At 49.7% G+C, this 121,896-nt stretch overlaps 4 protein-coding genes and 2 long non-coding RNA genes across 17 annotated transcripts; 4 read left to right on the plus strand and 2 right to left on the minus strand.

The window, feature by feature from the left end:
* Nucleotides 1-26,968: 26,968 nt before the first annotated feature.
* LOC126939073 (uncharacterized) lies at nt 26,969-34,695 on the plus strand. 2 transcript variants are annotated; one of them, XR_007720297.1, is made up of 4 exons: nt 26,969-27,129; nt 27,451-27,508; nt 30,885-31,117; nt 32,685-34,695. It is a non-coding gene; the product is annotated as an uncharacterized LOC126939073 (long non-coding RNA). The 2 variants fall into 2 exon arrangements; XR_007720296.1 differs by lacking the exon at nt 32,685-34,695 and having other exon boundaries at nt 30,885-31,507.
* A 4,427-nt stretch (nt 34,696-39,122) lies between these two features.
* Nucleotides 39,123-45,364, minus strand: RNF112 (ring finger protein 112). 3 transcript variants are annotated; one of them, XM_050763894.1, is made up of 14 exons: nt 45,266-45,364; nt 44,792-44,832; nt 43,681-43,966; nt 43,315-43,521; nt 43,048-43,179; nt 42,781-42,885; nt 42,320-42,370; nt 41,955-42,011; nt 41,801-41,875; nt 41,546-41,663; nt 41,223-41,392; nt 41,091-41,144; nt 40,829-40,903; nt 39,123-40,715 (listed from the first exon to the last, which is right to left on the minus strand). In XM_050763894.1, the coding sequence occupies exons 2-14, from the start codon at nt 44,812-44,814 to the stop codon at nt 40,245-40,247; spliced, it is 1,824 nt and encodes a 607-aa protein (XP_050619851.1). In that variant the 5' UTR covers nt 44,815-44,832; nt 45,266-45,364; the 3' UTR covers nt 39,123-40,244. The 3 variants fall into 3 exon arrangements, with proteins under 3 accessions (XP_050619851.1, XP_050619850.1, XP_050619849.1); XM_050763893.1 differs by lacking the exon at nt 45,266-45,364 and adding an exon at nt 44,999-45,082 and having other exon boundaries at nt 43,315-43,518; XM_050763892.1 differs by lacking the exon at nt 45,266-45,364 and adding an exon at nt 44,999-45,082.
* Nucleotides 44,187-46,976, plus strand: LOC126939069 (uncharacterized). The gene is made up of 3 exons (XR_007720290.1): nt 44,187-44,270; nt 44,985-45,116; nt 46,855-46,976. It is a non-coding gene; the product is annotated as an uncharacterized LOC126939069 (long non-coding RNA).
* MAPK7 (mitogen-activated protein kinase 7) lies at nt 45,146-78,738 on the minus strand. 6 transcript variants are annotated; one of them, XR_007720284.1, is made up of 9 exons: nt 78,431-78,613; nt 77,930-78,166; nt 77,125-77,290; nt 76,568-76,585; nt 75,383-76,461; nt 74,617-75,296; nt 74,142-74,275; nt 73,768-74,010; nt 45,146-45,214 (listed from the first exon to the last, which is right to left on the minus strand). XR_007720284.1 is itself a non-coding variant. In XM_050763879.1 (8 exons), the coding sequence occupies exons 2-8, from the start codon at nt 78,159-78,161 to the stop codon at nt 73,857-73,859; spliced, it is 2,463 nt and encodes an 820-aa protein (XP_050619836.1). In that variant the 5' UTR covers nt 78,162-78,166; nt 78,431-78,613; the 3' UTR covers nt 73,549-73,856. The 6 variants fall into 6 exon arrangements, 5 of the variants coding, with proteins under 5 accessions (XP_050619836.1, XP_050619837.1, XP_050619839.1 ...); XM_050763879.1 differs by lacking the exon at nt 45,146-45,214 and having other exon boundaries at nt 73,549-74,010; XM_050763880.1 differs by lacking the exon at nt 45,146-45,214 and having other exon boundaries at nt 73,549-74,010; nt 78,519-78,601.
* Nucleotides 69,844-73,643, plus strand: MFAP4 (microfibril associated protein 4). Of its 2 annotated transcripts, none has more exons than XM_050763944.1 (6): nt 69,844-69,940; nt 70,256-70,334; nt 70,630-70,784; nt 71,634-71,730; nt 71,807-71,989; nt 72,379-73,643. In XM_050763944.1, the coding sequence occupies exons 1-6, from the start codon at nt 69,935-69,937 to the stop codon at nt 72,624-72,626; spliced, it is 768 nt and encodes a 255-aa protein (XP_050619901.1). In that variant the 5' UTR covers nt 69,844-69,934; the 3' UTR covers nt 72,627-73,643. The 2 variants fall into 2 exon arrangements, with proteins under 2 accessions (XP_050619901.1, XP_050619900.1); XM_050763943.1 differs by having other exon boundaries at nt 69,899-70,049.
* A 6,000-nt stretch (nt 78,739-84,738) lies between the features above and the next one.
* Nucleotides 84,739-120,454, plus strand: B9D1 (B9 domain containing 1). Of its 3 annotated transcripts, XM_050763948.1 has the most exons (8): nt 84,739-84,748; nt 96,476-96,577; nt 98,735-98,803; nt 102,123-102,234; nt 113,682-113,778; nt 114,226-114,288; nt 117,818-117,885; nt 118,216-118,503. In XM_050763948.1, the coding sequence occupies exons 2-8, from the start codon at nt 96,515-96,517 to the stop codon at nt 118,356-118,358; spliced, it is 615 nt and encodes a 204-aa protein (XP_050619905.1). In that variant the 5' UTR covers nt 84,739-84,748; nt 96,476-96,514; the 3' UTR covers nt 118,359-118,503. The 3 variants fall into 3 exon arrangements, with proteins under 3 accessions (XP_050619905.1, XP_050619906.1, XP_050619907.1); XM_050763949.1 differs by lacking the exons at nt 84,739-84,748; nt 118,216-118,503 and adding an exon at nt 120,296-120,454 and having other exon boundaries at nt 96,382-96,577; XM_050763950.1 differs by lacking the exons at nt 84,739-84,748; nt 117,818-117,885; nt 118,216-118,503 and adding an exon at nt 114,364-114,600 and having other exon boundaries at nt 96,382-96,577.
* Nucleotides 120,455-121,896: the final 1,442 nt, after the last annotated feature.

A 121,896-nucleotide genomic window follows, 5' to 3' on the forward strand; every position in this document is an offset into this window, starting at 1 on the left:
TGGTACCCTAAATGAGTGACTGAGGCAAGTCTCAACGATTCGAGGTTTAGTAAGCCAGAGTTTGAGGACACATCTGAGGAAAAACTCAAGCCAGAGATGCACCTGTGGCTGTTTTTTGTGGAGACGTTTTCAGGAGCCTCCGTATGTATATATTTCCTTAAAGTGGGGGAGACATATAGGAAAAGGGGCGGGTAGGCGGTAAGGCAAATGTTACATTCCTGTGAGACTTTAGTTACTGCCCAGTAAACCTACATTTTACATCAGATAAGGTGAGTGTTTGGAGGAAGAAGGGAGTAAAGGAGGTCTCAATTATGCTGGTGTCTCTTGGTAGGGGAAGGACTGGTTGATCTCATGTCGACTTTGTTCTGTCCCTCGGAAGGTAAGTTTGTAATGGACATTGTCAGTGTGGAATGCAACAGACTTTAGTTTGAGGAGCTGGACTTGGATTGCACATCTCAAGTCCTTATTTATGGGCAGATAGACATCTTGAAAGGTGTGTGAAAGGAAAATAAATCTTGAGACTCCCAAACTCACTCAGCCAGAGGGAAAAGTCAAGCTGGGAACCGGCTCGTGCAAACCTGCCTCCCATTTTGGGTGCTAAAGAAGATGGCTGCAAAGATGAAAAGCTACATACCTCCCTCACATTTTAGGGTAAAGATCCTTATGGGCCACAAGATCTTTACCCTAAAATGTTTCTGCTGCAGTGCACCATGGCAATGTAAATTGATAGCTTATCTTCACAGGTGCCGGGACATACGACAGAGCCCAGAGTCATGCTTCTGCCAGTCCGAGGCAAATGTGTATCTGACTATTTCCTCTGCCCTATTGTCTATGGTGTCTTATGTAAAAATTCAAATTCACTGAGCCAGACAAAGGCATAAATGACTGGTTTCCCCTGCCCCGCTGTCACATGAAAATTGTGTATTTCTCAATATTCCCCCCATTCCCCTTTAAATATTGAAGCCACCAAAATTATCTTCAGAGAAAGGCATAGACCTGTCTCTGGGAGTGCCTCCTTAACTTTGGCAAATAAGCCTCCCAAAATGATTGAGATTTGCCTGGGTTATTTTCCTCGATTGACAGTTTCAAGGCCAGCAAAGAGTTTACTGATGAGTGCTTTGTGGGGGCTGCCATCTGGAGATGCCTGAGGCCTTTCCGTGGGGGTCTAGCTAATGCCTAATGCTTTGACACAAGGTTGTGAACCAACAGCAATTCATTTGGAAGAGGGTGTTGCCAGTGACTCATCCTCCAGGCTTCACTTTCCCTTTGGCAGAAGGCGTTGAGTGGTCCCGAGATTTTTTATTTCCTCGTGTAAAGACCTACTAAAAGCAAAAGCGTCTTCAGGACCCACATTCACTTGGCGTTTCAGGCAAGGTGGCTGTGGAGAGGTGTCTGGGGATGAAACTCATTGCTGAGTCCACACTCCCAGGGAGCTCTTCTTCAACCTTTCCACTCTGACCCTGGCTGATCACCTCTCATCGAGAAAAGTGCAGGGGTTGCCAGGCATTTGAAGAGCACAGTTCTAAAGTTCCTGGTTGCTTCTTTGGCAGAGGGTCTGGGTACCACAGCTGTTTGCTAACAGCCAAGTTCCCTGCATTTTGAAAATCTGGGGATGCTGTCCCAGGGTTAGCAGGGGCCGTGCTGAGAGGCAGGAGATCGGAACTCAGTTTGTGTATTTCTGCATTAAATTGGGACGTGCACTTCACTTGGATCCCTGTATGGCTTGTCTGACGTCACCTGAATAAATCCCAGCAGTTAGAAGGATGGTGACGCCCTGCGTTCCTGTTCATCCTGAAAGTGAAAATCAAGTGCACTTTCACCCTTTTGTTCCAGGGGGAAGTTCTGTCCACCCTGGCCTGCTTTGGGACAGCCGTGGACCTCCTCAGAGCTGGTGGGGAAAGTTCCTGGAGGTCAGGATGCTCTCGTTGGTCACTGGAGAAAACCACAGGAGTAGCAGACTCCTCTGTCTCCTCACCAGGCCAGACCACACTCAGTCTCTGGGGTCTTTCCCCAAGATCCTGCCAAGCACATTGCCTTGGCTGAGGTTTTGCTGGAGACTGGGGCTCCCTGGGCAGCCACAAGGCCCACAGCAGCTGGGGCATCCATGGGAAGGGCCCAGCTCCTGTCCACAGCCACAGTCCCTGAACCCAGCAACCCCATGACACTGCAGGACCCTTTCTCCCACTAGGGCCCTACATCCACCCTTCCTTGGGGGCTGGAGGCTGGAGACATCTAAGGTCCGGGGGATCCTGGGTGAGGATGGGAAGGTTAATCACCTTATCTAAGTGTGTTAGTTCACATTGCTTCACTATAAAGAAATATCTGAGGCTGGGGAATTTCTATAGAAGAGGGTTATTTGGCTCATGGTTCTGTAGGCTGTACAAGAAGCATGGCACCAGCACCTGCTTCTGGTGAGGCCTCAGGGAGCTTCCAATCATGGCCAAAGGCAAAGGGGAGCCACTGTGTCACATGTGAGAGAAGGAGCAAGAAATGGCAGGCTGTCTAAACCACCAGCTCTCATGTGAACTAATAGACTGAGAACTCACTCATCACTGCAGGAAGGGCACCAAGCCACTCATAAGAGATCTACTCCCATGGCCCAAAAACCTCCCACCAGATCCCACCTTCAGCACTGGAGATCATATTTCCACACGTGATTTGGAGGGGACAGATATCCGAACCATATCACCAGTCAAGAGTACCTGACCCAGCCCTTAGAGCCAATTTTTATCCCCAAGTAAGTGATTGGCTCGATGACTTCCCTTACCTACTTTGTCCGGAGACCGTTCACCAGAGAGACCTGCTGGGATATGGGTCGCGGAGATTTACACCCTCTTCTCCGGATTCTCAAGGGCCACTAGAAGTCTCCAGAACTGTGAACTTATTCTAGTATGCCCTGCACTTCACAAGAAAAAGAGAGCTCTCCCTGGGCTCCCGCCGGCCCCTCCAGGATACGGCACTGGAGGAGGCAGCTTGGTGTTTCCTATCTCCGCCACACTGGATTTGGGAATCCGAACCCGACTCCCGTTCTATCACTGACGGCGATGGAGGCCAATGCCTGCTCCTTTGGAATGGTGCTCGCCTGTCTCAGGACCGACTGACCCATCTTAAACCGCTGTTCATATGGAATCCTCCACTTTGGCCTTCAAAGCGCTCATTTGAGTATTTACTACTGCCACCAAGATCTGCACCTGCCATGGTGCCATCTGGACCCACCCCTAGGCTTGCAGGCACACCACAGTGGCCCTTCGGCTGGTCCCAGCCACTGCGTGTGTGCGTGTCCCTGTGTGTGCATGTCTGCATGTTAAGAAGGTAGACAGAATGTCAAGCATTCTTAAAAAGATTTTCAAAATTTTGTTTAAAGGCAAAGAACTGTAGAATCTTTTTTTAAACTATGTATTTGTGCATTTTTCGGTGTGTTAAATAAATGGAATGATATCAGAATCATATAAACAAAAATGCTAACATTTAACATCTCTGGAAAGGGTTATAGAATTCTGGGAGGTAAACTTTCAGTCTTCCAAACGTCTGTCCATTAATTGTTCGTTTACTTATTTTTTTGAGACAGAGTCTCTGTCACCCAGGCTAGAGTGCAGTGCTGTGATAATAGCTCATGGCAGCTTTGCTCTCCTGGGCATAAGTGATCCTCCTGCCTTAGCCTCCCGAGTAGCTGGGACTATAGGTGCGCATCACCATTCCTGGATATTTTTAAATTATTATTATTTTTAGTAGAGACAGGGTCTCATTATCTTGCCCAGGTTGGGCTTGATACTCCTGAGCTCAAGCAATCCTTCCACCTCAGCCTCCCAAAGTGTTGGGATTACAGGCATATACTATTGCACTCCGTCTGTCCATTTATTGTTTTGTTGTTGTTATTGTTCTGTTTTTATTTGTTTGTTTTTCTCACTATTGGAGATAGAAATTTTTAAATTAATTGTTAATAGAAAAATATGCATTTGCATTATTTGTGTTAGAGAAAGTTGCCCCAGATAGTGTTCCATGGAGCCAGTGCCTAGAAGACCACATCTTTTATCTTGCCTCCTTTATGTCCTTTATGTTTAATCCAGTGATGAAACAATCCACTAGCAACGGGCAAGTCCTCAATTTTCAGAGGTATTTGTAACTGCGCACAAGCACGGGACTGATTTTTCCGACACCAATTTGCCTGTTATTTCCCTCCCAGTTGGATCTGTTTTCTTTTTCTTTCTTTCTTTTCTTTTTTTTTTTTTTTTTTTTTTTTTTTTCTGGAGACGGAGTTTCACTCTGTCGCCCAGGCTAGAGTGCAATGGCGCAATCTTGGCTCAATGCAACCTCCGACTCCTGGGTTCTAGCAATTCTCCTACCTCAGCCTCCTGAGTAGCTGGGATTACAGGTCTGCACCACCACACCTCGCTAATTTTTGTATTATTAGTAGAGATAGGGTTTCACCATGTTGGCCAGGCTGGTCTCAAACTCCTGACCTTAGGTGATCCACTCACTTCGGCCTCCCAAAGGACTGGGATTATGGGTATGAGCCACCTCACCCAGCCAAATCTGTTTTCTTTTTCTTTTTTCTTTTTATTTTGAAACACAGTCTCACTCTGTGGCCCAGGCTAGAGTGCAGTGGTGCGTGCAGTGGTGCAATCTTGGCTCACTGCAACCTCTGCCTCCCAGGTTCGAGCGATTCTCCTGCCTCAGCCTCGCGCGCCTGCCACTATGCCTGGCTAATTTTTGTATTTTTAGTAGAGACGGGGTTTCACTATATTGGCCAGGCTAGTGTCGAAACTCTGTCCTTGTGATCCGCCTGCCTCAGCCTCCAAAGTGCTGGGATTACAGGCGTGAGCCACTGTGCCTGGCCTCTGTTTTCTTCTGTAGTTTCACTACCATCCTTTGTGGTGAGTTGGGTGAGTGTTAGCCCAGGGTGGAACCTAGTTTTGTTTTGTTTCTCTTGCATCTGAACAACATTTGGTCTCGATTTCAGAATGATCACGTTGCAGAGCAGGCCCCCCAAATGTAAAACTAGGGGGAAGAGAAATCACAAGTCCACTAAGCCTGGGCAGTGGTCTTAGGTTCAGAATATGGTGTCTTAAACACTCCTGCAGACCCTGGTCCTTTATTGTTGCATCTGACTGAGGCTACTACGATTGTTGCTACTGATAAAATGAAATGTACATTTGATGTATATAGTCAGATTGCCCTACAAAATGGCTTTACAGATTTGCTCTCCAGTCAGCGTGGTGTGAGAGTGCCTGAGACTCTATCCCCTTCTCAAGGCCTGTGGTGTGACTGGGAATAGAAATGATGGCTCTGAAATTTAAACCCAACAGAAGCTTCCTAAGGCTGCTGTAACAAAACCCCACAAACTGTGTGGCTTAAAATAAACAGAAGCTTATTCTCTCACAATTCTGGAGGCCTGCAATCCCAGATCAAGGTGGCAGTGGGGGTATTTTTTCTAGAAGCTGTGAGGGAGGGTCTGTTCTGTGCCTCTCTCCTAGTTTCTGGTGGGTGCCAGCAATATTTGGCGTACCTTGTCATGCAGACACATCTCTCCAATCTCTGCCTCCATCTTCACAAGGCATCTCCCTCTGTGTCTCTGTCTCAAATCTCCTTCTTTCTTTCACAAGGACACCAGTCAGGGGACTTACGGCCCACCTTAAGTCCAGTATGACATCATTAGAGATCCTTAGCTTAGTTACACCTGCAAAGATGTTTCATTTGCAAATGAAGTCACATTCTGAGGATCCTGGTAGACAGAACCTGGAGGAACACTGCTCAATCCACTACAGATTCATCTCTTGCTTACAGATTTTCTGGCTCTCTGATTGCTGCTTTGTTATTAAGGACTTTGACACTGGGTATATCCAATAGCCTTCCTGATCTTTAGTTTTCTCACTAGTTCAAGGAGGTGTAATCTTTGGTCTGTTGTTCTTTCCTAAAAGCACTGTAAATGCAAAGTGACCCGCAAACACAGAAGGAGATAAGAAACCAAAGAACAAGGCAGACAAATCCAGTTTGTCAGTAAAGGGTGATTTATTAGGAAACTTACAGACAGAAGTGTCGTCTTCCATGGCCACAAGACAGGCAGATCTGCGTACTGCAACCCCTGAGACCCAGGGCTTATGTCTCGGGAGGAAAGTCTACGTGCTCCGGAAGGAATGTGTAGACAGCTGAAAGAATGCTGTGGGTGTCATGGCTTATGATGTATGCAACAACATCAAGGGTTGATTTGGAAGAGAGGCAAAACTTACAGTAAATAGAGATTTCTACATAAAGAATAATACATCAACTAGACATCTTGGAGTCATTCCCAGACTCGAGGTTAGTCAGGAGTCACATGGTGGATTAGCATCTGAAATAGAGTCACTGTTGTCCCCACAGCTGCTGTGGTTTTACAGCAGCAGATCAGAAAAAGGTCCCCTTCAAACCTCGTGTTGAAATTTAGATCCCCAATGCGGCAATTTTGGGAGATGGGCCCTGGTGGGAGGGGTTTCAGTCATGGGGGTGGATCTCTCATGAATGAATTAATGTCCTCCCATTAGTTCACAAGAGAGCTGGTTGTTAAAAGGAGCCGGGGCCAATGTGATGGTTCCCATCTCTAATCTCAACACTTTAGGATTCCAAGACAGGAGGATTGCTTGAGGCCAGGTATTCAAGACCAGCTTGGGCAACATAGACATTGCAACATCCCTGTCTTTACCAAAAAAAGAAAAAATTAGCCAGGCATGGTGGCATGCACCTATGGGCCTAGTTACTCAAGAGGCTGAGGTGAGAGGATAGCTTGAGGCCAGGAGTTCAAGGTTACTGTGAGCTATGATTGCATCACTGCACTCCAGCCTGGGTGACAGATCAAGATCATGTCTCAAACAAACAAAGAAACAAACAAACCAGCCTGGGACCTCCCCCCCGCTTTGCTTCCTCCTTCAGCATGTGTGATCTCTTTGCACATGCCGATTCTCCTTTCACTTTCCACCTTGAGCTGAAGCAGCCTGAGACCCTCAACGGATGCCCAATCTTGAACTTTCCAGCCATTAGAACTGCAAGCCAAATAAACCTCTTTTCTTCATAAACTACCTAGTCTCCAGTATTCTGTTAGAGTAACACAAAACAAAGACCTCTGCCTCACTCGTTCAACCTTTCATTACATCTATTTGTGTTGAACACCTTTTTGACACCCAGTTCGGTACATCTTTTGACCTGATATGATCTTTTGGAGTAAAGAATAGAGGAACTGGGGTGACATCAGCAAGATGGCAGAATAGGAAGCCCCCACGCTTGTTTCCTTCACAGAGACACTGACTTAACAACAATATATAGACCAAAATACCTTTATGAGAACTCTGGAAACCAGTGAGGAAGTTGCAGTACCCCAAGGCAAGACCAAGCCAAGAACAGTGCACTGAAATCAGTAAGAAAAACCATTTCACTTTATCTGCAATTGTCCCTCTCCCAAGCTAGCACAGCTCAGTTTGTCTCAGAGCTTCTCCCTTAGGTTAGAGGGAGGAGAGAGAAGAGTGCCCAGTGTTTCAGCTTTTCGGAGGGTTGCCCAGAAAACTAGTTTCTGTCTTACTTGACCCAGGGCGCTAATGGAACCAGAATAGTTTGGATGCCTGGAGGATGCTGAAAGCAAGGGAGAACGGAGTGGCCTACTCTGGCACCAGAGGGCCTGAAGTGCTGCACACAGAGGATGGCATGACCCAGGGTAACTGGGAGAAGGTGCTCAACTCATAGGTCTTCCCTTGGCAGGGAGGTAGAAGAGTGGGCTGTTTGGCCGGCTCTCCATCTTTTCAGAGAGCTGCTCCAAGGACTGGTGAGTGTCTCATCTGATCTGGGAGAGGTGATAGAGAACCAGCATACTTTGGATGGGGCCTCTGAAAACAAAGGAGAGGAGAGTGGCTTGCTGCTGTGGCACCAGGGAACCTGCAGTTCTAGAGACAGACACCAGAGGGAGGCAAAGATTATGATCTTCTGAAAAAGAAACTGGCAAACCTCTCTAATTGGAAAAGTACAGGCAAAGCTCAGAGGAATTGCGTCCTCCTAGAAAGATTTCAGAGGCCCCCAGAATCTCTAGGTGTGGCTGATTGGTGAACAGAATTCCCTGTTACAAACCCAATCCATAAAGACTGAGAGAGGAGGCTATTTTTTCAAATGCATACAACTCAACAACAAAAAATACCACAAGCCACGCAATAAAGCAGGGAAATATGACTGCTTTAGGAACAAAATAAATCTCTAGAAACCACCTCCGAAGAAATGGAGAACAAAATAGGAAAATAGGAACAAAATAGAACACAATAGGAAAACAGAGAACAAAATAGGAAAATAGGAACAAAATAAATCTCTAGAAACCACCTCCGAAGAAATGGAGATCTATAAATTATTGGATTAATAATTCAAAACAATTGTCTTAAAGAAACACAGTGACTTTCAAGAGGACACAGATAATTAAATGAAATTTTTTAAAATGTATGAACAAGATGAGAAAATCAACAGATAAAGAATGATAAAAAAAAGAAAGAAGCAGAAAATTTTGAGCTGAAGAATATAACAACTGAATTGAAAAATTCACTAAAAAAGTTCAAAAGCAGACTTGATCAAACAAAATAGCTAGTGGACTAACAACAGGTCATTTGAATTTTTGAGTCAGGGAGCAAAAAGAAGAAAAAATGAAGAAAAGTGAGGATAGCCTGAGAGATTTATGGGACATCATCAAGCAGATCAACACACACATTAAAGGCATTCCAGAAAGAGAAGAAAGAGAACTTATTCAAAGAAATAATGGTTGAAAACTTCCCAAATCTGACAAAGGAAGTGGACATCCAAATTCAACAATCTCAAAACAAATATTAGTAAATTAGTAAGACGATTAGTAAGATGAACTCAAAGAGGCCCATACAGAGAGACATGTCATAATCAAACTATTATCTTCAAAAGAGCAAGGGAAGGGACTCATGATGTACAAGGGAGCTTCCATTAGAGTATAAGTAGATTTCTCCACAGAAATTATATAGGCAAGAAGGGGAAGGGATGATATGTTCAACATGCTCAGAGAAGAAAAGCTATCAACCAAGAATACTATGACTGGCAAGACTGTCCTTCAAAACTGAAGGAGAAATACACACCTAACAGCAGAGCACCCAAATGTATGAAGCAACATTGACAGAATTAATTGAGAGAAAGTGGAATGGTGGTTGTGAGGGACTGAGGGGAGGAATGAATGGGGAGTTACTGTTTAACAGGTACAGAGTTTCAGTTTTGTAAGATGAAAAAAATTCTGGAGATGAATGATTGTGATGGTGGCACAATAATGTGAATGTACTTAATGCCATTGAGCTGTATACATAAAAATGGTTAAAATGGTAAATTTTATTACACTTGTTTTACCATAAGTTAAAAAAAAATTTAAATTAATAGGCATGGTAAAAGCAAGAAAATATCACACATAATCAGGAGAAAAACCCATCAACATTATAAGATTCATAAGTGACATAAATGGTGGAATTAATAGACATGACATAGAAATAGGTATCATAAATATGGTCTGCATGCTCAAGAATGTAGAAGGTGAGGAGATAAACAGAAGATACCTTTAAAAGAAAGATTAGATGGAATTAACAGCAGAGTAGGTATTTGTATTAGTTTATTATCACATTGCTATAAAGAACTACCTAAAACTGGGTAATTTATAAGGAAAAGAGGTTTAGACCAGGTGCAGTGGCTCTTGCCTGTAATCCTAACACTTTGGGAGGCTGAGGTAAGTGGGTCACCTGAGGTCAGGAGTTCGAGATCAGTCTGGCCAACATGGTGAACCTCCATCTCTACTAAAAATACAAAAATTAGCCAGGTGTGATGGCAGATGCCTGTAATCCTAGCTACTCAGGAGGCTGAGGCAGGAGAATCACTTGAACCCAGAGGTGGAGGCTACAGTGAGCCTAGATCGCTCCAGTGCACTCCAGCCTGGGCGACAAGAACAAAACTCCATCTTAAATTAAAAAAAAAAAACAAAAAGAAAAGACATTTAATTGACTCACAGTTCCACAGACTGTACAGGAAGCATGTCTGGGGAGGCCTCAGGAACCTTACAATCATGGCAGAAGGTGAAGGGAAATCAGGCACGTCCTACATGGCTGGAGCAGAAGGAAGAGCACGAAGGGGGAGGTGCCACACACTTTGAAACAACCAGGTCTCATAAGAACTCACTATCATGCGAACAGCAAGGGGGAGTCTGCCCCCATGACCCAATCACTCCCCCCTAGGCCCCTCCTCCAACATTGGGGATTACAATTCAACATGAGATTTGGGCAAGGACACAAATGCAAACCGTATTATTCTGCCCCGGCCCCTCCCAAATCTTATGTCCTTCTCACATTTCAAAATGCAATCATACCTTCCCAACAGTCCCCCAAAGTCTTAACTCATCCCAGCATTAACTCAAAAGTCCACAATCCAAAGTCTCATCTGAGATAGGACAAGTTCTTCTGCCTATAAGCCTGTAAAATCAAAGCCAGTTAGTTACTTCCAAGATACAGTTGGGTACAGGCATTGGCTAAATACTCCCTCCCATTCCAAATGGGAGAAATTGGCCAAAATAAAGGGGTTACAGGCCCCATGCAAATCTGAAACCCAATAGAGCAGTCATTAAATCTTACAGCTCCAAAATAATCTCATTTGACTCCATGTCTCACATTCAGGGAACACCAATGCAAAGTGTGGGCTCCCAAGACCTTGGGCAGCTCTACCCCTGTAGCTCTGCAGGGTACAGCCCCCTCAGCTACTTTCATGGACTGGAGTTGAGTACCTGTGGCACTCCAGGTGCACAGTGGAAGCTGATGGTAAATCTACCATTCTGGGGAGTGGACCTCTTCTCACAGCTCCACTAAGCAGTGCCCCAGTGGGGACTCTGTGTGGGGGCTCCAACCCCACATTTCCCTCCATATTGCCCTAGTAGAGGTCCTCCATCAGGGCTCCTTCCCTGCAGCAGACTTCTTCTTGGACATCCAGGCTTTTCCATATGTCTTCTCTGAAATCTAGGCAGAGGCTCCCAAGTCTCCACTCGTGCTCTCTGTGCATCCGCCAGCTTAACACCACATGGAAGCTCCTAAGGCTTATGGCTTGCACCCTCTGGATCAGTAGCCTGAGATGTATCTGGGTCCCTTTTAGCCGTGGCTGGAGCTGGAGTAGCTGGGATGCAGGGATCAGTGTCCCTAAGTTGTGTAGGAGAGTGGGGCCCTGGGCCTGGCCCAGGAAATTCTTCCCTTCTAGGCCTCCAGGCCTGTGATGGGTGGGACTGTCACGAAGGTCTCTGAAATTCCTTCCAGGCATTTTCCCCATTGTCTTGGCTATTACTATGGCTCCTCTTATGCACATTTCTGTAGCTGGGTTGAATTTTTCCCTGAATATGGGTTTTTATTTTCTACCACATGGCTGGGCTGCAAACTTTCCAAACTTTTACACTCTGCTTCTCTCTTAAAGATAAGTTCCAGTTCCAGCTCATTTATTTGCTCACAAATATAAGCATAGGGTGCTAGAAGTAGCCAGGTCAAGTCTTGAATGTTTTGCAGCTTATAAATTTCTTCTGCCAGATACCCTATATTAATACTCTCAAGTTCAAAGTTCCACAGATCTCTAGGGCAGGGGCACAATGCCTCCAACCTCTTTGCTAACACATAACAAAAGTGACGTTGCTTCAGTTCCCAATAAGTTCTTCATCTCCATCTGAGACCACCTCAGCCTGGACTTCACTGACCATATCACTATCAGCATTTTGGTCACAACAATTTAACAAGTCTCTAGGAAGTTCCAAACTTTCCTTTATCTTCCTGTCTTCTTCTGAGCTCTCCAAACTGTTCTAACCTCTACCCGTTACCCATTTCCAAAGTCACTTCCACATTTTCAGGTATCTTTATAGCAATACTTCACTCCCAGTACCAGTTTTCTGTAGTTGTCCATTCTCACATTGCTATAAAGAACTACCTGAAACTGTGTAATTCATAAAAAAAAAAAAAAGGAGGTTTAATTGACTCACAGTTTCACAGGCTGTGCAGGAAGCATAGTGGGGAAGCCTCAGGAAACTTACAATCATGGCAGAAAGTATAGGGGAAGCAGGTGCATCTTACGTGGCTGGAGCAGGAGGAAAAGTGTGAAGGGGAAGGTGCTACACACTTTGAAACAACAATATCTCATGAGAACTCACTATCACAAGAACAGCAAGAGGGAAGTCCACCCCCATGATCCATCACCTGCCACCAGGCCCCTCTTCCAACATTGGGGATTACAATTCGACATGAGATTTGTCCAGGGACACAAATCCAAACCATATAGGTATTAAAGAAAAAAGACCAGAGAAGAAAAGATCAGAGAAAGAATGAAGTACAGATGGAAAAAAATAATCAAGGATTTTTGTGATAATATCAAGTAATCTGATGTACATGTCATTGGAATTTTAGAATGAGAAAGTGTAAAGAATAATGTTCTGAAATTTTTCAAAATTGCTGAAAATTATAAACCAACAGATCCAAGAATCTCAATAAACCTTAAACACAGGAAACATAAAGAAATACACACCATTATGGTTTTTCTATTTTATAATGATTTTAAAAAGTAAAAAAGAAAAAACCACATCACTGCACATCATATCATAATTCCTTTAAATACAAATGGTCTAAAGGCTGTGAACAAAGGCAGATATCATCAGAATGAATAAGAAAAGCAAGATCTAAAATATGCTGTCTATAAGAAACCAAGTTTAAATTTAAAGACAGGTAGTTAAGAGTAACAAAATGAAAAAAAGATACACCACAAAGTCACTAAATAAAACAAACATGGAATAGCCATATTAATATCAGACAAAGTAAATTTCAAAAGGACTATGACTTATGTTAAAGAGAAAAATTTCATAATGCTACATGCAAAAGGAAGATGACATTCTTAAATGTCTATACAACTAAATAACATAATTTCAAAATACATGAAGCAAACCTGATAGAACTACAAGGAGAAACAGACAAATCCACAATTATAGTAACAGATTTCAACATTCCTCTCTCAGTAATTGATGACCAAATAGATATCAAATCTAAGGGACACACTTAAGACTTGGCAGTGCTATTAATCACATTGACCTAATTAATACTTTTCAGACTCCACCCAACAGCAATTAGAATTCTTTTTAACTGTTCCTTCTTTTCTGTGGCTCCCATACAGAGAGACCCTCTGAATGAGGAACGATGTATTCTTATTTTCTCCTAATTCTCCTAAAAACTCCACTTGGGAGAGACCTGCTGCACAACTTAAAGACAACTATATTCTGTACTTAGATGAAGTATTTGTCAAGCTCCCTGGAAAAGGGAAGCAAAGGATCCTGACTTGTTTACTCTGCGCCTTCTGGAAGAAAAAAGGGATGAGAGAGAGAGTGGCAGTCTCACACCATGCTGAAAAGCCCTCCGCAACCAACCTAGATCCATGCGTCCCTTTGGGCCCTGAGGAATAATACTGCCGGTTTAATTCAAGATAAAAAACCAACAAAAATGGTTTCCCTAAAGGATATGCCACGATAGCCATATGTGAAACAATATCCTTTGTCCTGAGCTCAGAGAGAATCAAACCCACTATAAAAGAATTTGAAATGCCAGGCGCGGTGGCTCACGCCTGTAATCCCAGCACTTTGGGAGGCCAAGGCGAGCGGATCATGAGGTCAGGAGATTGAGACCATCCTGGCTAACACGGTGAAACCCGTCTCTACTAAAAATACAAAAAAAAAAAAAAAAAAAAATTAGCCAGACGTGGTCACGGGCGCCTGTAGTCCCAGCTATTCGGGATCAAAAGGTCAGGAGTTCAAGACCAACTTGACCAACATGGTGAAACCACTTCTCTACTAAAAATACAAACATTATCGGGGCGTGGTGGCATGCGCCTGTAATCCCAGCTACTCAGGAGGCTGAGGCAGGAGAATTGCTTGAACCCAGGAGGCGGAGGTTGCGGTGAGCCGAGATCACGCCACTGCACTCCAGCCTGGGTGACAGAGCAAGACTCAGTCTCAAAAATAATAAAATAATAATAATAATAATAATAGATGTGAGATATACATTGGTTCAGTCCCGAAAGGTGAGACAACTCAAAGAGGGGGCTTCCAGGTCATAGGTAGATTCAGAGATTTTTTCTAATTGGCAACTGGTTGAAAGAGTTATTATCTAAAGACCTGGAATCCACAGAAGGGAATATCTGGGTTAAGATAAGGGGTTGGGGAAATCAAGGTTCTTATTATGCAGATGATGCCTTTAGGTAGCAGACTTCAGAGAGAATAGCTTGTACATGTTTTTTTTTATCAGACTTAGAAAGGTGCCAGACTCTTAGTTAATTCTCTCCTGCATCAGGAAAAATACCTGGAAAGGGAAAGGGATTCTCTACTGAATGCAGATTTTCTCCACAAGATACAACTTTGCAGGGCCATTTCAAAATATGTCAAATAAATATATTTTGGGGTAAAATATTTCTATTTCTTTTGGGGCCTGCTATCTATCATGTTGGTATCTTATTGCTACAAAGGGTCTATTTAAATACAAAAATTAGCCAGGCATGGTGGCATGTACCTGTAATCCCAGCTACTCGGGAGGCTGAGGTGGGAGAATTGCTTGAATCTGGGAGGCAGATGGAGGTTGCAGTGAGCCAAAATTGTGCCACCGCACTCCAGCATGGGGGACAGAGTGAGACTCTGTCTCAAAAAAAGAAAAAAAGAGTCTATTTCATTAGTGTTAAGGTCTCTTGTTTTAACATTAATTGTGGTCAGTTGCGCCTGAGTTCCAAGGGAAGAAGGTATAATGAGGCAGGTCGAACCACCCGTTCCCATCATGGCCTGAACTAGTGTTTCAGGTTTATTTTGGAATCCCCTTGGCTGAGAAGAGGGGTCCATTCAGTTGGTTAAGGGGCTTATAATTTTATTTTTGGTTTACAATCCAATATGTAGATGATGTGCTGATAGCCTAAGAAACTAAAGAGCAATGCCAAACTGATACTTTTGGCTTTGTTAGAATTCCTCACTTCAGAGGGGGTTAAGGCCTTACTAGACAAATTGTAATATTGCCAAACTGAGGTAAAATATTTAGGACATTTGTCACCGAAGAACACAAAAGTGCTATAATCTAGGAGTTAGCTAAGTTTTCAGATGAAATGGCCTACAACAGGTAAAATAACTTACAGACAATTTTGGAGACAAGTAGGATATTTTTCACAGTGGACTCCAAGGTCAAAAGACAAAATTACAACAAATTTAAAGACCTCAATTGACTTTATTATGAGCCTAGAATTGTGCAACACTCCATTCTAGAAAACAGAGTGAGTGTTGCCACGAGCTGAGCAGAAGGCGTTGGCTTTATAGACAGAAGGAATGAAGAAAGCATAAGCAAAGAACAAAGAGCGTATCCCTGGTTTCCAAGCTACTTTTCTGGTAAGGCGGGCACAGGGAGACAGAACAACGGAGAATAACTGACTAGTTAACATCAGGTTGTTTCAGGCTGCTGCTTTTGTGTAAGGATTAAAGCAGAGGGAATTCATTATCATGCTGCTTAAAAATGGAAACTGGCCTGTTTGGGAAAATGGCTGTTAAATCTCTCTCCTGTCAGATAACAACTTAGTTTTGGTTTTGTAACCTGGAACTTTAGCACTGGTGCCTCTGTTTTGATTTTTAGTCTGGTCCACTGGGGCCTAGTGTATGAGCTTCATCCAAAACAATGACCTCTCATAATTTTACTTAAAACCAGCTTTTACGGAGCAGGCAAAAACCTCTGATGGAGCATTACATGACAATATTCCAGACTCTCTGATTTAATCCTTAGAACCTGAAGAGGCTTTTTTGTGTTGTTTTGTTTTTGAGACAGAGTCTTTCTCTGTGGCCCCGGCTGAAGTGCAGTGGCATGATCTCGGCTCACTGCAACCTCCTTCTCCTGGGTTCAAGCGGTTCTCATGTCTCAGCCATCTAAATAGCTGGGACTACAGGCGCCGCCACCACACCTGGCTAATTTTTGTATTTTAAGTAGAGATGGGGTTTCACCATGTTGACCAGGCTGGTCTCAAACTCCTGACCTCAAGTGATCCGCCCACCTCGGCCTCCCAAAGTAATGGGATTACAGGCATGAGCCACCGTGCCCAGCCTGAAGAGCCTTTTGAACAACTGAAATTGGCTATAGTCTCTCTCTGTGCTTCAAGAATTCCAAATTTTGAAAAACCTTTCCAAGTGATTTGCCATGAAAGGCACTGCTGGTAGAGTTCCTGGACCAAACCAAGGGTCTGGCTGCTTACTTTCATGGCCCACTAATAAGACGCAGACAAACTGGAAAAGAAGAGAGTTTATTTCTGTAAACGGGTACAGGGAAGAGGCTGGGAAAATATCACCAAACCAACTCAAAATTTCAAAGTTTTCTAGAGCTTATATACCTTCTAAGTTATATATGTCTGCATGTAAGTGTGCATTCATCTAAATACATAAGTGATTAACTTCTAATCTATAACTAAGGTCTGAGTCATGAAGACCTTCTTCTGGAGCCTCAGTAAATTTACTTAATCTAAATGGGTCCAGGTGTCAGGCGTGATTACCCTTATCTTGTCTCCTGCTAAAACATGGAGGTTTGGGGAGATCCTTCAGACTCCCAACAAAACTCGTTTAATCTGGCCGGGCACGGTGGCTTACACCTATAATCCCAGCACTTTGGGAGGCCGAGGCGAGTGGATCACCTGAGGTCTGGAGTTCAAGACCAGCCTGGCCAACATGGTGAAACCCCATCTCTACTAAAAATACAAAAAAATAGCCAGGCACGGTGTCTGGTGCCTGTAATTCCAGCTACTTGGGAGGCTGAGGCAGAAGAATCGCTTGAACTTGGGTGGCGGAGGTTGCAGTGAGCTGAGATCATGCCATTGCACTCCAGCCTGGGTAACAAGAGCAAAACTCCGTCTCAAAAATAAAAACACCCAACTTGTTTAATCTTGGCCAGACATGGCAGCTCACGCCTATTGTAAGCCCAGCACTTTGGGAGGCAGGGGTGGGTGGATCATCTGAGGTCAGGAGTTTGTGACCAGCCTGGCCAATATAGTGAAACCCCATCTCTGCTAAAAATACAAAAATTAGCTGGGCATGGTGGCACGTGCCTGTAGTTCCAGCTACTCAGGAAGCTGAGGCAAGAGAATCGCTTGAACCCAGGAGGCGGAGGTTGTGGTGAGCTGAGATTGTGCCACTGCACTCCAGCCTGGGCAACACAGTGAGACTCCATTTAAAAAAATAAAAACTAAAACTTGTTTAATTCTAAACAGGTCCTGTTAAGAATTCCTTCGTTATCTTGTCATGCTTCAAGGTCCAGAAAGGACCTAGGCAAGACTCTTGGTGGGCTTCCGTTACATTCCAGCCTTTGTACAGGGGCACTGAGTCTTTCAGCTTTTATTATTTAACCTAACCACTCAGTGCCGAAACAGTTGGCATGGAGGCCTGCCTGTTCAGCTGTTAGTGAGACCTGGCCTGCCACAGTAGAATTTAATTCAAAAGTTGGTATTAGACGATAGACCAGTAGCATATTTCTCAGTTCTTCTGGGTGCCTGGATGCCTTCGAGCTATGGCAGGAGCTGCTACACTTATTATGGGAGCTCATTAAAGGTCTTATTATTAAGACCCTTACTTTGAGTCTTAATAAGACAGATGAAAAAAACAAACTGCTTTTCCTACTCACACCACTCAACACAACACTTCACTTCTGACATCAGATGTGTGTGGGCTTGTCCTCATACACTAAGCAATTCTGCAGTGGACACCCAATGAGAGTCCTCCTATCCAATTCAACTCTGACACTGTCTACCTGGGCATAGTGTCAGATCCCACAGGTTAAGAGCTTAGTTCTATTTTCACAAGACTGGCCTATTTTCAGACACCAATTGCAAGTAGTAGGTTGTCACCTATGCGCCTCACTGAGCAGCTATAAATTGGGGTTCCCGCAACCCCATTCTAATTTGTTAGGAAGATTCATAGAACGCAAGGAAACATTTACTTATGTTTACCAGCTTATTGTATTAGTAAGGAATATTATAAAGGATGCAGATGAATAGCCAGGCGGCAGTGATCCATGGGGCAAGGTATGGAAGGGAAGGGGTGATAAGCTTCCAGGTTCTCTCTGCAGCACACCCCGGTGGCATCCTGTAGGCCTGCCACCCTACAGCCAGCTCCATCTATTCAGCCATTCAGAAGCTCTCTGAACCCCATCTTTTTGGAATGTTCTGGAGGCTCATTATGTAGGCACGATTGATCAATCATTGGTCATTGGTAATCAGCTCAAGCTTCAGGCCCTCTCTACTCTCCAGTGTTAGCAGGTGGGGCTGAAAGTGCCGATTCTCCAATTGTATGGTTGGTTTCCCTGACAACCAACTCCATCCGAAGGCTATCTAGGGACCCCCAGCCACTAATCATCTCACTAGCATACAAAAAGACACTTATCACTCCAGACATTCCAAGAGTTTAGGAGCTGGTGTGCCAGGAACCAGGAACAAAAACCAAATAGATATTTCTTTTTTTTTTTTTTTTTTTGAGACGAAGTCTCGCTCTGTTGCCCAGGCCGGAGTGCGGTGGCCAGATCTCAGCTCACTGCAAGCTCCGCCTCCCGGGTTTACGCCATTCTCCTGCCTCAGCCTCCCGAGTAGCTGGGACTACAGGCGCCCACCACCGCGCCCGGCTAGTTTTTTGTATTTTTTAGTAGAGACAGGGTTTCACCATGTTAGCCAGGATGGTCTCAATCTCCTGATCTCGGGATCTGCCCGTCTCGGCCTCCCAAAGTGCTGGGATTATAGGCTTGAGCCACCGCGCCCGGCCAGATATTTCTTATTATAAATCACAATATCAAAGCATCTGAAGGAAATCAAATGATTTTACCCTAAAATAGACTTCCTCGACATAGCTCAAGGCAGATATTCAGAAGGGTTGGAGATACAAAAATAACTAAAAAGCTGCCTTTCGTGGGGGAGATTTGCATCTGTAGAGAAATCTGCACTGATGAAGCCAGGCTGTCTCTGAGGCCCTCTCTCATCCAGATCTGAGAAAGATTAACCGAGAGTCTGACACCTTTAAAGTCTAAAAGAAACACTCACCACCTATTCTCTCTGAGTGTTGCTACCTGTGAGGCTTCATCTACATAACAAGACCCTCTTTGCTAGCCAGGCCTCCTCTTCTTCCCCTCCATAACGTGTGTTGCCGCCATAACCTGATCTAACACTGTAATCTGGTTTTGGCCATGCTCTGAGCCCCCATTGTTTTGTTGTTGTTGTTGTTTTTTTTTTTTTTTTTTTTTTTTTTTTTTTTTGAGACGGAGTCTCGCTCTGTCGCCCAGGCTGGAGTGCAGTGGCCGGATCTCAGCTCACTGCATCAAGTTCCGCCTCCCGGGTTCACGCCATTCTCCCGCCTCAGCCTCCCGAGTAGCTGGGACTACAGGCGCCCGCCACCTCGCCCGGCTAGTTTTTTGTATTTTTTAGTAGAGACGGGGTTTCACCATGTTAGCCAGGATGGTCTCGATCTCCTGACCTCGTGATCCACCCGTCTCGGCCTCCCAAAGTGCTGGGATTACAGGCTTGAGCCACCGCGCCCGGCCGAGCCCCCATTGTTAATGTAACCTCAAGATAGTACATAAGCTTCGGAACCCCACTGGAGAGTGGGGGTAATCACTCTGCGATTTTCCTTCTGTGGGTATTAGTTTCTATGTCATTTCTCCTATTAATTTACCTATTGTGAGTTGATTTTTCAGCAGAATTTTCCCTTGCCCCATACAGTTTTGGTGCTGTGAGCAGGATACTATTGACAGAAAGGTTACATAACAGGCACTATAACTTAAAGAAATTTAAAGTTAGTTTTATCCCGAGCGAAGTTTGAGGACTAATTCTCTGGGAAATACAGACTCAGAACAAACCAAAAATGTCTTTCAAGTGGGCTACACAAGATAGTATTTATACATTCTGTTACATGGAAATGGAGAAGCAAAGGTGACATTCCTACAATTCTGATTGGTGCTGAGTGATGTTGTACATAAGATAAAGCAAACACATGGTTAACATATATAGGGTGTGAAAATAAGTAATTCGAAATCTAAGCTTTCAGAACCTTAAAATATTTTGAGCCTTAAGGGAATGCGATTATGGGATCTGAGTCACATAAACTGGCAGCTGTAACCTAGGAAGCTGTAACTTCTGTTTCCCTGATTATACATTAGTCTTTTTTCTTACCTAAATTATTCTGTAAAATGTTGTAAATGAATGAAGGATGCCAGGGAAGACCCCTTCCCTCTCAACTATTGATCTTCATGATAAATGAACCTCCCTCTTTCCTCTCTCACACAAAGATTTCATGAGGATCACATTGTCTAAAATGGAATGTTAAATATGCTTTTTGCGTATTTAACATCTAACAATGGAAAGGAAGTGAAAACATGCTGCAGCTAATTAAATTGTAACTAATAAACCAGCCCTGTGTAGAAAATGTTATAATCCTACTAGATTTTTTTGTTTTCTGCCAATATAAGTGAGATTTTAACTTGTCTTTTTTTTTTTTTTTTTTTTGAGATGGAGTCTCGCTCTGTTGCCCAGGCTGCAGGGCAGTGGTGCAATCTTGGCTCACTGCAACCTCTGCCTCCCGGGTTCAAGCAATTCCCCTGCCTCAGCCTCCTGAGTAGCTGGGACTACAGGTGTATATGCCACCACGTCTGGCTAATTTTTTGTATTTTAGTAGAAATGGGGTTTCACCATGTTGACCAGGATGGTCTCGATCTCCTGACCTCATGATCTGCCTGCCTTAGGCTCCCAAAGTGCTGGAATTACAGACATGAGCCACCGTGCCCGGCCAAGACCTTAACTTTTAATTTTGGAGCACTGGAGTCTGTGTTTTCTGGATGGCAATTGCCAGTTTTTCACTTGAATAAACTCTTTAAAACTGGATGCTGATCCTTTCAATTATTTCAGGTTGACAACGGTAAAAGGTTAATGAGCATGTAGGCATCTTAGGGGATGATTGATTCTATACTGTCTTTGTGCTTCATGGCATAGGCAAGGTTATAATCAATAATTCAGTGAAATATTTGACAAACTCAAGCCTTGCAGGCACGAGTTCAGCTTTAGTCCATAGGCCCAGTTTCTATTACCCATATGTCCAATTTGCGGCCATCTTGGGCCACTTTTAAGATTTTCATTTTTCTGACAAAACCAAAGCTCTGCTCTTCTGAAGCCACAGCTCAGGGAACCCAGGACCTCACCAGCCTGTGGAAGGATAAGACATTCTCACCAGCCAGGCTCCCTGCCTCTCTTTTTGCAGAATCCAGTCAAGCAGAAGGTAAAAATCACTGTCTCTATTTTCCTCTGTGAAATCTTGATTAACGGGAGAAAAGGATTTGCGTCTAGTATTGGGTGTAGCGACTCTTGTGTACTTTTTGGTATAAGTATTCATATTGTTTGATCTCTTTCCTCAGATGGATCCTTTAAATTAGAAACATTTCTAATTTAAAAAAAAAAAAAAGGATTTTAGAGATCCCTTATCCTTATTTGTATTTATGAGAAAGTTAAATTAAAAGAAAGACAGCATCGTGGTATCATGACTGGATTTAGAAATTCTCTTGAGAAAATTAACAATCAAAAATTTGACCTACCCGGGCATGGTGGCTCATGCCTGTAATCCCAGCATTTGGGAGACCAAGGCAGGTGGATCACTCAAGGCCAGGAGTTCGAGACCAGCCTGGCCAACACTGTGAAACCCTGTCTCTATTAAAAATACAAAAAGTAGCTGGGTGTGGTGGTGCACACCTGTAGTTCCAGCTACTCAGGAGGCTGAGGCATGAGAATCACTTGGACCCAGGAGGCGGGGGTTGCAGTGAGCCAAGATGGTGCCACTGCATTCCAGCCTGGGTGACAGAGTGAGACTTCATCTAAAAAAAAAAAAAAAAAAAAAAAAATTTCACCTAAAACAAAGTTAAAATCCTTTGCATGCTCAAACTGCCTGCTTTGGATGCCTTGTAGGATTTAGAATGACTGCATTCTATCTTCCAGCTTAGAAGTTAAAATTCCACATTTTAATCACCATAGCCTGGATTCAATGTTCAATTCCCAGTCAGGGAATCAGTCTCATTTGGTTTGACATTTGTGTGACTTTTGACTTTTGGGAGCGACCAATTTTTATTGAGGAAGGTACCTTTGGTAAAAGAGTTCAAAAGCCAGGAGTATTAGCTACGTGTTCTGAATAAAGTCTGATAAGAGATTTGCAAGATTTTCTTAAAGAGCTCTGTGGTCAGAAGTCAGCTTAATTAAAAGCTGATATTCAAGCTACATACATATTTTTTTAAAAGGCCGTTCTGCTTTTTTGGATCCTGTTTTGGGGACTTTTTTTCTCCAGTCAGCTGAAACTCTGTGTGTGTGTGTGTGTGTGTGTGTGTGCGCGCGCGCGCGCGCATTGTGTTGTGTGTTTCTTTTTTTTTTCTTCTTTTTTGAAACCCCTTTTTGAGTTATGTGCTTGGTCTCTCTGTTTGCTTCCTTTCTTGAGAACTGTTCTCCCATTTACTTCCTTTTTTTTTTTTTTTTTTTTTTTTTTTTTTTTTTTTTTTTTGATGGCATCTCGCTCTCTTGTCCAGGCTGGAGTGCAATGGTGCAATCTCGGCTCACTGCAACCTCTGCCTCCTGGGTTCAAGCGATTCTCCTGCCTCAGCCTCCCAAGTAACTGGGGTTACAGGCACGCCTGGCTAATTTTTGTATTTTTAGTAGAGACGGGGTTTCACCATGTTGGCCAGGCTGGTTTCAAACTCTTGACCTCAGGTGATATGCCTGCCTCGGCCTCCCAAAGTCCTAGGATTACAGGCATGAGCCACTGTGCCCAGCCTCTCCCATTTACTTCTAATCCTCCCTGCTTCTCCTTGTTTTGTCATCTTCAGTACCACATAAAGGCATCTAGAAGGAACTTCTAATGACTCTGAGTGAGACCCTTGAGGAAAACAGAAAAAGGCTCCACTCACCCTCTTTCTAAGGTCTCCTGTTTTCCTTGAGAAATTCTTCCTCCAAAGAGTTGCGGGCAGGTTCCCCTCAGTCTAAAGCTCTGCTCCCTCTTGCATTGCATTGCATGATCTCTTCGGCTTTGTGGGGGTAGCAGTTCTCTCTGTGCTATGAGAGAACACAGCCTGTGTGTGCGTGAGATAGCTGGCTTGTCACTGGTGAGGGCTGCGGTTTTGGAGGTGGCTGACTGCAGTTGTTTGCAAGGGGCTACTCATTTCTTTGGGTGTTTAGATAAGAAAGGTGCAGTGTGGACACTTGGAGGCTGTGGAAACACTCACCACCAAGGCATAGGACTCTCATGAGAATGAGCTCAGCACAGAATGGGCTGATTGGCATTGGGTCGCTCTTGCGGTAAGGTGCACTGTAGAAGCATGTACAAGACTTGGTCCTGGCCGGGTGCAGTGGCTCACGCCTGTAATCCCAGCACTTTGGGAGGCCGAGGTGGGCAGATCACCTGAGGTCGGGAGTTCGAGACCAGCCTGACCAACATGGAGAAACCCCCGTCTCTACTAAAATTACAAAATTAGCTGGGCATGGTGGTGCATGCCTCTAATCCCAGCTACTTGGGAGGCTGAAGCAAGAAAATCACTTGAACCCAGGAGGCATATGTTGAGGTGAGCCAAGATCGCGCCATTGCACTCTAGCCTTCGCAACAAGAGCGAAACTCTGTGTCAAAGAAAAAAAAAAAAGACTTAGTCCTATGGAGTGTCCCTCTTTGGGGGGACTTGGGATTCAATGCTAAAATGAGATCCCTGGCTGGGCGCGGTGGCTCACGCCTGTAACCTCAACATTTTGGGAGGATCACTTGAGGTCAGGAGTTTGATACCTGCCTGGCCAACATAGTGAAACCCCATATTAACAAACAATAACAAAATTAGCCGGGCATGGTGGCAGGCACCTGTAATCCCAGCTACTCAGCAGGCTGAGGCAGGAGAATCACTTGAACTTGGGAGGCATAGGTTGCAGTGAGCTGAGATCAAGCCACTGCACTCCAGCCTAGGTGATAGAGTGAGTGAGACTCCATCTCAAAAAAAAAAAAAAAAAAAAAGAGAAATCCTTGATTTTTGGGGATCTAGGAATATAATTTTACAGTGACCTGCAATCCTATTTTGATCAAATGCTTTAAACCATTATTATTTTAGTATCAAGTGTTTTGAGCCTTTGTTATATGACAAACTTCCCAAAATCAAATTTCTTTTCTTTTTTTTTTTTTCTTTCTGAGACTTGTTCCCACTCTATTGCCTGGCTGGAGTGCAGTGGCGCCATCCCAGCTCACTGCAACCTCCACTGCCTGGTTCAAACAATTCTCCTGCCTCAGCCTCCCGAGTAACTGGGATTACAGGTGCCCACCACCACATAGGGTAATTTTTGTATTTTTAATAGAGATGGGGTTTCACCATTTTGGCCAGGCTGGTCTTGAACTCCTGACCTCAAGTGATCCACTGCCTTGGCCTCCCGAAGTGCTGGGATGACAGGCATGAGCCACCTCGCCCAGTCTTCTTCTTCTTTTTTTTTGAGATAGGGTCTTACTCTCTTGCTTCGGCTGGAGTGTAGTGGCATGATCATGGCTCACTGCAACCTCTGCCTCCTAGGCTCAACTGATCATTTCCCCTCAGTTCCCGTCACAGGGACTACAGGGGTACGTCACCACACCTCGCTACTTTTTGTATTTTTAGTAGACGCAGAGTTTCGCCATGTTGCCCAGGCTGGTCTTCAACTCCTGGGCTCAAGGGATCCACCTACCATGGCCTCCCAAATTGCTGGGATTACAGGTGTGAGCCACCACATACAGCCCCAAAAGAAAAAAAAAAAAAAGAAACTCTAGAAGTCTAAGACATATTAGCCTTAGTATGTAAAAATCACACAGAAAGCATTTTTAACTTTCTTTGAGTTATATTTTTATAAATGTGTAATTAATCATGTTCCAAAATTGTATGAGATTCTTAAAATTCTATCTTGATACGTTTTGTCAGTCATAAATATGATTATTTTGTTGTATGCCTCAGAAATAACCAAATTTCCTTGTCAAGTATATCTTTAATCATGGCTATTCTAAGTATTTTGCCACTCACAGAAAGCTATTGCTTTACTTTGATTCTTCTCAGAAAGCAGTTTGTAATCAACTGCAGTCCGGTGCTGGGCCTCCAGGCCTGGCGTGAGCCTGCTCTGCAGGGAAGGAGGGGACAGCTGGCTTCGGCCAGACTCGGTGGACACCCTGGCTCTCTCAGGGCAGAGCCGCCAGTCCCCAGTGTTTCTCAGGGATGTGACTGAGGCCCAGGAGGGACCCATGAGGGTCTGTTTACAGAGGCTGGGCAGGGGCTGCTTTGCTTCGGGGTGCGCACTGCCCCAGCACCTGCCTGCCCTCCGTGCTCACCCAGGGCCTCAGCATGCCTGTGGCTCCGCTTCTGGCCAGGAGCCCTGAACACGGGTGTGCAGACCCACCCTAAAGGGCGGCCCAGCGACCACGCTAGGCAAGGCTAGCGAGAGGCTGAAGGCAGCGTGCGAGGCATCCCCTGGGAGTGGGGGCTGTGTTTCCCACAGTGGCCTCAGCTGGGCCCCCACTTAGGTGAGCCCACCAGCGGGAGCTGGGAGGCACTCCTCCCAAACACTCCACTCGGACCATAAAGCACTCCTGTTCTCACTCTGGGAAAAAAAAAAAAATCAACTGCAGTCCAAAATGTCTTCTAGGACATTAATGGTAAGGACCTGACAAGGACTTTTGAATATAGGTTTATGATAACATTGGTCATCATACCATTGGATTAGGCAAAAACTTCTCAAACTCTAGTAAAAAGCTGATGTGCTCATGAGGATTGATATCCCAACATCAAATACAACAAAATTACATGAGATTGAACTAATAGAGTGCTGAAATATATTTTTTTAAAATAACCTATTTAAAAAATAAAACACTGGTGATTCTTTTTATGTTTTGTTTTCCAGAGTTAAAAAAACTTTTTTTCTTTTTAGGTATTTAGCTTACAGCAATTGGGTAAAGTATGTTTTTATGAGCAAAACTGAAATATTTACCTTTCTCTCTACCTGATTTCTCCAGAATTTGGAAACTATTTGTAACTATTCTTAATCTATGGCAATATAGTTATTTACATAAGTTCAGTAAGAATCTGTTTTCTTTTGTAACAGGACACAATTGGATACACTCGTTATTTTACTGAGGCTTTGACTGAAATGGCATATTTTCATTATGACCAGACTACTTTGAGGAATCGAGGTTAACTTTACAGAGCCTATAAAAAGTCCCTTGGAGGCCAGGCGTGGTGGCTCACGCCTGTAATCCCAGTACTTTGGGAGGCTGAGGTGGGCGGATGACTTCAGGTCAGGAGTTCGAGACCAGCCTGACCAACATGGTGAAACCCCATCTCTACTAAAAACACAAATATTAGCCAGGCATGGTGGCACATGCCTGTAGTTCCAGCTACTTGGGAGGCTGAGGGAGGAGAATCACTTGAACCCAGGAGGTGGAGGTTGCAGTGAGCTGAGATCACGCCATTGCACTCCAACCTGGGTGAGAACAGCGAAACTCCATCTCAAAAAAGAAAAAAAAAAAAGAGAAGTCCCTTGGAAAGACTGGCCTAATAACTAAAAGGAAGGTGAGGCAAAATTAATATAGACTTTATTTGGGCTGAAGTTGAGGAATGCAGTCCCGGACACACTTTCAGGTTGCCTTGGGGAATATTCTAGGAAACAAAGGAGAGGCTCAAGTTTTTAAAGAAAAAATGACAACTCAGGAGAGGGAGTGATTACAAAAGTTGTTCATCAGGAATTCTCATTAGTGTACAGAAATAACATTAGCTAGTGATTGGTATACATTGTTGAAGTGTAGGGTATATGGCATGTTAGGGCTATGTGGTGGCAGTTAGTCCCGAGTATGCACAGCAAGTGGCTTCAGAGTAATTATTTAGATCAAATGGGAGTGAGATGTGACTGCTGTTACTTTTTTTTTTTTTTTTTTTAGACGGTCTCGCTCTGTCACCCAGACTGAAATGCAGTTGTGCGATCGCGATCTTGACTCACTGCAACCTCCACCTCCTGGGCTCAAGCGATCCTCCCACACCAGTAGCTGGGACTACAGGTCTGTGCCACCATGCCCAGGTAATTTTTGTTTTGTTTTGTTGTTTTTGTTGTTGTTTTGTTTTGTTTTGTAGAGAGGAGGTCTTGCCATGTTGCCCAGGTTGGTCTCAAACTCCTAGGTTCAAGTGATCCACCAGCCTTGGCCTCCCAAAGTGCTGAGATTACAGGTATGAGCCATCATGGCTGACCACATTTTAAATGTCTCTCTGGGCCTGATAATTTATTTAAAGGGGCTCACATTACTCAAATAGAAAGGCCCTTTTTGTCTTTCTCACTCGTCTACATTGTTCCCTTGCAAGGTTCCTGATTTTGCAGTAAGTAAACAATGTCACTTTCTGACAGGCCCAAGAACCTCGTTTGAGGGATTTCAAGAAAAGAGGAGCTCATCCAGTTCGTACAGGTATTGTAAGTATAGTCCGATGGCAAATTCTTAGCTTAGCTTCTCAGCTTCAGGAAGCTTTTAAAAGTCTAATCCAAAATTCTCTATGAAAAGTTCCAAAAGAGCCGATTTGAAAAAAGCCTATATGGCCAATCACTAATCTTGCTGTACTTTGTGCAAATAATCAGGCCAAGTTTAATAAGACAATAATTTATTTTACAAAATAGATTGGTCCTACTGTGATCTGTCTTTGGTAGGAAAGGGGGACTAGAGACAGAAAAATTATATTTCAGAAGAAAACCATAGAACACCTGCTATTATTATTATTGGGTTGAATCCTGAAATCTTTCCAGCTATAAGTCTCCAAACTAGTGTTTTTCCATTTTTCTCTCATTTTTCTGACTTGGACTCACTAGAAATTAGAACTGTTTTTCTTGAAGCCCTGCATACTGAAGCTAGACAACTTGATATAAACTTTGGGATAAATCACCAGAGCAAATTAATGTAAATAGCCTTCATGCCTGCTGGTGTATGGGCTACTCAGAAACGTTACTTGAACACCTGGTTTGAACTACAGTCCAGAAAAAACTGTCAGAATGCCACCACAGGTTGGGCGCAGTGGCTCAAGCCTATTGTAATCCCAGCACTTTGGGAGGCTGAGGCAAGTGGATCACCTGAGGTCAGGAGTTTCAGATCAGCCCCGACAACATGGTGAAAACCTGGTCTCTGCTAAAAATACAAAAATTAGCCAGGCATGGTGGTGTACGCTTATAAACCCAGCTACTCAGGGGGCTGAGGCAGAAGAATTGCTTGAACCCGGGAGGTGGAGGTTGCAGTGAGCCAAGATTGTGCCACTGCACTCCAGACCTATCCCATCTGCAATGTCACCTCCTAAAACTGGACAAAGCTGTTTAACCAAACTGACTTATTCTCAGTATGAAGAGTGATTTAAAAGAATATGGGGAAAATGTATATAATTTGCTCTTTTCTTCTTATCTCAATTTGTTTTTCCCCTCCTTTGCCTATTTCTTATCTAACAACGTCTAACTCAAATCTCTCCAAAGCTATCAACTTACCTTTTTTTTTTTTTTCTTGAGACACTGTCTTGCTCATCACCCAGGCTAGAGTGCAGAGACATGATCTTGGCTCACTGCAGCCTCCACCTCCTGGACTCAAGTGATCCTCCCACCTCAGCCTCCCAAGTAGCTGGACTATAGGTGCATGCACCATCGTGCTTGGCTAACTTTTTTTTTTTTTTTTTTTTTTTTTTTTTTTTTTTTTTTTTTTGAGATGGAGTCTCGCTCTGTCACCCAGGCTGGAGTGCAGGGGCCGGATCTCAGCTCTGCCTCCGGGGTTCAGGCCATTCTCCAGCCTCAGCCTCCCGAGTAGCTGGGACTACAGGCGCCCGCCACCTCGCCCGGCTAGTTTTTTGTATTTCTTAGTAGAGACGGGGTTTCACCATGTTAGCCAGGATGATCTCGATCTCCTGACCTCGTGATCCACCCGTCTCGGCCTCCCAAAGTGCTGGGATTACAGGTTTGAGCCACCGCGCCCAGCCACTTTTGTATTTTTTGTAGAGACAGGGCTTCGCCATATTGGCCAGGCTGGTCTCAACTCCTGAACTCAGGAAATCCACCTGCCTCAGCCTCCCAAAATGCGGGATTACAGGCGTGAGCCATTGCACCTGGCTTCAACTTGCTTTTCCATATGTGAAATTTTCTGAAGGTAAAAGTCTCAAAGTGGGGACTGAAGAAAATAAAAATATTTCACCCCAAAATATACTTCCTTAATAATAGTTTAAGATGGCTATTCAGAAGGGCTGGAAATACAAAAATAATTTAAAAGCTGCCTTTTGTTGGGGAGATTTGCATCTGTAGAGAAATCTGCACTGATGAAGCCAGGCCGTCTCTGAGACCCTCCCTCATCCAGATCTGGGAAAGATTAACTGAGAGTCTGACACCTTTAAAGTCTAGAAGAAATATTCACCATCTATTCTCTCTGAGGGTTGCTACCTGTGAGGCTTCATCTACATAACATGACCCCCTTTGCTAGCCAGGCCTCCTCTTCTTCCCCTCCATAACTGCCACGATCTGATCTACCACCATAATCTGGTTTTGGTCATGCTCTGAGCCCTGATGCTTTCTGTAACCTCAAGAGGGTAAGGAAGCTTCTGGATCCCATTGAGGGATTGGGATAATCACTCTGCAATTTTCCTTTTGTGCACATTAGTAAATTTCTGTTATTTCTCATATTAATCTGCCTTTTGTGAGTTGGTCCTAAGGCAAACATTCAGAGGGTGAAGGGGAAGTTTTCCCTCGGCCCCTAGAGTCATTTGACTTATTTTTATGTCCCCCATACTGTGATAGCTGTCTTACCAGTGCATAAGACCTGGCACTTGTAGGTGTGCCATGGGACTAGCTGTGAACAAGCATTCTTATCCGATGCCTATAGTGTGCCTGGGAGGTGCACTCTCCTAAACTCTGCTATCTCAACAGACTTTGATCAAATAGATGATCGTGGTTATACAATGTTGATTTAGTTTGGATATTTGTCCTTGCCCAAATCTCATGTTGAATTGTAATCCCCAATGCTGGAGGTGGGGCTTGGTGGAATGTGTTTGGATCTTGGGACTGGATCCCTCATGGCATGGTGCTGTCTTTCTGATAGTGAGTTCTTGAGAGATCTGGTCACTTAAAAGTGTGTGGTACCTCCCCCAACCCCCCTCCACTGCCCGCATGCGCCCCCACCTGCCTCACTTGCTCCTGCTTTTGCCATGTGAGGTCCCTGTTTCCCCTTCACCTTCTACCATGATTGAAAGTTTCCAGACCTCACCAGAGACCAGGCAGATGCCAGTACCATGCTTCCCGTAAAGCCTGCAGAACCATAAGCCAATTAAACCTCTTTTCTTAATAAATTACCCATTCTCAGGTATTTCTTTAGAGTAATGCAAGAACAGCCTAACACAAATGGTAGTAAGACACTGGGCTCCAATGTGATTTTCCTGACTTTTCTGTTAAAAATCCAGCTTTGACCTGTTAAATAAAATTTATAGGATGCAATTAGTCTGGAGTGAGCTTCTGCGCTAGGCCCAACAGATCAAACCAAAATAGAGTTCCTCATACTGAAGTTCCACGCCAACAAGCCAAAACTGAATTGTTTATCTGACCTTCCAGGGAATCAGGACACAGAGGGATAATAGCCAAATCCCCAAACAGGCCAGTTTTAGCCAGCATGATAGGACGTCCCCTCTGCTTTAAACTTTGCAGATGCTCCCAATAAACCCATCCTAAATTAAAAATATTACAAATGAAGTCATTTTCAGTTGGGGACCAACGTACAAGGAAAGTCACTTTGAAACCACTCGTCTGCTTTTTGTTCTCTCTTTCTCTTTCCACAGACCTTTTCTCCCTATCAAGCCAAACCTCCTCTGTTCAGCTCATCGGAACACTCATTCTATTTTACGAGAATGAGTTATTGCACAATTCTTGAGTCACAAATAAAAGCCAATTAAGATTTTAAAACTTGTTGTGCTTTTTGTCTTTTGACAGATCAGAGTTTGCTGATGGATTACATACGGGATGCAAACAGCCAACTTAGGCTTCCTGTGCCGTGGTAGCTGCTCATGAAATTGTGGGAGCTTATTTTGCCTGGAATTAAATCAGCACAATTTGAGTTAATGAATAGCTTACATTTACTAGGGCTTGGCTCAGGACTTAAAACGAATGGACGTACTGATAGTAAATGTCTGTTTAGTGTCAGTCATGCAACAGGAAGATTTTGAAAAATAGGAGATTCTTGACTTTGATAGGAAGTAAACTCTCAGAAAATTAACAGCTGAGGCGAGGCATGCTGGCTCACACTTGTAAGCCTAGCACTTTAGGAGACCAAGGTGGGAGGATTGCTTGAGCCTATTTCAAGTCTACAGCGAGTCATGTTCATGCCAATGCACTCCTGCCTGGGCAACAGAACAAGGAGACTCCATCTTAAAAAAAAAAAAGCTAAAGAAAAGAAAATTAAGAACTGAGTGTTTAGAGGCATTACACTGTAGCATTCACATGGGCAAAATAATCCCACTTCTAAATGAAATTAATTTTACTGAAGAGCTGCAAAGGCCACTCTTCAAATATAGCAGACCCAAACTTAGAAGTCTCACTTTTTTTCTTTCTTTCTTTCTTTTTTGAGACAGGGTCTTGCTCTGTCGCCCAGGCTGAAGTGGAGTGGTGTGATCTCGGCTCACTGCAATCTCCGCCTCCTGGGTCCAAGAGATTCTCCTGCCTCAGCCTCCCAAGTAGCTGGGACCACAGGCATGCGCCACCAAGCCTGGCTACTTTTTGTAGTTTTGGTAGAGATGGGATTTTGCCATGTTGCCCAGGCTGGTCTTGAACTCCTGGACTCAAGTGATCTGCCTGCCCCGGCCTCCCAAAGTGCTGGGATTACAGGTGTGGCCCACCACTCCCAGCCAGGAGTCCCACTTTTAACACAAGTAACTTCTATCTACTTTCAAAACTATGCATCACAAAAGGAAATTGACAAATGGAATAAGAAAGGGGCTAAAAAAATCTGACTGGACTATGGGAATTAGCTAACAAAATAATATTGTACCATGGTTCCCATTTACTTGATTAGTAATGTGTCATCAACAAAACCATCCCCCAGTGAAAAAGGATCTTAAAGGCACTCCACTTCACTATGCCTGCTAAGCAGGTGGTATCGTCCAAAACACGCTGATGTGCGGGTTGTGGGCAGGATTCTTTAAGGCCACTCCCAAGGTACATACAGAAGGTTCTTTTCCACCAGCTTCACCAGGGACCTCACAGCAGCTGGATTCTGTAGAACTAAGGCCTTTGGAAGATTAGAGATTTCTGTCGCGTTCTGTCTTCCAGGATGTCCACATAGCCCATAGTCTATTGTGGTTCAGGAATGATGCAAATCATGCTGTCATACTCCCTGTTACCCTCAGTTCTCTGGACAAATAGAGCAGATGAATTGGACTCTAAAGCCTCATTTAGAAATCTGCTGGCCTAAAATGGCCTCATGCTTTAGTGCTAGCCTTGTTAAAAATGAGAGCAACCCTGCAAGCAAGCGCAGTATCACTCCCTTTGAAATTCTGTTTGGCAGGCCTAGGAATTGGGTCTGGGACCATGTCCTGGGCCCAATTTAACTGAATCCTCTCATAATCATGTTCTTTACTTAAAAGGGCTCCTCTCTTCCCCGGAGACATAAAATCAGAAGGATTCAGAAGGATCTGCCAGAGGAAATCTGACACCCCACCAACGATCAGGTGATTTTGTGAACATAAAGGTGTTCTAGAGGAAAGATGCTGTCATCACCCTGTGAGGGACCCTTTCACATGTTCCGAAATGATTATCAAGGTGAAAGAAAAATCCAGCTGGATTCATGCTTTCAACTGGACTTGGGTTCCCACGAGGACTCAAAACTTAAATCTTCTAGAATAACTGATATTGGTACTGAATTCAACTGAAAAGAACTATTTTCGTGAACTTATTATTACTATTATCATAAACAGCCTTGCTGGCCTATTCACAGCAGTGATGATTTCAATTACTTTAAGACTCATAATTGACTAGAAACAAATATGTTATTTGTAACACTACTTTTCCTTCTGTACTCCCAGTAATGGTCCCCACAATTATTTACTTCCCATCTGCTCTATATTGTGTTTTCAGGATAGATATGGCCCAAATTTATAAGACCAACAATCTGATTGTCATCAGAGTGAAGGTGGGACCATCTTCTTTTTTTTTTTTTTTTTTTTTTTTTTTTTTTTGAGATGAGGCTTTGTTCTTGTCGCCCAGGCTGCAGTGCAATGGCACCATCTTGGCTCACTGCAACCTCTACCTCGGGGGTTCAAGTGATTCTCCTGCCTCAGCCTCCCAAGTAACTGGGATTACAGGGACCTGCCACCACGCCCAGCTAATTTTTTTTTTTTTTTTTTTGAGATGGAGTCTTGCTCTGTTGCCCAGGTTAGAGTGCAGTGGCCCGATCTCAGTTCACTGCAACCACCACCTCCCAGGTTCAAGCGATTCTCCTGCTTCAGCCTCCCAAGTAGCTGGGATTACAGGTAGCTGCCATTGCACCTGGCTAATTTTTGTATTTTTAGTAGAGACAAGGTTTCACCATGTTGGCCAGGATAGTCTCGATCTCTTGACCTCATGATCCACCCGCCTCGGCCTCCCAAAGTGCTGGGATTACAGATGTGAATGCCCGGCTATTTTTGTATTTTTAGTAGAGACGGGGTTTCAGCATGTTGGCCAGCCTGGTCTCGAACTCCAACTCCTGACCTCAGGTGATCCACCTGCCTCAGCCTCCCAAAGTGCCTTTTTGGTAACACTAACATAACTAATATACATCACAATATTCAAGCCCTAAGTTTGACACGAAATGTCTGAGGCTAAAGTAGTTTGCATAACCAGAATTGCATCCCCTAGGCTCTCCCACTATGAAATCTGATTATTGGCCGGGCGCGGTGGCTCAAGCCTGTAATCCCAGCACTTTGGGAGGCCGAGACGGGCGAATCACGAGGTCAGGAGATCGAGACCATCCTGGCTAACACAGTGAAACCCCATCTCTACTAAAAAAAATACAAAAAACTAGCCGGGCATGGTGGCGGGCGCCTGTAGTCCCAGCTACTCAGGAGGCTGAGGCAGGAGAATGGCGTAAACCCGGGAGGCGGAGCTTGCAGTGAGCTGAGATCCAGCCACTGCACTCCAGCCTGGGCGACAGAGCCAGACTCCGTCTCAAAAAAAAAAAAAAAAAGAAATCTGATTATTAAGGGGCTTATTTGAGGTCATACAAGGACAAAAAGAAACACGAAATACAGTCCTTAGAGGAATAGAAATAGACAAGTGTAGCTAAAGCTTGTTGATACTGATACTTTCAATAATAAACTTAATGCTTTGAGACAATTACAAAAACACATAATACAATTGCAATGGAAATGGCCAAAAATTCAGAATTGGACTATTGAGAAACAACGTAATGCCCAAACAAAAATTCACCACAAGGATCTCAGAGGGACTCAGCAATAAAGCAGCTTAGCAATTAGCTAGAAAAAAGCTCTGAGATTTCATCACTAGTTCAGCATGACATGCTGCTATAATAATATAACTATTGATTGGACTGATGTGGAAAATGGCAGATGGGTGGGTTTGTCCTCAAGACTTAACATAATAAGAGCCATGGACATGACCAGGCATGGTGGCTGACACCTGTAATCCTAGCACTTTGGGAGGCCGAAGTGGGCAGATCACCTGAGGTCAGGAGTTCGAGACCAGCCTGACCAACATGGTGAAAACCCGTCTCTACTAAAAGTACAAAATTAGCTGGGTCTGGTGGCACATGCCTGTAGTTCCAGCTACTCAGGAGGCTAAGGCAGGAGAATTGCTTGAACCTGGGAGGCAGGGGTTGCGGTGAGCCGAGATCGCACCATTGCACTCCAGCCTGGGCAACAAGAGCAAAACTCCGTCTCAAAAAAAAAGAAAAAGTCTTAAAATTTTAGATGGGTGCTGCAGGTAAGCCACTCCTTAGGCTTAGATTGGGTAAGACTTTGTAAGCAACTACAAAATGATACTCAAATAGTTAATTGCATGAAAGGGCAAGTGATAAAGACAGCACAGCAGTTTGTAACATTAATGTGTGCCAAAGGAGAATTTTTGCACATTGCTAATCAAGTTTGCTTTAACCAATCGCCATTAGTATGATGCGTTTAGAGGTTTTTCCCTGAGGTGCGTATTCTACTGACTGTTAAATTCATCCCATGGAGATCCTGATCATTGTTTTTACAACAGGCTGAATGTTTATGTACACCCAAAATTCATATGCTGAAATCCTAACTAATCCCAAGGTGATGGTATCAGGAGGTGGGGTCTTTGGGAGGTGATTCGGTCATAAAGACAGAAACCTCATGAATGAGATTAGTGCCCTTGTAGAAGAGAGTCCAGAGACACCCTCCACTCCTTCCAGCATGTGAGGTGAAAAAGAAGACAGAAGTCTATGAGGAAGCAGGCCCTCACCAGACATCAGATCTGCTGGAGCTTCGTTCTTGGAGTTCCAGCCTCCAGAACCATAAGAAATAAATTTTTCTTGTTTATAAGCCAGCCAGTCTACGATGTTTTGTTCTAACAGCCTGATCAGCTTTACTGTTTTACTGTGGGCTCGCTGAGTATTTTAATGGCTTCAAACTGCCCAGAGAAAGGTAAAAAAAAGCAATGGAGATCATTAGCAAATTATAGTGTTACTATAAAATAATAACAAAGTGGGGAAACTGTAAAGGTAAATAAAACTAAGATGGCATTTGTCTTGTTTCCAAAAGGAAAAGAAACCCCTTCTCCCCCTCCCTTTTCTTAGAACATTTCCTTGAGAAAGCTTGTATTTGTAAATCCTTCCTCTGTTCCTTCAGATACTTATGCAAGTCTTTTAAAAGTTTAAATAAATCTTTTACCAGAATTAAAACCCAAAACTGTTTTTCTGAAAAGCCTGGGAGCCCCCTCTCACAAGTGTAACATCAAGGACGACAGTGCCTCATGTTGCTGTCACCAAGGGTGTGTCAAGGTGCAACTAGGTGCCTTGACAACCTGCTTTATTTTTTATTTTTATTTTTTTGAGACGGAGTATCGCACTATTGCCTGGGCTGGAGTACAGTGGCGTGATCTCGGGTCACTGCAACCTCTCCCTCCCGGGTTCCAGCAATTCTCCTGCCTCAGCTTCCCAAGTAGCTGGGATTACAGATGCCCGCCACCACGCCTGGCTAATTTTTTGTATTTTTAGTAGGGACAGGGTTTCACTACATTGGCCAGGCTGGTCTTGAACTCCTGACCTCATGATCTGCCCACCTTGGCCTCCCAAAGTGCTGGGATTACAGACGTGAGCCACTGCCTGGCCAACAACCTACATTTCCTAGAGATTCAAGTTGCTTTATTTTCCCTACAGAAAAAGGCACTAATTAACACAGATGCCACCCCAATCACCAGGTGAATTAGGTAAGCTGTGAGCGCATGTATAGCAAACAACGACGCCGTGGAGCTCTCTCTCACCTGAGTTCAAGTCCTCATACACGACAGCATGTGTGTAATGGGTTGTAGCTGCTTGACTACGTACATGGGGGGATTTCTGTCTTTATGATGGTGTTAGCTGATTACACGTAATACATCCATGTGTTTAATGCTTATTCAATCACAGAACTAGTATTTTCTTTATTTTCCACATTTGTGGAGAGAATATTCTGGGTTGGCAGGAGATTTTATTGAAAATAATTTTTTTCCGGCCGGGCGCGGTGGCTCAAGCCTGTAATCCCAGCACTTTGGGAGGCCGAGACGGGCGGATCACGAGGTCAGGAGATCGAGACCATCCTGGCTAACACCGTGAAACCCCGTCTCTACTAAAAAATACAAAAAACTAGCCGGGCGAGGTGGCGGGCGCCTGTAGTCCCAGCTACTCGGGAGGCTGAGGCAGGAGAATGGCGTAAACCTGGGAGGCGGAGCTTGCAGTGAGCTGAGATCCGGCCACTGCACTCCAGCCCGGGCGACAGAGCGAGACTCCGTCTCAAAAAAAAAAAAAAAAAAAAAAAAAAAAAAAAAAAAAAAAAAAAAAAAAAAGAAAATAATTTTTTTCCTCAATAGCACAAGGTCTGTCTTCCAAGTTGCCGTAGGCAACAATTTTAGCAAATGTTCTGCTACGACCTAAAATACCTTTCCTTACCGCCCAGCCCCCAACTGGTGATACTTTACCTGTCTGTTAACAGCATCACTCCATTTCAAAGAACCCATCTCTGTGTGTGTTAGAGTAGGGTGGGCAATGGTGTACTAAGTCAACCTAGATGTCGCATCCCCTTCATGCAGTAAAAGTTTATTCCTTGCTCACGGCATCGTTTGATGAGAGCCAGTGGAGTCGGGGGCTTATTCCTGCTCCAAGCGGTCAGGGGCCTTCAGGATGCAGGCACCTCTTGTCTTGTAGTACTGCCATCTGCAACACGAGGGAGGCCTCAGAAACGGGAACCACACGGCAAGTCACCAAACCTCCAACCCAATCCTGGAACCTACCAATCTTGGAACCTTCAGTGGGTCATAGAAGGGAAAGCAGCCAGACGTCAGCATGCTGCTGAGACCTCGGTCAATGAGTCGCCTGGGCTCTTGTGAATTACAGAATCAATGTTGGAAGCCCAGGAAGCCAACAAATCGGGTTTAGAACCCAGAAGCTTGGTCGTCTTGGAGTCTGGAGAGGCTTGAAGGTTCCACTGAGCCAGGGATTTGGCACCAGAACTCTTGGGGCCGACTCCTGGCCTACCTCTGACTAGTTGTTTCCACTGAGACACATTATTTCTCTCAGTTTCAGTGTCCTCCTCTGTAAAACTGTGTGTTCTACATACTGCTTGAGATGATTTCAAGGCTTAAGGGAGACAATGTTTGAGGAAATGTTTTGAAAGCTACAAGGCACAAGACAAACACCACTTAATATTACTCATCTTGTCTCTGCAGAGACATCCCTCGCAGGGCCAACCTCTTCCCATCTGTGCACAGAGTGGGGAGAGGTAGACACGGAACTGATGTTCCTTCCAGTGCTGCCGGGTGGGATTCCAGCCATGTAACACCCTCCCTCTGTGAGTCTCTGGCCCCTCATCCTGAGCCTCCAAAGTCTGGACGGTTTCATAGCTCATGTGTCCACCAGATGACAGTGGAAGGGCTCAGAGAGATGCTTCCAGAAAGCCTTTCTCCACAAACACTACACAAAGTTAGGACCCTGTTCCCACCCTTGGCTCAGACCCTAAAAGAGAGAGTCACTCTTATTTGTCTTTACCCCACTCAACCCCGCCCTGGCTTTGGGATTTCTCTACATCCTGTATTTTGTACCCAGCCTGTTAACTATAGCTTCACTGCTGAGCCATCTGTTCTAGACCATGTTCCTGCCTCTGCCCACCACACACTTCCCTGGAGCTGGACCTGATCAGCCAGAAGCAGCATCTGAAAAGGAGCATCTCAATTTCAGCACAGTTGACCTTAACAAAATGACTTGGGGAAGAACACCAGCTTGGGAACCAGGACTTCGGGGTTTCCCTGTGTCACCGGCAGCTGCACAGGCTTATCTGAGACTTTCTCTTTCTGGGTGTGCACCTATAAAATGCCAGGATTGGATGCAATGACTGCTGTTGTGATTCTCAGATGGGGAGCTGGGGAGCGGGGCTGGGAGGAGAATCAGTCGGGTGAACTCCTGGCTGGCTGAGCCCTGCAGAAGTGGTCCTGGGCTCCTCCTTCCTTCAAGGCTTGACCAAGTTCTCTCTGCTTATGCCTCCATTCTGTCCTCTCGCTGGGACAGATGCTTGTTGACTGCCTGTTGACAGGATCATGGGAAGCAGTTTCTCAGAGAGGAGACAAGAGGAACAGAACCCCAAGTCCTAGTGGAAGAGCCTACAAAGGTGGCCATAACCACTTGGCCTTGGCCTGAGCCCTCTCGCAGCCACTGAATGGGGACCTCTTACATTCACTTCCTCGGATCTCCTGAATTCCAATCTCCCTCTTCCCATCTGTGCATTCCATCAATGGATCTCATTGGTTCACCTGCTCCCACCATGAAGTCCTCTGAGGGTTAAATTCTGTTTCAATAATATACTGGGAAGCTGACATTCACATACACACATTTTATTTTTCATAAAATAAAGGATAATGTGCCCACCCATACCCTGTAAGTTTCATAGCCTAGAAGTCAGTTTCATATCCTAGAAGTCAGTTTCACAGCCTAGAAGTCTTCCTAGTAGTCAGATTTTCTGTCCCCCAGAGGGAGAACTCCTGCACCCCCAGTTCCCAGGGGACCTGGTGTTTGAGGAGCTGCATCAAGCCGCATCATCTTACAAGCCCAGGGGAGAAAGGATGTGTTTAAGAATAGAAGTTGTTCATTTTGTTCTCCTTTGCAAGATTTTGATAGAATCTAGTAGAAAGGCTGTCTGGCTTAGCTCAAAATGCAAGAAAAGGTGTTATTCTTTGGCATCTGGGCATTTCACAGAGGGCATGGGCACTCCCCCATCTAAACAGGCTTGAAAAAGGGCACACACCCAAGAGAGGTCCTCGGGGAGGCCCAGCACAGAGTGGTTCAGGATGCACAGACAGCCTCCCTGGGGCTGTGGGCCAGGAGGTGGGGAAGCTACCTTACTCGGGCTGGAGCAGATTTGGGAAGAGTCATGGGAGCAAGTTTCTCTGCTCTGGGGTCTGGGCCACAGCCTACCATGTCCCATCTCTCTGGTTCTGCCCAGTGTTCCCTCCTTCCTTTTATCCCCAGCACCTCATCAGTGCTCCCTGCTCCTGAACACCATGGTCAGTCATCCTGGGGCTTCTCACATCTGTGAAAGAAAAGGTCTCTTGATCACCCAGGTGTAGACTTCCAGGATGGTGCCTGCTTAACTTTCCTACAATCCAGGGTCATCAGGGAAATGAGCCAGGCGGGGAGGGTAGAGCCTCACTTGCAGCCAGAAACCCTGGGATGTAGCCTATCTGTGACAAGGGCAGATTGGCAACCATCTGCAACCAGAAACAGGCCAGGTATTCTATCCACTGCCCCCAGATGCTGCCTCCCAGGTTCCTAGAGCCACCTTGAGTCCCAGCTCAGCCGCTACCCAGACACTGAGCATTCAACCAGGGCAGTGCAGTACATGGGGGCGCCTTGGAATCCCTGGCATCACCCTCACCCCTCTTGCCTCTCTTCTTCGTCCCCACCTCACATCTCTCCCGTCCTTCAACATCTCCTGGGGCTGTTACTCTTCCTGGAGAAGGGGCTCTCGGTCCCCTTCCAGCACCCTCTCATCCTCCTCCTTCTCCATGCAGCCCACTGTGGCAGCCAACCCAGCGCCCACACCACCCCCAACCACGGCGGCCCCTGTGGCGCCCACGGCAGCTCCAGCAGCCACCATCCCGGCCTCTGCAGCCAGTGCAGCTGCTGCCATGCCAGCACCCACCACACCCCCTGCCAGACCCATGAGCCCAGCCCCCACAGCACCCCCCACAGCAGCCAGGTGGCCACAGAAGCGCATCGTGTAGGAGTCCATGAAGGCCTTGGCCGTGGCCTGCAGCTCAGCTTCCAGTGCCTCCAAGGTCTGATCTCTCCCCTTGCAGAGTAAGGCCACACCATGGCGGGCCAGAATGGCATCTTTCTGGGTGGAGAGGAGGTTCCGCATGGTGTCTGGCAGGACCCGCAGCGCAGAGAATATGCGCTTGGTGGCTATGTCCTGTGACAGGGAGGGGAAAAGAAGGTGCCCTGACCAGGAGTCCCAGGCATCCTCTCCCTGACCTGGACCCTGCCCGGACCACACCTGCCCCCCGAGCACGCCCCAGGGCTCACCTGCTGCCTCACGTACTCCTCGAACTCCCTCTTGGCAGCTTCCACCTTCCTCAGGTCGTGCAGCTGAGCAGCCATCTGTCCACGGGAAAACCCAGGCTGCCTCCTTCCTTCCTCCTCAGCCAGGGGCGCCGCTTGTTTCCTCATCTCCACTCCCAGGGCACACAGACCCCCACCCCGGAGGCCTCGGCACAGCCCCCACCTCCCTGCCTCCCCTGCCTCCCTGCCTCCCTGCCAGAATTCTGGATCCCCCAGGGGCTCATACCTCATCCGGAGAGGTGAAACCGGGCCCTGTCCTCCCCATCCATCCTGAGAGGTTCTGCGGAGACACCATCGCCGGGGTCAGGGAGAGCAGCGGCCCAGCCGAGTCGCCTGGGTCTCCAGGGAGTTTTCACACCTTGATTTCCTGAGCTAGCTGCTGCCCCGTGAGCAGGCGTCTGTCCCCTCTGGCCACGGCGCGCCCCTCGTTCCAGTACCCCTGGCAGCGGCTCTTAGCGTGCTGAGGGGCCGCGCTCAGCACATCTGAGACGTAGGCCCCCAGAAGGTGGCAGAAGTCATCATCTGTGTCTGAGGGAGAGATTTGCATGCTGAGAGACTGCAGGCTTTGGGAGGAGAAGGGGTGTCAGAGGCCAGGAGAGGCGGGTGCTTCGAGGGGCTCGGTTGCCCAAGGAGGGGAGCTGGGAGCAGCGCAAAAGAGGTCCAGCTCTCGGGGACACTCACCACCAGGGCTTGCATGGCCTTGGTTCATCCACCGCCTCCCTGGGGCAGGCAAGAGGCAGCAGCGGGCTCGCTTCCCTTGCAGCAGCTCCTGCACTTTGGGGTATCTGCCAGACAATCTCTGTGAGGCAGCAAGAGGAGCGCTCTGAGCTAGGAGGTCCACCCTCCCATGCTTGGGTCCCTACTGGGACCCCTCCCAGCCTTCCCCACCTCTGCCCTGTCCATGGCCCCTCCACCCCATCCCCTTGCACCACTCACCTGGAAGATGTTGCCTACATGCCCCTGCCCTGCCTTGTTGGGGTGGGACGAGTCACGAACTAAGAGGTCCAGATGCTGGAAGAGAAGGGGTCCTGACACCAACAACTGGGGGTATGGGGCCTGGGACCAATGAATCCAAAGATAGGTATCTCACCTGGATGGGCACCATCCCATAATGCTTGCCCATCACCTCGGCCACGTGGACAAACATCTGGGGGTGGGACACAGACAGCGTCAGGGCTGCGCCACTTTGAGGACTATGGTGCACCCCAAGCCTGTCTCCCCACCTCCCTATGCCTGCTGTAGGAGCCAGGCTTCCCGCTTCACAGCCTGGGGTTCTCCTGCCTCTCCCCAGACCAGGCATCTCATGCTTTACTCTCCACCCTCCCCCTTCAACCCTGTTCAAGTGTCATAAAACCCTAGGCCAGACCAGGAGGGCACCTAGTTCCTTCGGGTCCAGCCCCTGGCCTAGTGGGCAGGGCAGGGGTGGGGGTGACCCAACATCAGAGGTCTCTGTACCTCCAGATAGTCCAGGTCTGTATCCTTCAGCTCCTGGCAGGTGTTGAGGATCTGGAATCAGAGAGAACATGTACGAGGGATTACAGAGGCCAGGTGACTTCACTGGGGAGGGCCCTGGTGAGTGGGGAGCTTGCAGGCAGCCTGTAGGTCTCCGAGCACGGGAGAGGCCAGTATGGGGGCCTTGAAGGCTGTAGGGCTGGGCTGGCCTCAAGGCTGGAGGCAGACCTGGAGGGTACTGTGATCCATCAGGCCTTCAGCTGCCCCAGGGACCACCAGCCCACCTTTAGGAATAACCCACGTTCCCACCTTCACCAACTAGAAGCACCTTCCCCCTTCCGGGGCAGCCCCAGAACCTGTGAGGACCCCAGACACCAAAGCCTGTGAGATGCTCTGGCCTTGAGGAAACTGAGCTGGAGAAGGGTGTGTGGGGTGGGGATGCCAACATCAGTGTCCCCCATCACCTGGTAGGAGCTCAGCATCGTGGTGAGAGCACAGAGCTTGATCCTTGTTTCCCTGCTCAGCTCAGGGCTCATGGCATCCCCTGTATCCACCAGGAACACCGCCACCTATGCAGGGGGTAGGGGAAGACCCAAGGGGCCAGGCCTGCCTTGTTCTCCCACATTCTTCCCAATCCTGCCCCGTCCCATCCCCATCTATCCTCACCCCAGAGATGCCCTTCTTGATTCCCCTTCCCATCCCTGACCTCCTTCTGCCACTTCCCCCCTCACCTTCTTCCCTTCTTTCCCCAGCAAGAAGGGGTGGCTCCACATCCATATGCCTCTGGCAAGGCCATTGGCACCCCACCTACACCCCTGCAAGGACGCTTCTCCTCCTCTCGGCCAGCCGCCCTCACCAGACTCCTGCAGGGGAGAGAAGGGAGAGCATCAGTTGGTCGGTTCCTTGTCCCCACAGACCAGAATAACAGATCCAGCTTCCCCCAAGCAGGGATTCCCATCCTTGCTCCCCGCCCCCCTCCTGCTCCGCCCTGCCCTCACCAGGCCCGGCAAGCCCTGAAGCAAGTGGTTGAGGAGGAAGGACTTCCCTGAGTGCTGCTCCCCCAGGACAGCGAGGAGGCAGACCGGGGTGTCCCTGGCCAGGGGGTGCTTCAGGCAGCGGTTGATGGCCCCCATCCTAAGGATGAGGCCCCCAGACGCATTGACGCGAACCAGCAGCAGCGGCTCCGCCCTCACAGGACAGGTCTCCTGGGCCAGGAGAAGAAAGGGGCCCCTGAGCATCCAGGACCAGCTCCTGACCCGAGAGTGTGTCCAGCCTGGAGCTCTGGGTGCTGTCCTGATGTTCTAGAATAGGGCCAAAGCCACCCCCTCCTCTTGGGTCTGACTGATTAGGCCCAGTCCCCAGACCTGCAGCGCAGGGGGCAGCGGCCGCTGCGGCAGGAGCTTCATCTTCTCGCCCAGGCTCCGGAGGCCCCTCTTCTGCTTGCATATCTTCCGGCACTCAGGGCAGCAGGGCGGCTCACAGCCCGGGACACGGTGCGTGCTGAAGCACCGTATGCAGAAGTCGTGGCCACATTCTAGCGAGATGGGCTCGCGCAACCTCTCCAGGCAGATGGAGCAGGTGGGGAGCTCCCGGGGTGCCATGGGCCGGGGCCCCAGACCCAGCTCCAACTTGGGGAAAGGTGTGTGGGACCTGTGGGGCAAAACAGGCCACTGAAAAGCAGGATGTCTACTGGGGGCAGGGGGTACCGGCCAGGGTTGTGGTGGAAGACTGATGGCTTGGGAGTGGAGTACCCTTTGTGCCAACCCAGTTTCCATTGGTGCCTCCATGGAAAGGCGGAGCTGCTTCCAGAGAGGCCAAGCTCTGCCAGTTCCTCACTGACGTGTGTCCTAGGACCTGGGGGCCTCAGAGTGGGGGCAGCAGAGCAGTGGTGAGAGAGTCTGAGAGGGAGAAAGTCTGGGTAGAAGGGACTCCACCACATCCCAGCCATGCAAATGTGAGCAAGTTCCTTCCCCTCTCTGGGCCCCAATTTCCTAACTGTCCCAATGGAAAGGATAGCAATACCCCTCATGGGGCCGTTGGGGTGACCATCCGAGAGGAGGCGTGTGCAGCTGTCTGCACAGTGCCTGGTGCAAATGCTTGGGAAGAGCCTCTCCCGGCTTTCTGCAGGGGGCTGCTTCTATGAGGTGCTGACTTCAGCCAGGCCCCCAGGCATGATGCCCTCCACAATACCATGCTGCAGGGACAGTGAGGAGAAGGCAGCAGCCTGTGCTGCAGTTGGGCAGATGGCTCTGGATCTTAGAAGATTCCTTCCGCTCTCTGCTCTGAGCTGGCATCTGCCTCCCTGCAGCACCCACCTGCTTCTTCCTGTCCCTCCCTCCACAGCCTGGCGGATCCAGCCTCAGGCGGACAGCCCTCCTGGCTGGGCTGCTGGGCTCTGTGTTCCGGACCGGCCATTTCAACTGAACTGCCTGGTCTCACTGCACCCATCCCAGCCTGGAAGGCCCCGCTACATACCAACTGTTGCCGCTGTTTCCCATGAAGCTCTGTTTCCTCTCCTTGGAGAAAAAAATAATAATAATAAGATTTAGAACAGAATCCAGACTTCTATCTTCATCCTGGGTTTCCAGGGACTCCTCATGCTCCCCCACCCCGCCCATCACCCACCCCAAGAGGGCTCTTCCCACCCCACTCTCTTTCCCGATCTTAGGACTGAAGACTTGCCCGTTTGCCAAGCCGATGACAAAAGGAAGTGACTGACAAGGCGGGCCTCGGCATGGGAGGCTGGGATGGGGAGAGGGTCCGGATGCAGAGGGGGAGGCCCCGAGACCTTCAACCAGAGGTAAGGATGCCTTTTCTCCCGGAAAGGCTAGCGGGCTGCGGCAGGTGGAAGGTGAGGTTGGGGGATGGTCTCCCCGAGGAGCTGACTCCCGGGCAGAGCTGGAAAAGAAATGTGACAGCCGGGAAAGAGGAGGCTGCTGCTGGACTCACCCCAGGGGGAGGAGACAGGGCTGCGGGTAGCAGGGCTCCGAGGAGGGAGGGATGGAGCCCGGCTCAGAATCCCTGGCAGAGGCTGGGATGCAGGCAAGCCGAGGTGGTGAGTCGCCATGGAGACAGAAGGGAAAGATAAGGACAGGGAGGGGGAGGGGGACAGAGAGGGAGAAGGCGTGCAGTGCACCCACAAACATGGAGGCGCCCTTCGGCGGAACCACGGGCCAGCACTGCCTCTACTGGGCCAGCTGAGGTCTCCCCAGGGCCACAGGACAGGGTGGGCAAAGAGAAGAGGTGTGGGAAACAGGAGAGGGTATGACCAGAGCTGACCCAGAAACAAGGAGCTATTCATCCATTCATTCAATGAACAGTTACTGAGCACCCACTATGTACAGAGCCCCCGAATGCCACCCTACTTCACGTGGCCCTGCACATGCCCCTGCCCTCCCTCAGGTTTATGTCACTGATGCCCAACCCAGCTGCAGCCTTCTTCAGCACCCATGGGCCCTCCATGTCCTCTGGTGTATTTCCCTCTCAGTGGCTTTCACCCTGCCTCAAACTTGAGCAGGGTGAAATCTATGAAAACTATGAGCCACCTCTGGATCTTCTAATGGCCTCTTGACTGGGCTCCTTGACTCCCTTCCACTCCCCAGTACACAGCCAGCATAGACTCCCCCAGCACAGATGACCTCACACTGCTCAAACACCTTCAGTGGCTCCCTACTACCATCAGATCAAAATCTAAACTCTCCAGCCTGCTGTCTGGGCTGAACCTTCCTTCTACTCTTCTCTCTCGCCCCACTCTTCCCTGCCTCTGCACCCTGGCTTGGTTGCGCTGCTCCTTCTCATTCCTCCTGGGACACCCTCCCAGGCCCAGCGCAGGTGCTGTGGCCTCCCTAGAGCCTCCTTCCCTCACCCCTCCCAACTGGGTGCGGTCTTGTTCTCAGGCAGTTCCGGGCTGGGGACGTCTGATATGTGATAAGCTTGGCGCAGCCCAGGCTTCAGAGCCAGGCAGATCCGGGCTTGATTCCCTGCTCAGGGGCTCTGGGACTCCAGTGCACCTCTCTGTGCTCTGAGGAGCCACCATTACCTACCTAAAGCCACTAGTCCAGGCAGCGGAGTCATTTGTACATCTTAGGAGCTAGGACGCAGAAGGGTTGGGGTGAGGTGGGATTCAGAACCTAGAAAAGTTCAGCAGAGACCACCTTCAGCAGGTGGAGACACCCCTGAAGCTGGGGCTGGATCTTGTTCATTTTGGTGTCTGGAGGACCTGAGACTGTGGGCTGAATCCATCAGATTCAGAGAAGCAATGCCATAGACTATATCTCCTCCTGCCCCAGGTGGTACAAGCCCCTGTGTGTTGGCGGCAAAGCCTCACACTCAGGGGATGAGGAAGCAAGCCTGAGCCGTGCCACAGCTCTGCCTTCAGGGCAGAAGGGAGGGTTTTCTCAAGCCCTGTAGCCTTTCATCCCTGCAGGAGAGAAAGCGTGGGCGCTAGACTCAGATTCAAGCTCTAAACCTGCCTCCATCCCAGCATGAAATGCTGGTGAGTCATTGCCCTCTCTGAGCTTCCATTTGCTCATCACCAGGCAAAGATGTGAGGAAGCAGATGGGACAATCAGTCTTCACTTAACGATACTTACTGAGCACCAGGCAGTGTGTCTCACACTGGGGTACAGCTGGAAAAAAGAGAGACAAAGCTCTGTCCTCCCCAAGATCCTAACCGGACAATGAAAAGGCATTGCTATGATCTGGGTGAGAACCGGGATGCGGGGAGGGTGAGGAGGGGTGTCAGGCTGTCCTGATAAGCAAGGAGGTAGAAAAAGGCTGTCCAGGCAGGGCAAACCACATGTACAGGGCCCAGAGGGGAGGGGACACAGAACCCATTCTGGGGAATGAAGGAGGTCTGGCTAGCCTGGCAGGAATATCTGATGCCAAGATGGGTGCACCAAGGTGAAGGGTAGAGAAGGCCTGGGTCATGCAGGCCCTCAGGGGCCAAGGGAGGGGATGGGGACTTCGCCAGTCAGTGTCCCAGGAGGGATCCCGCAGGGCAAACATGTATGGTAGAAGCCTCACTCTTAGGGCTGGCTATATAATTTTATTTATTATTCTTCTTATTATTATTGAGATGGAGTTTTGCTCTTGCCCAGGCTGGAGTGCAATAGTGTGATCTCAGCTCACCGCAACCTCTGCTTCCTGGATTCAAGCGATTCTCCTGCCTCAGCCTCCTGAGTCGCTGGGATTATAGGCATGCACCACGATGTCCGGCTAATTTTTGTATTTTTAGTAGAGACGGGGTTTCTTTATGTTAGTCAGAAATTCCCGACCTCAGGTGATCTGCCTGCCTCGGTCTCCCAAAGTGCTGGGATTACGGGCCTCAGCCACCACGCCTGGCCAGTTTGGTTTTTTTTTTTTTTTTTTTTTTTTTTTTTTTTTGAGACAGGGTCTTACTCTGTCACCCAGGCTGGAGTATAGTGGTGTGATCTCAGCTTACTGCAGCCTCCACCTCCTGGGTTCAAGCAATTCTCCAGACTCAGCCTCTCCAGTAGCTGGGACCACAGGTGCACACCACCATGCCTAGATACTTTTTGTATTTTTTAGTAGTGACGGGGTTTCGTCATGTTACCCAGGCTATTCTTAAACTCCTGAGTTCAAAGTGATCTGCCTACCTCGGCCTCCCAAAGTCCTGGGATTACAGGCATAAGCCACAGTGCCTGGCCAGGATAGTTATACAATTTGCGGATTTGGTGAAAAACGTAACTGCAAAGTCCCCATCAGAAGCAAGAAAGTCCACTGCCTCTTCTCACGGCACACTGCCTCCACCCATGGCCAATAGGCAGCCCCTCCAGATTGCCACAGTCATTTTAGGACACGTTCAATACCTGGATTGGGGGTCATGGAGAAGCCTATGCTAAGTTTCAGCCCGGGGAGGGGAAAGTCACCACTTTGTCACACCCTAAGATGCCAGGGGCCAATCCAGCAGTCCCCAGTCCTCCTTGAGCCCATTCAGGCCTCCAGATGGAGGGGGCCAGCCATGGTGGGGCAGAGGTGGGGACACCGGGAGCCTGGGAGTGGGCAGCCGAGAGCCTGTGCTGGGAAGGCAGTGGGACATGGGACACACACAAACCAGCTTCCAAATTCCCAGTGAAGGCGCTGTTTTCTCATCAGACTTCACTCACAAAGCACAAATTCAATGCTAACATGTTTCAAGATGGTGGCCAGAGCACTGAAGCCCAAGCACATGGCCCTTCTGACCTCTGGTCTTGAGTGGCTGCACTGGATGCATAGCTGTGAAGCTGGCCCCGCCCACTCTGGCTGCTGTATGGACAACAGACTAGAGGGACAAGCGGGGAGGCTGGGGGTGCTGTTGGGGAAGTCAAGGCTACAAGTGGAAATAGAGATCCACCTGGGATCATACTCAGGCACCTAAAAGAGGGCACTCCTCAAGGCACGGTACAGGCCGATCAGGTGGATAGGAGACGGGAGGAACACCAGGTTTGCTCCTGGATAAAGGATGGGCCCTGCTCCTTTGCAGCCAGAGGCCTCTGATGCTATCTAGGGCTCCAAGGGGAACCCCTGGCCCAGGGAGGCCAGCTGTAGTGGTCATGGGTCCACGTCTATGGGCAGCCCCACTTTATCCATTATGCTCCACAAGTCTCTGAGTCTACGGTCTATGAGAATGTTAGAAATCTAATGGAAAAATGAGAGTCTCCAAACCACAAAAAGAAAATTTCAAAATCAAAAGTAACACCCACTTAGTTTAATGTCCCAGTACCCCTTACATGCTGTTAGCTGGTAAACCCAGCTTGAGTTATCATCTGTAAAGTCAGATTCAAGTCATGAATGCACTGATTCAACACATGTTTACTGAGCACCTACTAAGTGCTGAGCACAGTGCTAGGTTCTGAGAAGTCAGGGTGACCAAAACAGAGAAAGTAATGGCAGTAAAGTGTTGAGACATCGACCAGGCATGGTGGCTCACACCTGTAATCTCAGCACTTTGAGAGGCCAAGGTGGGTGGATCACTTCAGCTCAGGAGTTCGAGACCAGTCTGGGCAACATGGTGAAACCCTGTCTCTCTACACACACACACACACACGCACGCACGCACGCACGCACGCACACACAATCAGCCAGGCATGGTGGTGCACAGCTACTCAGGAGGCTGAAATGGGAGGATCACTTGAGCCTAGGAAGTGGAGGTTGCAGTGAGCCAAGATTGTGCCACTGTACCCAGTCTGGGTGACAGAGTGAGACCCTGTCTCAAAAAAAAAAAAAAAAAGTGTTCAGACACCAAGATAAATAGTGTGTCTTATCAAAAGATGATCCTATCCTTTGAAAAATATTCATGGCAAAAAACTTCAACTCAACCTGGGCTGTGGATGCCCCATGTTTTAATGTGTTTGCTCTGATTATAGAGAGAGTCCTTCAGACAGTCAAAGGGCCCAGCGCCTGCAAAGTTCTTGAGCCTGGCAGCTGAGGCCCTCATTGGAGGATGACTACCCCACGTGGACTGCAGTGAACCTGAAAAGGAATGGAAGAAACTCCACTCTGCCTAGTTGCTTGCTTTCTAACTATGGTGAGGCTACCACTCAGGTTTCCCATGGTGCCCCTAAGTGGCCTCTGACCTTCCCCAGGGACTCAATGGGACAGGAAGAGCCACACTGAGCCAGGCCTGGTCCTGCAAGGTGGACAGGCCCTCAAGGTGCTGTTGGGGGCTGAGCAGTGACTTGAATGAGAGTGGAGTCCACAGAGAGGGTTGGGGTGGAGGGGAAGTCCTGGGTTTCAGGGGTGGAGCTTGAGCTGTGGGAGGGAGTGAACTGCAGGCCCTAGAGACAGACTTATTTCTCATTTCACCTGTTGTCCATTCATTCACCAACAAATATTGGCCGAGTTGGTGTGAGGTGCTTCTACCCAGCACAGAAATGCCAGGAATAGGGCCATAACTCACCCAGACAGGATCACTACCTTCAAGACCTTGCACAGACTCAAGGAGTATGGACCTGGGAGTCCCAACGCCCACTGGGCTGGTCCTGCACCATCAACTAGCTCCATGCCGTCCACCCTGTCAGACCTCTGCCCAAATCCAGCCCTTGGCCTCCAGATCCTGAAGCTGAAAGCTCCCAGCACCTGCTCTCCCTCTGCCTCTTCCATCCCTGTGAACCAGGCTCCTGGTGGCCCAGCTCAGGCTGCTGACCTGACTTCCTGACCTCTGGCTCTAGCTTCCAGGCTGGGAGTTGGAGTGGAGGTGGACTAATTTTTTGAATAACCAGCCTCAGGAATCAAAAATACAGTTTTCCAGACTGGGACCCTGTTTGGGGAGGTTTCTGAGTCCCTTGATGTGGGCAAGAACCAGCTTCACACACGAACACACATGCACACACACATGCATGCATGCACACACCTGGTGAGCCCTCCCCCAACATACCCTTCCATGTAAATCCTCACACATACCATATACATATGGTCAAAATATTCCATGTATCCCACACTCTGCTCACACGCTGTGCCACATGCACATCCATGACTCCACCTTGCCTGATACAGACCCACAGTGCTCGCACACACACACAAACACATGTACACAGTTACATCCTCACAACTGCACTTGCACATCCACATCCATTCACATGCTCACTCCTTCATACTCACACACAAATACGTGTGTACCTTCAGGCCTCATGCTCATGCACATTTACACACGGGCTCACTCTTACTGCCTTACATGCACAGGCACACATCATACATCCTTACCCAACAGGTGCTGTTCCAAGCACTTTATGTGATAAACTCACCCCGAGTAACACAACCTATGAGGGAGGTACTATATCACTTCCATTGTATAGATGAGGGAACTGAAGCACAGAGAGGTTAAGCCACTTGTCTAACACCACACAGCTATTAATGGCAGAGCTGGAATCCAAACCCAAGCCATCAGGCTCCCCAGTCCAAGCTCTTAGCCACTACATTCCATGGTCTCTTTGGTGGCAGAAATAAAGTTAGTTATTACAATAAGCCTTAGAAAGAGTTTGTAGTTTTGCTGTGTCTCAATTTGCAGTTACTTGCCTCAGAGGGGGATAAAAATCAGTCCAGCCTCTGTCTATGCAGAATATTGGAAACAGGCAACTGAGTTCTGACTGGTTCTAACCCCAGCTAGATGTGTGACCTTGGGCAAGGCCCTGATCTTCTCTGGGCCTGTTTCCTGATGTGTAAATGTTGGAGAGAGGGGCAATGAGATCAGAGGTCCCTTTGGGTGGAATGCCCCCAGTCCTCTCCCACCTCTTAGCCTGGAAGCTGGCCTTCATGAAGCCTGGCATTGTGGGCACTGCCCTGGTAAGCACTGGGTCTTAGCCCGTTTCTGCTGCAATAACACGATACCATAGACTGGGTAATTTATAATGAGCAGAAATGTATTTGGCTCAAGGTTCTGGAGGCGGGGAAGTCTAAGAACAAAAGGCTGCATCTGACGAGGGTCTTATTGTTGTGTCACCACATGGCAGAAGCCATCACAGAGACAAGAGAGAGAGGAAAGGAGACCAAACTCATCCTTTTATAAAGGAACCCATTCCCGAGGCGATAGCATTAATCCATTCCTGAGGTGACCTTTTTTTTTTTTTTTTTTTTTTTTTTCCGGACATCACGATGAAAGTTTTATTGGAAAATAGCAAGAATTGCATGACAGTCATTGGTAAATGAGTATCTGTTAAAAATCGAAGAAAAATAAATATAATGCATGATAGGCATTTTACAAGAGGATAATTTATGTATCAAATTATTAGGTAGATGTTTTGAGAAACAGATGAAGCCCTCATAAATATTTTTGCAAAATTGCCTTTTTTATTTTTGTGCCGTGGAATTTAAATGTATAGTGAGGAATATAGTAGAATATCATCTTTTTTTTTTTAAATTTATTTATTATTATTATACTTTAAGTTGTAGGGTACATGTGCATAACGTGCAGGTTTGTTACATATGTATACTTGTGCCATGTTGGTGTGCTGCACCCATCAACTCATCATTTACATCAGGTATAACTCCCAATGCAATCCCTCCCCCCTCCCCCCTCCCCTGAGGTGACCTTTAACCACCTCTTAAAGGTCCTATCTCTCAAACCATTGCACTGGGGACTACGTTTCCAGCACTTGAACTTTGGGGGACACGGTCACCATCTTGTTCATCTACCCACTCACCCATCCATGCATTCATTCATTCTCTATTCCTCCAACCATCTATCCACGCATGCACTGATTATCTACCTATTTATCCATCCACTCAATCACCATGCACTCATTATCCATCCATTAATTCATCTATGTATCCACCATTCATTTCTCTTTCTATCTTTTTTTTTTTTTTGAGACAGAGTCTTGCTCTATCACCCAGGCAGGAGTGCAGTAGCACAATCTCGGCTTACTGCAATCTCCATCTCCTGGGTTCAGGCAATTCTCCTGCCTTAGCCTCCTGAGCCCTGGGATTACAAGTGTGCGCCATCACACCCAGCTAATTGTTTTGTATTTTCAGTAGAGACTTTTGTATTTTTAGTAGAGACGGGTTTTCACATGTTGGCCAGGCTGGTCTTGAACTTCTGACCTCAAGTGATCTGCCCACCTCGGCCTCCCAAAGTGCTGGGATGACAGGCATGAGCCACCACACCTGACCTCATTTCTTATATTCTTTCATCCATCCATTCTCCAACTACCAATCCATCCATGCACACATGTATGATTTGCTCCATCCATCCACCCAGACATGTACAAATCTTTTCATCCATCACTCCTCCACCATCTGCGTATCTGCTCATCCACCATCTACTCTTACTCTTATCTATCCATGCATGGATTCATCCATCTGTCCATGTTACAAACATTTATTGAGCAATACACCAGACATCATACTAGGCTCTGGGAGTAGACTGATGAGTCTTCAGGGTGCTTCCAGTCTACCAGGGAGACAGAAAGGTCAATAAACAAGTACTGGGTGGTGAGTTCTCTGATTAGGTAGAGTGAGGGGAGACGCACAAGGCACAAGCAAAGGCACCTTGCTCAGACCTGGGCACTTAGGAAGGCTTCTCACACAGGCTGCATCTGAAGGATGAATATGAGGTGGCCAGGCAAAGGAATGGGGACAGGCAAACAACATGTGCGGCAGAGAGATGAGCTCATGCAACGACCCAGAGCTGCAAGATAAACAGCTCACCTGGAGTGTAGCATGTGAAGTGAGGAGAGGTAAGGGTGACGGGCCAATCACAGAGAGGTGTGTAAGCCCTCCCCTTGGTGTCATCCGTTAGTCCATGCCCGTATATTGCTTTCTTGCAGGGCTTGGGACACCTCCTGTCCTGCTGAACCAATGGCCTCTGGGTGCTGCTGGCTGCGGTGAGCTGGTGTCCATGCCAATATGGCTGCCTTCCCCATCTGGGTCCTGACCCTGGCCCCAAGGTGCAGCAGCATGTGCTCCCTGTGGCTGCCCTCCTCCTGTCCCCCAGGCCCAGTGGCCCTCCTTGCTCTCACCAAGGCTGTGTCTGTGCCAGGTCCCCTTGTGTGAGCATCAGAGGCCAGGCCTTCCCATCAGCAGCTGGAAGGAAGTCAGAGCTCCCCAGCTTTACTTCTGAAGCTCCCCACCATCAATCTGGTACTAGGCATCCTGAAACAATTAATAATAGTACAATTATCCAACATTTGCTTAGCAATTTAGGGTTCACAATGTGTTGTCATGCGCCCTACTACCTCAACTGATTCTCATAATACAGTGACTATTAGCCCTGCTTTCTGAATGAGGAAACTGAGGCTTAGAGAGCTAAGGAAACCTTCCAATGACAGCCCTGGAAGAAATAAAATGCCCTGACTCCCAATCCTGGGCCATCCCCTCCTTTCTGGCCTGCCGCGTGCTGTGGTCTCCCAACATTCACACCTCCACACCTTTGACCCAGCCACTCTCCTTGCCTGGAATGCCCTTGCCAGTCTCTGCCTGCCTACATGAAACCCATCACCCAGGCCCAAGTTGGCTCAGAATTTCTACAGGGAACCCTTCCACATCCTTCTCTCTCCTCCCCTTTGCTCTTCAAACTTTATGAAATGCCTCATATATACCAAGCATGTGCCAAGAGTGATGCCGGATGCAGAGACTACAACAAATAACAAGATTTGGTCTGTTAAATAAGATTTGTAGGAGGGTTATTGGTCTGGACTGAGCTCCTGGATAAGCTCCAACAGACCAAATCAAAATGGATTCACTCATGCTGAAGTTCCATGCTACAAAGCCAAAACTAAATTGTTTATCTGATCTTCCAAGAAATCAGGACACAGAGAGATAATAGCCAAATCCCCAAACAGGCCACTTTTAGCCAGCATGACAGGAAGTCCCCTCTGCTTTAACCATTATAAGGAAAGCAACTTTGAAATCAGTCTGCTTTTTGTTCTGTCTGCTTACTTCAGCCCTTTCTGCCTATAAAGCCAATCTCCTCTGTTCAGCTCGTCAAATGATCATTCTATTTTATAAGAATGAGGTATTGCCCAATTCTAAAATTTCAAATAAAAGCCAATTAGATCTTTAAACTAAATGCATTGTCATTTTGTCTTTTGACAGGTCCCTGCCCCGAGGAGCTCAAAGACTATGTGCAAACAAGGAAGCAGCTGCCTCGCAGCACAGCCCCTGCTATATAGGAGCTGCCCAGGGAACTGTGGGAGCCCGGAGGAAGCCCCTCACTCAGACTTGGGAGTCAGCAAGGCTCAGTCTTGCAGGATAAGGGAGTTAGCAGGGTAAACGTTGTTGGGGGCTGGGACTGCAGACACAGGGCACAGCACATGCAAAGGCCTGGCAGTGAGTTGGCAGGGCAGGTTCAGTGCGGGTGCAGCTGGAGCACAGGGTGAGGGCTGGCAAGAAGGAAGGATAAAGGTAGGGTAAGGGGACCAAGGTCAGTCAGCAGGGAACAGATAGATGATGGAGGGCCACGTGACAGATTTTTGGATTTTCACTGCATGTCAGTGGAGCCATAAACTATTTTAAGCAGGGATACAGGTGAACAGATTTGTGTTCCTGAGCCATTACTCTGAGCATCCACTGGGACAGACTGGAGGAGACACCTTGCTACTTTCAACAGCCACTTTGTATTAGGCGCCTTTGAGTACTGACCACATCGTCGAGCTAGGCCTCTAGGGATAGACATCTAGAGCATTGCTAACATTTTGCTATAACAAAGCATTGCAGCACATATTACTATTCTTACCCCGTTTCCACTTGGGTAAGTATAATTGAACGATATCTTGTGAACACAGAGCAAAATCATACATATTGATCTTTGCCAATTTTGGCTATAAATGTTAAAGGATGATTTTTATCTTTTATTCAGGGAGTTTTTGGGTTATCTATCTGCCATGTCAAAAACAGTTTTATTTTATTTTATCTTTTTGAGATGGAGTCTTGCTCTGTCGCCAGGCTGGAGTGCAATGGCACCATCTTGGCTTACTGCAACCTCCGACTCCCGGGTTCAAGCAATTCTCCTGCGTCAGCCTCCCGAGTAGCTGGGATTACAGGCACCTGCCACCAAGCCCAGCTAATTTTTAGTAAAGACGGGGTTTCACCATGTTGGCCAGGCTGGTCTTGAACTCCTGACATCAGGTGATCCACCGACACTGGCCTCCCAAAGTGCTGGAATTACAGGCATGAGTCACCGTGCCCAGCCTTGTAGAATTTTCAGATGCTCATCGAGCAGTAGGCACAGTAGAGATATCAGAAAGGGGAGAGAGAAGCTGAGGGTGAGGAAGGAGGGGCAGGAGGCACCTGGAGACTGGAGCCCTATCTTTTTAACCCTCACAACCCTTGAGGTGGGTATAAGTCCCCCACTACCCCGCACACACACAATTTTACAGATGAGAAAACAGAGACTTAGAGAAGTTAAATTACTTCCCCAAACCTCATACCATTATCTCATTTGAACCTTCAACAGTGAAAACAGTCAGGCCTGGGGTAGCCCAACAAACATTTGCTAGATTTATTGACAAAAGTGGGAAAGATGAAATGCAAATATGGGCTGCCTCTCCAGAGTTATGAAGCGTGGGGCACAAGAGGTGGGGTGGGGGTGGGTGAGGACAAGAAGGTGGGCTTCAGAGGCAGGGTGGAAGCAGGACATACAAGTTGGGAGGCACTAGCTGATGGGGACAACAGGGGAGAAGGAAGTGACAAGAGTCAAGTTAGAAGACACCTTGAGCACCCTTCTGGATGTCCACACTGGCGAGCAGTCCCTGGCTGCTGGCAGCCAACCTACCATTATGCATCATCTCCTCTCCTCCAAGTCAGAATTGAGACCAGGCTCCAGACCCCTCTCCTCTGCTGTACTACCCCCATTCCAACTTGCATACTGCCCATTAGGATCCTGGGACTGGAGTATCCAGGCAGTCAGCCAGGAAGTTGACAGATGTGGCCAGCTGGCCCCTGTGGAGGAAACTTCCCCCCACAGACTATGCCCAACTGGATCCAGGCCCCATAGACCCCTCTGGAGTGACAGGCAGCCCCTTGCAGCTGGTTTGATAGGCAGAAGGCCAGTCTGAATAGAGCCAGAGGCCCGCTGCAGTCCAGGCCTCTGCATGTAAGCCTCTGGTGGCCCGCTGACCTACGCCATCCTTCAACCTGACTGGCAAGGTTATGTGTGTCCTGGGCAGCACCCAGGCTTTGGCACCAAACAGGCCTTGGTTCAAATACTGGTTCCACTTAACTCACTAGGCAGAGTCACTTTTCTCACTCAAGCTCAGTTTCCTCAGCAGTAAACCTCAGCAGTAAAACTGAAGATATAATTACCCCCATGTAGGGTCAGTGCAGAAAGCTTGGTGAACAGTAGGCGCTCAATAAATGCTAGTCTGCTTTTGTTTTTTGAGATGGAGTCTCGCTCTGTTGCCAGGCTGGAGTGCAGTGGCACCATCTTGGCTCACTGCAACCTCTGACTCCCTGGTTCAAGTGATTCTCCTGCCTCAGCCTCCCAAGTAGCTGGGATTACAGGCACACGCCACCATACCCAGCTAATTTTTGTATTTTTAGTAGAGACGGGGTTTCACCATGTTGGCCAGGATGGTCTCAAACTCCTGACCTCGTGATCTGCCCGCCTCGGCCTCCCAAAGTGTTGGGATTACAAGGCATGAGCCACTGCGCCCGGCCAATGCTAGCCTGTTAATCAGCCTTGGAAGCAAGTCTGGGCCACTTACCTCAGTGTGCCCAGATCTCCCCAGGAATCAGCCCTGCCCCAACTTGGATCTCAGACCAACCCCCACAAGGCCTCTCCTCTTTTTTTTTTTGTCAAAGGAAAATCCAAGAGATTCTTACAGAAGGACTTTTTACACAGTAGGCCTGAGGACAGATATCCAACAGATAAAGAAGTACAGTTTTCCATTAGTTTATTACAATGATAATAATGATCATGCCTATTTACTGGACTCCTACTATATGCTGAGTCCTTCTAACAACAGAATCTCCGATCCTTCCCACATTTCTCTAAAGGTGAAAATATTGGCTCCATTTTACAGATGAGGAAACTGAGGCTATCCAAGTGACCTGCAGCCAAGCCTATCTCCTATCTAGTCTCTAGCATTTCTTTCTCTCTTTCTTTCTCTTGCAGACACACAGTGTTTCTTCTTCCTCTCTCTCTAACCCCATTTGCTCTCCCCATCACACCACCATAATCTAGGGCCACGCAGAGCAAAGCAGCCACAGCAGTCACGTCCTTAGCAATCCATAATACAGCATGTTTGCTGACAAAATGAATGTGGAGTACAGTTAGGCAACAGGAAATTAACACCTGACCCCAGAGGTCAGGAAAGAGGGCGTACAAAAGCTGAAATGTGCTTCTGCTTCCTGACACTGAGTCTGATGCCAGAAAGAGCAGAGGTTCCCCACCCACATCAGGCAGCCCTGGACTGCTTGACCCTGACTGATGACCCAGTGCCAAAGAGGAGGGAGGTGACTATGGAGCCCAGGCCACCCCACCCCACCCACAGAGGCCATCAGGGACAGATGATGGTGTCTGAGAACACGCAGGCCATCAGTCCCTCCCCTGCCTCCCACTAATCCATTTTCCAACTGGCAGTCAGCCCGGTTTTTTTAAGATGCAAATAAAAATGTGTCCCTCCTCACAGGAAGCCTGCTGTGGTGCTAGGAATCTGGGTGGTAGTTCCCAGGTACACGTTTGGAAAGACCGGTCTACGTCACTCTATGTAACTTATGCCTCATAATTCTTTTTAAGGAACTTCCACTTGTGGGAAGATGGAGTAGGTATATTTTTTCCTATACTTCCTGCTAAGTACAACTAAAAACCTGGGACATCACATACAAGACAGACATGGGAAGACTCTGAGAGGTGGAGAAAAGAAGGCAAGCAGGGACCTCAGGACTGAGGATGGTGGTAGTGACTCTCCTGGGCTTTCTTTTTGTCTCCTTATCCCAGAATAGGTACTGGAGAAGCTGGCAATCTGGAAATGCCAAACAGCCACACTAAAAAAAAAAAAAAAAAAAAAAAAAAAAAAAAAACCTCAACAAAATCTGCTATCTGAAGGACCAGGAAAAGGGTGGCCTGGCAAGACAGAAAATTCCTAGGCAATAAATACCCTACTGCAGCCAAACGCCACAGGAAAGCATGCAGCCCCACCCACCCACGCCACAAAGGCTGAATGGGGAGCCTAGACCTCCCCCTCACAAGGCAGTAACGAGGGGTCCCAACATCCCCAGCTGGGTGGTATCAGAGAAGGCCAAGTAGGGAGCCAGAACTTGTATCCCAGCCATTACAGGTGCTCCCCCTGACCTTACAGTGTTAGTGGAGACCACGTGGGGAGCTGAAACTTGCACCCTGTCTAGCAGTAACAGGGAATCCCCCTCTTAAGTGTCAACAGAAGCAAAGTGAGGAACTTGGACTTCTACCCCCACCTGGTGGTACTGAGGCAGTGCCACCCCTCTCCCGGCCAGAGGGGTGTCAGAGGAGGCCAGCTAAAACAAGTTTAGGCCGGGTGTGGTGGCTCACACCTGTAATCCCAACACTTAGGGAAGTCAAGGCAGATGAATCACTTGAGGCCAGGAGTTCCAGACCAGCCTGGGCAACATGGTGAAAGCCCGTCTCTACTATTAGGTTGACGCAAAAGTAACTGGTTTTTGCCATTAATGGCAAAGCTGCAATTACTTTTGCATCAACCTAATAAAAATACCAAAATTAGCCAGGCATGGTAGCATGCCCCTGTAGTCCCAACTACTCCGGAGGCTGAGGCAGGAGAATGGTTTGAACCCGGGAGGTGGAGGTTGCAGTGAGCCGAGATCACGCCACTGCACTCCAGCCTGGGTGATAGAGCAAGACTCTGTCTCAAACAAACAAACAAACAAAAAACAGGTTTCAATCAGACCCAGCATTTCATAACATAATACAAAACGTCCAGGTTTCAATAAAAAAGTATTAATCATATAAAGAACCAGCAAATCTCAAACTGAATGACAAAGGATAACTGATAGATGCCAACACTGAGATGACTGGGATGTCAGGATTAGCTGACAAAGATTTAAAATGGCTGTAATAAAATGCTTCAATGAGCAACTGCAAACACACCTGAAACAAATGGAAACATAGACAGCCTCAGCAAAAAATAAATAAATGAATGAATGAATAAATAAATAAAAATAAAAAAAGAAAAATTTAAAAAAGGAGCTACAAAGAACCAAATGGAAATTTTAAAACCAAAAAATACAATACTCAAAATAAAAAACCTCAGTGGATGGGCTCAAGAGCAGAATGGAGAGGACAGAGGGAACAATCAGTGAATTCCAAGACAGAACAATAGAACTACCTAATCTGACAACAGAGAGAAAAAAGACTGGAAAAAATATGAACAGACTCATGGACCTGGGCAACTATTGTACCACAAAGATCTAACATTTGTGTCACTGGAGTCCCTAGAGGAAAGAAGGAGGGTGAGGCAAAAAGAAGTACTCAAAGCAATAATGGCTGAAAACTCCCCAAATTTGACAAGAGACATAAGCCAACAACAGATTAAAAAGGTGAGCAGGCCGGGCGCGGTGGCTCATGCCTGTAATCCCAGCACTTTGGGAGGCCAAGGCAGGTGGATCAGGAGGTCAGGAGATTGAGACCATTCTTTCTAACACGGTGAAACCCGGTCTCTACTAAAAATAAAAAATTAGCCGGGTGTGGTGGCAGGTGCCTGTAGTCCTGGCTACTCAGGAGGCTGAGGCAGGAGTATGGCATGAACCCAGGAAGCAGAGCTTGCAGTGAGCCGAGACTGTGCCACTGCACTCCAGCCTGGGCGACAGAGCAAGACTGTCTCAAAACAACAAACAAACAAACAAAAAAAAGCGAGCAAATCCCAATCAGGATAACTCCCAAAAATTCATAGCAAAACACATTATAAATTTCTGAAAACTAAAAACTAAGAAAAAATATATAAAGCACCTAGACAAAAATGCTTTATTTATAGGAGGAAAGCAATTTAAATGACAACAAACATCTCTTCAAAACCCATGGAGGCCTAAAAGATGTATCACAATATTTCTCAGGGAAAAAAAAAAAAATTCTCCAGGCCCAAGTGATTTCCCTGAAGAATTCTACCAAACTTTTACAGAAGAATTAACACAGGGCCAGGCTCAGTGGCTCGTGCCGATAATCCCAGAACTTTGGGAGGCTGAGGACAGAGGATCGTTTGAGTCCAGGAGGTTGAGGCTGCAGGGAGCCATGATCACACCACTGCACTCCAGTCTGGGTGACAGAGTAAGATCGTGTCTCAAAAAAAAAAGGCCGGGCGTGGTGGCTCACGCCTGTAATCCCAGCACTTTGGGAGGCCGAGGTGGGCGGATCACAAGGTCAGGAGATCGAGACCATGGTGAAACCCCGTCTCTACTAAAAATAGAAAAAATTAGCCGGGCGCAGAGGCGGGCGCCTGTAGTCCCAGCTACTCGGGAGGCTGAGGCGGGAGAATGGCGTGAACCCGGGAGGCGGAGCTTGCAGTGAGCCGAGATTGCGCCACTGCACTCCAGCCTGGGCGACACAGCGAGACTCCGTCTCAAAAAAAAAAAAAAAAAAAAAAAGAATTAAAACTAGTTACATACAATATCTTTCAGAAAATAGAAGGAAAGAGAAGGAAGTGCTTCCCAATTCATTACAAGGCTATTATGACCCTGTATCACAACCAAAGATGGTACTAGAAAGATAAATATCCAGACCAATATCCCTCATGAATAGGTGCAAGAATTCTTAACAAAATATTACCAAATAGAATTCAGCAATATAAAAATAATTCTACACTGTGACCAAGTGTAATTTATTCTAGAAATGAAAGGTTGGTTTGACATTTGAAAATCAATCAATATAACCCACCAAGTGAATAGGCTAAAGAAGAAAACCCATAGGATCATATCAATTAATGTGGAAAAAGTATTTGAAAAAATTCAACACCTCATGAATGATAAATTGTCAGAAAAGTAGGAATACAGGGGAAATTTCTCAACTTGATAAAGAGCCTCTACAAAAAAACTACAGGTAACATTATACCTAACAGTGAAAGACTGAATTCTTGCTTTCTTTTTTTTTTTTTTTTTTTTGAGACAGGGTCTGACTCTTACCCAGGCTGGAGTGTGGTGGTGCGATCACAGTTCACTGCAGCCTCCACCTCCTGGGTTAAAGTGATCCTCCCACCATGGCCTCCCAAAGTATTGGGATGACAGGCATGAGCCACCACACCTAGCCTTGGATGCTTTCTTGCTAAAATCAGGAACTAGGCAATGATATCTGCTCTCATCATCCTTATTCAACATAGGACTAGAAATTCTAGCCAGTGCAATAAGAACAGAAAAGGAGATAACAGGTACACAGATAGGAAAGGATGAAATAAACTTCCCCCTATTTGCAGATGACCTAATTATCTATGTAGAAAATCCTAAGGAATCTACAAAAAGAAGGGGGAAAAAAAGAACTTGACTTCTATAAATATTAACTTAAAGTGGATCACCAACTTAAATGTAAAATTATAAAACTAGAAAAAAATAGATCTTTGGGACCTAGGACTAGGCAAAAAGTTGCTAGATATAACACCAAAAACGCAAAGTTGATTAATTCAACTTAATCAAAATTTAAAACGTTTGCTCTATAAAAGACTGGCCCTGTTAAGAGGATAAAAAGACGAGCCACAGAATGGGTAAAAATATTTGCAAACCACATAGCTGACAACGCACTAGTATCTAAAATACATAAAGGTCTCTCAAAACTCCAGCAGAAAAAAGCAAATGGTCCAATTAGAATATGGGTGTGGGGAGTGGGTGCAGTGGCTCATGCCTGTAATCCCAGCATGTTGGGAGGCTGAGGTCAGAGGATTGCTTGAGTCCAGGAGTTAGAGAGCAGTCTGGGCAACATGGCAAAACCACGTCTCTAAAAAAAATACAAAAATTAGCCAAGCGTGGTGGCACATGCCTGTAGTCCCAGCTACTTAGGAAGCTGAGGTGGGAAGATAGTCTGAACCTACGAGGTTGAGGCTGTAGTGAGCTAAGATTGCACCACTACACCCAGCCTGGATGACCGAGCAAGCCCCTGTCTCAAAAAAAAAAGAACATGGGAAAAGACACGAACAGATTTTTCACTGAAAAAGGTATACAGATGGCAAACAAGCACATGAAAAGATGTTCAACATCATTTGCTATTAAATGATTCAAATTAAAATCACAAGATATCATTACATACCTATAAGGCTAGCTAAAGTAAAAAATAACGACAATACTAAATTCTGGCAAGGATATGGAACAGCAATCATTCATTGCTGGTAGGAATACAAAATGGTACAGACACTTTGGAAGATAGTTTAGCAGTTTTTTTACAAAACTAAACAAAGTCTTAACCATATGACCCAGCAATCATGCTCCTTGTTATTTACCCGAGTTGAAAATGTACGTCCACACAAAACCTGCACACAGATGTTTATAGCAGCTTTATTCATAATCACCCAAACTTGGAAGCAACCAAGATGTCCTTTATTAAGTGAATGGATAAATAAACTGGGGTACATCTAGACAACTGCATAGTATTCAGTGTTGAAAACAAGTGAGCTATCACACCATGAGAAGACATGGAAGAACCTTAAATGCATACCATTAAGTGAAAGAAGCCAATCTGAAAAGGCTGCAAATTATTATATGATTCCAGCTATATGACATCCTGGAAAAGATAAAATTATGGAGACAATAAAAAGTTCAGTAGTTGCCAGGGGTTTAGGGGGAGGAAGAGATGGTTGGCAGAGCACAGAGGATTTTTCGGGCAATATATAACATAGGATCAACTTAAGAGATCCAATATCCAACTAATAAAATTATCACAAAGAGAACAGAGAAAATGGAGGAAAGAAATAGCCAAAGACGTAATAGAAAATAATTTTCTCAGAACTGAGGGAAACAAACCTCCACTTGCTGGCCAGCACAATGAAAGAGAAAAGACTCAACCCCAGGACTCATCAAACACAGGGCTAGGGACTGCTGTTTCTCCATATATGGCCTCCAAGTACCCCTTTTATCCCAATTATACACATGCATTTGTTTATTTAACAACAAAAAGACCTCTAATCTGTATGCTTTCTCCCCAGTTATATAGCATCTACACATCAAAGTAAAATCAGGAACCTAAGTTACATATCTCAATATACCCTAATCCCAAAGGCCCTTGGGATCAAGTTCAAATGTTTTAGCCTACATTCAACACCTCTCCATCTCTAATCTGCCTCTTCTCTCTGCCACACCCTGAACTCCATCAACTGATCTTGTCCCAAACTATAAAAAGGTGGGGAGAGATACCAAATCCCTCCTAAAACCTTCCCCCATGTTAGAGAAATAAGATACAGTGTTCCCCACCACAACATGTCTGTGTCTGCCCTTGGACCCAGAGTTCGCCATTACCATCTCCACACTACGGCCTTCTGGACATGCCCTGTCCCAAACTTTGGCCCCACTCCTGCCACCTTCCTGCTTCATTTTTCATAGTACTTATCATCATTTCACTTACTTTTCTTTCTCTTCCGTAGCTCCAGGAGGGCTGGAGATTCTGTCTTGTGCACGGATGCCTACAAAGGGTTAAAGAGTGCCTGGTGCTTTGAAGATGCTTGTTATGGGATGCATCGTGTCCCCCAACATTCATACTGAAGCTGTACCGTGCAGTACCTTGGAATGCGACTATATTTGGAGATACAGCCTTTAAAGAGGTAGTTAAGGTAAAAGAGGTTACGAGGATGGGCCTGATTCCAATCTGACCTCATATTCCACAGTACCCACTCAGAATACCACATCCGTGTCCTGCCAAACGATGACTGTGCGAGCCCCTGCCCTCTCTCTTCTCTCCACTTCGGGCAGCCCCAGGCTTCACCCCCCGGTCTTCCAAACAGTTGTTCTCACTTTGCTGCAGCAGCGGCCTCTGGGAAAGGGCCCTTGGGTTTGGGCAGCTCAGGGAAAGTCTGTCCTTCTGGCAGACAGCTCCTCTCTCGGAGCTGCTTTGCTTGGCCTGGGTTGGGGGGACCCACCGTCTCTTCTCCCTAGGTGTTCTCTGCTTTGATGAGTTTCCTTCAAACCTCTCCTCAGGCTTCTCTAGCTCCGGATACAGGAGGGTAGATAAAGGAGCAGTCTAGCTGCCTGCCAGCAAGACACACAGGGAGGTGTCTGCACCCGCAGAGAGAATAGAGGTCTTGTCCTTAGCTGTTGTCCGAAACAACAGAAAAAGCTCCACTCCACAGGCTGCTGTGCTTTTAGAGGAAACCAAAGTAAGACCTTGGGTCAGTCAGGGTCCTCTCAGGAAACAAAGGGTGAACTCAGCCTTTTGGGTTTTGTTTTGTTTTGTTTTGTTTTTCTTCAGAGAATTTAATGAAGGGACTATTTACTTGGGTGTGAACATTAAGAAAACCAACATGGGGCATTGAGGCATCCTGGGACTAGCAAGGATGAGAGCCCTCATCATCCCAGCCTGAGGGGCAAGGGGAGGAAACTGGGTTACTGGAGACAGTGAGGGAGGTTGTGGCAGGAGATGTCATCAGGAGGTGGGGGGTGGAGGACAGCAGGCACAGCTACAGCCAAAACTGCAGTGCCTATCAGGACAGGAGCTGGGGAGAAATACTTCAACCTCTCTCTTCTCCCATCTCCTGTTGGTGTCTCCCATTAGTCAAACCCAGCTGGAAGCCAGGGGCCATGGAAACCCAGTGATGCCCTCCCTACAGGGCAGCCACCCGGGCACAGAGGAGGACGTGGGTGGATCAGGCAACGCGGAGAACAACAAGCACAGGCCTAACTCAGGGGCAGAAGCCACACCAACTTGAGCAAATGTCCTACCAAAATGACATCGAGGAAGCACAGGGGGTCATCCGCTTTTACTGAGCCATCTGGGTTTGACAGTATTACAGCGTACCTTACAATGACTATGACAGAGGGAGATTTTTTTGTGCACCTGCAGCCACTTCCCCTCCTAATCTCACACTCGTTTTCTGTATTATCATCAGGGATGCCTCTCTCCCCGAATCAGTCCAATTTCCATCAAGTAACACTCAGATTAGGACAATTTGAGTAGCAATTAATAAAAGGACTATTTGCTGAGGTGTGAGCAGGAGATGGCCTCCTATCTCTGGGCTGGTAACACCAGGGCTATCAACACCCCTAGACCCGAAGGGGGCAGAGGAAGAAGGAGTCGCCCACAGTGAGTCAGGGGGCTGTTATGGAGATGGCTGCCTGGCAGGACTTGAGACTGTTGGCTGAGAAACAAAGCCAGCCTGTGGGGACTCTACAAGGAGGAGAATGAATATTCCTACTTCATTCTCCTTTTCACTGAATCCTCCTAGGCTCCTCATTGGCTGGACCCAATCAGAAACCAGAGGGTGAGGCTGGCCTCCCGGGGCCCAGGGCAGTACGGAGAAAGGTGGGGAGGCAAATGAAAGGCGTCCAACTGCAACCCCCTTTCCAAGGGATGTGTAAAACAACCCAAGCAAGGCCGGTGGGATGGGTCTTCCCCACTCCTGGAATCTGGCAGACAGACAAAGCCATAGCCCTGTGCACTGAGCAGCATCAACCCGACATTGTCCCACCACAGGACCCCCACTGAGGGCCTGCTTTCCAGAGCCCAGGGCAGCCTCAGCTCCCACCCACCCCTAGTCTAGACTCTCAGCAAAGCCTCCCAACAAAGTCAGAGTTAGCGTGTGTTGTTGGCAATGACAGAATCCAGACACAAACATCTTCATGCATGTGAGTTGGGGATCTCTTTCAAAAACATTAGCAGGCAGAGCAAACTGATCACTGGGAGGGCTGAGAACCAAGCTCTGGGCTTTGCAGCCCGAGACTAAGCCAGTGTCACTCAGCATTGCGCTTGCCAAGCCACCACCAACCACCCAGAGAAACTAGGACCCAGACAGCACTGGGGTCACCATCACCCCAGGAATGGATTGTTCCTGCTCCTGCTTCTCAAATCACTTTCTCCCAAAATGAAGCCCAGGACCGTGCATTTTATCAGCTAAACCAAGGCCATGTGCCTTCAATCAAACTGCAAGGAACCCTGGGAATGTGAACACCCAGCATTCTAATTAGGAGAGGAACACCCTAAACGTGGGAAGAGGTTTCCCATGCTGGGCAGCCAACAAGTAATGGCCCCTAACTGTATCTGTAGCCTCTTCAACATGTCAGAGTATTTCCTCCAGACAACATCTTAGAAGGATTACCGACTCTGGGTATGTTATTACCAAATTTCTTTCCTGCAAAAGTTAAACTAATTTCCAGCCACATCCAGTGAACACAGTGCCTGCTTTGCTGCACCCACACACATGATTACATTTTTTAAGTAGAAACTAATTGGCAAAATGCAATTGATACCTCATATCTTAATTCTCTCTTTTTGAGGAGGAAGGGGAGTTTCTAGGTTTGCTCATTAGTGATATTCTCCAAAAGCCTTCAATACTTGACTTTGGACCATTTTATTATTTGCTTTGATGACTGATTTTTTTTTTTCATTATTTTCCCTTTTATAGACTTGTGTTAAAATTAGCTGGCATTTGCTGAAAGAAGAAATCAGGATTAGATTCAGCTGTGTGTAACAGAAAAAAAAAAAACCCACAAAGACTTAAAGTACACAGAAGTTTCTTTCTCTCTTGCATAAAAAAGGCCTAGAGGAGGGCAGTCCAGGGCTGTTTTTGGACCCACTCCACAAAGTCGTGAGAGGCTTTCCCAGTTCCTCCTCTGCCATCCGCTGATGAGGCCTCATCCTCCTCATCCCCACTGTCCAAGGTGGCAGCTAGAGCTCCAGCCATCACATTCAGTAGGACAGAGTGCAGGATGAAGAGGGACAAGCCACCTACCTTTACAACAATAAGTTGGCATCTTATTGGCCAAAATTCAGATGTGTGATGTCATCTAGCTGCAAGGGAGGCTGGACAATGAGCCCAGATAAAAATCAGATCTTACTACTGAGGACTAAGGGAAGAACGAGTATTGAGAGCCAGCTAACTGTCTCTTCCACAGGCAAGAATACAAGCTGTGTTGAAGACAACCCATTCATATGAGAATCATGATGTTTATTATGACGATGAAGATAGCTAATATTTACTAAATAGTTGCCAATTTTAGCACTGTTCTAGGAACTTGATATGTATTACTTAATCCTTACCACACCCCTATGAAGTAGATACTATGACTATCCTCATTTTACAGAGGAGGAAACCAAGGCACAGAGAGACTAGGTAATTTGTGCAAGGTCACCCAGCTAACAGGCAACAGAACTTAGATTTGAACTGAGGCAGCCTGACACAAGACACAACTATGAACAGAGGCAATCACAGAACCAAGTCAGGGAGGCCAGCTGGGGCTTTTCCAAGGGGCTTATCTATTGACTCAGGAGTGGAGAGATGGGACCTAAGCCAGAGCTGCCTCATCACTTTGCCTTTGAATCTTTCATCTGTTTATCCATTCAATACAAATGTCCTTTTGTAACACACCTTACATTTGCAATTCACTGTCCAAAACCCGTGCTTGCCACTCCGCAGGGCAGATACTGTATCCTCAGCAGCCAGCATAGCCTATGGCACACAGGGCTCAAAACATACCTGTGAGCCAGGTGTGGTGGCCCTATAGTCCCAGCTTCTTGGGAGACTAAGGTGGGAGGAACACTGGAGGCCAGTTCAAGACCAGCCTGGGCAACATAGGGAGACTGCCTCCCCATCCTCTACAAAAAAATTTAAAAATTAGCTGGGTGTGGTGGCACACCTGTAGTCCTAGCTCCTTAGGAGGCTGAGGTGGGAGGATCACTTCAGCCCAGGAGCTTGAGGCTGCAGTGAGCTATGATTGCAACTGGACAACAGAGCAAGGCCCCGACTCTAGTATCTTATCTATATATAAAAATATATGAGTGACTGTGCATGTACATATCAAGCCTACCTTGTGCCAGGCTCTGTGATGGGCACTGAGCATGCAGAAATGAGACCCAGACCCTGCTCACTGGCCCTTATGGCCAAGAAAAGGAGGCAGATGAGTGGGCATCACGGGGGGCAGCACAAAGGAGTGGGGACCTCCATGGTGAGAAGTCTGGGGTGGCTGCACTGTAGTTTGAGTCACAGTAATAAGGGACAAGGTCCTCAAGGTAGGCCAGAGACAGACTTGAAATTCCTTTCATGTCCAAGGTGAAAAACCTAGCCTCAGCCCTGAGGCAATAGGGAGCCATGAGGCTTAAGCAGGGTGACATAATCTGAGAGGCCATCTAGAACAACTCTCCTGGTAGTGTGCCAGGGATGGGAGGAGAGAGCCCAGAAGCAGGGAGATTCAGATGAAGTAGAGTCTGGGAGGTGTGGGAGCCAAAGTGAAGGGTCTGGAAGAAAGAAGGAGGGGTGGAGTGAAGAAAAACAAAAGAGGTCCCATACCCTGTGCATGTGAGCCAGAGAGATGGGCCAGGGAACTGTGGGAGGGGAAAAGAGCGGGCCTGAGGTGGCCAGAGTGAGGAGGTGCTGGCGAGGGGGGGCTGGAGAGGGGCCCTGCCTGGCCTGAGCTGGGGCAGACAGAGCAGTTGGACGCCAGCAGCCTTGTGCTCATGGCTCAGAAATGTCCCAGGCCTGCCAGGAGACTGCTGCCTCTGTCCCCCCACCAGCCCCAGCCAGGCTCCCACATCAGGAGCTCTGAAGCTGTCCCCTCAGCCTTCTGCTCCCCCAGAGCAGGCCTCCCCTCCCCAGAAGCCAGGCATATGACACCCCCTCAGCCCTCCCCCTCAATGGCTGATGAAACGCAGGCCAGGGAAGGAGGGGGAAAGAATAAACAGACATCTGCAGGGGGGCCCATCAGGAAGCAGGGGACAGGCTGCGGCGGGCTGGGGCTGCCTGGGGGTGCCAGGGGGCCCACAGATCTAGCGGGGCGGGTGCCGGATGGCGGATGGAGTGGGATCCAGGGAACAGTTGGAGCCAGCAGGGAGTTAACGTCTGCAGTACTTTGCCCGACAGGCCTAATGAGACACAGGTGGTCCCCTGGCTCTGGCCCCACCTCCCAGCCCCCTGATAGTGTAAACTGATGCTGGTTGTCTGGGGTGGGGAGAGGGGGGTTCTGCAGCTACGGGAAGGGGGGCGGGGCTGGGGCGGCTGGCGGGGGCCCAGCACATAACTCTGGGCGGTTGCAGTCTGGGGCCGCAGACACCCAGCCACTCTGAGCAGAACTGACAGCATGAAGGTACGGGGCCCAGGGTAGGGGGACTCATAGCACTGGGGAACTGAGCCCACTCCAGAGGCCCCTGGCCACAGAGGGGACTATGAAGGCACAAGGAGTTCTCTTGAAACTTGTAAGCGATGAGGGTATATAGCCTGTCCCAGAGAGTGGGGTGGTTACTTGGCCGGAGGGGGGGTAGGGTGGGGAAAGAGGGGCCAAATGGCAGGAGAGGGATTCAGGCAAGGGCAGCATATGCACGCATGGTGGGGGCAAATACAAAGAGAACAGGGGGTCTCGAGCTGGGAAGGGGCTGTGCTGACCCTGTCTGCCCATCGCCAGGCCCTCCTGGCCCTGCCGCTGCTGCTGCTTCTCTCCACGCCCCCGTGTGCCCCCCAGGTCTCCGGGATCCGAGGAGATGGTAAGCAGCCCCACACTCACAGACGCGGCCTGGCCCACAGGTTGGGCAAGGAGAGGCTGGACTGTCAGAACAGACTGTCAGGGCTGAGCCCCAGCTCTGCAGGACTCAGGTTCCTCCTTTACTAAATGGGGCAGATGGATGACATGAGCATTGCTCATCTCCCTTGAAGAAACCTTCCATGACTCCTTGTGTCAAATTCCCCCAGTCCCAGGGACTAAGGCAAGTCTTGGGGTGCTGAGGTGTCAGTGATGCCATAGTCCCACTCTCCTCACTGTCCCCATGTCCCCACCCCCAGCTCTGGAGAGGTTTTGCCTTCAGCAACCCCTGGACTGTGACGACATCTATGCCCAGGGCTACCAGTCAGACGGCGTGTACCTCATCTACCCCTTGGGCCCCAGTGTGCCTGTGCCCGTCTTCTGTGACATGACCACCGAGGGCGGGAAGTGGACGGTGAGTGGGAGGAGGGAACAGAGGCCAGAGCTGGTTCTAATCCCAGCCCTGTGACCCTGGGCTTCACATCTGTGAACCTCAGTTTCTTCATCTTTAAAATGGGGATAATGACACCCACAGCACAGCTTCTGAGCAGCTGCCAACACTTAAATTCTAAGTGCCTGAGGTAGGTGTTTGTCTGTTTGCTTTGAGGCGGAGTCTTGCTCTGTCATCCAGGCTCAAGTGCAGTGGCTCCATCCACCTCATTGCTGCAACCTCCACCTCCCAGGTTCAAACAATTCTCCTGCCTCAGCTTCCCAAGTAGCTGGGATTACAGGCATGTGCCACCACGCCCAGCTAATTTTTTTATTTTTAGTAGAGATGGGGTTTCACCATGTTGGCCAAACTGGCCTTGAACTCCTGACCTCAGGTGATCCGCCCACCTCAGCCTCCCAAAGTGCTGGGATAACAGGCGTGAGCCACTGCGCCCGGCTGAGGTAGGTTAATGCATATAAGCCTCACAATAATCCTGGGAAGTACTGAGGAACTAAAGCCTCAGAGAGGTGAAGGAACTTGCCCAGGTCCCACAGCTAGGCACTCGAACTCTAGAGCGCCCCCTCTTAGCCTCTTTCCTGCCTCTATACGAAACTGGGTATGAAGAGCCCAGGTGGGTGCTGGCAGCTGCTCCACAGGGGGCCTGGTGCCAATGTGGACCTTGTTTTAGCAACCCCACTCCCACTACCCCCCACAACTCAGTCCTTTAACAAGCTGGCCACAGCATCACAGGGTCCATGCTTGAGGTGGGCAGGGCAGGCCCAGAACCCTGCCCACTGGACCCTTGATGGTCCAGTCTCATCTTCTCTGCTCCAGGTTTTCCAGAAGAGATTCAATGGCTCAGTGAGTTTCTTCCGGGGCTGGAATGACTACAAGCTGGGCTTCGGCCGTGCCGATGGAGAGTACTGGCTGGGTAAGGCGGGGACCAGGTGGGCTGAGGGGCTGCCCCAGGGCCAGGTCCTTGTTGACCAACTGCCCCTCCTCCCCAGGGCTGCAGAACATGCACCTCCTGACGCTGAAGCAGAAGTACGAGCTGCGAGTGGACTTGGAGGACTTTGAGAACAACACGGCCTACGCCAAGTACGCTGACTTCTCCATCTCCCCGAACGCGGTCAGTGCAGAGGAAGACGGCTACACCCTCTATGTGGCAGGCTTCGAGGACGGCGGGGCAGGTATACCCCGCCGTTAGCTTTAGGAGGGGCTGTGAGGGGAAAGAAGGCAGGGCTGGCCCTGCCCAGTCATCCCCAACCTCCTTCAGGCCCCTCCTTCAACCCTCCTGGGTCTGGAAGGGCCAGAGCTGGCTCCAAACCAGCTCAAACCAGCTTGGGCCTCAGCCCTGGGGAGCAGCCATCCTGGCCCTGCTCCAGGCAACTCTGTGGCGGAGCAGCTGTTTCTCTTCATTGCAGAAGCACATCTACCCAACATCTGGCTCAGGGAGGGTGCCCCCATCCCGCCAGGCTGCCACGTGATCTCTCTCACAGTCGTCATTGTCACCCTCTCCCGGCCAGCTCGGAGCTCAGTTCCCTGCTTCAGCAGCCCCAACCCTTCTCCCCTCTGCCAGGTGACTCCCTGTCCTACCACAGTGGCCAGAAGTTCTCTACCTTTGACCGGGACCAGGACCTCTTTGTGCAGAACTGTGCGGCTCTCTCCTCAGGAGCCTTCTGGTTCCGCAGCTGCCACTTCGCCAACCTCAATGGCTTCTACCTAGGTGGCTCCCACCTCTCCTATGCCAATGGCATCAACTGGGCCCAGTGGAAGGGCTTCTACTACTCCCTCAAGCGCACTGAGATGAAAATCCGTCGGGCCTGAGGGGCTGGCCCCCTCAGGCCCCTTTCCTCCCCTGGACACGCATGGTCTCCACGAGTGCTCCCTCTGCTGCCCCTGATGCATGCTTCTGCTGATTCCCGAGCACCAACTCCTTACAAGGGGGCCTGTGGCTCTCAGCCATGCCTCATCCCTGTCATACACCCAGGGCATCCATTCCTAAGCCAGACCCGGCTCCCCTACACCTGAAGTTACGCTGCCAGCAGCTCCCCAGGCCTTTTCCGAGAGGCACATGGTTCTAGCCTGGACCTGGCTGGGCTCCATGAGAATGAGTTGCCTCCACCCTGTCCCAACAGCTGACAGCCAGGAGCCATCCTGCCAGCTGCAGGCCTTTGTGTGCCATCTTGTCCTGCTTCCTCACTGTGGACCCCTGTCTGGGCCACCCTAGTGTACTAGGCTGAGCAGTACAGTGTGAACAGGGCCATGGTGTATTCTAGGCCACAGCCCAGCACTCCTCTGGCTGCTCTCAAACCATGTTTCATCCTCAGCCTTCCTCCCACCAACTTAATCCCCTGTGGTGAGTACCGTGGAACCCCAGCCCATCTCACTATCATACTCAGCTTTCCCTGATGACCCATCCCAGCCCCCGAAGCTCTATACCAAGACCACAGCTACTGCACACCACCCTGAAACAGCCACAGCCAAGGTAGGCATGCATATATGAGGTCTTCCCCATATTCTCCAGGGGTTGAGAGGTTTAGCCACATGAGGGAGCAGAGGACAATCTCTGCAGGGCTGGGAGTAGGTAGGGACTGAAGGTCTCAATAAACCTTCAGAACCTGAATGAACTGGCTTCACACACACAAACATATTTGCTTATTTCCCCAAATGTAGGCACCTGGCTCCTCCTTGCTCCCCTACTGATGGTGTCCTACCCCGAACTCCAAAAATTACACCTGGAGTCAGGTGCAGAAGGGAACCTTGTATTTCACAGGCCTCATTTTGATGGCAAAAAGACAGTGTAATAATAACATAATAATAATAAAAATATAATACTGAAAAGGATTGTACAGGGGGAGTCAGGGTCTCCCAATCCTGTCATGGCTCGGTGGTGGCTCAGGTGGCTGCTTAAGGCTGAAAGGTGGGTCTGAGATGAACCTGCAGAATAATCCAAGCCGAGCCTCACCTGCTGGGTCCAGGGCTAAAGCCTTTGAGAATGTTCCCATGGATCTTGGAACTAGGTCTACCGTGGCAGCAAGGCACAGGCTGTGGGCCTCAGGGGTCCTGGAGGTCAGGCAGGTCAGCCAGCAGCATTGGGGAGTCCATCTGGATCTCACGCTGCAGGGACTCAATATCGGCAGGGTTCATGCCATGGCCTTCGAGCCAGTCAGCAAGCAGGGAGGCTGAGAGTGAGGCTGAATCTGACTGGCTGCAGGGGAAGGGAAGGGAGGGGTGCTATTAGCGTAGGCTGGACTCTCACCCATCCCACAGGTGCATGCTTCCTGCACCAGGAACCTCTCCCCACAGCCCCAGTCTAGGAGCTCAGTCCAGCCACCTTACCCATCCTGTGGCCCATCAGCCACGCCCATGTCGAAAGACTGGTTTAAGAATTCCTCCAGGTCAAAGCCAACACCGTAGCCAGCCCCACTGCCCTTTGGTGTGCCTGAGAACACAGGGGGCAGGGGGTCCTCCACCTGCAGAGAATGACAGATTACAATGCAGGCAGACTGAGGTCTGCAGGGCACCCTGTCCCAATGCTGCTGACTACTCCGCCTGGATACCTGGGAGTGCTAACACCAGTTTTGGCCGTCAGTGAGTGCTAGCTGGCCCCGCCTCTGGGCCAGGCACTTTCCAATATCTAACTTGTCTCCTAACAACCTCTTCATCGCCATTATGCTCCTTCTGTGAGCAAGGAGACATGTTCAGAGACAAAGCCCCATCTGCTGCTCGGTTTTTGTGGAACAGGGACCACTCCTGAACCCATTTTCCTTTGGCCCGGACCCAGGTGTCCCCATGGCCTGGGCCTCCCTCTCACCTGTGACTTAGATAGCTGCTGGGTCACTAGGTTGACATCAGGTGACTCTGACATGGAAGACTGAGGGGCTCCCCCGGCGTCTGTAGGTGGCAGGCCAGGTGGGAAGTAAGGCAAAACTCCTGGGGTGTTGGAGCCAGGCAACCCAGGGGGTGGCACAAGTGACTGGGGAGCCAGGAGGCTGGTAGAGGTGGCAATCTGGGGTGGCGCAGGGACAGGGATGGGCCTAGGAGGGCCGGTAGGGTGGGCTGCAGGGCCAGGGGGTGGGCAGGCAGGCTGGGGTACAGGGCCAGATGTGGAGCCCGCAGGTTGTGGTTGTGGGCCAGTGGGCTGGGCTACAGGGCCAGGAGGAGGACTGGCAGGTTGGGCTGGGGTTGGCGTTGGCACTGGGGCAGGGGCTGGCACAGAGGTCGGGGCTGGGGCTGGGGGTCGGGCCATTCGAGTCCAGCGTTCCAAAAGGCTTCTGTCATTGTCGCTGAGCACTAGTCCAGCCAAAGGGTCAGTGGAGGGGCCCCCAGAGGCCCCGGCCCCCCGTTCCTTTCGCTCCCGCTCCTGCCGCCGTTTCTCCCGCTCCTTGGCTCGCTCTTGCCGCCGCCGCCGCTTCTCCTCCCGCTCCCGCTGGCGCTCCTGGGCTGTCACCGGCTTCCGAGGCTCAGAAGCCTCCAGGGGTGCGCTGGGGCCATCTGTTGGGCAGGGGAGAAGGTAAAAGGCTGAAGCCTTGTCCAAGTCCAAGTCTCCCCTCTGCCCACCCGACCTGCCCACAAGGCACCTCTGAGCCGGCTTCTCAAAGACTTGAGCAGGGCAGCTTTAAGGGCAGCCTTAGTGTTGTCTGAGATGGCACCCTCTTTCTTCGGTGGGGCAGGCTCACTGGCTGGTGGGGGTGGCTGCAGGGTCAGATCAATGGTGTCAGGTGCAGGGCCAGGGCACGGTGGTGGGGCTGGTGGGGGAGACTCCATGGCACAGTCCCCACTGGGAGCCCAGGGACTGGGCATTTCAACATCTGGACAGCCAGGTTCACTAGCCACAGGCTGGAGAGAAGGCTGGAAGCGGATCTGCTGGCGGATGCCCTCGCGCCTTGCATGGAAGTCCTCAATCTCAGCCACGATGGCCTCCTTAATGCGCTCCCGAGTGAGGGCTTCACGATCAAAGGCAAAGTCAAAGGGCGGGGCACAGTCAGGCTCATCATCAGGATCATGGTACTTGGCCAGGAAAGGGTGGCGAAGGGCAGCAGCTGCTGAGATGCGGGCGCTGGGCTCAAAACGCAGCATGCGACCCAGGAGTGATAGGGCCTGACGGTCGGCACCTGGGTACACTGTCTCCCAGGGCACAGGCTGGCGTGGTGGCAAGCTCTGGATATAGGCCCGCACCCTCTCAGCCCCCACAGCCTGAATCACGGCTGGTGATGGGGTACCCAGCACCATCATGATGAGCTGTAGCTGGTGTACATAGTTTTTGCCTGGGAAGAGCTGGCGCCGGGCCAGCATCTCACCAAAGATGCAGCCCACAGACCAAAGGTCAATAGCCTGTGTATACTCATGCAAAGAGAGCATGAGCTCAGGGGCACGGTACCAGCGCGTGGCCACATACTCGGTCATGAAGTACTGATGTTCAGCGGGCGAGGTGCACAGGCCACGAGCCATACCAAAGTCACCAATCTTGAGCTCACAGTTCTCATTCACCAATAGGTTGGAGGGCTTGAGGTCACGGTGGATGACCTGAGCCGAGTGCATGTACTTCAGGCCCCGCAGCAGTTGGTACAGGAAGTAGCGCACGTGTTCCAGTGTGAGGGGCTGTGAGGAGTGGATGATCTGGTGCAGGTCACTTTCCATCAGGTCCAGGACCACGTAGCTGGAAGGGGAAAGAAGGAGAGAAGCATGGGTTGGCCTGATCACACTCCAGGGACAAGCCCCATCCTCACCACACCCTTCCGATTCCAGACAGGTAACAGCCTTACCCTGGGACCCCGTAGGGGCTGACGGCATGGTATGGAAGAAGAGCATCACGTTTTAGATTCTCTACGACTTTTCCATGAACTTGGTTAAATCACTTTTGTCTCCAGACCTAGTTTCCCCATCAGATAAAAGATGGGGTTGGACTACACCAGGGCTGGCCAATAGGTTTCCTTTTGGGGCTATCTCCATTGTTTGGTAGTGGCAGCTTGAAGAACTATGATGAAAATTGATCAGGCTTGTCCACTGTCTGTAGGAAAGTGTTCTGTGATTGATTAGTGAAGTCTGCTATGGGAATAGGAGGGTGTGGTCATAGTAGGAATGTCCTACATTTGACATCCTACATACTAAGATTCTATAAAACTGTAAAATCATCTGTACATTTCTTGAGGAATAACAGTTGTCCCTGGCAAAACTCTAAAGGAGAACTGGTCCTAGGACTGCGGGAATTTTCCCAGCCTGCTTCAGATTAGATTCAGCTGCCCTTCCAGAACTTCAGCAATATGAGTGCAGCCTTCAGAAAAGTCCCAAGTCTGGCTCCCTCTCCCATCCCGCTTCTTACACAGATTTGAATTCGCCATAGGGCACAGTGGGCCTCAGGATGTCCTTGATGGCGATGATGTTGTCGTGCTTAAAGTGCTTGAGGATCTTCAGCTCCCTGAGGGTTCGCTTGGCATTGGTCACCACATCAAAAGCATTAGGGATCTTCTTGATGGCCACCTGCTGGCCTGAGGAGCAGGGAACAGGGACACACCAGAGGATACCTTGGAGAAACTGCAGAGTCGACCCAGCCCCTATCAACACCTCCCTTCTAGGATGCAAATGACAACAGCTACCAAGTACTGGGTACCTACTATGTGCCAAGCATGTTACCTACATTATTAAATGTGACCTTCACAACTCCCCTACAGGGCAGGTCCCAATAGGTCAATGTTAAAGAGAAGGAAATATGGCTTAGTAACTTGTTGGAGGTTGCACGGCTGCCCAGTGGTGGAGTTCAGTCTCTAATGCCTACACCCTCTGCATCTCAGACCTCACCCATCCCACCACCAGTTCCTTGTGCCAGTGTCTGGCTCCAGAACACATTTGTCTCTTAGACACGAAGGAATGGCTCTCCATTCTGGTCTAACTGGGACTGTCATTTTTCTAAGGAGGAAGTAGGCAGGCAGGATGGCAAAACCCCCAGACCAGAGTTTCAGAGAACCGAGCCTCCCCGGAGCCTGGCAGGCAGAGAGGGTCCTGGTCAGCGTGTGTTGACTGGAGCCAGAACTCGCACCCCGCTTTCCTTCCCAGCTGTCTGGGACGGGCCGGTTTCCCACTCCCTGCGACGCTGCCACATCTGGGAGGCGACGGCTCAGGAAGCTCACCGGTGAGGCGGCGGCGGGCGGAGGACACCACTCCGTAGGCCCCGTTGCCTATGGTCTCGATGATCTCGTACTCGTCGCCCACGTCAAAGGTCACATCGAAGGAGCGGGCTTTAAGCAGGGCCAGGTTCTTGGCCGCTACAGAGGCAGCGGTGTGGGCGGGTTCGGCCTTCACGGGCCCGGGGGGTTCCGCAGAGCCGTCCTCGCCGTCTTCCTCCTTCAGGGGCTCGGCCATGGTGTCTGCGTGGAGACTCGGGTGAGGAGGGGACCGCCTCCCGTGGGCCTCAGCGTCCCCTCTGCGGGCTGGGGAGCAGGACCAGGGAACTTCCCAGTTCCCTAAACCGACAAGGGCCAGAAGCGCGCGGTCGGTTCGGGGAAAACACGCTACCCCAGGGGTCGGGGCCCAGCAGGGGCCAGGCCAGGGTCGGGGGATGGGGAGGCGAGGCGCGGGCCAGGAAGAAAGGGAGGGGCGGGGCACCTGGGTTTCCCCCGGGCCGCACTCACCCCCGCGCCTCCTCAAGGCTTTCAGAGGTCCCGAGGCTCACCGGCCTCCCGTCCCCAGCGCGGGAGTCTCCGAGGGTGGCTCACTTACTTATTAAAGGGCCGCGGCCACCACCTCAGCGTCGTGAGCTGCCCTGTCCGTCCCCCTCCGCCCCGCCTCCCAACACCACGCTCCCTCCAGCTCCTGGCCAATCGCTGAGCTATTTCTGCGAAGGGTCCTGCCCCTTCTACCTGCTGCGCCCAATCCTAGCCCACCGGCCGAGGAAGCCACGCCTGGCGCGCGCCGCTGTCCAGCTAGCCGGCGGGAGCCGCCCAAAGGGTGCCCGGCACTTCACAGGGGTGTGCTCCCCGCCCGGCACCGCCTTCAAACGCATGCGCACTGGCAGTCGGGCGCCAAGTGAATGGAAGGCAACGCCCCTGCACGTAGCGCGCGCGTCCCCATCTAGCGCTCGACCTCGTCCGGCCAATCACAGCTAGTCCCATGAGCTCGGGCAACTGTCCGGACTGAGATGCCCGGGACTGGGACTGTTATCTTGGCTACTGGGTCCCAAAGTCCCCCTCCGCCCCGGGAATTGTGCCCACCATTTTCTCGGTCCCAGGAGCTCTGGGAATGTGTCATCCCCGGTAGAGGGTGCCCGTCACGGCCAACCACAGAGATCCCGGTCCTCCAGGATTCTAGAGCGGCCGGCCGAAACCTCCACTGACTTCCGGTGGCTGAGTCTCTCCGCAGCTTCCGGCCAAGTTGGACCGCACCTGGGGGTTTCCTGGCCTGCAGGTGTGTTACCTCCGCTCGTTTGTTTGTCCCGCGATTCCCGTGCTTTGGGCTGCAGCGGAGTTAACCGAGGCGGCCGCCCGGCCTCTGTCCCTCTGCGGAGCCCGCTGGTAGGCGGAGCCCTCGCTGGAACCGAGCTGCGCCGACCCACCCCAAAATCCGATGGTTGATTCGTTCATTCGTGTAGCAAATGTTTCTGGAGCACCGCCCCTCTAAGGCTCAGTGCCAGGAGGCGAAGATGGATATGGTGGATAGTGTGAGCTGGAAGGAAAGGTTTTTTAAAGGGAACGGGGTAGGGCTGAAAGAAGTGAAGAATTTTGGTTTCACTCCTAGGCGGCTTATAGAAAAAAGCAATACAAATACATATTCGTACCCACCTTCCCTTTCGTGTACAAAATGTAACATATTCTCTTTTCCTGAAGATCATTCCGTATCAATAACTGGAGGGGTCCCTCACTTTTAAACAACTTTTAATAACATACCATATATAGTGTACAATTGAGTGTTTTTTGGTGTATTCACAGTTGAGCAGCCATCAGCACTACCTAATTTTAGGTAGAGTGGTTTATGGAACATTTTCATCGTCCCTAAAAGAAACTTATGTGAACCAAGTATCTGAGACAAGTCTCAAGTCAATTTAGAAAGTTTATTTTGGCAAGGTTAAGGACATGGTGGTGACATAGCCTCCAGAAGTCCTACAACATGTGCCCAAGATGGGGCACAGCCAGCCTTTATACATTTTAGGAAGACATAATACATAAATCAATACGTGCAAGATTGACATTGATTTTATGTGCTTATTGGCCATTTGTCTCCTTTGGGGAAATGTCTGTTCAATGTCTATTCTGAAAGGGCAGGACAACTCGAAGAGGAGGGGCTTCCAAGTCACAGGTAGATTTAAACATATCCTGATTGGCAGTTGGTTACAAGAGTTATTATCTATAGAAAGGAATATCTGGATTATGATAAGGGGTTGTGGAGACCTAGGGTTTTTTGGGTTTTTTAAGTATATTATTATTATTTTGAGAATGAGTCTTGCTCTGTTGCCCAGGCTGGAGTGCAGTGGAACGATCTTGGCTTGCTGCAACCTCCCCCTCCTGGATTCAAGCAATTCTTCTGCCTCAGCCTCCAGAGCAGCTGGGATTACAGGCGTGAGCCACCAAGCCCAGCTTTTTTTTTTTTTTTTTTTTTTTTGTATTTTAGTAGAGACGGGGTTTTACCATGTTGGCCAGGATGGTCTCGAACTCCTCACCTCAAGTGATCCACTGCCCTCCCCTGGCCTCCCAAAGTGCTAGGATTACAGGCGTGAGCCACTGCGCCCGGCCGGGAGACCTACGTTTTATTATGCAGTTGAAGCCTACCAGTAGCCGGCTATAGAGAGAATAGACATGTTTCTTATCAGACTTATGGTCTGTGTTGATGTTAATGTTGGAGGGGTATAATGAGGCATGTCCAACTCCCATCTCCCACTGTGGCCTGAACTGGTCTTTCAGGTTAAATTTTAGGGTGTGCTGGCCAAGGAGGGAGTCCATTTAGATGGTTGCAAAGGGCATTCTAATTTTATTTTTGGTTTATACCCATTAACAGTCACTCCTCATTCCTCTTTCACCTGAGCCCTTGCAACCTCTGAACTACTTTCTGTCTCTATGGACTTGCGCATTGTGGACACTCTATACTAATGGAATCACACACTGTGTAGTCTTTTGTGTTTGACTTATTTCACTTAGCATAAAGTTCATGTTGTCATATTAGCACTAATTTTTATGGCCAAATAGATTGCATTGTTTAGATAAAACATTTTGTTTGTCCATCAGTTTATGAATATTTGGGTTGTTTCCACTTTTTGGCTATTATGAATAATGCTTCTGAGAACATTTGTGTACAAGTTTTTTTGTGGATATGTTTTCATTTCTCTTGGGAGTGGGATTGCTGGGTCACATGGTAAATTATAAACTTCTTGAGAAAGAGCCAAGCTGTTTTCTCCAGCAGTTGCACTATTTTACAAACTCATCAGCAATATTTAAGAATTCTGATTTCTCCACATCCTCACCAACACTTCCTTTCTTTTTTTGATACTGAGTCTCACTCTGTCGCCCAGGGTGGAGTGCAGTGGCGCGATCTCGGCTCACTGCAACCTCTGCCCCCCAGGTTCAACCAATTCTTCTGCCTCAGCTTCCCGAGTAGTTAGGATTACAGGTCCCCACCATCATGCCCGGCTAATTTTTGTATTTTTAAATAGAGATGAGATTTGACCATGTTGGACAGGCTGATCTCAAACTCCTGACCTCAAGTGATCCATCTGCCTCAGCCTCCCAAAGTTCTGGGATTACAGGCATGAGCCACGGTACCCAGCCTTATTATTATTATTATTATTTTTAAATTATAGCCATCCTAGTGGGTGTGAAGTGATAGGTCATTGTAGTTTTGATTTGCATTTCCCTAATGACTAAGGATGTTTTCACGGCTTATTGGCCATTTGTCTCCTTTGGGGAAATGTCTGTTCAATATCTATTCAAATCCTTTGCCTTTTTTTTTTTTTCTTTTTTCTTTTTGAGACAGGGTTTCACTCCAGCCTAGGCTGGAATGCAGTGGCAGGATCTCGGCTCACTACAACCTCCGCCTCCCAAGCTCAAGTGATTCTCCTGCCTCAGCCTCCCAAGTAACTAGCACTACAGGTGCACATCGTTGCACCCAGCTAATTTTTGTATTTTTGGCAGAGACAGGGTCTCACTACATTGGCCAGGCTAGTCTTGAACTCCTGAGCTCAAGTGATCCGCCCACATCAGCCTCCCAAAGTGCTGGGATTACAGGCATGAGCCACCGCACTCAGCCCTTTGTCCATTTTTAATTGGGTTATTTGCCTTTTTATTGTTGAGTTGTCAGAGTTCTTTATATATTCTAAATAAAAGTCCCTTATCAGATGATTTACAGATACAGATATTATCTTATTAGATGATTTATAGATATTTACTTACCATGATTTACAGATATTTACTTCCATTTCTCAGGTTGTCTTTTCACTTTCTATGTCTATCACTTGATAATGTCCTCTTTTCCACAAAAGTTTTAATTTTGATGGAGTCCAGTTATGTTTTGTCTTTTGTCACTTGTGCTATTGTCATATCTTAAAAAAAAAAAAGCACTCATTTTTATAGCTGCATAATATTCCTTTACAAATGTAATCTATTTAACCAGGACCCTCTAGATAGACATTTAGATTAGTTCAGTTTTTTCACTATTGCAAACAATGCAGCAGTAAATTTTCTTGAACATATCATTTTGCACACAGCAAGTATATGTGCAGGAAGAATACCAGAAGTGGGAGTGTCAAGTTAAAGAGTATTGCTCTTACAATTTTAGTAGCTAATGTCAAATTTCTATCCTTAGAGATTATACTGATTTAGACACCCACCAGTGGTATGAGAGAATGACTCACACGGTGCTTTTTAAAAGCTTGGAATTATTTGCCTGTCAAAAATGGGGGGATATGCCATAAGAATCCTGATTTTTGCTTTCTTTTGGAAAATCAGGTCAGCATTTCTGCATAGCCATCGAGCTGTGACCCCACCATTGAAAGATCATGTGCTCTAATTCACCACAGTCCCTGCCACTCCCTAACAGCCTCCCCAGCATAGGCCGAGGGTCAGATGCCACTTAGCATTGTGCTTTCACAACTGTTTTCTGCATCTTATTAAAAGCAGGAAAACAAAAGAGGCTGAGATGACATGTGTTTCAGGAAAAGAAAGACCAAGTATATCTCTTTGTGGGAACAAAGACAATCTCATGTGTTATATACAGATACTCCACTCACTTGGCTCACGTTTCCTGCATGGCCACGGTGGGCATTTGAGTTCAAGATTTCTGGTTTAGGTTACCGAAAGCCTCTGAACTAATCTAAATGTCTACCTAGGATTTTTGAGTAGGCAAATGCCCTTCAGAGCTGCCTTCCTGAAAGGTATTTCTGGCAGACATCATGGAGGGTGTACTTGAAGGCAGAACATGCCTTGATTAAAAAATAGATGTGGGATTGGGTGCGGTGACTCACGCCTGTAATCCCAGCACCTTGGGAGGCTGAGGCTGGTGGATCACCTGAGGTCACCAGCCTGGCCAACATGATGAAACCCCGCCTCTACTAAAAATGCAAAAATTAGGCTGGGCGCAGTGGCTCAATCCCAGCACTTGGGGAGTCTGAGGCAGGTGGATCACCTGAGGTCAGGACTTCGAGACCAGCCTGACCAACATGGTGAAACCCTATCTCTACTAAAAATACAAAATACAAAAATTAGCCGGGCGTGTTGGCAGGTGCCTGTAATCCCAGCTACTCAGGAGGCTGAGGCAGGAGAATTGCTTGAACCCAGAAGGTGGAGGTTGCAGTGAGCCGAGATTGTGCCACTGTACTCCAGCCTGGGTGACAGAGAGAGACTCTGTCTGAAAAAAAAAGTTGAAAGAGAGGTACATAAAGAGGTAAATGCAGGACATGTGATGGTGTCCATTTCTAGTAGACAGTGGAGATGTCACCAAGATGAGGAACCAGGAAGCAGAACAGGTTGGGGGGTGCTAATGTGCTTTGAGGCTCTTTTAGTCATCTGTGACATGGTAATTATTATCTCTAATCCAGGCCCTGGAGACCTTCCTGAGCCCCAGAACCTTACCCTCATTCAGGGAGGTCCATCACGGCAGTCGGCCTCCCTTTTTGTCAGTCCCAGCATGGGTTCCAGGGTAGCCTCCCATTGGACAGGCTCAGCGTGGGGGAGAGGGGTATGCTGATTGGCCAGACCCGAATCACCTGTCCACCTCTGGAAGTGAGGCAGGGAATCCAGCTCAGCCAAACTCCTCAGACCAAGTGTGGATGAGGGCCATTTCCCCACAGGAAACCTGAGCTTTCGGGAAGGTGGATGGATGTGGGTCAGCAGAAATAACAGATGTGCCCGACTGTTTGCGCCCCTCTGCCACAAGAGCAGGTGTGGTTAAAAACTTTGAGGAGCGTCCACAGGCACGGTGGCTCACGCCTGTAATCCCAACACTTTGGGAGGCCGAGGCGGGCAGATCACGAGGTCAGGAGATCGAGACCATCCTGGCTAACACGGTGAAACCCCGTCTCTACTAAAAATACAAAAAAAAAAAAAAGTTAGCCAGGCGTGGTGGCGAGCACCTGTAGTCCCAGCTACTCGGGAGGCTGCGGCAGGAGAATAGTGTGAATCCAGGAGGCGGAGCTTGCAATAAGCCAAGATTGCGCCACTGCACTCCAGCCTGGGCGACAGAGGGAGACTCCATCTCAAAACAAACAAACAAAAACTTTGAGGAGTGCAGTTGGATTGTCCAAGTGGAGTGCCGCTCTGCTGATGTTACTGCCTCCCTTCCAATCCCTTGCTCCTGCGTTTTACAGAGCCGCACTTTGGTTTCAGAAACACCTGGGTTTGAATCCAGCTCTGTCACGTGGAGGCCAGGGCATCCTTTCTTGTCGTGCTGTGTGCTGGGGTCAGAGCCATGAGCACGAGTCCCAGCCTTCTCTGATGAGGGAAATCTGTGACAGGCACCGAGATGGGGGGCCAGCCCTGGGGAGCTAAGAATGGGCCCTTTGCCCAGCACAGGAAGTCGGGAAGGGGCCCTGGAAGTGACATTTAAGTCGGGACCTAATGGACGAGCATGTGGCAGCAGAGGGACCGTGGGGGCAAAGGACACAAAGCTGATGCAGGTGAGGGTGTGGCACATCTGAGGGCCACGAGAAGGCCAGAGGGAAGTGGCAGGAGGGAGGGGGTCACACGGAGACATGGAGACTAGAAAGTTAGGCAGGGGTGAGACCACGCAGGGCCCCAAGGCCATGGAGGTAGCCAAGACCGACAGCCCTGACCCCGAAGTTCCTCATCTGTGAAGTGGGGATGTTCAGACTCACCTGGTTGCATTGTTTTGTGGACTTGAGGAATTTTATCTGCAGGGGCACCTGACACAGGGTCTAGCCCTTCACCGGCGCTGCAGCAGCTGCCCTTGTTAACGCTGCCGCTGCTCCGCCCAGCCCCTGCGGTGTTCCAGCAGCATCTTCAGTGTGTGAGCGTTTCTACCTTCATCTTGCTCCAAGGGGGACTCAGGTCCCTGGTTACATCATTGTCCCTGGTTACAGGTGACAAAATGGGCTCAGCTGTGGGAGGGGCCTCTGTTTGTAGGACTCCCTGCACCAGGTTGTCCTTCTTTACACACACTCAGCTCTCTGATTAGTGCCAGCAGCCACGAGTAATCCAGTTCAGTCACCCAGTGCGTGGCTGGGGCATCCAGGAGGAAGCCCGAGTGGTGAAACCACAGCCCACACCCACGTCTGCGGCAGCCTCTCCCACAGCCCACACTCTCAAGGGCAGGCAGTTGTCTTTCTGTAGGACCCCCACCCCTTCCCCTTCCCTGCCTTCCTTGGCAGACCCTCCTGCTCCAGGTGTCATCTTACCTGCTAGGACGGTCTTGGAAAGGATGGATTGTCCCTGTCTCATGAAGGAAGGCCAGTTTAACAGATGAATCTGCCAAGGACACGCTGTCACTTCCCAACAGGGGTATTGCAGGCACCAATGGGACAGGTTGGGGAGGAGAGTTTGGGACCAAGAACTCCCATGAGCCCTTAGAAGCCACCATAGAGGTGAGAACTGAATTGTCATCCCATCGGCTGGTGACCTTAGGCAAGCCTCAGCCCTCTCTGAGCCTCAGTATCACTTCTGCAAAATGGAGTAGTGATCTGTTCCCCTGTCGTGCAGGAAGGAATCTCCCCAAGGCTGAAAGTGGGATGTTGATCTAAATCATGACTGGTTGCAGGCACCTGTACACGCACATTCACACAGAGACAACACTCTTAGGTACACGTTTACATTGACACACAAAGATCTGCACAAACACGCACAGAGATTTGCACAAGCACACACCCAGGGCACAGGTACGCACAAGCTACTGGAACATACACCCTAGGTACACACACGGGGACTTGCACACTCAAACAAATCCACACACAGGATGCACAGACACACACACACTCCTCCCTCCCTCCCTCCAGTGCTGCTGCCTGTTCGCTCTGCCTCAGCACACAGAGTGGCCAGGGCCACCTGCCTTCCTCTCCCTGTATCAGGAAAATCGGAAGGGATGGTCGCTGCCTGAAAGTGCCTTCCATGCAGGGACTCAGGGTGAGCAGGGTTCACCCAGAGAGGCGAAGGCACCAAAGCAGTGGAAAGCAGTGGGGCTTGATGGGCAGGATGGGCTTTGTTGTAGCTGACCTGCCCAGAGGACGTGGAGGATCCAGGCCTCCAGCATTGACCCCTGCCTTGGCTCAGCCCAGTGTGGCATTTGCATGCGGCCCTCCCCTTGGGAAAGGGACTGCCCCTGAGGCCAGCCTATGAGTTGAGTGTGGTTTTGGTGGAGGAAAGGGCCGGAAGCCGCATCTGGGAAGTGGCTTCCCATGGCTTCCAGAGGCCTGGCTGAGTGGCTGACCTCATGGCCAGATGGCTCCAGACACCTCTCGGGGCCTCACCCCTGCTTCCACCATTCAGCACAGCCAGGCTAACCACAGACCTGGGTGGGGGAACCTGGTCACCTCCTGTCACCATGCCTGGAGTTCCACCATTGGTGCTGCAGTCCTCGGTGGTCCCAAGAGAGCCCAGCAGCTGAGCAAACACACTGAGGCTGACATCACCCATCCCAGAACATTCCCCAAGGCCTGTGTTTACCTGCCAGAAAGATCCCAAGTCTGTGAGGGACACACATAGCACATGTCATCGAGATGTCAACCACACGGCCACACGCCCTTCCTCCTGGCCCTCTGCTCTTCTCTGGTATGGTGGCATCTCCAGGCTCAGCCCGGGGCCCTCTCCTCTGCGGGTTGTTCTCCCTGAGCTCCAGATCCAACACCCAGGTGTCCTAGACATCTCCCCGCTGGGCACCCTGAGAAGCCACTCTGCACAGTAGCCAGAGCAATCTTTCAAAAAACTTCAAATCGTGTTCCTGCTGTAGCTGAGCCATCTCATGGAATAAAATCCATCACCAAGGCTTGCAAGGCCCTGCCCAGGAAGAATGAAAGGGAGATGGGAGGTGGCCGTCGGTGAAGTGCCCAAGTTCTCTGAGTCCAGGGCGTGGTGACAGCTCTAGCTTGTCTGGTTTCCTGTGAGATCATCATTTCACCCATCAGTGATGTGCTCCCTGCCCAGTTTCCTCTCTCAATCTGCAGGAAAAGCCTATAGGAAATGACTGAGGGGCAGGTGTGGTCCAGGGTGAGTTGGGGTATGGGCCATGTTTGGCGGGGCACGAGGTAGGGATCCTGCTCCGAACATCCCAGGAGGAGGGATTGGCCACGGGGTGGGTAGAATCACACAGCGAGTCTTCCAGAAGCAATCATGAATCTCCATCTTCTCCCACCTGCCACCTGGATTGCTAGCTAAAACACAGGATACCCAGTGTTTTAAATTGGAATTTCAGATAAACAACAAGTAATTCTTTAGTTAGGTATGTCCCAAGTAGTGCATGCATCCTGTATTTTTCTTTTCTAAGTCTGGCAAAACTACCCGGATGACCACATCTGCCTGCTCCTCAGCCTCTCAGCTTTCCCCCCACGTGCACACAGAGGGATCCTGTAAAAACCCAAGTCACTTCACCTCCAGCCACTCAGGCCCTGGGTAATCTGGGCCTGGCAAGTTCTCTGACCTCATCTCCTACCCCCAGTGATGTGCTGGTAAAGTGGCACATCCCGTTTTCTGAGAAAAAATAAAATATAAAATAGTAAAGCCCTGACTGTAGCACTGGCCAATTTCCTTGGTTTAAATATTCCTTCCGTGGCTGATTGCAAGCTACCAGCACTGACACGCCGAACGCAGAGTTGGGAAGAGGTGCACAGTTGTCTCAGTGCAGGCAGGCTCCAGACTGCCCCTCCCTCCACGCAGGGCCTTTGCACTGACTGTGCTCTTTGCCTGGATGTGCGCACCCCCAGATCCGTGCATGACTCAACCCTTCACTTCTTTCTGGACTTTGCTCCACTGTCTTCTCATGAAAGGAGAATTGCTTGTCTACTATAACCCTGTATGCCCCCCATCCCTCGCTATCTCGCTATCTCTTTGCCATGCTTCATGTTTTTTCTTCGTAGCAGTTCTCAAAAACAAAAAAGGCATGTCACCCACTTCACTGTTTCTCAGAGGGGGAAAATGTAGCTCTTAGAAACAAGCATCCTAGAACTGTCAGAGGTGCTTATATTCAGCAACATCCAATGTAAGAAACAGAACTCATGGATCTGGGTTTGTTTTTGTTTTGTAAGAGCTGGGGTCTTGCTCTGGCACCAAGGCTGAAATACAGTGGCGCCATCAGTTCACTGCATCCTTGAACACTGGCTCAAGTGCTCCTCCCGCCTCAGCCTCCCAAGTAGCTGGGGTCACAGGCCCACACCACCACGCCTGGCTAATTTATTTATTGTATTTTTCTTAGAGTCGGGGTCTCGCTATTTGCCCAGGCTGATCTTGAACTCCTGGAGGCTCAAACGATCCTCCTGCCCCAGCCTCCCGAAGTGCTAGGATTACAGGCATGAGTCACTGTGCCCGGCCCCAAAATGAATGATTTTTAAAGACCTACAATTTTTTTTTTCAGAATTTGGCCAGCAATTCAACTTGTCTGTCTACAAGTAAATTGGACTCCAATCATGTCATCATCTTCCCTGTGGAGACCATTGCTGACATTTACTGAGCCCTACTAGTAGGGACCTTATGATCCTCATTTTCCCAGAAGCTGAGACTCAGAGAGGTTAAGCAAACAGCCCAAGGTCACACAGCCAGTGAGAGGGAGAGTTTGGATTGGAACTCAGCTCTGTCTGCTGACTAACTCCTAGAAGAAGCTACTCCAAGCACTTTCTCCCGTGAGCTTCAGGGGTAAGCGGGGCATGCCTAGCCCCTGAGTCATGGTTTAGAGAGGCCAGGGATTCCCGCAGCCCTTCAAATGACTTAACAAGAGAGTGAGATAGTCCAGGCAATGCCCTCTTCTCATCAATGAAGATTTTGAGGCCCAGAATACAGCAATGACTGGCCTGGGCTCATAGTGCAAGTTGAGGAAAGGCTCTGCTTGCTATCCCGCCTCGGACTCTGCCTCAGACCCAGACTGGGTTATTCTGTTATGCTGCAGGAGGTGGATCCGAGTTGTCTCTCCCCATGTCAGACTCTAGGCCCTCCCTGTGGCTGGAACCCCAGGGCCCTCCAGAGTGCTCCCCAAAGACCTCCACTCACACATTCACTCAACAAGCATTTAGTACATGATCTCAGGGCACCCACCCTCCACTGCATATGCTGGGACTTTGAGTCTGGCTAGGGAGACCAAGTCAGACCACTAGTGTGGAAGTGCTGTGACCAAGGGGCTGAGGAAGCCCAGGGTGAGCCCTAGACCAAGTTGGGGATCCGAAGAAACACATCCCAGAGGAAGGGGCATTTATCTGGCTCTTGAAGTTAACAGGAAGCTTCCAGGCAGAAATGGCAGGAAGGACTTTCTAGAACAAAGGAACAGCATTTGCATTTGCAAATGTGATATACAGAATGCTCCTGAATTAGACACATAAAAAATGGTTGATTGGCTGGATGTAGTGGCTCACGCCTGTAATCCCAGCACTTTGGGAGGCCAAGGCGGGTGGATCACTTGAGGTCAGGAGTTTGAGACCAGCCTGGCCAACATGGGGAAACCCTGTCTCTACCAAAAATACAAAAATTAGCTGGGCCTGGTGGCGAGCGCCTATAGTCCCAGCTACTCGGGAGGCGGAGGCAGGAGAATCGCTTGAACCCAGGAGGCAGAGGTTGCAGTGAGCCGAGATGGCGCCACTGCACTCTAGCCTGGGCAACAAGAGCGAAACTCTGTCTCAAAAAAAAAAAAAAAGATTGATTTTAGGTTATGTGAACTTCCCCTCAAAAAACAAACACACAACATTGTTGAGAACGTCATGTGCAGGTGCAGAGGCCAAAGCGGCTCCGTCTCAGAGGCGAATCCGCCATGCTGGCTTCTGATTGACCCCAGTTCCAGAAAGGCCTCTAAGATTTCTCCTTTATGTACTGTCACTGGCAATGCCGATCAATTGTCCTCCACACCCCTTCTGAAGCACGTATGTCCTTTCCCTATGCTATACATGCCCTGACTCTGGGTGTCACAGTGTGGAGACCTACGTGTCTCATGACTGCCCAAGACATAGCTTCTGTTCGTATGCCTCTATAAAATGCTTCTTTCTGAGAAACCGGATTTGTCTGCCTCGTTCTTTGGCCTCTCAGCCCACGTGGCTTCCGGTTTGCATAGACCTGCCCACCGTAGAACCGCAGGCATACAGTACTTCAAGACAGAGGGGAAGGGTGAGGTGAGGCCCAAGGAATCGTCAGGGACAGGCCACAAAGGGTATTGACTTAGCACCATTTGTGAAATTCAGCCGAGTGCCTGGGCTGTGCCAGGCATTTCAAGCAACAGGCATTCCAAGCGTGGCCCCTCCACTGAAGAGCCGAGAGGCAAAGACAGAAGAAAAGACCTACAAGGCCTTTGAGAGAAATGATTTGGGGTCTCGGAGTTACAGGGACCCTGATTTGAATCCCAACTCTGCTTCCAACTCACTGTGATCTTGGGAAGTCAGTTTGTCTCTGAGCCTCGACTTCCCCATCTGTAAAAGGGGGCTAGGAGGCCGGGCGCGGTGGCTCACTCCTGTAATCCCAGCACTTTGGGAGGCCGAGGTGGGGTGGATCATGAGGTCAGGAGATCGAGACCACGGTGAAACCCCATCTCTACTAAAAATACAAAAAATTAGCTGGGAACGGTGGCAGGCGCCTGTAATCCCAGCTACTCAGGAGGCTGAGGCAGGAAAATGGTGTGAACCTGGGAGGCGGCGCTTGCAGTGAGCCGAGATCGCGTCACTGCACTCCAGCCCAGGCGACAGGGCGAGACTCTGTCTCAAAAAAAAAGGGGGGTGGGCTAGGAGCACTGGTCTGGGGGGTCACTGTGAGGAGCCCAGAGCCACAGGTGCTCAGGACTTCAAGAGGTGTAAAGAGAGGGCACGTGGGATTATCATTACTGTTGGTCTCAGCCGGCCGCCCTCTCTGCCTCTTACCTGAGACAGGAGGCAGAGTAGGACTCTGAGAATTCCCCTGCCCCAGGACCCAGGACGAGCTCCTGGGAGGAGGATCTGGAGACCCCAGCGCCGAGTCTGTATGCAGGATGCCTGCCCCTAGTGTGCACCCCAGGACTGCCCATCCCGAGTCTCAGGTCAGGCCCTGCTGGGCAGCTTCCTGTACTCCAGGCCGCTTCCCCTTTGCCCAGTGACACGAGCCTTATGGGGGTGGTAGGGAGGGGCACCGGAGAGGTTAAATCTCCTCCACCGACAGGGCAGAGGCCAAACCCAGCCGGGGACAAGGTCCAGGCCTGCTCTGCAGATGTGACCACTGCTGCTGCTGCTGCTGCTGTTTGGTAAAGAGTGGTGGGTTAAGACCGGGCATGGTGGCTCACGCCTGTAATCCTAGCACTTTGGGAGGCCAAGGTGGGTGGATTGCCTAAGCTCAGGAGTTCGTGACCAGCCTGGGCAACATGGTGAAACCCAGTCTCTACTAAAATACAAAAGAAATTAGTCAGGCATGGTGGCGTGCGCCTGTAGTCCCAGCTACTCAGGAGGCTGAGGCAGGAGAATTGCTTGAACTCGGGAGGCGGAGGTTGCAGTGAGCCGAGATCACGCCATTACACTCCATTCTGGGCAACAGAGCGAGACTCCATCTCTACAGAAAAAAAAAAAAAAGCTGCAGGTAGAGGACTTGGAGAATAGAGAGGAAGGGGGGCTGCCTTCCATCCCTAGAAGGCCAAGGGTCAGGGCCCCAGTTCTCTTAAAACCGGTAACCCAGTCCTGGGTTTGAGCAACAGGAACATGGGTCCGACACAGAGAAGGCGACAGGCAGCAAGGGTCTCGGTCTTCAGCCTGCAGGGAGGAGCTCCATGCAGATCAGACAGGACCCTGGAAGGCGCTGAGGGTGGACCCCGATGACCAGGGCAGAGCAGATGAAGGGCTGTCCTCAAGGAGGCCCAGCTTCCTTAGAGATGAGTGAGCTCCCTGTCTAGAGAGAAAAGCAAGCACAGCCAGACACCCACTTATAATGAGCGTGTGGGTGGGAAGTGGGGAGCAGACTGTGGGGCCAAGGGGAGAGGCGTTCAAGGAAGACTTCACAAGAGTGGGCTCTGAAGGCTACATAGGAGTTCTCTGGGCGGATAGGTAGATGATGAGCTAGGTAGAAGGAACGGCCTGTGCAAACCAGGAGGCATGAAAAAGCAGGAGCATCCCAAGAACTACTTTAGCAACAAGAATTGCTGCAATGTGGCCGGGCGTGGTGGCTCAAGCCTGTAATCCCAGCACTTTGGGAGGCTGAGACGGGCGGATCACGAGGTCAGGAGATCGAGACCATCCTGGCTAACACGGTGAAACCCCGTCTCTACTAAAAAATACAAAAAAAATCGCCGGGCGAGGTGGCGGGCGCCTGTAGTCCCAGCTACTCGGGAGGCTGAGGCAGGAGAATGGTGTGAACCCGGGAGGCAGAGCTTGCAGTGAGCTGAGATCTGGCCACTGCACTCCAGCCTGGGCGACAGAGCAAGACTCTGTCTCAAAAAAAAAAAAAAAAAAAAAGAATTGCTGCAAAGTATACACCTACTATGTGCCCACAAACTTTTTAATAAAAAAAAAAAAAAAGAATAGCTACAAATATATGGAACTTTGACATATATTATCACATTTAATCCTCACAACAACCCCCTGGGTGTGATGAGGAAACTGAGACTCCGAGAGGTTAAAGGATTTTCCCAGAGTCACATAGGATTCCACTGCAGGCAGTCTGATTTTGAGCTGGAGGGGCGAGGGGTGGAAGCTGGGCTGCAGAGGTCACAGGGGATGGATGGAAAGAGATGCATGGCAGACCTGCAAGGCCTTGGGACCCGGAGCTGAGCTCTGAGGCCTCAGTCTCCTGAGGTGCAGGGTCCAGGCTGGCTGAGGCCTCCAGCAAGAAGGGCCCAGACAAATGGCTTTGCCAGGCCAGCATCTTCCTGGACACCGGGTGCTGCTGTGAGGGGGCCTTCATCTTCCAAGAGTGGGTGCTCACAGGCGCCAACTGCTTTGACAGGTGGGTGCATAGCTAGGAGGGGTGGTGGAGAGGGGCTCCAGGAGGGTGGCCCCCCAGCTTCTCCACCTCTCCAGCCTCTTCACTTCCCCTTTGCCTCTTCTCTCCACAGTTGGCCTTGGTCCCGCTTCAGTGTGACCTTGGGTCCAGCTTGACTGCAGATGGACTCTTGTGAGATCAAGTCACCATGGGGGAGCTGCTCTTGTCCTCAGCAGGGCCCGAGGGCTCTGGGTTTGGTAGCCTGGCCCTGGCACAACTGGCAAGGCCTCTGTCGCTCACCAGTGCTGTAGAGCCTGTCCCCCCGGCCACCCAGTCCCACTGTTTCCTCTTCCTGAGACAATTGTGCTGAGGCCAGGGATTTAAACCCCATTTCAGTAAGGGCGGGAGCAGAAGCCTGGGATGGTTGAGAGACTGGGGGAGGCAGATGGCCAGGGTGCTTGGGACCCTGCAGGAGTTCTGGCCAGCTGCCTGGCAGCACCATGGCCATAGGCACATGCAGGGAAGAGGGCTGGCGCTGACACCTGCTCTGTTCGAGCCAGCTTCCGGCCTCACCCCTGCCCAGTGGCTGACAGCCCTGCCTGCCCAATGCGCTGGAAGCTTCCCTGAGGGGACTGTGTGGGAGTGCACCAGAGGACAGAGCTGTACTGAGAGTGAGGTGGGAGCAAGGAATGTCTAGGAGCCCAGGAAGGCATCTGGGGGTGGAGACACTTGGCACAGGCACAGGCAGGGAAGCTTGGCAATATATGTTCACAACCAGCATGGCTGGACTGGTGCAGACCTGCTGGTGTCAGCCGGGCTGAGGGTCGGCCCCACCCCATTGCAGATCCCTACATCCCCAAGAGCTGCGGAGTGTCCTGCTGAGATCGCTGCATGTCAGCATCGGCAGAGACTACCTTCTCCTCCAACCTGACTGTCCTGACCGGAAGGACAGCCTGCCCAAGGACTTCTAGTGCACCAGGCTCTCCACTGGGCCCCCTGAACTGGTGGTCAGGATTCCAGCGGGCCCTATGCAAGTCCCTGAGACCCCCTCCCCTGAAGTCCCTTCTAATGCCACTAGACTTGGTAAAGTTAGGCCTGGTCACCCTCCCATCCTATCCTGGAGTCTTCCATTCCCCAAGAACCAAAGTTTGGGCTTATTTGCACCCCTGAAGGCCACCCTAGAACTTCCTACCCCTTGGGGAGACTCCCCCATTGTGTCCTATTCGAATGTGGGGCAGTCTTTGGTATAGCCAGGTCTTAAACTACTGGGAGCCCCTCCAGTTATTCGATAACTACAAGCATTTTGCTGAAAACTAACTTTTGAGCAATATCAAGCCTCAAAGGCCAAAGGGAGGAAAGAATTGAGTGAGACTGATAGAATGTGTGGGAGAAAGCACTTTAACCAGAGAGTGGAAGCACTTTAACCAGGGGTGGAAGAAGGGAGTATGACCCCCCTCTCTAGGAGGGGAAATGGGCCCTGTCTTGAGCTTTGGGTGCAGCACTTGGGCCATCAGCCCACCCGCACCCTCCCCCAGCTGCTCTTGTCAGATGTGTGAACCTGGTTACCCACCGCCCCCCGTCCCCTGATCAAATATCTTTGCTCACCAGGCAGGGGATGGTTCGGTGAGTGCAGGCTGGGCTGAGACTGCTCCTTCTCTCCCTCGTGCAGACGGCTGATGGGACTCCCCTAGTCTGCTCCCAAGCTGGCAGCTGCAGGGTGTGATGACCTGAGGTCCCTGCTTGGAGCCTGGCCTCCCGGGAGTCTACACACCTGTGAATCCCTTCATTTCCTGGATCTGAGATAATGTCTCCAACATCTCCTTTGACATCTGTGCCAACAGATGCTCTTGGGCTGGCCCAGGACAAGACAGAGGCGGTGGGGGTTGTTAGCCTCCGGAGTCCTGGGTTTGAATCCTGACTTAGCTACTTACCTGCCTTTGCCATCTGAATCTGTTTCCTCCTCTGTAAAATGGAGATGTCTTCAATTACTCATTTATCAACAAGTTAGCAGTTACCAAGTGCTTACTATGTGACAGGCCACGAAGATTCAAGACTGTATCTTGACAGATTTCGTGAATTCTAGCTAGCAACTCCCCTGAACGCTAGCTGATTGGAGTGCCAGGCACTGCCCACTGCGGGCCTCAGTTTCCCCAGCTTCAAACTAAAGCGATGGCTTGGATGTAAGGATTCTTTTTTTTTTTTTTTTCTTTTTTTGAGACGGAGCCTCGCTCTGTCGCCCAGGCTGGAGTGCAGTGGCGCAATCGCGGCTCACTGCAAGCTCCGTCTCCCGGGTTCACGCCATTCTCCTGTCTCAGCCTCTAGAGTAGCTGGGACTACAGGCGTGCACCACCACGCCTGGCTAAATTTTTTTGTATTTTTAGTAGAGACGGTGTTTCACCGTGTTAGCCAGGATGGTCTCGATCTCCTGACCTCGTGATCCGCCCGCCTCGGCCTCCCAAAGTGCTGGGATTACAGGCGTGAGCCACAGCGCCCCGCAGGATGTAAGGATTCTTGAGGTCCCTCCCAAGTTTGTTTAATAAACTTTTTCGAGGGCGAGGGTCTCCAAGCCACAAGAGCGCATCCCTTTCACCTGCTTGGACGCTGCTTGGCCCCAGTTGGGGAGCCTGGTCCGAGCACCCGGCTTTCCAGCGTTAGCCGGGACAGCTGTGGTCACGCCGCCGCGCTCCGCAGCACCTCCCTCCGCGTCCTCGCGGTGGGGCCACAGCGACATCTAGTGGCTGAACGCATTTTAAACACTCGGCTTGCTGCGGGCGAGTCGGGGCGCTGCTCCCCAGGACTCAGCTCTCATTTGCCTCCGCGCTTCGGCAGGGAGGTGGAGACGGGCCGAGTCAGAGTGAACACACACTCCCTGAGGGTGCAATTGAGTAGAGCGGTAGGGCTGGCTTTACCCCACAGGTCAACGCTCCCGCCCCAGGTCTCGGTCATATCTGCCCCAAGGAGGGGTGGAGCCTCGGTGTGGAGCCCCGCCCCCTTGTACCCCGCCCCGCAAAAGCCTCGCCCCCTTATGACGGCGCCTGCTCACTGCGCCTGCGCTTGCCACACACCGACACCCACACCCACACACACGCACGCGCGTGGCCTTCGCGAAGGTGTCGCTGCCAAGAAACGTGTCCTGCGCGCTACGCCGTCTGTTTCTAGGGCAACGCCGGCGTCTCTTAGCAACCGCGCGCGGCCTAGGTGGGTCCCCCCGGAACCCCCAGCCCTGCCATGGCGACCGCGAGTCCTAGCGTCTTTCTACTCATGGTCAACGGGCAGGTGGAGAGCGCCCAGGTGAGCGGCCGTGGACCCCGCTGGGGCCCGTCCCCCAGCGTCCCCCGGGGCCCTTCCCGCAACCCCCCGGGTTGCCCCGTGGCCCCCGGAGAGCCACGTCATTCCTCTGAGCCTCTCGATTAGGCGGGGGAGGGGAGCCAGCATTGGAGGGCTTGGCGCGAGGTTGCCGGGATCCTGAGTCCCGATGGGCAGGAATAGAAGCAGACCTCGAGATGTTGAGCTAGTACCGAGGTCACACTCGGCCAAGCCTGTGGACCCTCGCACGGATCATGCCCACTTGGTTGGATCACTGGCTGGAGCCTCCCAGGGTGTAACGCGAGGAGCCTAGGCTTGGCTGAGTTTCCAGCATTTGTGCCGTGTCCGATGTGGAGCTACTGTCCTACGTTCTGAATCCCTAGATCCTTGGACTCGGGTTCGAATCCAACCATCCAACGATGGTGGTGGCCTGGAATAACCCAAGGAAGGTGTGCCTGCCAGGCCTGAGGGACGCTACTCTCCATCCCCCTACACTTTAGAGGAATCATTTATTGTAAATATAAACCAACGCTCACCAAGTCCTCAATATGTCCCAAAGTTGGTGCTCGGCACTGGTCCATCCTTACAATCTTGCCAGACAGTCACTACTAACACCCCCATTTTACAGCCGGGGAAACATACCAAAGGAACTATTCTGTCTGGAAATTGAACCCACGCCTATCTGACCTCAAAGCTTCACTACACTGTCCTTCCAGGCTGTTGGAGGTGGTGTTTATTATTATTTTATTATATTATTGTGAGGATTGACTGAGACGGTTTGGGTAAGGCTCTGACAGGGCCTGATGCTTTGTAGGTGTCTCCTGCCTTCCTGTTTCATCAGGGATACTACTCCGTGCTCCCACCCTGTCCGCCTCTGCCTCAGCCTAGTGCCTAAGACCGTCTTTCCACACTCCTGTTCTATCCCATTAGGGGCTCTCGGCTGGGCTGAGTCACATGTGTCTGTGCTCTCAGCATCATTGACCCCCTACACACACACATACTCACAGTCACACTGTTCCTCCCTCCTCTGCTCTCAGCACCTCCCTCTCTTCGGGCCTCAGCTCCAGTCTTGCATATGATGGCTTCTCAGACCTTTCTATTCAGCACCATTCCCTTACACCAGTGGTCCTCAACCTTTTTGGCACCAATTGTTTCGTGGAAAACAATTTTTCCATGGACAGGAGGTGGCGAGGGATGGTTTTGGGATGATTTGGGGACGTTACATTTATTGTGCACTTTATTTCTATTATTATTACATTGTAAATAATAATGAAATAATTATACAACTCACCATAATGTAGAATCAGTGGGAGCCCTGAGCTTGCTTTCCTGCAACTAGATGGTCCCATCTGGGTGTGATGGGAGAGAGTGACAGATCATCATGCGTTAGATTCTCATAAGGAACATGCAACCTAGATCCCTCACATGTGCAGTTCACAGTAGGGTTCGCGCTCCTATGGGAATCTAATGCTGCCAGTGGTCTGATAAGGAGGTGGAGCTCCCATGGTCATGCGAGCAACGGGGAGCAGCTGTAAGTACAGATGAAGCTTTGCTTGCTCGCCTGCTGCTCGCCTCTTGCCCACCTCTTGCTGTGTGGGCCCGTTCCTAACAGGCCACGGACTGGTACCGGTTGGGGATCCCTGCCTTAGACCTTATCTGTGCCCAGCCCTGTGTCAGGCAGTGGGGACACAGAAAGGCATTAAATCTGTGCTCTGCTCATGGTCTAGAGGAACTGACAGACTTAGACACAGGCAATCATTGCTTTTATGGAGGGAAGCACAGGGCTAAGGGAGCCAAGAGGAGACCTTAAACCAGCCTGAGAGTTAGGGCAGGCTCCCTGAAGGGTAAGTTTTGAAGGGTGAGCAAGAGTTTCCCAGATGAAGAAGTAGGAAGGACAAATCAGACAGAAGGCAGAGCCTGAGCAAAAGCCAGGGGCTGTGGCACTTGGGAGTCTCCCATGGACTCCCGCATCTTGGTCCTCAGCCTCTCCTCTGAACGCCACGTGCACATCTCCAGCTGTCGCTTAGACCCACTCCCAGGTGTCTGACATTCAGAATTCCTCTTGGCTGCACCTGCCTAGCAAATGCGTTGGCCTTAGCATGAATACCACCAGTCGACAGAATCTGTCTGTGCTTTTTTCAGTTTCCAGAGTATGATGACCTCTACTGCAAGTACTGCTTTGTGTACGGCCAGGACTGGGCCCCCACAGCGGTAAGCTGGACTCTTGGGCCTCCCTTACTGCCTTCATGACCTTTGGGGTTTCTGAAGGTGTCATACCCTTCCCCTCCCGATTCAGAACCAGTTGAGAGGTAGACACTGAGTTCAGGGGAACCCAAACATGAATGTTCCTGGTAAAGCAGGAGCAGAGGACATAGCCACGGTTGGACTCCCTGATCCAGCCACCAAGACTGCACTCACACGCCCTACCCTGTGAGCTTGCCTGGAGCAGCAAAGAGCAACGCCTGCAGCAGGAGGCAGGCCCCAGTAAGCCAGCCTGGCTGTGGCTGAGCTGTGGACACTGGCCAGTCTGCTCACCATTTGGCCCCTCCTCAGCCAGTGGGGAGGACCTGGAGTCAGAAGACAGAGTAGGAGCTTTCCTTCCAGGACTTTCCAAGGTGTAGCTCGCCTCCACCAGGTGAGGGACTATGGTGACGACTTCAGCCCACTGTGCACTCTGCTGTTTGCAGAGCGCTTGTTTCACCTTCATCGCAGTTTAAGAAAAGGAGGCTGGCCGGGCACGGTGGCTCACACCTGTAATCCCAGCACTTTGGGAGGCCGAGACGGGCGGATCACGAGGTCAGGAGATCGAGACCATCCTGGCTAACACGGTGAAACCCCGTCTCTACTTAAAAATACAAAAAACTAGCCGGGCGAGGTGGCGGGCGCCTGTAGTCCCAGCTACTCGGGAGGCTGAGGCAGGAGAATAGCGTAAACCCAGGAGGCGGAGCTTGCAGTGAGCTGAGATCCGGCCACTGCACTCCAGTCTGGGCGACAGAGCGAGACTCCGTCTTAAAAAAAAAAAAAAAAAAGAAAAAGAAAAGGAGGCTGGCCGGGCACGGTGGCTCACACCTGTAATCCCAGCACTTTGGGAGGCCGAGACGGGTGGATCACCAGGTCAGGAGATCGAGACCATCCTGGCTAACATGCTGAAACCCCGTCTCTACTAAAAATACAAAAATTAGCTGGGCGTGGTGGTGGGCAGCTGTAGTCCCAGCTACACGGGAGGCTGAGGCAGGAGAATGGCGTGAACCCAGGAGGCGGAGCTTGCAGTGAGTGGAGATCGCGCCACTGCACTCCAGCCTGGACGACAGAGTGAGACTCTGCCTCAAAAAAAAAAAAAAAAAAGAAAAGAAAAGGAGGCTGAACTTATTTAAGCCCTCTGAGCTTCAGTTTCCTTGTTTGTACAACTGAGATGATAATCCATCTTTTCCCTTCACTGATTGTCTTCTGGGTGCCGGGGATGCAGGGGTGAGCAAAGCCAAACCGGAAGCCCCTGCCTTCCCGGAGTGCATGTTCTTGCTGGGGGTCAGATAATAAGGAGTGCATATTCTAGGATGTTAGTAAGCCAGAAGTGCCAAAGGGAGACCAAGCCAGGAAGTGACAGGGATGAGTGATGAGAGGGAGGCTGCGATCTTGCTAAGGCTGCCAGGGAGGGCCTTGCCGAGAAAGTAACTTTCGAGTAAAGACCTGAAGGAGGTGAGAGAACAAGCCATGTGGAAACCCGTAAGAACTGTCCAGGCAGAAAGAGCAGAGAGTGCAAAGGCCCTGGGGCAGGAGCTTGCCAGGCATGTTTGAGGACCAGAAAGGAGGCTGTGTGGCCACTGGAGAGCAAGCCAGCAGGAGAGTGGCTGGAGCTGGAGCAGAGGGGCACCTGGGCAGGTCTTGTAGAACTTAGAAGGTCAGAGTAAGGACTGTGACCTTTACTCAGAGGGAGATGGGATCCCATTGGAGAGCTTTCAGCAGAGAAGAAAGTGATCTGACTTATATTTTTAGAAGATTCCCTGGCTTCTACGACAAGAATAGACTCGGGGAAAGGGCAAGAGCGGGCAACCCAGTTGGCTCTGAGAGCAGTGGAGATGGGAGAGTAGGGCAGCAGCAGTGGGGTGGCGGGAGGGGCTGGACTGCAAGTATACTCTGAAGATAGAGCCGCTGGCTTCTTCTGATAGATGTGAGGTCTGAGAGAAGGAGCAGTTAGGATTCACAGCAGGGCTTTTAGCCTGAGCACTTAGAAGTGGGCAGCTGCCTTTCAGTGAGAAGAACAGATTGGGGAGAGCTACCTGGAGCTCAGCCTGGTGTGGGTTAAGGTTGAGGCACCCACTGGATATCCAAGAGGAGGTGCTGATCCAGAGTGCAGAGGCGAGGACCAGGCTGGAGACCTGAATTTGGGAATCATCGACATCTAGAACACATTGAAAGCCATGAGACAGATGAGATCACCAAGTACAGGTAGACAAGCTGGCCAAAGATGCAGCCTTAGGACGGCAACACTGAGAAGGAACCAGCAAGAGCCACGGAGCAGGGGCCACCCTGTGCGGTGGAGAGACCCAGAAGCCAAGGGAAGACAGTGTATCAAGGAGTAAGCAGCTGCACCAGGTGCCGCCGATGAGTCAAGTAACACGAGGACAGAGAAAGGACCATTGGATCTAGCACTGTTGGTCACAGGCGTTATTGGAGAAGACCCTTTGGTAGCGTGCTGGAGCCAGCAGTCACATTGGAGTGGGGTCACAAAAGAATAGCAGGGGAGGAATTGGAGCCGGTAATTGTGGCAGCTCTTTGAAGCAGTTTTGCTATAAAGGGAGCAGAGAATGGATTGGTGGGTGGAAGAAGCAGCGGAATTGAAAAAGGACTGTTTTTGATGGAGAAGATACATCTATATTTACCGATGGGGATACTCGGGTGAGGGTGGGGATGCAGGAGAGTGCAAGCACTGCTGGACCATTTCCTTCAGGGGGGCAAGAGCTTGGGAACAGATCTAGTGCCCTTGGGCCCAGGAGAGTGGCTGGCCTCCCAGGGTTGTCATGCTACGGCATTGTCATAGAACAGGCTTAAGAGGTACTCCATCGGCCGGGCGCGGTGGCTCAAGCCTGTAATCCCAGCACTTTGGGAGGCCGAGACGGGCGGATCACGAGGTCAGGAGATCGAGACCATCCTGGCTAACACGGTGAAACCCCGTCTCTACTAAAAAATACAAAAAACTAGCCGGGCGCGGTGGCGGGCGCCTGTAGTCCCAACTACTCGGGAGGCTGAGGCAGGAGAATGGCGTGAACCCGGGGGACGGAGCTTGCAGTGAGCTGAGATCCGGCCACTGCACTCCAGCCTGGGCGGCAGAGCGAGACTCCGTCTCAAAAAAAAAAAAAAAAAAAAAAAGAGGTACTCCATCATCTCTTAGCCCCCTTTGTTTGGAAGTTAGTGTACCGGGAGAAGATAGCTGAGGAAACAGCCCTCCCAACTGCCTGCTGAAGATAAGGGGAGGAGCCGCAGCAGCTTGGCTCTGCTCTGAATCCAGCCGTCTCTGTCACTGTCCCCACAGGGTCTGGAGGAGGGGATCTCACAGATCACGTCCAAGAGCCAAGATGTGCGGCAAGCACTGGTGTGGAACTTCCCCATTGATGTCACCTTTAAAAGCACCAACCCCTACGGCTGTGAGTCTGCAGGGGCCCTGCGGGGTAGGGTGGCAGAGCTTTCACACAGCACCCCCAAGACAGCCTCTGCCTCATCCAGCCCTTGACTGTTCACATTCAGATTGTCACCTGGGCTCCTGAAGCAGCCCTCAACGTTCTCTCTCGCCATCTGTCCCTTTGCCTCCTATTCTTCCTCATCCCCGCTCACCCCCTTCATCTGCTACAGGCTGTGCAGCTGGCCTTCTGTAAGTTCAGAGTGCATCAGGCCTAGTGGCCACGCCTGTAAAAGGCAGGCTCCCCACCCTGGCATGCAGGGCTGCGGCTGTCTGGCCTGGAGGCCTGACTCTGTGCCTGCTGACTTCCCATGGCGTGTTGTGTTCCGGCCAGACCCTGGCACTTGCTTCTTCTGTGCTAGTCCCTCAAGTTCCTTCATCTGAGCTTTATTCACGCTGATCCATCTGTCTGGATACCGTTCCCGCGTCCTGTATCTAACCTCTTTCCCAAGGGCTTCCTGGCTGGCATTGCTTACTTTCTACCTTGGCTGGTGGTTATTAACCATTCTGATCGTTCACTTGCACTTCATAAGTGCCTACTGTGCACAAAGCCTGGGCTTAGTCTCCATGGGGACTATGAATACTTTCACTGTGTGGACTCATCTGAGCTTCCCAATCATACCCGCTGGAGAGATTTCTCTCCATTTCTTTTCCCATATGAGGAAACTGACACTCAAAAATGACATCATTTGCCTTCTGCTTTCCATCTAGTGGCCAAGTGTAGATTTTAATTCAGGCCCATCTGATTTCACAGTCTAGGCCTTTCTACTGCACGTGGCCTGGGCCTAGGCTCACCACGGTGTAGAGGGTCTGGAGCAGAAAATGCCTAGTGGTCCTCCTGAGCAGGGAATTCCATCCTGCTGTCATCATCCATGAGCAGGAAGCTGCAATCGACTTCCTAGAACAGTGCAATAGGTACTGTAGGTACTGGACCAGCCTCCTCCTGCCGAGGACAGGTAGGAGAGGTAAATGAAATACACAAAAGCAAAAACAAAAAGCAACTACCTCAAAGGCATCAGAGAGCTAGCAAAGTAGAAGAGATTTACCAGGCAAGATCCAGGAGAACAGAAATCCAGAGAGGTTACCCCAATCCTGTCTCCTCTGGGAGTGTTTGCTGATTTCAATAGAGGTGATTGAGAGACTGATCAAGACTTTTGACAGCCTCCCTGGGCCCAGGACACAAGAAAAACTGATGTTCAGAGCCTTCCAAGGGGTTGGGAGGAGGGTCTCAGATAAATCTCTCCAAACTGGGTTAAGACCTCAGAGAGCTGCCCTAGGAATAAGGGAGAGATAGAAGCAGAGCAGCCTCACAGGGCTTTCAGCTCGGCCCCTGATGATTTCAACCTCCTGATTTTTCTATTCAGCTCCAAGATTGTTACAGCCAAGGCACCTGACAAAAGCAAATAAGAAACCTCTTTGGGCTGGGCATGGTGACTCACGCCTGTAATTCCAGCACTTTGGGAGGCTGAGGCAGGCAGATCGCCTCAGCTCAGGAGTTTAAGACCAGCCTGGGCAATATGGTGAAAATCTGTCTCTACTAAAAATATGAAAATTATTCCACTCCCTGGAATGGGAGTGGGCGCCTGTAATCTTAGCTATTGGGGGGCTGAGGCAGAAGGATCGCTTGAGCTCAGGAGGTCGAGGCTGCAGTGAGCAGAGATTATGCCACTGCACTCCAGGCTGGGTGACAAAGTGAGACCCTGTCTCAAAAAAAAAAAAAAAGAAAGAAAGAAAACTCTTTGGAGAAAGATAACATCTCATAGACATGAAATTATTTCTATATATTTTTTCAAATGTAATATCTGGCATATAATAAGGCACACAAGAATCAAGACAACATAAATGATAACCAGCAAACATAAGGCAATAAGGCAACAGAGATAAACAATCTCCAGACACTGAAATTGTCAGATACATTTTTACTATGATCAAAAGAGATAAAACACACTGAGAATTATGGCAGAGAACTAGGAAGCCTGACTTTTTTTTTTTTTTTTTGAGACAGAGTCTCACTCTGTTGCCCAGGCTGGAGTGCAGTGGCAAGACCTCGGCTCACTACAAGCTCCACCTCAGCCTCAGCCTCCCGAGTAGCTGGGACTACAGGCGCCTGCCACTGTGCCCAGCTAATTTTTTTTTTTTTTTTTTTTTTTTTTGTATTTTTAGTAGAGACAGGTTTTCACTGTGTTAGCCAGGATGGTCTCGATCTCCTGACCTGGTGATCTGGCCGCCTCGGCCTCCCAAAGTGCTGGGATTACAGGCATGAGCCACCACGCCCAGCTGATTTTTTCTTTTTTTTTTTTTAATTGCAGACAGAGTCTTGCTCTGTCTGTCTGAGTGAAGTGGCGCCATGTCAGCTCATTGCAACCTCTACCTCCCGGATTCAAGCGATTCTCATGCCTCAGCCTCTAGAGTAGCTAGGACTACAGGCACTCACCATCATGTCTGACTAATTTTTTGTATTTTTGGTAGATACGGGGTTTCACCATGTTGGCCAGGCTGGTCTTGAACTCCTGAACTCAGGCAATCCTTCCACCTCGGCCTAAGAAAGTTCTGGTGTTACAGGCTTGAGCCCCATGCCTGGCCCTATTTTTTAAACATTGTAATAGAAATTCTAGAATTGAAAAATATGATAACCAAAAGCAGGAATTCAGCAGATTAAACACAACTGAAGAGATAATTATATACTGAAAGCTAGGTCAAAGGAAAATATCTACAATGAAACCCAAGAATAGAAAATATAGACGAGAAGGTAGGAGACAGAGAATACTGAAAGTCGGCCGTATGGAATTGGCATCCTGGAAGAAGAGAGAGGACAAAATAGAGATAATATTGGAAGGGATAAATAGCTACAATTTTTTTCAAAAATGATGAGAGACATCAAGCCACAAATTCAAGAAGACAAACCTCAAGCAGGATAAATGGAAGAAACCCACCCCTAGGTGCATGATAATAAAACAGTTGAAAACCAAAGACAAAAAGAAAATCTTTTTTTTTTTTTTTGAGACAGAGTCTCGCTCTGTCGCCCAGGCTGTAGTGCAGTAGTGTGATCTCGGCTCACTGCAACCTCTGCCTCTCAGATTCAAGCAATTCTCTGCTTCAGCCTCCCGAGTAGCTGGGATTACAGGTGCCCGCCACCACGTCTGGCTAATTTTTGTGTCTTTAGTAGAGATGGGGTTTCACTATCTTGGCCACGCTGGTCTTGAACTCCTGACCTCACCTCAGCCTCCCAAAGTGCTGGGATTACAGGCATGAGCCACCGTGCCTGGCCAAAAAGAAAATCTTGAAAGCAGCTAGATTTGGGTTACACAGATGTATGAATTTGTCAAAATCCATTGAATAGTACCCTTAAGATTTATGTTTCATTATGCATACATTTTATCTCGAAAGAACTGTGAACAAATATTGAGCTCTATTTGCTGACACACATAGTGAACTATTTTGGGGAAGGTGTCCAGAGATCTGTAATTTACTTTGAAATTCCTCACAAGTAGAATGAGTCGACTGAGGCATGGGGAGAGGCAATAAAGCAAGTAGACTCAGCTGTCAGTGGTGATCCGGTAGTGAGTCAGAGCCAGTTCACTGGAACTCTTTTAACTTTTCAGGGGGAGTGGAGTATTTTCTTTGACCACAGTGAACTTAAGCTAGGAACCAATAACAAGGATCATGAGAAAAATCTCCATATGTTTGAAAAATAAGAAAACAACTTCTAAAAATAACCCATATGTCAAAGAAGAAATACTAATGGAATAATGGAATTTTTAATTGAATGATAATAAAAATACTGAGCTATTTAAATTTACAGGGGGCAGTTAAAGTCATGGACAAAAGGAAATTCTATAATTTTATTTTATTTTTAAATTGTATTTATTTATTTAATTTTTTGAGACAGAGTTTTGCTCTTGTTGCCCAGGCTGGAGTGCAATGGTGCGATCTCAGCTCACCGCAACCTCCTCCTCCTGGGTTCAACTGATTCTCATGCCTCAGCCTCCTTAGTAGCTGGGATTACAGGCATGAGTCACCACGCCCAGCTAATTTTGTATTTTTAGTAGACACAGGGTTTCTCCATGTTGGTCAGGCTGGTCTCAAACTCCTGACTTCAGGTGATCCGCCCGCCTCGGCCTCCCAAAGTGCTGTGATTACATGAGCTGCCATGCCTAGCCTTATTTATTTATTTTTTGAAATGAAGTTTTGTTCTTGTTGCCCACGCTGGAGTGCAATGACATGCGGTCTTGGCTGACTGCAAACTCTGCCTCCCAGGTTCAAACGATTCTCCTGCCTCACCCTTCCGAGTAGCTGGGATTACAGGCACTCGCCACCACGCCCAGCTAATTTTTTTGTATTTTTATTAGAGACGGGGGTTTCACCATGTTGGCCAGGCTGGCCTCGAACTCCTGACATCAGGTGATACGCCCACCTCAGCCTCCCAAAGTGCTGGGATTACAGACGTGAGACACTGCACCCGACCAATTTTGTAATTTTAAATGCATGTTAGAGAAGAAAATAGGCTGAAAAATTAATGATTTAAGCATCCATCTTAAGACATTAGTGGCTGGGTGCGGTGGCTCACGCCTATAATCCCAGCGTTTTGGAATGCTGAGGTGGGTGGATCACGAGGTCAGGAGTTCAAGACCAGCCTGGCCAACATGGTGAAACACCATCTCTACTAAAATACAAAAAAATTAGCTGGATGTGGTGGTGCGTTCCTGTAGCCCCAGCTACTTGGGAGGCTACGGCAGGGGAATCGCTTGAAACCAGGAGGTGGAGATTGCAGCGAGCTGAGATCACATCACTACACTCCAGCCTGGCGACAGAGCAAGACTCCATCTCAAAAAAAAGAAGCTAGTAAAAGAAGGCTGTGTTGTGCAGTGGCTCACGCCTGTAATCCCAGCACTTTGGGAGGCCGAGGTGGGTGGATTACCTGAGGTCAGGAGTTCGAGACCAGCCTGGCCAACATGGTGAAACCCCATCTCTACTAAAAATATCAAAAATTAGCCAGGCGTAGGCTGGGTGTGGTGGCTCACGCCTGTAATCCCAGTACTTTGGGAGGCTGAGGCGGGCAGATCACCTGAGGTTGGGAGTTCGAGATCAACCTGGCCAACGTGGAGAAACCCTGTCTCTACTAAAAATACAAAATTAGCCGGGCGTGGTGGCACATACCTGTAATTCCGGCTACTCGGGAGGCTGAGGCAGGAGAATCACTTGAACCTGGGAGGCAGAGGTTGTGGTGAACCAATATCATGCCATTGCACTCCAGCCTAGCAAAACTCCCTCTCAAAAAAAATAAAATAAAATAAAATAAATTTGCCAGGCGTGGTGGCGGGCGCTTATAATCCCAGCTACTCGGGAGGCTGAGGCAGGAGAATCGCTTGATCCTGGAGGGTGGAGGTTGCAGTGAGCCGAGATTGCGCCACTTCACTCCAGTCTGGGCGAAAGAGTGAAAGTCAAATCTAAAAAAAAAAAAAAAAAAAAAAAAAAATTAGTAAAAGAATAGCAAGTTAAACCCAAAGAAATCAGAAGAATAGAATGAGAAAGAGCAGAAATTAATTCATTAAACAGAAAGCACATTTACAACAGAAGAGATGAAAGAGGCAAAAGTTGGTTTTTAAAACTGAAAACCCCAAGTTAAGACAATGAAAGAGAAAACAGGCTAAGCGTGGTTGCTCACACCTATAATCCTGACACTTTGGGAGGCTGAGGCGGTAGGATTGCTTGAGCCCAGGAGTTTGAGACTAACCTGGGCAACATGGTGAGACCCTGTCTCTACAAAAAATCCAAAAATTGGCCAGGCACAGTGGCTCACACCTGTAGTCCCAGCTTCTTGGGAGGCTGAGGTGGGAGGATTGCTTGAGCCTAGGAGTTTGGTGGTGTAGCGAGTTATGATCATGCCACTGCACTCCAGCCTGGGTGCCAGTGCTAGACCCTATTTCTAAAAATGAAGAAGAAGAAAACAGGACAGAAATGGCAGGAATGAAAAAGGAACATGTTACAGATCTTGCAGACAGTAAAAAGATAAAAAGATATAAAGAACAGCTATTTGCTATCACTTTGGCAAGGTAGATGAAATGGTCAAATTCCTAGAAAAAGATAACTACCAAAACTGCAAAAAAGGAATACGAATCCGAGTAGTCCTATATCTATTAAATTGAATCTATAATCAAAAATTTCTCAGAAATTTCCAAGTCCGAATGTCTTCATTACTGAGTTCCACCAGGCATTTAAAGAATGACACCTTCCATGGCAGAAGTGCAAGAAAAAAAAGAAGAGGAAGTAACAGCAGACTTACACAAACTCCTACAATTGAAAAGATTAAACATCCCCAACTTTTTTAGGTCGGGATAGTTTTGATTCCAAAGCCTACTGAGGACATTAAAAAGAAGAAACTCACTCATGAACATAGTTGCAAAACTCCCAAGCAAAATATTCAGAAACTGAATTCAAAACTCAAAAATGAAGTATTCAGAAACTAGCAAGATAAAAAAAAAAAAAAAAAAAGGATAATATAATACATCATGAGATGTAGGGTTTATTCCAAAAATACAAAGGTTTTATGACATTTAAAGTTGGCCAGGCACAGTGGCTCATATGGAGGCTGAGGTGGGAGGATTGCTTGAGGCCAGGAGTTTGAGACCAACCTGGGAAACATAGCAAGACCCTGTCTCTAAAAAAAAAAAAAAAAAAATCTAAAATTGATCAGTGTCATTCATCACATTAAAAAGAAGAAAAGGCCGGGCGCGGTGGCTCAAGCCTGTAATCCCAGCACTTTGGGAGGCCGAGACGGGTGGATCACGAGGTCAGGAGATCGAGACCATCCTGGCTAACACGGTGAAACCCCGTCTCTACTAAAAAATACAAAAAACTAGCCGGGCGTGGTGGCGGGCGCCTGTAGTCCCAGCTACTTGTGAGGCTGAGGCAGGAGAATGGCGTGAACCCGGGAGGCAGAGCTTGCAGTGAGCTGAGATCCGGCCACTGCACTCCAGCCTGGGCGACAGAGCGAGACTCCGTCTCAAAAAAAAAAAAAAAAAAAAAAGAAAAGTCAGAGTCAGGCCGGGCATCGTGGCTCACACCTGTAATCCCAGCACTTTGGGAGGGCGAGGCGGGCAGATCATTTGAGGTCAGGAGTTTGAGCTTGGCCAACATGGTGGAACTCCATCTCTACTAAAAATACAGAATACAAAAATTAGCCAGGTTTGGTGGTGCATGCCTGTAATCCCAGCTACACAGGAAGCTGAGGCAGGAAAGTCGCTTGAACCTGGGAGGCAGAGGTTCCCATGAGCCGAGATTGCACCACTGCACTCCAGCCTGGGCGACAGAGCGAGATTCCATCTCAAAAACAAAGAAAAGAAAAGAAAAGAAAAATCATGATCATCCCCATAAATGGAGAAAACACATGGTAAAATTCAACTCCCATTCATGATAAAAGCTTAGTGAACTAGGAATAGAAGGAAACTTCCCTAACCTGATCCAGATTATCTACGAAAAGCTTAGAGCAAACATCACTTTCACTAGTGAAATGTTGAAAGATTTTTCTGAGATCAGCATGCTTGTTATCACCGTCAATGCTGTACAAATAAAGGGTATAAGAATTAGAAAGGAAGAATAAAATATTCATAGACAACATGATTATGTAGAATTTCAAAATAATCTATAGATGAATTGTTAGAATTAATAGATTAGCGTGATTCTGGATATAAGATCAATGTATCTTGACAGAAAGTTGCTTTCTGTGTGCCAACAGTAAATAGAAAATGATATTTTAAAAATATATTCTTGGCCGGGTGCGGTGGCTCAAGCCTGTAATCCCAGCACTTTGGGAGGCCAAGGTGGGCGGATCATGAGGTCAGGAGATCGAGACCATCTTGGCTAACACGGTGAAACCCCGTCTCTACTAAAAAATACAAAAAACTAGCCGGGCATGGTGACGGGCGCCTGTAGTCCCAGCTACTCGGGAGACTGAGGCAGGAGAATGGCATAAACCCGGGAGGCGGAGCTTGCAGTGAGCTGAGATCCGGCCACTGCACTCCAGCCTGGGCGACAGAGCGAGACTCCGTCTCAAAAAAAAAAGCTCCGCCTCCCAGGTTCACGCCATTCTCCTGCCTCAGCCTCCTGAGTAGCTGGGAATACAGGCGCCCGCCACCACGCCCGGCTAATTTTTTGTATTTTTTAGTAGAGACGGGGTTTCACCGTGTTAGCCAAGATGGTCTCAATCTCCTGACCTCGTGATCCGCCCACCTCGGCCTCCCAAAGTGCTGGGATTACAGGCATGAGCCACCACGCCCAGCCAAATATATTCTTTATAATAATATCAGAATAAAACTTGTTCTACCAGATAGCAAACTTCAATTATAAAGCACAATACTTATGACAATGTAATTTTGGGACAAGGAGAGACAGATTCATAGAGATCCCCAAGACTGACTTAAGCACATGTAGACCATCAATTCAGACAAAGGTGGCACTGCAGAGTAGGAGGGGAAAGAGGGTCCTTTCTTTCTTTTTTTTTTTTTTTGAGACAGAGTCTCCCTCTCTTACCCAGGCTGCAGTGCAGTGGCGCGATCTTGGCTCACTGCAACCTCTGCCTCCTGGGTTCAAGCGATTCTGGTGCCTCAGCCTTCCAAGTAGCTGGGATTACAGGCATGCGCCACCATGCCTGGCTAATTTTCGTTTCTGTTTTTGTTTTTGTTTTTCTTTTTGAAATGGAGTCCTGCTCTGTCTCCCAGGCTGGAGTGTAGTGGCACGATCTCAGCTCACTGCAACCTCTGCCTCCTGGGTTCAAGCAATTCTGCCTTAGCCTCCCGAGTAGCTGAGACTACAGGGACATGTCACCACACCCAGCCAATTTGTGTATTTTTAGTAGAGATGGGGTTTCACCATGTTGGCCAGGCTGGTCTTGAACTTCCATCTTCAGATGATCCGCCCGCCCCAGCCTCCCAAAGTGTTGGGATTACAGGCATGAGCCACTGCTCCCAGCCTGTTCTTTTTAATAAATGGTGCTGGGACAATTTGATACACATAGGAAAAAACTTCAGCCTGTCCTCATACACACAAGTCCATTTCAGATGGATATGTAGCATAGAGGACTATAGCCATGATATCAGGGGAAGAGAAGATTTTCTGGGAGGACTCCTTAAAGGAGAAGATCAATGACGTTGACTACATTAAAATTAAGGGCTTATGTTCATCCAAAGACATCACTAAAAGTGAAAAGATAAGTACCAGGATACACACACACATACACGCTATAAATCAATAAGAAAAATTGGAAATAAGAAAATAAGAAAAAGGAATAAGAAATAAGAATAAGAAAAATAAGAAAAAGGCCAGGCCAGGCAAGGCGACTCACGTCTGTAATCCCTGCACTTACAGGAGGCTGAGGCTGGAAGATCGCTTGAGCCCAAGAGTTTGAGACTAGCCTGGGCAACACAGTAAGACCCCATCTCTACAAAAAATTTAAAAATTAGTCAGGTGTGGTGGCATACGCCTGTAGTCCTAGCTACTTGCGAGGCTGAGGCGGGAGGATCACTTCAGCCCAAGGGGCTGAGGTTGCAGTGAGCCCATGATTGCACCACTGCACTCCAGCCTGAGCAACAGAGCAGGACCCTGTCTCAAAAAACATGTTTTTAATGAAGAAAAAAGAAAAAGACCATCCAGTAGAAAACCGGGCAAGAAACTTGAGTAGGTTCTTCACAAAAGAGAACATCCAAGTGACCAAGAAACAGGTACAGGTCTCAACCTTATTTCAGTAAGAAAAATTTAAAATGAAGGAAAATGTAATTTAAAGCTACAGTGAGCTACCACTGTTCACTCACTAGGATGGCCCAAATTTAAAAGATTGGTAATGTCATGTTTTGGTGAGGTGTAGAGGGGCAGGCATCAGACACCACTGCTGGGGGAGTGCTGGCTGATAGGGCCATGCTGGCAGCTTGCTGTTACCTTTTGGGAGGGAACATACATGGGCCCTGTGCAGTGTCCTTCTTGGGTGTGTGCGCAACAGAGATGTGTGCACGCAAGTACCGAGAGCCTGCACCATGGTGCTCAGCACTGTGTGCGTGGCCCCCACAGGAAGGGCAGCCCACGTGTCCCTCAGCACTGGAATGAACGGTCATTGTGGCAGATTCCCACGCAGAATGTTACCTGGTATGGAACATGAACACACCCCTTTACAGGAAACCATTTGAGAAAATCTCGTGGACATAATTTTGGATTAGAGGCTGGGCACAAAAATCAACATACTGTATAATTCCTTTTGTATAAAGTTTCAAAAAAAATTGGTAAAAGTAAAGATGCATTCTTTGGCAGTGAAGTCTTAAAGAAAAATAAAGAGGTAGTTTCATAAAATTCAGAATGATGGTTAACTTTGGTGGAAGGTAGTAATGGTAAGGGCACAAACCTCTCCCTCACATTTACTGAGCACTTACTATGCATTAGGTTCTATTTCGTGTGTTTTAGAGATGACGAAACGGGGCAGAGAGGTTGGCCAACTTGCCTCAGCCGCAGCTGCAGGGTCAGAGCCTGGCAGGCTGGTGCCTCACCTGAAACTGGCGAGGTGAAAGCACCTCATGCACCTCGATGGCAACACAAAGCGGTGTTTCGATGGTGAAAACAACCACACCTATTATAATACCTCTAATATTTTAAAGGAGAATGCCCAGAAGGTTTTTGTTTTCTCTCTGACTTCTCCTAGACACCCCCAAAATGAGCCCCCGCCACCCCAGTCCCATGAGCCTGCCTCCACCAGGAAGGGAGCACCCAGAGAGCAGAGGCCCTTAGTCAGCCCTGATCATAGCTGGGGCCCTGGGCCCACAATAAGGCCTCCGGAAGTGCCTCCTTGTACACGGAGTGACTGAGTGGGCCCTGACTCCACAGTGGTGAGAAGGGGTATGGGCCAGGCGTGGTGGCTCAGCCTGTAATCCCAGCACTTTGGGAGGCCGAGGCGGGCGGATCACGAGGTCAGGAGATCAAGACCATCCTGGTGAACACGGTGAAACCCCGTCTCTACTAAAAAACTACAAAAAAATTAGCCAGGCATGGTGGCGGACGCCTGTAGTCCCAGCTACTAGGGAGGCTGAGGCAGGAGAATGGTGTGAACCCGGGAGGCGGTGGAGCTTGCAGTGAGCACCACTGCACTCCAGCCTGGGTGACAGAGCAAGACTCCGTCTCAACAAAAAAAAAAAAAAAAAAAGACGGGGTGTGGAGCGCATGCCCAGGCCTCAGTGGAGACAGAGGAAGTACCAGGGTGAGCAGAAGTCTTTGGCAGAGTCTGGGTTCCCATGCCTGCTCCTGTCCCCTCTCAAGCCTGCCGCCCCAGGACTTTGAGCTCCATCCTTTGAGCCCCCTCAGCTGGACACACCCTGTTGTCTGCCCTGTACCTCCCCTGTGTGTCTTCACATGCCCACCCCCTGCCTTGTCCTTCCCAAGGGCCACAGATCGTGCTCAGCGTGTATGGACCAGATGTGTTCGGGAACGATGTGGTTCGAGGCTATGGGGCCGTGCACGTGCCCTTCTCACCTGGCCGGTAGGTCCTCACTCTGACCTGGGCCCTGGGCAGGGCTTGTCCTAGGACAGACCTCACCTCGTTTTCTGTCTTAGGTTCAGGCTGGGAATGCTCTGGGGTCCCCAGGGGCCTGGGCAGCTCAGTCTAGTGGCTGCGGGGGGTGTAGCCTGTATTTGGGAGGAGAACCTTTCGGATGGCTGGTGCCAGCCACACACCAGGTGGGGTGGGGAGGTCATGGGCCCCAGAAAAGAAAAGACCCCGAGGGACTCTGTTCTCCATGAGGCTGTCTCCCGGCGCTCAGCACCTGGCCCAGACACAGCGGTGCTCAGCACAGGTTGGATTCATTGGCATTGGCCCTGACTTGGCCCACACTGCAGCTGCACTGGCCTCATGTGAGTGTTTCTTCTCCCTGGAGGCTCAGAAAGGTCTGTTACTCAGCACGTCTGTCTGCAAAAACATTTGTTTCAGGCACAAAAGGACCATCCCCATGTTTGTCCCAGAGTCTACATCCAAATTGCAGAAGTTTACAAGGTGAGTCTTACACCCATCACCCCAGCCCCTCCTTCTGATCTACTGGATGAACGGATGTCCCATCCTACCCCTTAGTTTGTGCCTGGTCACCTCCTCAGATCTGCAAGCTGCTCCACCCACTGGGGACAAATAGAAACAGGTCCCCTGGGAGTGCTGAGTCACGGGGCTCCCTTCAGCCCTGTTCTAGCAGCAGGAGGCCGGGCAATTTTAACCTGTGCCCTGTGAAAAATCTGTGTGTCAGATGGAGCAGAGGAAAAACTCTTGTCAGATGGGAAAATACTCATGACATAATGTGACATTAAAAGGTGGGAAACAAGAGGATATAGCAGTATGAGTCAGACACCTTGGAACAGTAATCATGATCAACGGCTTTACATGTGGGAGTCTCTGGCTGGAGCTGACATTTGTGCAGAGGCTTAGTGTGGAGGGAAGAGCCGGGGAAGAACACGAGGCACAGGGAACAGTGCCTGCCAGGCTGAGGACAGCATGAGCTTAGCATGCTAGGAGAAGCCAGGATGGCGGTGTGGCCAGGACGGCAGTGTGGCCAGGACGGCAGTGTGGCCAGTAAGTGGTAAGCCAGGCAGAATGAGGGAGACATCAGGGAGGCGGGCAGGGACCAGGACACAAGGGCCTGCAGGGAGGGGCCAGGACACAAGGGCCTGCAAAGAGGGCCCAGGGGATGCCGGGATGCAGCCCCAGCAGGAAGGCCTCTTACTCCTGCCCACATCCAAGTGGGAGCTTAGAGGGCCAGCTGGGCCCTGGCCTTCTGACTCGAGGCCCATTAGCACAGTTGGGCAGCAAGCCTCTGCCGCCCCCCAGCAGATCAGTGAGGCACAAGGGGAACATGGAGGACTCCCTGGGTTCCAGGGCAGCAGCCAGCAAGCAGCCCCTGCGAGCCTGGCCACTACTGGGCGTGAGACCAGGCCAGAGCCCTGCTGGGTGGAGGGACAGCATCATGCCTCAGGGCCGAGAATGCCTCACTGAGCTCTGAGAGCCATGGAGGGGAGGAACGGCAGGGTCTCCACTGACCTCAGCCTGAGAATTTGTGTGCCCACTGCCCCAGGAGTCCTTCTGGGAGGCCACCCTGTGGCAAAGGACTTCTTTCCCAGATGACCTGGGCCAGTATCACCTGGAGGTGACAATCCCCATGCCACAGGCTGTCAGGGAGGCAGCGAGACAGTGCCTGTCAGTGGGTTGGGAAGGCCTAAGGGATTAGGGACCCACACAGCCATCCGGGCTGGGTTGTTAACCCTGTTCCACCGCCCACAGCTCCAAGGAGGACTTTGGGCCCTCAGGGAACAGCTCGCTGAGGAAAGGGTTTCCGAGCCCCTGTGGAGGGGCTCACAACTGGGCAAGGCAGTATGTGCTTGGATTACAAAAACGGGGGAGAGGGTCTATTAGTGAAGGCAATTTGATTGGCATAATCTTCCCAAATGTGGAGGCTCCTTGCTCAGACTGAGGCCTCGGTCATCCCCACCCCTCTCCCAGCCTCTCCCCACATCCTCCAGCGCTGGCCCAGGGCCTGCCTCAAACACTCTTGACCCCTGTATTCGTTTCCCACGGTGGCTGCTGCAACAAAACACACAAATGTGATGGCTGAAAACAGCAGAAATGTATGTCCTCACAGTGCTGAAGGCCAGAGTTCAAAATCCAGGTCACTGGGCCCAGAAAGGCGCCCCCGGGCTGTGCTCCCTCCTTAGGCTCTAGTGGAGACTCTGTTTATTGCCCTTTCAGCTTCTGGGGGCCCCACCCTTCCTTGGCTTATGGCCTCACCACTCGAGTCCCTGCCTTTACGGTCACAGGGCCACCTCCTCTGTCTCCCTCTCTGATAAGGATACTTGTGATGGCCTTTAGGGTCCACCTGGATAGTCGCCTCAAGATCCTTAGCCTAATCATATCTGCAAAGTGCACGTGACCCTGTTTCTCAATAAGGTCACGTGCACGGTTTCCCAGGACTAGGATCTGCTGTCTTTGAGGGGCCGCCATTCAGCCTGCTGCAACCCCTCCAGTCTAGTCTTCACACAGCAAGAAAAACGGTGTTCCTAAAACACAATTGGGGTTGCACCCCTCGCCTGCTAGAACCCGCCCAGGCTGTGCCTCTGTCAGGATGGACTTCAACCAGAATGCTGCCAGGCTGGTAGTCGGGCCCTGCCCACGCCATGGCCTCTGCCCACTTGCTTCCCATCCGCCTCAGTTCCTCCAGCCTGAGGGGTCCTTCCCTGCCTCAGGTCCTTGCCTGGAATGCCCTCCCAGAACAGTCTGTCTTGTCTCTCCCACCCCAGCCAGCTAAGCAGACCACCCAGGTGGACCCCAGGAAAGAAACTCAGTGGCAACGGGAGCTCCATGTGAGCGCCGGGCTGGGATCTGCTGGGCACAGTGGGGACGCTCCCAGGCCCCTGTCCTCACACACAGCCTCCTGTGAGGTGGGTGCTGTGACAGCCTCGCTCTCCCGAAGGAGAAACTGGCGCAGGGGTTGTGGCTGCCCATCCCTTCCCCCTGGGGAGCGCCCGCTGGCTTTCACTCCCTGGCTTCCTCCTTGGGGTTGGGGGCTGGTGGGCAGTGCTCCCTGGCTGTGGTCTCCACAGGCCAACTCTGCAGCAGCCGGGAGCCCCTCCCTGCCCTGGGCCCCTCTGCAGCAGCCCCAGGTGAGCGCTGGTGCCCACCTCAGAGACAGGAGGGCGGTGTGTGGGCTGTTGCGTCGCCACGGTTGCCAGTGACCCTCGGGGGCTGGGTGTGTCCTTGCGGGGGGCCCTGGGAGCTGTGGTGCAGGGGAGGCGCGGCCGCGAGTCCCGGCGGGGCGAAGCCCGCGGCTGCCGGACCCACCCGGCCGGGAATAGTGCTCCTGGTTGTTTCCGGCTCGCGTGGGTGTGTCGGCGGCGGGGCCTGACACCCCCGGCCTCCTGGCCTCCCGCCCGGCCCGACTGGGGTCTGGGGCTAGGGAGGGCACATGCTCAGCCTGGTGGCTGTGGGCCACCCCTGGCAGGGCCTGCGGTGGGTGCCAAGATGGGAAGTGACATGTCCTGGACCCCACACTAGTGGGAGGCAAGGCTGAGGAGGCCAGTTCGGGCCCTTCTGCCCACCCCACAGACTCTCTGGGGTAGGGTCCCCCCTTCCAGGAAGGCTGGAGGGTCACACTGTCCCCGCCCCTCCCCCACCTCAGCTGCTGTCACTTTTCTGGGATTTCTGGGGGTTCAGGCAGCACCCCCACCCCGGAATCTCCCTGAGCTCTCATTCCCAGTGAACCAAACCCATGGAAGCCAGAGACGGAAAAGCCTAACCGGCCAGCGGAGGCAACGTGGCCCACAGAGCGCCTGAGGCCTGGCTAGGCTGTGTGACCCCGGCAAGGGACAGCACCACGCTGGAGCCCGGCCACCAGGAAGGCTCTGCTTAGGGCCTGACTCCTGGTGGGGGTGGGGTGCAGCTGGAGCAGGAGTACTGGTTTCTGAACAGAGAGCCCACATCCAGCGTTGTCCAAGGCCAAGAATGCCCGGGTGGGGCCCTGCTCACCTGTGTTCTTCTGTGTTCCCAGCTGGTTCATGGGGCGGCGACCCGAGTACACAGACCCCAAGGTGGTGGCTCAGGGTGAAGGCCGGGAAGGTAAAGCTCCCTCCCCTCCTCTACCCTCAGCCCCCAGACAGGTTAGAACCTGGGAGTAGATGGGCCCAGGGTTGGGGTGAATGCCGGGGACCTGCCAGGCACATGGGAGCTAGCCCACAGATGTTCCCAGATGAGGGCCTGGTTGGAGCACAGAGGGTTTGTCATGTCTGCCTGTCCTGGCAGCCCCTTTACCTCCCAGTGAGGGGCATGGGTCAGGCGCTGTTGTCCCCATTTTACAGATGAGAACACTGAGGCTGAGAGATTCCCAGATCAACCTGGGTCTGTCTCTGCCCCATCCCAGCCTGACTGATGCTGTCCTTCTGTCCCCAGTGACCCGTGTCCGTTCTCAGGGCTTTGTCACCCTCCTCTTCAACGTGGTGACCAAGGACATGAGGAAGCTGGGCTACGACACTGGGCCTTTGGACACACAGGGTGTGTCGCGGCCCAGCCCACCCCAGGGCTTCCCCCAGTGAAGGCTCCCCAGGCTGCAGAGTTTCTGATAATGAAGGGCTGCCTTCCCGGAGTCAGGCGGCTGGCCATCAGCCTGAAGGGCAGCCTGGTGGTGGGAGCTGGGGGCACACAGAATAGTTTTATATAATAAAGTCTCATTTTCAGAGAGCCTAGGCCTGGGGCTGCCTTCTCTCCTGTTTAGCCCCTCCCCCACAGGAGCTGGGAGCTCTTGGGCCTTTCCTGGCCCCACCTCCAGGGCCCTCCCTGTCCCTACCCCTTGTGCCATGGAAGCTGCCAGAAGACCAGACCGTGCAGCAGGATGGCATCTGGGATGGGAGCTTTGACATCACCAGGTTCTGCCACTCACAGCTGTGGCCTTTTCTATACCTCAACACATTGTTCCTTGAACTGGGCATGGCACCCTCCTTGGAGGCTTGGGGGTTAAGTAGAATCACCCACTCAGCCATGCTCCTGGCCACCAGCCTCCCTTGGCAAGGAGAGAACCCTGTTATCGGGAGCTGGATGGTGAGGTACCTGGGGGACAGCAGACCCTCAGGCTGCCCACTCCCCTCTCTGCTCCTCCCTACCCACAGTCCAAGGATGGGGGCTGGAAATCTCCCAGAGGTGGGAGGCTGCTGGCTGGGGTCGCAGGAGAGGAAGGTGAGCCCCCTGGCTCAACACCCTGACCTCTAAGGTTGTCCGGGCCCTTCTGGAAGCAGAACCCCTTTAGCATTACTTTGGGGGCCCTGGCCCTGGGCCTCCCTACCTTCCCAAGAACCCCTGGCACCTCACGAGGCAGCCCTGGGCCCTCTCTGTCCTGCCACTGAGCTTTAGGCAGACATGGTGCCCCAGCCTGGATACTGCCCTCAGCGGGATCCAAAAGAAACCACAGGCTCCTGGCACACCCCCACCTCCCAGCCTCGCCCATGTTGCCCTGGACTGTCATGGGCACTTGCCCTGAGACCATCTGGGCTGACCCTCTTCTGCTCTTTGTCTCACAAACACTCCCGTGCCCTCCCCAGAACTCACTGTGCGTTCTGGAACTCATGGTCTGTTGGCAGCAAAATTCCTGTGATTCCCACCATCTTCTCGGAACAGGAAGTTCCCTCTGCCTTCCGGCCTTACTGAAGCCCGCTCAGTCCCCTGCAGCCCTCTTAAGTAGAATCTTTTTCCTCCCACTCCCCATGTGCAGTGAGCCTAGAGCAGGGGTGTGTCCTTGCCTCTTCCTCAGCCTCCTCACTTGGAACGATCTTCACCTCTACCCCTCACAGCCAGGCATATCTCCTGTTACTGGTGAAGGCACTGCCTCCGAGGTCTAGATCGAGGCATCCCTCCCTCAGGCCAGGCCCTTCCCCATGTGGCACTTCCCTGTGCTCTTCAAACCACCAGGCCCTCCAAGCCCCGGGACCAGCCCCTTTTTCCTTGCTTTCCTCCCAACCCAGTTTAGAACTCCTGGTCATCTGCATGCACTGCCCCATAGTGGCCTCCATCCTTCGTTTATGCTCACCCGGCAGAGTCTCCACCCTGGTGACAGCCAGCTGTTCCTTCGCCTGCCCTGCACCTGCCTGAGCCCCTAGAGCCACGACGGCCCGCGTTCCATCCATGGCCCAGGTCTATGTTTCCTTAGACAACTCCCTCATGCATTCTCTGAGGAAACTTACAGCCTTTGTCTCTTCAGACCTCCAGCACCCTCCCTGCCAGCTTAGCTGAGGCGCTCCCTCCCGTTCCCACAACGACCCCACATTTGCTGCCTTCCTGACCCTACCTGAGGACAAGGCTCGGGTATATGGGAGATGCAGCGCTCTCAAGGGTCTTCTCCCCATCTCCCTCCATCGTGAGTTTTCCTGCACAGGCTCCTGCACACCAGCCTCTACATGTGCCCCATACGTGTCACGGGATGACACAGAGCAAAAGCCCAGCACCCCCAGCTGCTCCTGTCCTCTGCCCCATTTTATCACAGCTCTCCAGAAAGCTGTTTTCTCTGTCCATGGCCTCACCTCACCCAGGCCACTGGCCTTGGTCCACATAAAGGGGACCTGAAACTTCTTCCCTGAAGCCTCTAGCCTGTGGCGTGCCTGTTCAAGCGTCAGGCCCATTTGTCCAGCCTGTCAGCAGCTGGGAAATACTAAGTCACCCTCTTCTGGTTATGTTTAATTTTCCAGTTTTTCTCAACATTACTGAAATGTCTAAACATGGAAAAGTTGACATCATTTTACAGTGAACACCACATACCCACCACCTAGATTCTACCATTACCAATTTCCTGTTCCGTACTTTCATATTCACATCTATCCAACTATTCATCCCTGCTTCAATGCATCCTACTTTTATTGCATTTCAAAATAAACCATGACATCAGGACTCCACCTTCCGTATGTTTTAGCACACTTACCATTAACCAGAATCCAGTGTCTGGCTTTAGTGTGTTCTTCTGAGAGGACATTTACATACAACAAAATGCATAACTTTGTGTGTGTGTGTGTGAGACAGGGTCTTACTCTCTTGCCCAGGCTGGAGTGCAGTGGCACAATCCTGGCTCACTGAAACCTCTGCCTCCCGGGTTCAAGTGATTCTCCTGCCTCAGCCTTCTGAGTAGCTTAAAATTACAGGCATGTGCCACTGCAACTGGCTAATTTTTGTAGAGACAGGGTTTCACCATGTTGGCCAGGCTGGTCTTCCACTCCTGACCTCAGGTGATCTGCCTGCATCAGCTTCCCAAAGTGTTGGGATTACAGGCGTGAGCCACCGCGCCTGGCCCAGAATACTTTAAGAATGCACAACCAGGCCGGGCGTGGTGGTTCACGCCTGTAATCCCAGCACTTTGGGAGGCTGATGCAGGCGGATCACCTGAGGTAGGACTGTAAGACCAGCCTGGCCAACATGGTGAAACCCCATCTCTACTAAAAATACAAAAAGTTAGCCAGGCGTTACAGGTAGCAGGCGCCTGTAATCCTAGCTACTCGGGAGGCTGAGGCAGGAGAATCGCTTGAACCCTGGAGGCGGAGGTTGCAGTGAGCCAAGACTGCACCACTGCACTCCAGCCTGGGCAACAGAGGGAGACTCCGTCTCAAAAAAGAAAAAGAATGAACAACCCAGCCCCAAAGGCACAGAAATGTCACTGTCACTTCACAAAGCTCCTTGCATCCCTGCCCAGTCAAGGCAAGAGATGATGCAGTGAGATTTAGAGGCTGAAGGCGTGAGTGCCTGGGAAGCTGGGGTTGGGGGGTGGTTGGGCATGTGGGACCCCCTCCATGAGGACAGTCGAGGCATACGGCCCGCAGGTCCGCGCTCACTTGCTGTCCGTGCTGTCAGCCACTGTCACAAAGCTGCATGTTCACCAGACTATCTCCCTTTTCTCCTGGCACACCCGAAGACTACATTTCCCAGGCCCGTTGCATCAACGTGGGTCCATGTGAGTAGTTCTAGCCAAAGCAAAGTATGAAAAGGATGTTCACCACTGAGAGGTCTGACCCACTTCAGTGTCGCATGAGCACTTCTCCTCGTTCTTGTCCATGGCACCCTTTGAGGCACACGTTGAAGACAGCAGCATCGTAAGGGAGG

The sequence above is a fragment of the Macaca thibetana genome, chromosome 16 (assembly GCF_024542745.1).
Source record: "Macaca thibetana thibetana isolate TM-01 chromosome 16, ASM2454274v1, whole genome shotgun sequence".
Taxonomy (NCBI): Eukaryota; Metazoa; Chordata; class Mammalia; order Primates; family Cercopithecidae; genus Macaca; species Macaca thibetana.

Bases quoted from the DNA above. Each gene is read 5' to 3' on its own strand.
- MFAP4 (XM_050763943.1), top strand. From the start codon at position 70,020: ATGAAGGCACAAGGAGTTCTCTTGAAACTT. The intron at 70,335-70,629 runs GTAAGCAGCCCC...CCCCACCCCCAG, and splicing joins CTCCGGGATCCGAGGAGATG to CTCTGGAGAGGTTTTGCCTT. The intron at 71,990-72,378 runs GTATACCCCGCC...CCCCTCTGCCAG, and splicing joins CTTCGAGGACGGCGGGGCAG to GTGACTCCCTGTCCTACCAC.
- B9D1 (XM_050763948.1), top strand. From the start codon at position 96,515: ATGGCGACCGCGAGTCCTAGCGTCTTTCTACTCATGGTCAACGGGCAG. The intron at 98,804-102,122 runs GTAAGCTGGACT...CTGTCCCCACAG, and splicing joins AGGACTGGGCCCCCACAGCG to GGTCTGGAGGAGGGGATCTC. The intron at 113,779-114,225 runs GTAGGTCCTCAC...CATTTGTTTCAG, and splicing joins GTGCCCTTCTCACCTGGCCG to GCACAAAAGGACCATCCCCA.
- RNF112 (XM_050763892.1), bottom strand. From the start codon at position 45,052: ATGCCGAGGCCCGCCTTGTCAGTCACTTCCTTTTGTCATCGGCTTGGC. The intron at 44,833-44,998 runs GCAAGTCTTCAG...TTTTTCTCCAAG, and splicing joins GTCATCGGCTTGGCAAACGG to GAGAGGAAACAGAGCTTCAT. The intron at 43,522-43,680 runs GTCTGGGGACTG...CTCCTGGCCCAG, and splicing joins CGCTGCCCCCTGCGCTGCAG to GAGACCTGTCCTGTGAGGGC.
- MAPK7 (XM_050763879.1), bottom strand. From the start codon at position 78,161: ATGGCCGAGCCCCTGAAGGAGGAAGACGGCGAGGACGGCTCTGCGGAA. The intron at 74,276-74,616 runs GTGAGAGGGAGG...CATTCTCTGCAG, and splicing joins AGCAGCTATCTAAGTCACAG to GTGGAGGACCCCCTGCCCCC. The intron at 74,011-74,141 runs GTAAGGTGGCTG...CTTCCCCTGCAG, and splicing joins GCTGATGGGCCACAGGATGG to CCAGTCAGATTCAGCCTCAC.